Source organism: Lygodium microphyllum, chromosome 23 (genome assembly GCF_053477565.2).
Source record: "Lygodium microphyllum isolate KBCC chromosome 23, Lygodium_microphyllum_v1.1.10, whole genome shotgun sequence".
Taxonomy (NCBI): Eukaryota; Viridiplantae; Streptophyta; class Polypodiopsida; order Schizaeales; family Lygodiaceae; genus Lygodium; species Lygodium microphyllum.
Window position 1 is genome coordinate 128671561 of NC_141157.1, and position 144179 is coordinate 128815739.

Here is a 144179-nt window from a genome sequence, read left to right on the forward strand (position 1 = left end):
AGTAATAGTTCCTCAGCTTCTAAGGGAGGAGCACAATTAGGCAAAGGAACTACGATGCAAGCTAAAAAGCATAGATAAGATACAACATAAAAGAAAGTGGCCTACTACATCAAATAGCGCATAACTAACTATACTAGTCAACTAGTACTATAATAACTATGCTAGCTTTGATAGGTGTAATAAACAAAATACAATAAGTGACAAGTTGGATTATAATCCACTAACATGATTAGTGTAGATGTGTGGACCCATCTAATCATGTGATCCATCATCAATGTTCGCATGTCATTAGCTTGCTATCTCAACACTCCTCCTCAAGCTCAATTGCATCTCTGCAACTCCAAGTAAGCTTCAAAAACCTTAAAGCTTCTCTACACCTAATGTTGTTGTGAATATGTTAGCTACATGATCCTATGTACTAACATACACTAATTCAAACTCACTTGCAAGTACTTAACAAGGAGAACATTGATCCTAAAGCTTCCAATGGTAGGAGCAATACTAAGAAGAATAAGGAAAAACAAGGGGTTTATTTGACTCTCCCCCATCCATGTCCTAATGCTAATGACTTTCCTGAGTTCGACTATCATGGCCTTAATTGCTTCCAAGCCTTTGATCATGAGCTTGGTTTTTATTGCAAAGAGCCTAACTTTCTATTTGAGAGCACCCTCTTTTGCACTTGGAGATTGCGAGGCATTTGAAAAAAAAGATAAAATTAAACCCAAAATTAACAGTAAATGCAGCAGCAAATGAAATTACTCCATGCGATCTGGATGTGTGAGACAATGACACGCAGACGCCTATATTTAGAAAGATTGGTGGGCCACAAGAACACGATCCACTTGTTTTACTCTCAAGAGTCTTGTCCACCCTGGCACTCCCACGTAGTTCTCTCCCTCTCGCGCGCGCGCACAAACAAGAGGCAGATTAAGCAAAGAGGGTGATCAATCCGCATTGCCATGGAGAGCTTTTCTTGACACAACAGGCCCTTCGTCCTTGTTCGGCGCATCCTAAAACACAGAGCAATCAACGCACATCTCAGGTACATTATATTCCCTCTGGAACTTCTAATCCTGTTCCATTTGTTCTGTAGATCGACTTCCTGCCTTTGCTCTATCAAGTTCTTACCTGATGCGAAATAGCATTTCTTAATCCTGTTTTAATACATTGGAATAGCTAAACACACAACATAGCTTTCTTTTCTTCCCTTCTTGGCTCCGGTTGTTTTTGCAGCTGAATAAGCCTTTCTCAGGGCATATATGATGTTATTGGATTGGATTTGTATCCTACTCTAGCAATAACACTCAAGTTTGAATGATTACAGAAGCCGATCCGACCAAATAATATGCCTGAAGGCATTGACAAAGGACCGAATGACAAGTCATCAGAGCCTCTTGTCTATGAGTTGGCTATTGTGTACACCAGACCTGCAAAAGAGGAAAGAGAGGGCAACCCTTTGCCCGAAGAGCCAGAGGATGCAATTGAGTGCGTGGCAAACGGCTTGAGAAAGCAGGGTCTTGTACTGGAAGATGTCGAGGGGCTTGCGTCTGAGCACTTCTTGAAGGCAAGTACAACCTACACGATTAATCATGCATCTGATGGCCATGAACGTTGGTATCACGTCTCATGTTGCAGTTTATATGGCACGGTTAGTGTCATTGGGTTAACATGTAACTTGGAGAGAGCAGGCACACATGCGTAACAACAAAAGTTGAAGAAAGAAAGCATTCCATCTCATTTTTTTTTCTTTTATGTATAAAGCCCCCTAATCCCGGGGAGAAAGTTAGCCACTGGATGCTGTCACTATTAACAACAAAAGTTGAAGAAAGAAAGCATTCCTTCTTTTTTCTTCTTTTGTGTATAAAGCCCCCCAATCCTAGGGAGAAAGTTAGTTATAACCCACTTGCAAGGGTGGCACTTTACCAATTGAGCTATATCCCTTGTGCTTCGGCCAAAGAATGCAAAATCCTCCAATGGTTTTTTGTTTAAAAAGATAACCAAGGATTAGTGCTCACAATAAAGGGCACGTAGTATGTTTTTTTGATGGGTAGAAGTTTTTCTTTGATTAAGTTTTGCAAACATGTACACTACAAAGATGCTCATAGAAAAAATAGGCATGCTAAAGATGCAAGAAAGTAAGAATACGATTGTGCAGTAGAAGAGAAAATACAACCTAGAGCATGCCATGCAAGAATCCATAGATATGCAGATGGAAGGTATGGTAGGACAGTGGTTAAAATCATCTTTATTTGAATTGGAGGAAGGCTCCATGGTCGATTGGATTGGAGGATCTTTGGGAAAAGTGGAGTTAAATGTTTTTGGCTGCCCATTAGATGGAGATGGCAACTCAGAAAGAGAAGGGGGACTCATCAAGCCTATTCTCAAGGGAGACAAGGAGTACTTGAGTACCAAAGTCTAAAGTAGTAGTGTTGGTGGGGACCAATCAAGTAACCCCTTTGGTGTAATGGAGGTAGATGGTCCAATTGTCATGTAACCAATGGATCTACCCTGTTGGTGTAGAGGATGATCCCCTCTCAACTATGGAGGTGGGGTAAAAGTCCCCTCACTTGTGCTCATGTTCCTAGGTAGTCAAGAGAGTTGAGCCTTGGGCCGGGACTACTGTTGGCCTTTGAGTGAGACTCATCGTCAAAATGACCCAACGTTTTGAAAATGGTGATATGGGAGAGCGGCAAGCAGCTAGCCACCTCCTCAACACTCTAGTGACCACTCCACTGACTCTAAGCCTGGGAGATCTACATAGGCAGCATCCAATACTGTGGCAAGAGTTTAAGCAATGGGTTGAAGGGTCAATGGAGCAAGTTGCCGCTGACTTGCACGAGAATGACACATAAACGCAAATACCGAGTCTGACATTGCACTCGGTGTCAAATTCTTACACGTCAATGCTTTTTGGGAGGGTACTTAAATGCATGCTGTCTTGCCAGTCTTAGCTCTATAGGCGATACTACAAGGAAAGGAATTGTAGACATGAAAGCGGGAGTTAGTGTACTGAGCCATGCAATGTTGTAAACCCGGGATAACCCACTGGTTGAGACGGCTAGGTTTAATGTCACACTGGCGAATGGGATGAAAGTGAAGCCATTTGGCGTATTAAAGAGTTGGCGAGTAAAGATTGCAGGAGTCCGATTCTCGGTTGATTTTATAGTCTCGAAAGGAGTGGGCTACGATATCCTGCTAGGCTGACCCTGGATGCGCAATGCGAGAGTCATAGAAGATTGGGGCAACGGTCTAATCTTCTTAGGCAATCGGATGGAAGCCATAAGAGTAAAGATGGACACTTGGAGGACCACACCAGTCGACCTAGATGCCATCTCCACTATGCTGAAGGGTGACGGCTAGAATAGAAAATCTTACGGCGAAGATAGCCCTAACAACGAATATGTGGACTGTTGTTCCATTAGTGACGAGAGTGAAGGGGCAATTGACACGATAGAATACGACCCTGAGGGACGGGTGATGGAGCAAAAACGAGCAGACTCTAAACCACTCAAGGGAAATACCTTTAGAATCGAACGAGGAGTCGTGCGTATGAATTGCGATCGCACCTGGTTGGAGCATATAGGTGCAATAGACTTTGAGCAAGCAGGCCTAGCCCAACCAAGTGCCACGCCATTGCTTAGGAAGGATTCACCATCGGAGCTACGACCACCAGGAGAGACCCCCTCTTCTACTGAAGACGGGTAATTGGATTCCGAATCAGAAGTAAGCTCAAATAGTGATCCGAAATACCTCGAAATTCTAAGGCTAGATGCACCAAAGGGGACTTACCCGTTCACCTAAGGCGCCGAAGGTTAAAGGAGAAAAGAAGGAAATAGCCTAGGGACACGCATGTAGAGGAGCAAAGAAAACTGCAAGACCTACCAAAGAGATTCACTAAGTTTAAGAAAGGCGATAGGATAGTGATCTTGCTGGGAGCCGAACGCCAGGGCAAGCAAGCGAACCAATAGAAGGACCCGCTAAGGTCAAGGAGGTCAATTTAGCCAAGTAGAGGGAGACACCCCGATTTGTCCTTACAGCCGATGGCCTGACTAAGGAAGTGGAAGCAAGTCTCATTGCTCTCTTTCGAGAGTGTATATAGGTGTCTTTGCTTGGTCCTTGGAGTAACTCAAAGGGATAGATCGGAGTGTAGTGACTCACAATATACCCATGACACCCGACGCAATGCCGAGCAGCGACCATATCCCATGAATCCAAAGCATGCTCACGTTATGAAGGAAGAAATGGATAAGCTAATGAGAGCAGGATTCATCTACGAGATTGAGCATACGGACTGGGTCTCATCCATAGTGATCGTGCTGAAAAATAACGGAAAGATCAAAGTGTGCGTCAACTACAAGAAGGTAAATGCTGCTACGAAGAGAGAATTATCCATTGCTATAATAAGCTCCGAGCGGTCTTTGAACGATGTCGGTTATACCGTCTCTCGCTGAATCCCTTGAAGTGCCAGTTCTGGGTAAAGCATGGATGCATCCTAGGGCACGTGGTGTCGAAGAACAGCATTGCCTCAGACTTCTCGAAAGTCATGGTTATTGTCAATCTTCCATCCCCATCCAATTACAAGGGAGTTCAATGCTTTTTAGGCCACATGGGATACTATTGGTGCTTTGTATTGAACTATGTATTCATTGCTAGATCTCTATACAAATTGCTGATTATATTCGAGTGGACGGAGGAATGCCAACGCGCATATGAGAAATTGAAAAAGGCTTTAATCATTGCACCAATTCTACGAGCCCCAGATTGGACGATCACCTTCCATGTCCACATCGATGCTTCGAAATTCGCTATGGGAGCTATGTTGTGCCAGCTTGGCGAACACAATCTAGACTATCCTGTGAGCTTTGCTAGCAAACAACTCATAGATACGGAAATGAATTACTCGACAACGGAGAGAGAGAGTTTAGCCATGGTGTTTGCTGTGAAGAAGTTTCGGCATTATCTTTTGGCTACGCCCTTTACCTTCTTTGTTGACCATTAAGTCTTGCTTTACCTTGTTTGCTTTTAGAATTCGACTTCTCCCTGGTTGTACGTAAAGGAAAGCGGCATTATATGGCTGACCATATGTCTCACATCCCCACAAGAGAAGCCGCTGGACAAGGCATTGTAGACGAACTGCCTGATGCTCATCTATTCAGCCTATCCAGCGAAAGAGATTTGTTTAGAGCTGATTTGATGCCTTATTGGGCAGATGACATAGTCGAAGTACTTGAGCACGGACTCCCTGAAGACCAATAGAAAAAGCCCGCGACTTAGGCAACTCATTCTCAAGATCCAACCTTATTAGCTGATAGCATGCCAACTCTCATTGGCTAGGGCAAGTTGGATTGTTGCGCAGATGTGTATGCATGCATGAAATGCACGACGTACTTGCAAAAGCATATGGCGGAATAGCAGGAGGACATTTTAGCGGAGATACAATAGCCCACAACAGCTATGGTGGCCTACTCTTTTCCGAGATGCAGCATGATTAGTAAAGCACTTATGATGAGTGCCAAAGGACCAAGGTACCAGTTCGCAAGGACAAAATGAAGTTGAGTCCAATCATTGCAAGGCAACCATTCGAGAAATGGAAAATCGACTTCATTGGGCCAATCAGTCTTGCAGCATAATACTCACAAGCGAAATACATCATTGTCGCTATAGACTATCTCACGAAGTGGACGGAAGCACGAGCTACGAGAAAGAATGACACTAGGACCACTATCAAGTTCCTTTGGGAGTAGGTAATCTCACAATTTGGCTGCCCCATCGAACTGGTAAGTGACCAAGGCACACACTTCATTAATGAAGCGATCACTCACCTCCTGTCCACCTTTTTAATCATCCATCGGAAATCCTCACCGTACTATCCTCAGGCTCATGGCCAGGCCGAGTCTACGAATAAAATTCTAGTAAACGTCCTGACCAAGGCAGTCTTTGCTTCGCGCAGCTACTGGGATAACAAACTCATGGCAACCTTATGGGCCTACTGCACAGCTTATAAAATGGTTGTGGGATAGACCCCCTTCAGGTTAACCTACGAGACTAAAGCAATTCTACCTGTAGAGTTCTTTATTCCTAGTATGAGAATTGCTCATCAAAAGAGATAGGATGGAAAGGAGGCATGGACAAAGCGCCTAGGTAAGCTAAAATGCCTATCGGAAACTCAACTTCTAGCCATCCACATGCTAATATGCGAGAAGGCAAGACGCAAAAGCTGGTTTGACAAGCATGTCAAGCAACACAATTTCAAACAGGGAGACTTGGTATTGTTGTACTTAGTCAAGAGACATAAGTAGAAAATGGAGTTTAAAGGGCTAGGGCCTTTCAGAGTCGCACCATTAGTCGAACTGGCAATGTAGAACTTGAAACCCTCCCATGCATTCACTGCATGAGCCGCCAATGTTAGAATCCTTGTCAATGTGCGAGTGGCCACTATCACAGAGATTGACAATGAGGATGAGGAAGCAGTAGAACCAACCTACCTAAGCATAACAGTCACTGTCGAGCAAACACACATCTTCAATGTATTGAATGATGAGAGAGTTGACTTTAATGTCTTAACGCACGATCATTGGACTCACATTGGCAGATTGTAGTTGCAGTCCACCAACGCCAAACTCAGGCCATATGGGGGCCGATCATATGCACTCTTGGGAAAGTGCAAGGCTGCAGTCTCTATCAAGTCTAAAAGCATATCAATGATATTCTGTGTGTTGCCAAACACCAAAGATGTAGGTACAGAATCGCTGTTAGGATGCACATTTTAAAAACAAGCTCATTGCAATGTCGACTACGAGTCCTAGTGTATTCACCTCGCCATAGGCAACATACGTATAGTCACTGTTTTCAGCAAGGGATGCGCGACTTCTTCAAAGTATGCAAAGCCACTGGTAGAGAAACCCACCGTCAAGTCTAAGGAGAGGGGTCATGACTCGTCGCCACCCACCAAACCTAAAGACCTGCAAACCACTGAAGCCAAAACTAAGACCCTTGAACCAAGGCTTCAATGGTTACCTAAACATCAAGGCCAGCAACCTAGGAGCAGACATCCACGCCCCCGCAAGGCTAAGGACCCACCCTCAAAACCTAGGAGGCTAAGACGAAACTATAGATATCGACGTACGGTCAAGCTGCGATGGGTCCCCAAGATCTTATTGCAAGCGCAAGGCTACTATGAGAGTAAAACCTGGATCTGGGTACCTAAAAGCTAAAACGGCCAAAGGCTCTACTCAAACGCCGTCCTCAAGCTTGACCACACGAAACATCAAGACAAATTAAACACTCAGGCCACAAGAGACTCAGGTTGCTAAATCCATAGAACCTTCGAAGTCTAGACCCACAGAATCTAAAACAATCTATAGGCCAAAACTGCAGCCCGCTACTAACAAATTGTAATAACCTAGGCCTACTAGTGCCCCTTAGGCCTGAGAAGCACCATTAGCAACTGCAGCCCAACCTATTGAATAAGAGGCCAAGACACAATCCCAAAAGCAACTCAAGTTGCAACAATTATCTGTTTGCTGAACTCGCTAGTTCAGTCAAACCCCAACCACCTGTAGGCCTTAGACCCTCTTATGAGCGGAGATTAATTCTAACCTTGGCCGTGGACTTCGTCAAGAATACGGGGGATGACTTGGTTGCTTGCCTTAGATGCTTAGATGCTACCGTCATGTCGCTTGCTAAAAGCTATGACTGCTTGGACTTAGACCTTTTGGAAGAGCCTTTAGCAACGGAGGTGTGTATGTTACCTTGCTGAAGCAGTTGAGGAGTTAATCGCCACAAAGATTTTCGGCAAGCAAGCACAGCACAAAAACAACGCCTCATCACATTATATGACAAGCGCACTGCCTATGCCACCGACCAAGAAATCGAAGAGTTGAAGTAGCCTACTGACAACGACTCTTCTTTCTTGAGGACATGGTATGCAAGACTCCGACTTCAATGGGAATTTAAGAGCTGTCAAATCATGACTAATGCTGAACAGAGACGTGCTATCAAAACCTCAGAGTATGACTCTACTTATGTAGCTCCAACCTCCTATAGGGTTTTGACAACAATTCGTAACAGACCCCTAGAATAGCACCTCCTAACCCATCCGCATTTAGATCGTATTCTAATTGAAGAGGAGTTACACATTGCTAGCTGAATCAATTCCAGTGACTTCCTAATGAATGTCCTTACCTACATCACTCACGTAGGCATTCGACCTATCGACATGGACCACTATGCTAAAATAAAATACAATCCAAACTTCTATGCTTGGCTCATGCGAACGCGAAGCACCGCGCATAGGTGCCGAATGCCCTTAACCCTTTAACCTCTAATCCTAGGAAGGATCCTTCTCATTCTCAAGGGGGGAGGGGGTAAGGTGAAATGAAAAGGTAAAATCAAACAGGTAATGTGAATGAAACGTGCAATGAAAACTGACAGCAACCCTCCCACGGCAGAAAATGAACATAAAACCAAGGTAGAAGCGTGCAAAATCTATGCACATGGCTGAGCCATTAATCTCAAAACTGAAAAGAAACCATAAATCTTCCACTTAATAATGAACCAATTCGTTATCTTCATCCATAGTTTCAACCATTATACAAGAACAAAAGGGAAAAAGAAGAATTTCTGCACAAAAGACAGAGGAGAGAGGAGAGAGAACAACTTTTTGCACCACCAAAAAGGAGAATATGCAATTGGACAAGAGAGGGAAAGGAAAGAGGCACATAACCACTCGTGCACTCCACCCCACCTCTTCCCCAAAAAGCACACCCCTTCGTATTTTTATTATTTCTTTGAAACTTTGATACATTTGATATTATAAGGCCTTTGGCCTTTAATTTTGAGTATTCCTATCCTTCACAAATGTATGCACGTAACACTTTTGTGTATATCATTTATTTATTATGGATGTGGATGTGGATGTGAATGTGGCCCCTCATATAGGTGTGTATTTTAGTGATTTGTAACAATGTAGTATTATTCTCTTGTCAAAAAATAAAAATATGATGCATGCTTGGATTCTTTGGTGCCTTGTTTTTATGCTTCTTTGGGTGTCATCATATTCCTCCCACACTGAAATGTGAAGCGTCCTCGCGAACCTTGTCAAAGAAGAACCACTGTCTAACACACAACATTTCCAAAATTGTTAGTAAAACAACTTTGATCATAAGGCCTAGCCATGGTAGGGTATGGGACTCCAAACCACGACCACCAGAGTAAGGGAACTCCTGCCTCAAATACTCCCACACTGAAAAACTTGTATACTTGTTCAAGGATAGGGTTCAATCTTTCACATGGATCATGAGCACAACTCCATCCCAATAAAGGAAGAAATATGATTTTATCATATTCTCTTGAATTAAACTTTTGCCTCATCATTTGAAGGTAAAGACTATTGTTAAAGTGACTCGTTCCCTTTTCTCCTCCTTTGAGAGCATACTAATCTCAAATGGATGAGGGAATAATACCCTTTTTTCTTTCCATTGTCATGGGTAGGGGAAGATTATGCATATGTTGCAAGAACATTTTGAAGAGCTTACTATCTTTTCTCAAGAAAGGAATCTGATTAAGGGTATGAAAGGAAAGTGCATTGGCACCAAATATGGCTTGTCAAATGGGGAGGGAATAAGGAGAAGATGGACATATAATTAATGTTGATGGTATAGGGGAGATGAGATTGATTATGAGGGCATGTACAAGAAGGCATCACGAGTGCAATAACAAGATAGGAATACTACTATTACGGAATTGAAAGGGGCTAGAATGATGGAGGGAAAATGACATGCTCAAGGGCATTCACTAGAGGAATATGTGGAAAGGTTTAAACCAACCATAGAAATAGGTTGGTAAAAAATGCAATTTTAAATTTAATTTTTATATTACTATTTTCATTAAAAGATGAAATTAAGGTTTATGAGGATAATAAAATGAAGAGGAGCCAATTAAGATGCCAGATAGAGGGGAGACGGCACGGCCTACGAGATTCTTGTGTGTTTGAAAAGGTATAGGAGATGCAGAGGAAGCGGCACACAATGGGCTGATAGGCCGTAGTGGATTAGGTTTTCTCCTTGTCCATCACCTTCTTTTTCATTTCTTCTACTGCGTCTGAGATCCTGGCTATGGCCCCATGGGGGGGGCAAGACTTTGTGTGTTCACGAATCGCGATGTTTCTCTCTCTCATTCGTTCATTTGTCCAAAGCTTGGAATCAGCCTATTAATGGTAGAAGATGATCTTCGAGAGCTCATCAGGGTGCGGATACCGAGAGCCTCTCTCTCTCATTCGCGCTCTGTATGTGTTTCCATCTGAGCTGAGGCAGCGCACCACACAAGGCCCAGAAGTGCAAATAGGCTGGAACTTTTTGTAGCTCTCATGCCTTCATAGGAGGTAGACAGTTTTGCACGTTTTCTCTGTGAACTGGCTTCTGAAGCTTTTGTGGGCTTTGTACGTTTTGCAGGTCTGTGCTGTTTCTGTTCTTTCTGTGTACTCAAAACACGAGAAACTCATATTATCCTATCCCTCAGCCTCAAATTGTGTGTCGCTGCAAGTACCCGATTTGCACCATCCTTTGTCTTGAAAAGAACATATGCTATGCCTATACTGAGACTAGTCTGAGGGTCTATCACTACTCTTATTGCTTCTACACCCATCTCAAGAGGCTTTTTAGTATTGATGAATAGATGATATAGTTCTTCATCCTTGACATCAAATGGAACGTTGCCAACAAAAATTGATCTAGTATGATCATACGAAAGAAGGGACTGTTCCTTGGCTGCTCCACGAGGAGCATGTGCAATATCAACACGTAAATGGTTTCCATTGAACTCTTTCATAATATGAGAAAGTGCAGCATCTGCTGATGCTTTCTCCTTGAACACAAGATACGCATGCTGGCTGTCAACTGCTTCATTGATTTGGCCCTTGATTATAGCTTCTCTCTCAGCTTTACTCTTTAGGAGATTCAGTTTAGACTCATCCGCTGTGGTCGAAGAAGATGAACCTGCAAGTTTCTTTTCATACCTTTCTTCAATGCTATCGCATTTTTTCCTTTTTTTTTGTATGCAACTGCCCTGAATCCACATCTGAATGTTTTACACTTTTCGTCTCAGGAGCCACGGTTAGGGCACCCATAGTCGAGGTGATTGACAAGTTGCCTTCTCCTAAGCTGACCTTTTGACGTTTCTGCGGAGCATCTCTATCCAACACCTCATGAATCCTCTTCCCTTGTTTTTCTTTCTTGACTGTAATTGCTGCTCCTTCAGACAATGTTGTGGTTTTTTCTCTCTGCCCTAATTCTTCTTCTTGTTGTTGTTTTTACGGTTGCTTCTGGTTGTGCCCAGCATTGCTCCATTTTCAAGATACCAAGCTCTTCTTCTCCGATGATTGCACCTATGCCGATTGGGGCCCCCCTCGTCACCATCGCCCAAGGTCTCTAATTTGTTTGCTTCAAATTGCATGGAACTGGTCATCGATTCATATCTTGGATTGTGTTGACTTACTGTTCAACTTCTTCATCTGTTACACCATATATATTTGCAAATCATCTTTTCTTCTTCTACAATTTCACATGATGGAAAGGAGACTACATCTGCCATAAACAGTGTGCCTTTAAGAAATGTATCTTTGCTGATGATGGATGAAGGTATCAAAACAGGATTAAAGGCACTAATCTATTTCCCGATCTCTCTCGTGCTGCCTTCTCAGAAATTGAATTGGAACCACTACTAGCATTTATTGCCAAAACTTTACGAATCTCTTGCACCACCATTGTTCCACCATTACATGTCTTGAGATTAGCTTTTTCCCCGGCTGCGCACCAAAATGACAGCAACCCTCCCACGGCAGAAAATGAACATGAAACCAAGGTAGAAGCGTGCAAAATCTATGCACATGGCTGAGCCATTAATCTCAAAACTGAAAAGAAACCATAAATCTTCCACTAAATAATGAACCAATTTGTTATCTTCATCATCTTCATCCATAGCTTCAACCATTATACAAGAACAAAAGGGAAAAAGAAGAATTTCTGCACAAAAGACAGAGGAGAGAGGAGAGAGAACAACTTTTTGCACCACCAAAAAGGAGAATATGCAATTGGACAAGAGAGGGAAAGGAAAGAGGCACATAACCACTCGTGCACTCCACCCCACCTCTTCCCCAAAAAGCACACCCCTTCGTATTTTTATTATTTCTTTGAAACTTTGATACATTTGATATTATAAGGCCTTTGGCCTTTAATTTTGAGTATTCCTACCCTTTACAAATGCATGCACTTAACACTTTTGTGTATACCATTTATTTATTATGGATGTGGATGTGGATGTGGATGTGGCCCCTCATATAAGATGTGTATTTTAGTGATTTTGTAACAATGTAGTATTATTCTCTTGCCAAAAAATAAAAATACGATGCATGCTTGGATTCTTTTGTGCCTTGTTTTTATGCTTCTTTGGGTGTCATAAAAAACTAAAAAGCCTCAATCAATGTCTAAAATAGATGAAAAATTAAATTGTGAATTGAGGAAAAATGTCATAAAATTTTGGAATGAATGGATTGCTTGAAGGAAAAGTCTACTACTATGCTTAAGCATTTCAAATTAGCAAGCATGTAGTCGTTTCTTTTGCGAATAATTCTTTTGAAAAGCACTAATGGTGAATATGGCTTCATGATAGGCACCCATCATGGCAGGCCAAGAAAAGATTGGCAAGTTGCCTTTCTCAGAAGAAGAACAGGTGAAATACGGCCTCTCAGTGGAGACAGGGCCTTCAACCAGTCTAAATTTCGGCATGTCTTCAACCTAGAAGATGTAACCATTGAAGAAAGGGCCGTGAGGCAGATTGTTGAGTAGTGCAATTTGCAGAAATACATGGAAGCAGTGGGCCAAGGGGTAGATTACAACAATTGCGTGGAGTTATTACGAACTTTTAACAGGAACCGCCACACCGTGACCGAGCGGGAGGGAGAAACTCGTTAGGCGCAAATTGAATTGACCCCAAAGTTGGTAGAAAGAGCATTGGGTCTGGCAAACAAAGTGGAGAGAAAGCCAAAGAGAGATGTATAGGCCACGCTGGGGATGGACAAGGTGAAGGTCCACACCAATGATGGTATTAGCTTGGTTGATATTCCAAATCCCGAAATCCAACTCTAGGCCAAGATGGTGTATACATTGTTCTCTAGTTAGAGATATAACATAATCATGAGCCGTATTAATGTCCCCTTGCTAGAGAGCATTGTAGTACGACCACTGGATGAGATGAACCTCAATGGCTTCATGAGAAAGACCATCGAGACCTCGGCAAAGGCTCTGGCAATAGGAGGACAGGCTGCAAGAGAGTAGTCCCCTGCTACCAAGGCTAAAAGAAAAGCTTCATCTTCAAAGGCCTTAATCGTTGGATTCGGTGGGGTCCTTATCGCCATCATTAGAGAAGCCTTGGGGCAAGGGTAGGGAGAAGGAGGAGTTGATGAAACATTGAGCAGGTTGCCACCTCACCATGAACAAGAGGCACAATCCGGTGAAAGGACAATGAGTGAGGATGAAGAGGAAAGAGAATAGGAAGAGCAGTGTAGCCGTGGAGAGGCTAAGAAGACAAAGAAGAAAACTGCATAGGAAAAGCAAGAAGAGGAGAGAAGAAAAAAAGAAGCAGCAAACTTACAAAAGGCTCGCAAGGATTCTAAGAAGGCCGAGGAAGAAAAGAAGAGGAAGAAAGAGGAGGAATCAAAGAGAGTAGAGGAGGAATCCAGGAGAACAAAGGAGGAAAGAAAGAGAAAGATGGATGAAGAGGAGGAGGTGTTGGAAAGAAAGGAGGATGAAGATATAGCCCTTGTAACGCGCAGATCCATTGAGCAACAGTCTAGATGGGACAAGCTGGAACCCATGAGCTTGTCTAGATATGAAGGGTTGGGCTCGAGTGCCCATGTGTCGGAAATCATACCACGTGCAGTACAAGAAGGCAAGGGCAAGGTCCCAATCACCCCCATTCCTACTCTCTTGGTGCCCACCACTACCACCACCATATCCATACCTAGCTCTACGGCCTAGGTGGATGCCATCAACCTAATGGCCTGGGTACAATACTTTGTGAATAAGGAAATGAGCCAAGGAACAGGAGAAGGGACCCTTGTGGCAGGAACCAAAAGATCGGCAGCAGAGCAGATGCCAAGTCTGGACAAGACTCGAAGAAACAGAAGGTGGCAACCTCTACAACCTCTATCCCTGCAACATAGATGCCACTTGCCGAGTACGATGAATATATCAAGGAGCTTCTCTCAGAGAAAAAGATAGCAATGGGGCAGAGCTAGAAGCAGAAAAAGAGGCCATGGCTGCATTTCAGTTGGAAAAAACCCGCTGAATAGCCATAGCCCAAAGGGGGATCAGTGAGCTCAAAGAACAACTACAGGCTAAAGATGAAGCAGAAGCCGATTAACAGGCAAGATTGAATGAAGAGATTGAAGTCCTAGTGCGCGTGCGAAGCCACAATGATAAGATCATAGGGTTCTATGAAGACTTGCAAGCGGAGGTGAAGAAGATCAGTAAAGCCACAGAGGAACTAGAGGCGATGATGGAGGAAAGAGCACGTATGTACGAAGAAGAAGTGGAGAAATTGAAAAAAGAGGCAGCCTCAGAACAGGATGAGCAACAGAGACTGAAAAAAGAAATGGAAGATCAAGAATAGAGGCTAACGGTATTAGCTCAGAGGTAGGGGAAAGCCTCGAGGAGATGACGAAAAAGAGCAGACAATTGGGCAACTCGTAATGAAAGAAGAATCAAAACCTTAGCGCGTCGTCTGGCTTAGGTTGAAAAAGATAAAGTACTAGCTGAAAGCTGCGTAGAAGCTGCCTAAGTGGGCTTCGACACCCATCAATGTGCCTTCCTCAATACACTACTTGATGTCACTTAGGAAGGGGAGGCCGTTGAAACCATCAAGAAGAAGCTAGGGATTGCACGCAGGGCCTTGAGAGCAGGTCTCCAAATGCCACCACAACCCATGGGAGTCAGCTTAACCCTTGAAGAGCAACGAAGATATCTACTGTCAGCAAGTTTGACACCACAGGAAATAGATGCACTAGGGTTCGTGGAAGGGGTACAATAGAAAACCCATCAAGGAGATGAGGCTTGCACAAGCTTCGAGATGGGGCCTCATGAAGAAGAGCTAGCCCCACAGCCTCCTTCCCCACCATGGCCGGAAGACCGGCAACAAGCAAACGCATCCGAAGAAAGAAGGGCTGCACTTAAGGAAAAGAGAAAAAAAAATGGAGGAAGCAAGGAGAAGATTGAATGCTAGACTTGTACTAGTGCCATCCACACCTATTCCATCGAGCCAGGATGATTTCCCAACGAGTTTCCACACTAACCTAGTAATTTGGGAACAACAGGAAACTGCTAGAAACCCTTTGATCTTAACTTCCAATTCCTCACCAATTTGTGTAGGGTTCTGCCAATCAAGGTGGTGGAAGAAGTGCTTAACATTGGAAGCAAGCTCGGGGAGAAATGGCTAGTTGAGAGAGAGCAGAACCCCACTCTCTGGGGCATAGAGGATATGAAATTTTGGCAAAACAAGGTTTTGGAGGTCCCGAGATCAGTGTCGGGCTATAAGTGCTAGCCTACTATTGGGGGTTAAGGCGCCTTTGCCTAGCCGCCCGTGTATTTACTGTCACATTGCAGGTGGCGGGCGCCCGTCACAGTCACTTATTCTTTATTCTTTTAGTGACAGTTTGAATAAAGGAAGGCCCGGCCACACATTGTGGTTGTTGGAGTTCCCACTTTTGAGTCTCTCTCTCTTGGTCTTGCTCTCCATCTGCCATAGCTCTCACCGCCAAGCTTCTTCCTCCTGTGCTCTACTTCCCTTTCAACTAGTATCAGAGCAAAGGCATTGGAGCTTGCCCGGCATTCTCTTCAGCCTGGATTTGAAGAGCTTCAACTCGAGCTTCAATGGCAGCCATGGCACCTTCATTTGCAGGTATGTTTTGATCTCCCGCCTCCTCCCCGATCTTCTAGCCTTCATTCAGCACCTTGCAGGGCTGCATCGAAGCCCCCTAATCATTGCCAAGTGCTCAGTAGCACTGTTGAAGACCCCCCAGTCCCCACGAGTAGCCAACGCAAAATGCGACACATTTTAGGGGGACTGGGCTGATCCACTCCTGGCATTTCCAGCTCCTTCCCCGGCTTCCCGGCATTGTTGGCAACCTTTCCGATCATCTTCGGACTCCCCATCAAAGGATGATATACCAGCGAGATAGCAGGGTTGGCGGGGAGGAATACGGAGTGAACTCACCAAACATGGAGAAGAGAGAAGAAACTCTGATGAATGGAATGATGAAGATCTAAATCATGGAGTGAATGTGATACAAGGGAACAGGGGTGCCGTAGCACAAGGAAGATGATGAAGATAGCCACGAACCACGGACCACAATGTCCTCCTAAAGGGGTGTGAGGGTAGTGGAGAGGCTGGGGAGAAGAGGTGATGGACTGAATGAATCAATCGTGAGGAATGAATGAGAGAGTGGCCTATAAATAGGCATAGTTAGTCTAGGATAACGCCCCTTTTTGGGGCAGCAAACCCTAAACGCAAAACGCAGAAACGCAAAAATGCAAATTGCAGGTGAAGGGTTTCTCAACACCCCCTCTCAGGCCCAAAAAGGGGAATAAGAGAAGAGTGAGGTGGAGATGCAATGCTACATGCTGAAGAATGCTCATGCAGCAAGTGTCACTTGGACAGTGTCCCTCCTGGGAAAATTGTTTACTTGCCCAAGCGCCCTAGTACATAGATGATGAAATCATGCAATGCATAGGAGGAATGTTGGACTTTGTGTGGTGCCGAGAACCATAAGGATATGCCCGTACTTGATCTCGGAAGGTGGCTCCATGCTGACCAAGGGACGAAGGCAAGAAGAAGAGGAGGAAGAAGATGTAGAGGACAAGATCGAAGATTTCCACCGGAAAGGGAACCTGTAGTAAAGAACAATAGATAGAGTGAACTAGAGAACCCGAAACTCAACCTTGGGAGAGAAGCCACTAGCACTGTGCATCCATGCTGGAAGGAATACGAAGGCCTCCTCACCAAGTCGTGGCTAAACCTTCGTGGTCCCAATCTAGGTGGTACCTGAAGATCCTGGGTATCAGTAGAAGAGATGATTGGTCGAAGACAGCCATCCCAAGAAAGTAAAGGATGGGTGAAGAACTGCATGTGGAGTAGATTCCCCCTCTGAGGTGGGAGGTGGAGGGGCCCCTGCTAAAGTCGAAGAAGAAGTAGATGTCCCCTCTGAGGGCAAAGAAATAACATCCCCCTCTGAATCCCCCTGTGAAGTAGATAGGGAATCCAAAAAATCATGGATCACGGACTCCGAAATGTCGGATGACGAAGGAAGTGCCACCGATCGTGCCAAAGAAGGTATCTGGGGTGCTGAAGAGCTCCCAGAGGTAGCCTCTCGAACCTGAGTAGTCGAGGAGGGTAAGGAAGGGTAGGGCTTAGAATGAGCAAGAGGTGGGCAACAATCGCTCTCTCTCAGTGGAGCAGACTGGGTAGCCAAAGAAGAGGAAGAAGTCGAGCAACCACTGTCTCTCGAAGGAGTAGACTGACGAGGAGACGGTATCAAACAATCACTGTCTCTCGATGGAGTGGACTGTAGATCCGTAGGTCGTGGAAGCCACTGTACCTGAAAATAAGTGGGAGAAGACTGCCGCTGGCATTGCGACGATCTCTAGGAGGTTGTAGCGCTAATTGATCCTCCATGTGCTCGAAAGGACTTAGGGTGCGTTGGATGCGTCTTATTGCCTTGAGTATAGTACTTTGATAGCCGATGTAGAACGATCTCTGTGGCCCAGAAACGAGAGGTGGCACAAGGAGTGCCTGGTGGAAGACGCATATACTCCGAGGGAGTGGGGAGCAAAGGTCGAAGTCGGCAAGCATCGGTGGTGTGTTTGGTGATGCCACAGTAGGAGCACCCAGTAGTCTGGTCATCTGTTGGTAAAGAAGCCATGGATACCAGTGTGTCTTGCTGAAGAAGGAAGAGGTCAGCCACTATGAACCACGAACCGCAATGTCCGCCTTAAGGGGTGTGAAGGCAATGTGAAGCACGAACTGCAATGTCTGTCTCAAGGGGTGGAAGGGTTGGAAGTGAGATGCCAGTGGCAGGAGGATGCTACCAGCAGTAAGAGATTGCAACCAATAGAAAAACGCAGGTGAGGAGAGAGAAATACTAAAAACGCAAGCAACAGGAGAGAGAAAGACAAAAAACGCAGGCAAGACAGCCTGCAGGAGAGAGAAAGACTAAAAACGTAGGCAGCAGGTGAGAGAAAGACTAAAAATGCAGGTAGGACAGCCTGCAGGAGAGAGAAAGACTAAAAACGCAGGGAAAAAACAGCAGCAGCAGTTAATATGCTGAAATCAGCTTCGAACAGTGTGTGATAGGCTGGAAACAGGTGCCAAATTGTTGTAGACAGCAATGACCAGCTTGGACCGCGATGTCCTCCACATCCGAGGTTGTGGGCAGCAAGCTGAAATACCTGAAATCTGCATAAACGAGATTGTTTTCTGAATAGAGAGTGATCAGCAACAGTCCTGTTGTAAACAGCTGCAAACTGTGGGTGGAAGGCTGGAAACAGGCGCCAGGCTGTAGATGACAGCAAGGGACAACTGAGACTGCGATGCCCTCCGCGAAAGGGGTGTGGGCAGCAAGCTGAAAACACCTAAAACCTGCAAAAACAAGATTGTGATGCAGCGGAAGAAGAAGAGAAGTGGATGTCGAACCCGTCACCGGTCTTTGCCTTCACTGGAGTGGAGGATCTTCGCTGCTAGGTGAGCAGATCTAGCTCTGATACCATATCAAAAGATGATGTACCAGCGAGATAGTAGGGTTGGCGGGGAGGAATACGGAGTGAACTCGCCAAACATGGAGAAGAGAAGAGAAGAGAGAAGAAACTCTGATGAATGGAATGATGAAGATCTGAATCATGGAGTGAATGTGATACAAGGGAACAAGGGTGCCGTAGCACAAGGAAGATGATGAAGACAACCATGAACCACGAACCACATTGTGCTCCTGAAGGGGTGTGAGGGTAGTGGAGAGGCTGGGGAGAAGAGGTGATGGATTGAATGAATCAACCGTGAGGAATGAATGAGAGAGTGGCCTATAAATAGGCACAGTTAGTCTAGGATGGCGCTCCTTTTTGGGGCTGCAAACCCTAAATGCAAAACGCAGAAACGCAAAAACGCAAATTACAGGTGAAGGGTTTCTCAACATTCCCGGCATTGGTTCTTGGCTCCCGGCGATCGATACGAGTGCTTCCACCTTCAGCCATTGCTGTATACACAGTCCCAGGACTGTCAAAAACAAGGCAGCACTTGACATTTGATGTTTGATGCTTCTTGGCATTGTCCGTTTGATGCCTATTGATGCCGGGATGTTATGGGATGCTATGTCTATGCTTTGGAACTGATTTGGAGCAGATTCGGGCACCGATTAAGCTTCATTTGATAGTAAATATGCTGCTGTAATACAGTGGGCTGAAGATCATTTACTTGGTGTATGCATTGGTTCTTGGATACAGAGTGCTTACTGGAGATTTGAATGATCATACCGATGTATTTGGAGATTGTCAAATGCTTCTTTCTGGTTTCGGAATGCTTTTGAGCTTGGATTAGGCTCCGTCTTGGTCGTCATTCACTGGCATTGGGATTGAGTTGGCATGCTTTGGACCGATTTATGCCTATCGTCACTGCTTGACATTTAGGACTCTTGCATTTATGCTTTGGTTAGATATGTCTTGTCACTTTGTTTGCCCATACATGATAGCCACTTGGAGTTTCGCCTTTGGATGTATTTGAGCATTTTGGACCTACTGGGCATTACATTTGGTTGTCAGTTACATGCTATTTGTATGCTTTCAGGCTTATGCTTTACAGGTCTGAGATAGCTTGGGATTTATGCTCCAGATGTATCCTACTGGGATTTGGAATGTCTGATGCCATGCACTCGATGTATTTGAGTGTTGATTGCTCTATTTGCATCTGATTTTACTTCCAATGGGAGCCTCTTGGCATATTCGGATGTACACAGAGTTTTACTTATACTTGAGCTTGAGCTTGTGGGACAGTTACATGCATTTGCTCTCTTGAGAGCTTTATGTCTGCAGTTAGTCTGTAGTGGGCTGATTTGATATGCCTATTGGGGCAGGCACCTATCTCTGTCACAGGTTTGTCAGTTTTATATGCATCTTGGATGGTTATGCATTGAGCTTCTTGCTCTATCAGTTGTGCTTGTGCTTGGTCTCTTCTCTTACCCCGAGACCCATTACATGCATGACTTCTAGACCTATGAGATGTATCTTGCCTGACAGGTTATTGGTTTGACAATTCGTGGTACCTTCTTGCCTCTTGACACTCATTGTTGGATGTATCTCGCTACCTGGCAGTTGCAGTGATATATGTATTAGTGATTGTTTGACTTTGGGACAGTTTGACATACTGCTGTAATTTATTTCAGCAAGTTGAAATCTGCAGATTTTGAGCACTTGTATGAGGGTAATGCTTACTGTTTGATGTTCTCTTTGTCATATTTGGTGGACAGGTGGTTCTCTTGGTGATATCCACTCTTTCAGCCAGTTTTAGCAGTGGTTTTAGTGCATTTTCTGCTAATTACAGCAACCTGCAATTTTGCATTTTTGCTTTGATTTGGGGCAGTATGGCTGGTCATCTGAAAGACACAGCTCTCTTTAACATTGCCAAGTTGGATGGTACCAACTACGGGTATTGGAAGTCCTAGATATGACAGGTTTTGGTGTAGAAGTTACAGATTAAACCCTTGCGTTTCAAGGGTGTTAAACCCGAGGATATGGATGATGATGTTTGGATGGAAGTTGATGAGCTATGCAAGCCTACCATTATCTTGTCACTCTCAGAAGAGGTCCATCATAATGTTGTTGAAGATGAGAATCAGAGTGCATGGAACTTATGGGAGAAGATTCAGGAGCTTTATGCGCAATAGAGTCCTCCGTCACAGATGTATTGACTGAAGCAGTTAATGGACCTTCGCGTGAAGGAGGGGACATCCCTATCATCTCATTTCAGCCAGTTTCATGCTATCATGAATAATCTGTTGTCACAGGGTATTGAGTTCAAAGACAACTTGCACCTGTTGTTTCTACTTGGCACCTTGCCTAAATCATGGGATGTCTTCCGTACTGCCATATGCATGAACAAGCTTGATGGGCTGAAAATCAAAGATGTTGAGAGTGCTTTATTGACTGAGGAAATCAACAGGAGAAACAATGATGCTTTCCGCTCTTCACATGCATTGACTGTTAGAGGTGGCAGACATGGCAGGCATGATAATGATCATAAGAGCAAGGACTCTCAGAAGTCCAGGTCAAAGTCACGTGGCCGTAGTAAGTTCTGTGGACGGAAGTCTGATCTTACCTGTCATTATTGTGGGAAAACAGGACATATTAGGTCTCACTGCCATAAGATGCGTGATGATAAGCGCAAGGAAAAGGGAAAGAGGTGCAGGAAAAGTCTTCTGAGCGCAGTATTGTACTTGCAAAGTCCAGTGTGAAGATAGAAGAGGTTAATGTCATGCAGGCCACTAATTCAGATGAGGATTACATACTTGCAGCTTCTTCATGCGATGCCTTACAAGCTTCTGAGACACATTCTATGTATGCGCAGTGTTGGCTTTTGGATTCGGGTGCGTCATTTCATGTGACACCCTGTAGAGATTGGTTTTATACCTATCGTACCATCTCTGGTTCTGTGCATCTTGGTGATGACAGGTCTCTTGACATTATGGGCATTGGAGATGTTAGGCTGCAGTTTCCTTCTGGCAGTTATTTTGTTTTGCATGATGTATGCCATGTACCTGCGTTGACTCGCAGCCTTATGTTAGCTGGACAGCTTGATGATGCAGGATATTTTATCTTTTGGAGACTCTGCATGGAAGATTACTCGTGGCCGGCTTGTGCTTGCAAGAGGTGCTAAGTCTGGAAGCCGCTATCCCTTACTTGTATCTGGAGCTACCTTGAATCATGTTGTTTGTGGGTTTTATCCCCCATGTTTCCCTTTGGCAATGCTCGTTTGGAGCATATGTTCCTTGAAGAGATGAAAATACTCCGTGCTTTGCAGTATCTTCCGCCTTTTGACTCTTCGCATTTTGATTCTTGTGATCATTGTTTGTATGGCAGGTAGACTAGGAATACGCAAAAAAAGTTTGGTAAGAAACGCATGGGTGAGCCCTTGGCTCTTGTGCACTCAGATGTATGTGGGCCCATGCCCTTTCAATCACTAGGTGGGGCAAAGTATTTTGTTACTTTCATAGATGATTACTCACGTAAGGTTTGGGCTTATTCCATAAAGAGAGAATCCGATGTCTTAGATACATTTCAACGTTGGTTTGCATTAGCAGAGAACTAGTCTGGGAATAGGCTGAAATGTCTAAGGTTAGATAATGGGGGTGAGTATGTATCACATGCTTTTGAGCAGTTTTGTTATGAGTAGGGTATTAAGCGTCAGTTGACCGCCCCTTACACCCCTCCCCAGAATGGTATGGCTAAACGCATGAATAGGACCGTTCAGGAAAGGGTCCGTAGCATGCTTAGCCAAGCTGGCTTACCATAACATTTTTGGGCTGAGGCAGTTACTACTGTAGTGCATCTCATTAACAGGTCACCTAGCAGTGGCATTGACTTTCAGGTTGCAAAGGAGGTATGGGTAGGCAAGCCCCCCTCTTATGATCATTTGCGTGTCTTTGGATATGAGATATTCTGCCATGTGCCCAAGGACAAATACAATAAGCTAGATCCTAAAAGTGTCAAATGCATTTTCATTGGCTATGGAGATGCAGGAGAGATGGTTTACCGTCTATGGGATCCGCACGCGCGGAAATTGATCCGCAGCCATAATGTCATCTTTCATGAGGACAAAATGCATATGCAACCTGAGAAAGTGGTTGAGGTACGCAGAGTTATCTTTCAGAAGGAGCCACCTGCTCCCGTACAGGCCGCTCCACGGCTAGCTAGTAGCGTTGATTAATTAACTAATGCCTAGTCTCTAATGTCACCACTAACATTAGTGACCAATAAATTAGTCTAGGCCCAAATCTGATACCAGGCACCACCTAGTATCCATCAAGCATAACGTATGACGACTTTTGCCTTTGGTACCAACTGATATCTCGAGGTCTTGGGTCCCTCACTGAAATAATCAATTTGTACCTCATATGTGTAAGTAACAACGCGCCTTCGATCCTACCGGGGGGTGGTGAGCTTACCTTGATACCCAAATGAGTTGCCTCCTCCCTCGAGCACACCGGTAGCTCCACGATTCATGATGCAAGCTCAAGCATCCCCTCCAAGCTCCATCCTCCATAGCCACGCGCGAGACAAGAGAAGAGAATAAGAGAGGAGGTGATGGAGAGCTTCACCTCGAAGATCCCTCACCCTCACACACTCACTCCCTCACTTAATCACACTCCCTCCCTCGAGCACTCACAAGCAAGCAAAGACAAGAGAATGAGAGAAGAAGATGAGTCCAGTTTTGCCAAACACCAAAGAATGAGCTCTCATTCACTTTTTGGAGTTTATATACATGCCCTAAAATCCCTTGGGCACCCATCCCTTTTTTGCATGACTGGCCATTGTGGCAAGGTCCTTTTTCCCATTTCCATTCTACTTGCCCTATTCTTTAGCCTATGCCCGTCTACCTTTTACATTTTGCACAGGAGGGAGCCTAGCGCTCTTTTACAACAGTTTTTAGGGCGCCTTGCATTTAAAAATACACTTTTTGCCTTTGACTTGATTTTTGAGGCCGCCCTTGCGCCTTGCTTGTTCTTTGTCCTGCTTCTTCCATTGCATCCGCATTTTACTTCTTTTTCTTCCGTCTCGAGATGGGGTTAACGAGTGTTCTTCTTTTATTTGCAGTCTCTCTTTTCTCTTTTCTCTTGTTGCACAGCAGTTTCCTATGCTTCCATTGCTACATCCACTTTTGACAAAAGTACGCCTCAGAAAATGGGACAAGAGCAAGTTGATTGGGGCAGCCTAACCACGTTTCCATGTGGCAGTATGGCCTGCCCTGGTCAGACCTGTGCTTGCCTGCGATCTGCTGCCTTGCTGCCTTGCTACCCATGCCTTGCTGCCTGGTGCCTGACCTGTGCGGCTGCTCACGCTGGTGTCTGCCCTGCTCAGGCTGTCTGTCTAGCCTGCATGCTCATCTAGGAGTTGCATAGTCTAACACCTGCTCTCAGATCCTGCACGCAATTTGGTATCTCAACAAAGGTATCCATAGTTGCAAGGTGAGCATGTCTAGAAGCTAGGTGGTCAAGATATCTGAGAGAGGGATAGCCCGGAAGAAGAGGGGGGCAAGAAGAGCCACCAAGGAAAGGGGGGAGACCGAGGGAGTGTGGGATTGATTGGCTGGGATAGGGGGAAGGGTTTGGCTAGAGGGCCTCATGTATGCTTGATTACTTTACTATATGATTATTGTTGAGTTTGCAGTCATAGCTTTGTAAGAAAGTCCAATCTTTTTCTTGTGACTTGCAGATTGCAGCTCCAACTGAAACATTGGGACATGTAGCAGAGAAAATTCAACTACGGAAACCAACCCTTATTGGTAAATGCATATGCAATTTTCTATATTATTGGTCTATATTTGTAAGAAAAAAGATAGTACTAGTAACTGATGCATAGTGTAGATATTGTTAAAATAGTGGGCTATGAACTATTTTGTTTAATCATAGTAATGGTTCTCAGTTTCTTGCCGTTTAGGCCTTGATGTGCCATTTGATTGGGAGAAGAAAGATGCTTTTGTATGGCAATCCGAAGGTAATTCCTTGTTCAGCTGGACAGAAAGATACAAATGCTTGCACCATTTACTATATGGAGTGGTAGGCTTCCTTTTACCTTTGTTTACTATAGATTTGGTTTGTGCACACTATTACATGTGCATGTTGCCTGCTCTTGATGATGTTGTTCATTCCTCAGGTTAATTCCAGCGATGAAGAGGTGGCTTTGAGATTTCCAGGTGAAACTAGACGACTGACATGGAAACCCAAAGAGAGCCTCTTATCAAAGCTGTTGTCAGAGAAAATTGTAAAAGACATTCTTGTTCTTCATGGTAATTCTCCCTCTTTTGAGTGTTTGCAAAAGTCCTACTATTATTATTATTATTCTTCTTCTTTTGGAGCAGTTAGTTTAAAGGAAAACATTATGTTCATTTGCAAGAACGTTGAGGGGACATTGAGTTCTGGCATGAATGATATTTTAATGCAGAAGAGAGCACTCGAAAAATGCTTCTGGAGAAATGGGCATTGAAGTGGACAGACTTCACGTATCAACCTATTGATTCCATATATGCATACTTTGGACCCAAGGTGAGCTTGAACATTCTGTGATCCAGCAAATGAAGTCAATCTAAAAGAGTGAAGTGAAATCAATCAGCAAACTTAAAGTATACACAGGGGTCAAACCCAGAACTGAACTTGTTGCTGTAAGTCATGAGCAAAATGCAGATTCTAGTTGGGCATATCAGGTATCCAAAATCTTGTTTAGGTTCTGTATTCAGTAAGAATACCTTGTGACATTCTTAGACTGAGGACATACATTGAAAGAGAAGAGCAGGTGCTATTCACCAGTACAAATGGATGCTTCGATTTGCAAGAGATGGGAACAGGTACTGAACTGCCATATGAGATGATAAATTTGGGCTGTAGCAAGCCATTGATGTTTGGGCACCTCTGGACATGGGAAATCAGCTGATTGGATTGGTTCTTCGAAAAGCAGCTGGATTTGCATCTATGCATCTTGGTCGTCTTGTCTCTTTACAGGCACAAATCGTTTAGGGTGTTTATGTGAAACTGGTGGAACTTATCATAAAGAAGTCAATACAGCTATATATCTTCACAATATCTGATTAATAATGTGGTATGTCTTATATGAATGCTGTTGTGCTTTTCTTTGTTCCATCTTTAGGGATAAGTTATGTGATTTTCATTGTTGGAGGGTGTGGGCATGACATTTTACATAATTGTGACAGCTTAACCTTTCAGTCAGAGAATCTTGTTTGCTTTTTCTTGCTATTACATATTATATCCCTGCATTTCCTTGCTGCATGTAAACTATAGCTAGAACATGCTTTCGTAGGCATATAACATTTGTTACTTTTAAGCTGATGCTACCAATTTTCTGAAGGTTGCTCAATCAACTTGGTGTTGGCTATCACATTCTGCCGTTTGTACAACAGCCTCTGCTTTGCTTGCTTCCTATTCAAAGAACTTTGAATACTTAAAACAATCATGGAGAGAGCTTGTCATGCTGTTGGGCAGTTTAATACTTGATTGCAATTGATACTATTCAACATTGGATTTTGATGGACCATGGACCCTGCGTGAACAGCATTCTCATACTTTTTGTGCCTGTCTACCAATTCATATAGGACCATCTGATATTAAGTTTCGACCAGTTTGTATCAATGGGCAGCTAACTTTTTCTGAGTTTAACAGAATAACTAAAGTAGTCCATACAATAAATGGATTCATTTTAGTTCATCCCATCTGGAAAATGCTAAATTCTCTGGTTCACCAGTAGAAATATTGTACATTTCGAACCTGATAAACATATTTAAACTGAGTTTCAATATGTGCGTTGCTGTAAATTTTTCTTGCAGAATTTTGCATTGCAATGCTACTTTACCAAGGACATGCATATAGTCATGTTGAATCATTATCAATTTTTGGCTTCTGTTTCAGGTGGCAATTTATTTTGCGTTCTTGGGAATGTATACAAAATGGCTTGCTTTGCCTGCAATACTTGGTGCTATTTTTTACCTCAAGAATTTTGGGTAAATTTTGTTTCTTTATGTATCTTGTATGCTTTCTTTATTTGTTGTTATTCTAAGAAACTTAAAGATGTCAAGACCTCTCACTATGAGGTCTATTAAATGCATTTTTTGAAATTTGTAGATTATGGGAATCACTGGTACCTCCTTTCTTTTCCATGCTTGCTGTTTCTTGGGCAGTCCTTTTCCTCCAGTTTTGGAAGAGAAAGAATGCTGCACTTTTGGCAAGGTAATGCAAATGAACAGCAGAGAGGTAGGGGCCTCTCTCTTTCTTTAGATAGAAATCAAAATAATGAGTCGTGAGTTTCACTTCAGCAATCTAGAAGAATTTGTGCAAAGTTTTAAGAAAAAAATCAACAATGGGTATGATTTTCAAATTTCCAGTTATTCTTGTCCATAACGAGCTTCCAAGTAATTAACTATAAGTTGTAGAGTGTGTGAAATTACATAGAAGTAGCTTTCTATAACGTTGCTGCCAACTCTTGCTGCTGGCTCCCAGACCCTCCCCTAGTCTGCATACTGTGTGCCAGAACAACAGGATTGAGCAGCTCTCTCCCTCTTCATCTCCTTCCCTTCCATTCCCTTCCTTCCTTGTGTCATGTCCAACCCCTTTTGTTGTACACGTTGCTCAAAGCTTGTTATAGAATTAGCCTTTTTAACAATGCATGGCATGGGCCTTTCTAACTTTTATCTCCTAGGAGTGGAGCTCATAAAGTAGAAATGTAATGACAAAGGACATGTTTACTGCAAAGCAATAGGATAAGAATCTGGCTTGAAGAGATCCTGCTCCCATCTTCATTGCCTCTTGCTTTCCCTTCCTTCTTAGTGTCATGTCCAGCCCCCTTCCTTGTGTACCCCTGCTCAAGGCTTCATGGATGGGCCACACTCTCAAATAAAGGACTTGGCTATCCTAGGGGAGATTCTCTATGCAGGTTGCTGCCTTGGTAGGAGATTGGTTTGCACCCTAGGAGCTACTGCAGGAGATTCAGAGGTAAAGGCTATAGGGTCTCAGGGAGAGCTAGGGCTATGACAGAGGGAGTATCTTTCGAGTCACGGACAGATGCAAACAATTTTGAGACCTAGGTTGGTCTCTTCCATAGTTGCCAAGAAACCCATTTGATAAGCCTAGGAAACTTGTTTCATACCGTTTATGAATTACCTATTTTAAACTTTCACAAATGCCATACCCTAAAATTTTGGGAACTTTTCTAATCATCATTTATCGTGGATTTACTTAACACGTTGACATGGATATTGGAATTGATTGCCAGAGTTTTGTTTTGAGTTGTTATCCGTGATGATTGCATATATTGATGGCTCCTTCTACAGCTTAAGTTGATGTTGGGCATGGATAGTGGACCATGATGCATACAAATATTGATGCTATGTTGAATGTTCCTTTGCATTGTATAGAATAATGAATAATGTTAATTTGTGTTTTCTATGTCACATGAGTCAATACACTATATGTATATAAAACTTTCATACTTTTTTATCTCTCGAATGAAGCCCGTTCTAACATTTTACGAAACTCATATGAAACCTATGCAACCCATTTTATACCTTGTGTTTCAAAAACCCTCCGTAACTAGGGTCTCTTCTCCAGAGGGGATATCCTTCTAGTAGTCATTGTGACTAGCACAGACAGGACATTCACCTTGTTGGTTGAGGAGGATAGACACCCAAAGGCAAGAGAACTTGGACCACACAGAGCTCACAAGATGCTTTAGACAAAGGATTAGACTACTGGCGCACAATGAGATGAAGTGATACATTGACCTAGACCTAGCCACATGTCTTGTAGATGGATGGAGATATTGGACTTATTATAGGAAGGCCTCAATAGAGATTAGAGTGGGATCTAGGAGAGTGCTTATGGAGGGATCCATTTCTTGATAGGCCATTCAATGTGGCCTTCTCCGACTCATTACTAGGCTAGGGGGGAGACAGGGCATAATCAATAGCCCTGTCCCATTGGCACAAATAGGGTATAATGGAGAGGCTAGATGAGAGCTTTAGGCCTCAGAATCTCTCTCTCTTCCTATGGCTATTAGCCTATAGGATCTTAGTTGTCGTCCGTTCTTGGCTAGGATAAGATAGGGATCCAATGGCATGTTTGAGATGTGGTGAGCTAGAGGAGAAGTAGAGATATTACCTATGGGATTATCCTAGATCTCACGAAGTTGAAAGAGAGCCCTCAGGATGATGTTCCATGGCAGAGAAGAGACCATAGTCACTGATTGCTAGTATTACAACTTAGTGTATTTGGATTGTGAGGTGTAGTCACACTATTGACCTTTAGAATGTATCCGCAACAGAGACTCTTTTGAAGATTTGGATAAAGATCATTCACACAAGATGGAAGAGGATGTATTGCAGCTCTGAGAGGATGAGGAGGAGGAGAGAGGCCTTTAGGCAGATTTGGGGCTTGAGCACTTTTTTCCATATGGCCCTCAGATGGTCTAGCACTATAGCCCACCAAATTGGTTGCTCACACAACCATTTTATCTATCTAGAGTTTCTTATGCCTTTTATTTTTAACTCAAGGGGATTTCTTAGAGGTGTTATTAATAGAATTTTCTTTTTTTGGGAAAAGGAAAAAGCTTCATGGTATGGCATTGGCCTTTTTAACAAGGTATGACATGGGCATGTCTAATTCTCTCTTTTGGAGGTGGTGTTAGCTTGCATTATTGTTGGGTTTCCACTCATGCCTATGCTCACAGAGGAGTGTCGATGATCAGTAGGACATTGCGGCACTTGTTACTCTTCCCCTAGACTTATTGTCTTATTTCGTATGTGTACTTGTCTCACACTTACTGTCACCAGGTCGTGATACTTTTTACAGTTGCTTTTCTTATTTACTTATATAAATATTTTATTTTTCTTTTCTTTTGTTGCTATTGCTTTTTATCCCTAGAGTTCTCTTGGAATAAGCCGAGATCTTTGCATGGCCAAAAGAGGCAGCCATTGGGACAAATTGGACTAATGGTTTGTCTGAGCCTTAGGACCGGTTCCATATTGAATGGGCACTGAAGAAAAGAATGCCAGTGGTTTGGGATTGTGTGCTTAGCCACTGGAGATGGTGCAGGACAATGAGTTTGGCCAAGACAGGAGATGCACATGTAAGAATGCTCACGGAATAAAAGTCACTGTAACTGAGCCATATTACACTTTTTGATGTGGTTACAATGAAAAAAGTTGCTCAGAACAACTTGAGGAATGTAGGGGTCACCATCCCTAAAATTTAGGGAGTTACTATTTTTGGACCCTAAGAATCTGTTCATGTCATTATCTTCGTTTTTGCACGAGGATAAATTCTCTGGTCTGTGCCAAGGCCAAATTTTGCACCGATCACGGAGAATTTTAGACCAAAAGGTTTAAACGGGAAAATTGTTACATGTATGCCATGTGGCACAAATTCCCAAAAGAGAGAGAGAGCATTAAGAAAAAAACGTAATAGGAATAAGGGGCAGATCTGAGAATGAAGTTTTAAGGAGCTCAGGGCAAATTGCTGCAAGTTCATAAGCTATGGAGAGTACTTCTTCATCTCTAACTCATGTACAGAGGTAGAGCTTGCTTCCTCTGGTCAACTCTCTCTCTATTCTCAGAGGAAATGCTTTGCATGATGGGCTGATTTCATCGAAGGTACAGTTCTGTGTTTTCTTTGCACTTCTGCTGAGGCAAAAGCCTCATTGTCCAGGTTCAGGAGTAGCTGTTGGCTTCTCCAATGCAGGAACTAAAGGAAGTAATGACCATGCCACACAGGAATAGGGTTTCCCAGCTCTGATTTAGTGCTATTCTGGATATGCCAGACAGTAAGAACAATGAATTCAGATATCTGCAGACTGGAATTTGGCACATGAGAACCAATCTGGCTATAAAATAAAGACTCTCTGTTTGGACCCAAGGGGGGAATATATGTCCTCTATGCTGAATTCTTTTTTGAAGCAGAAGGGCATTGTCCATCAGTTCACTATTGCTTATACTCCATAGCAGAATGGGGTTGCAGAGAGGAAGAATCGGTCACTCATGGAGATGGCCAGATGTATGCTGAAAGCAAAGAGCTTGCCACACAGTTTTTGGATGGAAGCCGCTATGTGTGCTTGCCATGTTTTTAACAGATGCCCCACCAAAGCATTAAAGAAAATTATACATTTTGAGGCTTGGAACAGCCGGAAACCTTTTGTTGGACACTTTCGTACCTTTGGGTGTCTTGCATATGCACACATTCCCAAGGTACTCAGGAAAAAGTTGGATAACAAGGTTGTCAAATGCATTTTTGTGGGATATAGTAGTGAGAGCAAAGGCTACAGACCCTATGATCCTGTCTCTAAAAAGGTGTTTGTCAGTAGGGATGTACTCTTTGATGAAAAATTAGAATTATCCCTTCCTAGTTTAGACACATACCAGGCTGCCCGTGATGTATTTGAAGGGCTTATGCCCATTACATTTGGTGATTCAGTTGGAGTTTCAGCAAGTGAACTTAATGTTTAGCCAGCTGGTCCATTGGAAAATGCAGAAAATCAGCCATTGGCTGATCTGAATATTCAGCAAAGTGCTGAAACTGAAATTCAGCAAGAGCTTATGCACAGTCAAGAGGCAAGACAATTGCCTAGATGTTATTTACAGACTATGAAAGATAGTCATCTGGATGCACCCATGGCTGGTGGTACTAAAAGGCAAGCTCGTATGCATGATACTGCACATACCATGGAGTTTGTTATGGTAGCAAGCACAGTTGATGATGAGGAGCTTGAATGTTTTAAGGATGCACAACAAAGTGTGCATTGGATGGCAACAATGTAAGCTGAATTGGATTCTATCACTAAGGATTGAACATGGGATTTAGTGTCTTTGCCCTTTGGGAAGAAAGCCATTGGAACAAAATGGGTCTACAAGCTGAAATGGAATGCAGATGGATCCATTGACAAATATAAGGCAAGGCTTGTAGCTAAAGGCTATGTACAGAAAAAAGGCATTGACTATGAGGAGACATTTGCTCCTACCTCTCGAATGACGACCATCAGGTCTATGGTTGCTTTGGCTGCCCATTATGGATGGACTGTGCATCGTTTGGATATTAAAACTGCATTTTTACATGGGGAACTTCATGAGGAAGTATATGTACAGCAACCCATTGGTTTTGCAGAGTTGAGGGATCTGAACACTTGGTTTGGAAGCTGAAAAAGGCTTTATATGGTTTGAAACAAGCTCCTAGAGCTTGGTATGCAAAGATTGATGCTTTTTTGCTCAGCCAAAACATAAACAACTCATTTGAGTCTACCCTTAACGTATGTAAAGAGGGGGGATCCATGTTGATCATTTGTCTATATGTTGATGATCTCTTGCTTATAGGGACACATGCTGATTAGATTTCAGCATTCAAACAAAATTTGCAGCAAACCTTTGAAATGTTAGACTTGGGGTCTTTGCATTATTACTTGGGCATTCAGTTCATACATGATGCTAGAGGTATTGGTTTATCATAGTCAAGATACATTGGTAAACTTCTTGAGAAGTTTGGCTTACAGGGTTGCAAGCCAGTCTGTACACCAATGGAACCTGGACTAAAGCTGTCATTACATGATGATAGCGATTTGTTTGATATATACACATATGCTCCAGTAGTTGGATGTCTTATTTATCTATGCAACACTAGGCCAGACATACAGTTTGCTGTTTTAGCCCTGAGCAGATATATGCATCAATCACGCATGTCACATTGGCAAGTTGTTAAGTGTGTCTTTTGTTACTTGCAAGGTACTAGATCCTTTGCATTGCTTTATGCCAAGGGGGTACCATTGCAGTTACATGCTTACAGTGATTCTAATTGGGCTAGTGATTATGATTCACGTCACTCCACTAGTGGCAATTGTTTATTTCTTGGCTCATCTTGTATATCTTGGTTTAGCAAGAAACAATCCATTATTGCCGCATCGTCATGTGAAGCTGAATACAAGGCAACTTTCACTACCACAATTCAATTCGTATGGATTAGACGCTTGCTTGCTGATCTGGATGTATCTGTTATGGAGCCTACTCCTTTGTTCATTGACAGTCAAGAGTGCCATTGCAGTGGCACGGAACCTAGTGTTTCATGCATGCATGAAACACATTGAGATACATTATCACTTTGTCAGAGAGAGGCTATATGTAGGTGATATCAGCCTTGTCTATTGTCCTACCACCAGTAATGCGGCAGACATCTTCACCAAAGCTCTTCCTTATGATAAATTTGAAGCATTTCGCAATGCTTTAAATTTGATCTCCTTTGGTGGCGGATGATCCTTGTACTTTTGATTACTCTTCACTCCAGGGGGGTTTGTTGGGTTTCCACTCATGCCTATGCTCAGAGAGGAGTGTCGGTGATTAGTAGGACACTAGGGCACTTTTTACTCTAGGTATGAGAGGGTTTTTTCCCCCAAAATTATTATCTTATTTCGTATGTGCTTATCTCACACTTGTGGGCACTCATTGTGTTCGGGTGTGAATACCCCCTACAAACCTAAGGTTTAAGGGTTGTACCTTGTACTTTCAGATTACACTCTTTCAGTCTATTGCATTGGATGTCGTGCTTCACTCTCACACTGTCTACTGTACTCTGAGCTGAGCTTTGATCCTCTCTCCATCTCACAATTATTTTGTTTTGTGTTTTCTTCTTAGTTTTGTGTGTTCGTCAGCTTCTCCTGTCTTGCCAGATGATATTCAGCCCTAGACTGGCCTGAACTTCCTGCAATTGCCACATCAGCATTTGGAGCTGCATTAAATGCAGTCGGCCAGTTTTTTGAGTTTTCTGCTATATATTGCAGACAGGCTGGCTGGGCAGATCACTTCCTTCCATCTCTTGCATGTGCTTCATCCCTTGGCTTCAGTCTTCTCCATCTCTATAAGATTGCCTATAATCCATCAACGATACCATACAGTGACCACGCTCATAGCACGAGAGATGTCGTTCATTTCACCACCCAACCTCGCCTAGATGAGTGCTGGCTCCTCTCTCCCGTTTTGTCTACCAGCCGTCCGCTTCAGGTGAGTCCTACTATTCTTAGACTCACTTACTCTCTAGGCTCCCCTTGACCTTGTTTGGGTGCCCAATTCCCCTGGACGGTCATCCCTCGTGCCTATCTCCCATAAGTTACATTTATTAATGTAACATTTCCTTCCCCTTAAGAATCGGTTTCATCCTCGAAAACGATACTTGGAAGGTCCAATTGTAAATTGGGAAACCTTTTTCTTAAGGTACTTATTCGCTCCCATGTTGAGCTTTCTTCTGAACAATCTTTCCATTTGACCAAATATTCTTGATAAATAGTATTCCTTGTTCATCTGTTACGAACATTTAATATTATTTCTGGTTCATGTGGATTAGATTGGTCATCTAACAGCTCCTCAATGTTATCATTTAAGATTAGATTGTCCAAATCACCGAGCTTCTTTCTTAGCTTACTTACATGAAAAACTGGATGTGTTTTACTACTAGCGGGTAGTTGGAGCTTGTAAGCCTGTTCTCCCACGCTTTTAAGTATTGTGAAAGGACCACAATACCTAGGTGAAAACTTTGGACATCGTTCCGGTTTTATGGTTTTGGTTTGTTCAGGCACCTTAAGATAGACCAATTCTCCTTCTTCAAAGGAGATGTCTCTTCAGTGAGGATCTGCATAAGCTCTAGCTCGATTTTGAGCTTTCTTAATATTTTCTTGAGCAAATTTTAACATACTATTCATATCCTCCAAAAAGTCCTTGGCTGCCCGAACCTTTTCCTTATGCAGTCCTACTGCATGAGGAGCTCTGGGCTGAAACCCATACATTAGCATAAATGGACTATATCCAGTGGAAGAGTGCTTGACACTGTTATATGCAAACTTTGCTATCGGTAGATACTCTTCCCAATTAGTTTGCCTTTTACTTACATATGCCCTGAGCATATCTTCAAGGATTTGGTTAACCCTTTCAGTTTGCCCATCAGTTTGCGGGTGGCCCGCCGTACTCATGCTAAGTTTAGTATCAAACTTCTTAAATACAGCACGTCAAAATTGACTATCAAATTTTCTATCTCGATCAGAAACTATATTTGCCGGAAGGCCATATAATCGGTATATGTTCTCTATGAACAATCTAGCCAATTCTGGTGTTTTAATATCAGTTGAAGTTGGAATAAACCTAGCCATTTTGGTTAACCTATCCACAATCACCCACACAGAGTCGTGCCCCCTCTGTGCTTTAGGTAACACAACAATAAAGTCCATGGAGATACTCTCCTATTTTCCCAAAGGAATCTCTAATGGGTGGAGAAGTCCTTCCATTTTCAATCTTTCAGCTTTATCAACCTGGCATTTATTACATTTGACCACATAGTCAAGGACGTCCTTATTCATTCCAGGCCAATAGAACTGCCTTTTAATAAGACTATAAGTTTTATTAACTCGTGGATGTCCCGCACTAGGGGTATCGTGACACTCAAAGAGTATCTGGCGCCTTATTTCTTCATCTTTTGGGACACACACCCTACCCTTGTAGAGTAAATAACCATTATCAATGGTAAAATTCTTCCACTTGAATCTCATTTGAGCAACCCCTGATGCTCCATTTCCTTGATGAACATCCTCAAATATTCCTTCCTGTGTGGAGGCTCTTCCATTTGGATTCCCATTATTTATTGCTTCCCATATGTTGGAATATGCCGGATCAACCTGGCATTTCCCTTTCAAAGATTCAAGTAAATCGGAAGTGAACTGAGTGAAACTCAATTCATTTATGATGGGCATTCTGTTGAGTGCATCAGCCACTATATTGTACTTCCCCTTTCTATATCTTATTTTATAGTTGAACTCTTGAAGGAGTTCGGTCCATCTGGCTTTACGCCCTTGTAGATCCGGTTGGTCATTAAGCCACTTAATGCTTTCATGATCCGACAAGATCAAAAGTTTGGCACCGTACAGATAGTGCCTTCATTTCTTCATTGCATGTACTATTGCATACAACTCCCTCTCATAAACAGAATAATTCCATTTTGCACGGTCTAATTTCTTGCTTTCAAAAGCAAGTGGTCGACCTTCTTGTAATAAGACTGCGCCTATCGCTTTATCACTGGCATCAGCTTCAACCACAATTAATAGTACTGGAGTTGTAGCAATAGCTACCTTAAGTTTTTGAAAACTTTCATTTTGGTTTGTTCCCCAATTAAAGCTCTTCCCTTTCCCTTTAAGTTGGTTTGTCATTGGAACAACTATTTTGGCATAATCTTGAATGAATCTACGATAAAATCCATATAAACCTAGGAAGATCTACATCTCTTCTAGCTTCCTTGGAGATGGCCATTCAATAATTGCCCTTACTTTTTCTGGATCCATCTTGATTTTCTCTTTCGAGATAATATGACCCAAATATTTGACCTCTTGTGCGAAGAATTCACATTTAGTTTTCTTCGCATAAAGGGAATGTGTTCTTAACAATTGGAATACTAATCGTAAGTGTTTCAAATGTTCTTCTCTTGATTTACTAAAGATCAAGATATCATCCAAGAAGACTACTACAAAGTGTCCTAGATAGGGTCGTAACACACTATTCATTAGCTTCATAAAAGTAGCTGGTGCATTAGTGAGGCCAAAAGGCATCACCAAAAAATCATAATGCCCATATCTCGTACGAAATGCTGTCTTAGGAACATCCTGTGCCTTAATTCTTACTTGGTGATAGCCTGATCTTAAGTCTATCTTTGTGAAGAATTTTTCTCCTTGTAATTGATCAAAAAGATCTTCCATTCTGGGCATAGGAAATTTATTCTTCACCGTTATCTTATTAAGTGCTCTATAATCAACACAAAGTCGCATAGAACCATCTTTTTTCTTTACCAATAAAATTGACGAAGCCCAAGGTGAATGGCTAGGTTGTATAAACCCTTTATCAAGGTAATCCTTAATTTGTCTTTCAACTTCTTGGTGCTGTGTTTCACTTAACTTATAAGGTGGTTTAAAAATAGGGTGTATATTCCTATCTATGTCAATTGGGTGATTTACATCACCCCTATCTGGTGGAAGGCCACTTGGTAAATCAGAAGGAAACACATCTTTAAATTCATCTAACAAACCACTTAATTCATTACTTACATTCAACTCACAAACATAAGAAAATTGTTGCTTTATATTACAGAAAGTAAAAGTGTTTTGTACAAGAAGAGAACATAACATATATACCTCACAAGCTTCCTTCTTTATCAGCTTCTGAACTTCAGTGGAACACAACAAAGGGTTATCAGATACTTTCATGTTCACCTTGAATCACAAAAGTCTTACCATCCCTTTCAAATTCCAATGTATTATGATGATAACTACGTTTTAAGGATGGTTCCAATCCCCATAGCTACTCCCTCCCTAAAGCAATATCGGCTCTTTCCATATTCATAATTTGGAAATCAAGTTTATCTTTATATCCTTGGATCTCAATTTCCAAATTGGATACCATTGTATCCCATATTTTATTATTCTGACCTTGCATCATACGAATAACATATTGATGCCCACTCTTTTGTTGGGGAAGTTTCAATTTTTTGACAAGCTTCAACCTTTTATTCTTCTTTTGCATGTACTACTGATGAAGACTCGAAGGATTTTCCTCACTTTCTTCAAGTTGTAGCATAATTTATGAAATTGTGGGTGGTAGAGTCATCAATCATGACTCTAATCCTCTTTCCAGCTATCAATCCATGTACTCTAACTAAATCATGTGGCCCAAAAGTGGCTTGCCACATAGAAGTTGACATACAACACCTGTGTTGTACATCCTTGTGCAAGACCTCTAAAGATTTATACTTTCCATGCCCCTTTAATTCTAGGATCTGCACTACATGGATTTGTTTTTCTTTTCCCTTGCCCTTGTCCTTATCCTTTCCTTTATCTTCCCCCTTTTTCCTTTGAGGGCAATTCCAGGAAGCATGGTTAGGGGATAGACAATTGAAACACAGCCTTTCTCTTTTGGCCTTATCAAAGTCATCTTGACTTAACTTTGGCCTTACATATTGTTTCTTTTCAAGGGGTTGTTTTTTGCCCTTAAGAAATGGCATTTCCTTTTAAATTTGCCTACAAATTTTGAGGTTTCAAATTCCTTAGTCTTGGGCTCCGTATCAGTGAGACTAGTGAGTGTACCTGGACACGTATTATCTTCATTGATTAATGCATCTTGTCTTTTGAAATTCATCTATTCCTTCCAATTTGAGGATTATCTCACGATACTCCTCCAGATATGTTAGTAGGGGTCTTCCCTTTTGTCTGACATAATCCCAATATTCCCAATTTCTTTCCATTTCATTTTCAGGAAGGAATTTATATGCCTTTGGCTCCAAAGTTAAACTGGCCTCCAGCGCTTGGAGATGTGATGGAGTATTTTTACGTTTGTGCAAATCCTCCCATTTTTGGAGAAAATTAACTATAGTGTCTTTATTTCTGTCTTTTTCCTCCTCGAGAAACTGAGGGGGTTTCATATCTTTTAACACTCGGTTATCTCTTAACTTTTGGTGGGGTTCTCTAGGATCTCGCATAGTCACATCTAAATCTTTCGATGAAGATGGAATATCCGAGGTTTCTTCCTTATTTTTATCCCTTTCTAATAACAAGGCTAATTGAGATTTTATTTCTGTGAGTGTTTGAGTTAGAAACTCCATTTGAACCCCCTGTGCTTGCACACGAGCAGCTAAATCATCAAATTGTTCTCGTGTAGCAAAAAATTCTTCCCATTGTTCTTCTTGAATTTTTGTTACATGGGGATCCGCCATAGGATGGTCCCTAGAACTAGAATCTTCCGTCACCCCCTTTTTCTCTTTATCTTCCATTAATACACTGGAATTAGAAAGCAAATATAAGAAGTTTGCGTACAAAATGAAGTACTTCCCTGATTATAGTGATAAGGCAGCTGTTGATGGCTTTAACAGTTTAGTGATAACCAAGAGAGTTGAGGCGTCGGCTGGTCAGTAGTGACGTAATCCGTCAAGTATTCGAGCTTAGATTCCGTCCATGTGGGCGCCGTCTACTCGAGCTTGGATTCGCGTCTGTGTGGGCGCCGTCGTCAAAGTTCGAATTGATAATTAGTAGGGTGTGAGACCAGCATGCCAACATGAAAGCATTCGCCTCGATTAAAACGGAACCCGATGGCTCTGATACCAGTATAAGATTGCCTGTAATCCATCAATGATACCATACAGTGACCATGCTCATAGCACGAGAGATGTCATTCGTTTCACCACCCAACCTTGCCTAGATGAGTGTTGGCTCCTCTCTCCCGTTTCGTCTGCCAGCCGTCCGCTTCAGGTGAGTCCTACTATTCTTAGACTCACTTACTCTCTAGACTCCCCTTGACCCCGTTCGGGTGCCCAAGGCCCCCGGACGGTCATCCCTCGCGCCTGTCTCCCATAAGTTACATTTATTAATGTAACAATCTCTCTCGTGGACTGCAGGCTGCACACTCTCCATCTCTGTCACCATCACTGTCTCTATTACCATCAGAGGAGTTGTCATCATTTTTCAGCTTGTTCCAGTGCCCTCACTGATGCCTTGGGCTGCGTGCAAGGACTGATTAGTCCTCATTGTATTCAGCTTTCCTTTGTTGTTCAGTGCAGGTCATTCTTCTCTTCCTGCTCTTTGTGTTCATGGTTCTCTTCTGTTGCAGGATCTCGCAAGTGGAGCCGAGAAGATAGGGATGTAGTGATCAATGTACGTCTCCACCAAGTCAATAGCATAAGGTGAGATGGCTTGAAGAGAAAGTTGCAAATGTCATAAGGATAATCGGGTGATTAAAGTCAAAATGTCTTGCACATCAAGGATACCTTGTTTTTGGGGTTAAATGTGTAAGATAGTGTTGTCAGAAGTGGTGAGACTATAAAGAAAGAGAATGCTGCAAACTTTGTAGCCACAAAGATTTGGAAACGATAAGATAGGAAATGAGTTTCAAACAATTTTGTGATGGTATTAATTTCTAGGGAACATAAAAAAACGTTTCTCACTCGCACACACACACACACACACACACACACACACACACACACACACATTTATATATGGTTGATAGAGCTTGTATACATGAGATATTCAAAGAAATAGACCTATCTATTCACTATATACATGATCAATCATCAAATTCTACAATATAGACCTCCAAACAAATGCCAACTCTTCAAGCATATGGGTGTTACTTGTCATTTCTCAACCACTTCATTTTTTATAATGTGGTTAAAAGGAAAGTAACTACATTATTTACAGTGATCAAGAATTTTTTTAAACCAATCATCAAGTTAAAGCAAAGACATGTCACATTTGCATAAATGAAAAGTCACTCTTCAATCCTAGACCTAGTTCTCCTATATCTACTTATGAAGATACTATCCACTTTTGTGTGGGTGCCTAGAACATTTGGATCTGCTTAGCTTAATGGCTTGATCAATCAATACTTCTTGTTTGTGTGTGAACTGTGGTGGTGAGAGAGTCTCCTGTGTGAATTGGGATTGTGACTATATTGAGATTTCTTGAGTCTCTTTCGCAAAGAAGTTTGTGAGCTGCCTTTGAAAAGGGCCTTGGCGTCTTGGAGCATTTGTACTCATAATTTGTGACTCTGGATAGTGGTCCAAATTTGTTTCTAAATTGACAGTGGAAACGGCTATGGGCCTCATAAAAAACTAGATAACGGTAGATATAATAATCCTTTGTCTTTGGCTCTAATTAACATATTTGGCATATATGCTCTATTGGTGGGATGGATTTGGTTTCAGTCTCAATCTCCAGTTGATGTGAGGAGGTGCGCAGCTGGTCAATAGTACATCTGATCCCATGTGAGAGATGGGTGTCCATGTATCTCGGGTGAACAATAAATTGGTCATCTATAGTCTGCAGAAAATGCTCATGGTAGAAAGCCATCTTTGTCCCCAACTCGTGCACTGGCATCAACCATGTCCACTTGATATCCAACTGGGTAAGATCTATTCTTATGATCTTGTGGATCTTTGATCTGCTCAAGTCAAGAGATGGTACATCGAGGGAGTATTAGAAGGGGGATAACCAGTCCATGCTAAAGACATGTAGCTCAAACCAAGCTGACATTTGTGTATACCAACACGAAGTATCACCCTCTTTGGCAGGTTGCTTGGAGGACTCAAGAGCCAAATGTGCATATTTGTGTCTGGATAAGTCCCACAGGCTATGTATGTATGTTACCGATTGGGTGATACCACAATCGGTGTAGTAGCTAGCTCAACTCTGATAATCTCATGTGGAATTGAGGCCTTACATCTAATCTTCCTAGATATATCATGAATACCAAGGGTGTCTCCATCGACCTCCATCCATCATAGGTGCACCTTGATCTGTTGTAGTGGTCAAGACTTAACCCCCATTTATAATACTCCATAGAGTAGTGTGGATGTGACGAGTGTATCCAAGAGCCAAAACTTCATACACAGTTCTTGGAACTTTACCAGTGAGCACATCCTCTCCAAACCACCTAGTGCTGTGTATTTGTGAGTCAATCTAGTATCTACTGCTTCTCGCATAGAAAAGGTGGGCCATGTGAATAAGACTCCCAAGTATGTATAAGAATCCACATACTCCAACTCCTCATATCCATATGTGAGTTTAGGTACTGATCTCCTACCCCACTGTGGTGTAGTATTAAATACCATCACCTTGGTTTTACTGAGGTTCACGGAAAACCCACTGTCCAATACATAGGAGTGTAATGCATCCAAGTGTCTTTGTAGCCCCTTTGGAGAGCTAGCTATCAGTAAAATATCATACAGAAGGTGAGGTATCCAAGTGTCAGCTAGTGGAGATCCTCTCTCTCCTCCTTGTGAGATATAATTAGCAATCCCATCAATGTACAGGTCAAATAATGTTGGAGAGAGGGGGTGTCCCGATTGCATCCCAATGTGAGGTGAATAGGTACTTAAAGGCCTTTGGGCATCCTCACTCTACCCACAACCTTCTCATACAATGCCAAAATACCGTAACTGAGCTCTTTTGGTACTTCCATGGCATGCAATCTGTGTATCACCCTATCTTGGAACACTGTGTCGAAGGCTGTTAAAGGCTTTGTAGAGGCTCACGAAGTAGCAGTAAGTCTATCGGCCATGGGCCCTTCCCTCCTCAATGATCACTTTGAGTATGAGGATGTGATCCAATGTGGAGAAGCCTCTTGTAAAGGCAACATGTCCCTGTGCTCTAAGATTCCACATCTTTGCCCACCTACGAAACTCATGCTCAAGGATGGAAGCATTTACCTTGGCCAATCCAACCATGATAGTCCGATGGTTATTGGGTAAAGTAGGTCCCTCTAACTTGAGGATAGGCACAATGGTGTTCATGCTCTAGCTCTTTGAGAGGCCTTCGCACGTGGCTTTGTTAAACATGTAAGCTAGGAATCATGCCACTAAATCTTTAGCATGAACTAGATGCTCGGCTATTAATCCATCATGATCACATGCCTTTCCTTTGTTGAGTGTGTCAATGGCGTCTCAGACCCTACTTCGGTAAAAAAGTGGTGGTCTTTGAACAAGGCTCTAGTGGATCAAGAAGAGGGGCCGACTCTCTACATTATAAAGACTAGCTGCATACTCCTCGCATGTAGTGTTAGATGTAATAGGTGTGGTAGGGTACTGCTCTTTGAAAAGATTCCAAGTCTCTCTAGATTCCGGGCTCAAGAACAGTTGATATAGGTCTCTCTCTAGTTGAGCCAAGAATATACTCTTCCTTTGCTTGGGAGGCGTCTAAAGAGTATTCATGCCTATGTGTGGATGGTGGACCCTAGATTGCTGCTTTGGTTTTGCAGCACTTGTCATCATACTAATAGTTTTGAGGTGTTACCTTTGTGTCACGGGGACGTGAAATTTTGAGATGCTCTAATCTTGATGATAACATTTGATTAAGGTATTAATCAAACATGCATGGTTGTTTAGCACATGTGATGCACATGGCGGTTATTTTGTGGTAAAAGGCCAAGGACCTCGAGGATGCAGTGGGTGTCAAAGGCAAAAGTTATAAGAAATTATACCTAATAGGTACTACTACCTGGTGTTAGATCTGGGTCTAAACCAATTTATTGGCCACTAATGTTGGTGGTGATACTAGAGACTAGGCATTAGTTAATTAATTAATTAATTAATTCTAGTCTAAGGGACAATAACTGCTCAAGGATACTTGGAAGACAAATTGGCCTAGACAATTTAATTAATGGTTGGTGGGATTAATTTTTTGAGTACTAGAATAATTATTAAATTAAATTTTAGAATTAATATTTTGAAAATTAATTTAATAAGCTAGATAATGGTGGAAAATGGGATTAGAAGGTTGCTACTTGGCAAAACTTGTCCATGCAAGTGGGAAAAACGTTTTTAGGGGAAGTCTATTCCAACCATTGTGAGAGAGGAGCATGTTGTTAGAGAGAGCAAGGAGAGGCTACTAATGTGATTTGCAACTACTAGGGATAAGTCCTACAGTATGTGACAGACGTTTGGAGCCCTCCAAGAGTAGGTGACAGCAACCAAAGGTCCTTTTGGTGCAGGTGCTAGTATATAAAATGGGACAACAGTCTTTCTGGTGGTCCTAAGCTGTAGATGATAGCTTCCATGGCTGTTTGAGTAGGGCAGTAGTAGTGTTTTACTGTTTCTCGTGATGAAACTCTGAAATTTCTCTCTCTATAGCATTCTCTCTCATCCCTTGGCCATCGCTCAAGTTATCTCAGCATTTTTCAGTAGTTTGAGCCATCAGAGGAATATATTTCAGTCAATCTCTCCTATAGGTGACAGCTTTCATGGTTGTTTGAGTAGGGCAATAGTAGCGTTTTATTGTTTCTCGCGATGAAACTCTGAAATTTCTCTCTCTATAGCATTCTCTCTCATCCCCTAGCCATCTCTCAAGTTATCTTAGCATTTTTCAGCAGCTTGAGCCATTAGAGGAATATATTTCAGTCAATCTCTCCTATAAATCCTAATTTACAGCAGAAATTAGGGTTTTGACATCCGCCTCGGGATACATGATCAGAAATGAGAGCCTAGGACTTGAACTCCAGCAGCTGAAATTGAGGAATTTCAAGGAGATTCAAGGGGCTGGCTAGCCAATATCAGATTTGGAGTTGAATTTGTCTTTCAAGGAGCAGAGTGAAGGCCAATCCCCAAGCAAACTAAGGGGCAAATTGGTATGGAGGCTTGCTGGTTAGTCTTGACAGCAAGAGGCACTTGGATTAGCCAAGGAGATCAGAGGATCTTAGTTGTGCTCCTTTTATTTGCAATATAGATAAAGAAACCGCAAGGCCACCGGTTTTCGAACCAATAAGGTGTCCAATGTCCAAGATTGTTAAGGTAATGTGTGCATTTTAGTTTATGCTTGGTTTTTATTTTCTGTAATTAAATGCTTGATCAAGTTTTACTACCCTATCCGAGAAGGAAGACTGGTTTCACTCTGCCTCATAGATATCTTCTCTCTCTCTCTCTCTCTCTCTCTCTCTCTAAGGTATCTCGGCTGTTAGTGAGTTGCATGATGGGTCTGCATATCAGTGAATTAGAGGTCAATCGTGAATGATAAGTAGGCATGGTCCACTGCAACTCTGAGGAGGCTTGGTGATAGTGAGAGGTCTTGGATGTGAGATATCAGCATCGATGAAGTAAGTACATAGTCTATTGTGCTTGCACCATGTTGATGAGGATAACATGCGAAGGTGCTAGATAGAGGGTATCTAATCAACCCATTAAGGATGGCCAATCCATGTGTTGTGTCCATCTCCACAATGTATCTTCTATATTTGGTGACTTCCCCTATATCTTGAGATGCCCTCTCTAGCTGTAGTTCTAAGACATCCTACTTTTGTAGCATCTCCTCCTTCGAGAACTCCAAAATATCCTCATTGGCGTATATTGGGATATCATAGGGGAAAAATAGCATATGGTGACATACAAAGTGCGCTCCTCAATACACGCTCTCTTTTGAGTCTCAATCTAAAATTCAAGGTGTGAATTGCAGCTATCTTGAAGCCGTATCCTCCTATATATGAGGTGCAGACTAAAGTTTGAGCTTCGAATGCAATTTTTTGCCACCAACAATTTGTTGAGACATCAAGCTCTACATGAACTAGTATCCACTACGTATCTTGGTTGAAAATAGACAAGAGGGGAGAGAGGTAAAGAACCCAAGAGTATACACACACAAGCATGGAGACTTGAGAATACAGAGAGATAGGGTAGAAATTTTATCCTTCTTTCTTCTTCTTCCACACAAAAGATCTAAGTCTATAGCGTGATAAAAGACTAATATGAAATTACTGCATGTATGTACACGTGGTTACTAAGTGTGAACCTACTAAGGAAAGAAGAGGTGGCACAACAAATGTGCCATAACCAAGGGTGGATTACATGGATATAGATAAGCTATAGAATCACTGGCATATCCTCATGTTGGTTACCTTGCATACCGGTGAGTAGTATCTTGCCACATCACCAAGGTGTGTAGTGGATGCTAATTCATGTAGAGCTAGACATCTCAACACTCTCCCTCAAGCTCAGTGTGAACTCCAAGCATAGTCTTGAAGAGTTGAAGTTTCTTATCTCTTAAGGTCTTGGTGAAAATATCAATAGCTTAATCTTGTGTATTGACATAAACAAAGTCAATATCGCCTGCTAGAACTCACTCCCAAATGAAATGGTAACAGACCTCTATGTGTTTGGTCCGTGCATGATACACTAGGTCCCTGGCCAACTGAATGCTACTAAGGTTATCACAGTAAATGATAACCTTCTTATCCATCTACATCTCCAAATCACCGAGTAGCTTGTGTATCAAGCTACCTCATACATTGTAATTATAGCACCTTTGTACTCTCACCTTTGTACTAGAGAAGGCGACTCTCGGCTATTTCTTGCTGCTCCAAGTAATAACAATACTACCAAAGAAAAATATAAAACCATTGTAGACCTCCTGTTTGAAATACTACCAGCCCAATCTGCATCTATGTAAACATGTAAGTCTAATGGTATTCTTGCACCATAGAATAAGGCATAGTCCAATGTGGACTTGACATAGCGCAATGTGCATTGCATTGCATCCAAATGTGGTTTTTGTGGAAGCTGCATAAATTGACTCTCTAAACCAATTGTGCAATTTAGGTCTAGCCTAATGATCGTCAAATAGATAAAGCTGCCCACAATCTTTTGATACATAGTAACGTCCTCAATCGAGTCACCCTCATGTGCACTAAGTGTAGTGTTAATATCCAAAGATATAAAAATAGGCTTGCAATCAGTCATATCATACTTCTTTAACATATCCAATGCATATTGTCTTTGTGACATCTATATACCCTTTGGAGTCCCGACTATCTCTATGCTTAGAAAATAGTGCAGCTCTCCTAAATTCTTTATCTCAAATTTAGTCTTGAGGAGACCCTTCACATGCTCAATCTCTATCTCACTATCACCCACAATGATCAAATCATCCAATTTGTGCTTTGCAAAATCTAGTGCTGACAAGGTATTCTACAATCCTGTCGTGCCATGCCCTGGATCCCACATGTATTTGGCTTGGTCATATTTGTAGACTACTTGAAATGTTTGTTGTAGCTCCTCCTTGAGTAGCATTGCTACTCCTCTTGACCCCTCGTTATTGTGGTTTTTGTGTGTCTTCTTCTTGTAAGTTGACTCCCATCTATAGCTTGTCACTCGTGGGAGCATAGTATGTGGTCCCTAGTGTGTCACCATGTGCGCGTGCGCGCGCGCGCGCGCGCACACACACACACACACACACACAAAGTATATTAACGTCTCTAAAGGCCAATGTGTCCTATAAGACCAAAGCAATACATACAATGATAGTGTGTTTCTCATTTAGAACGAGAAAATATGAAAAACATGCCTACAAGACTGAAAAATGAAATAGTGTCCTATAAACGAAAACATGTTGATGATCTAAAAATAAAAGTAGAAAAAGGAAACTCTCCATCAATGAGATGTTTGTTCTCTAAGGAGATGTATGTCTACATGGCTGAAGTCTTCGTATATGTCTCCTTTGGCATGTGTCTCTTGTGGTACTCAATGATGGCTCTAATTTGTTTGTGGTGTGGATGTCTAGGCCTTTGTCTGAGTGGATGTGGGCACATGGACTGCCTGAGTGCCACTGCTCTATCCAAAGGGATGTCTACAAAAGATGAGGTCCAATGATGTACTCCTATAGACTATGCGGTAGTAGTAGTGGTATGTGCTATACTTGGTCGTGTAACAAAGAAAAAGTCAGTGACCGCTCTCTATCTATGTGAGCCGAGTTGTGGGGGCCTTCTACTCCATAGAATAGCTACTCTATGCCTTTGGAGCTCTAAGAGGAAGAAACCCAAGCATCTCTGATTCTTAAACTGCATAATTCGTCTCAAGGGTTCAAAACCCTCTTGAAACAGATAGTGATATCTGCCTCATATATCATAATATATTGTGCATTGGAAGATATAGTGTTCCTCTTATATCTGGCTCTCTCTCACATAGCGGACATGTGTGTTCCTGTTAACTGAGAGTGCGCAAGGATCAAGATACGCGAGGTTGAGATATGCACAGTGAGAGAGGGAGTGAAATGCAGAGTAGAGAGTGAGGAAGAGAGAGCACAAGACTTGATGTGGGTACAATCACTAAGAGTACTGCTTTAGGCTTTTGATTGTGTGTGTGTGTAAAGTACATGTGTAAGGGTGCGTGCACACCTGAACACCATAAAAGGCACGATGACCCTTTATTCCCAACAACCTTCCACCTAAAGGCAACATGCTTGAAGGTAGAGGAAAGAATCAACTAGCTGAATCTATGTATGTACAAAGCTGAAATATACATATACTATCCAACCCCCATCATCTGGTGGCAATGAGCAAACTGCTCTGTTGGAATCCCTTCATGAGAAGGTTTGCAGGGTTATCATCTGTATGTACCTTGACAAGCTTGATGCTCTTGCTATCAAGTACATCCCTAATAAAATGATACTTCACCTATATGTGCTTTGTCTTTGGATGAAAGACAAGATTCCGTGCTAGCATGATAGCACTTTGACCATTAGAGTGGAGGATAGGAACCTTTGTGATGCCAAGCTCTCTCACTAGACGTGAAAGCCATAAAGCCTCCTTGCATGTCTCAGTGGTAGCCACATACTTTGCCTTTGTAGTAGACAATGCAACACACTTTTGCAACCTAAATATCCAAGAGATTGCTCCCCCTGTGAATGTGGACACATATCCTAAAGTAGACTTCCTACAGTCATAGGATGACCAACATAGTCTACATCCATGAAACCAACAACAAATGACTTTTGCTTCCCAAAGCACATACAAGTTCTTTGTGCCCTCAAGGTATCTCGTGATATCCTTTACTGCTTCTTAATGCTTTTTGCTAGGATATGCCATGTACATGCTAACCACTCCCATCGCAAATGCAATGTGAGGACGTGTAGCTACCATAGCATACATCAAGCTACCAATAGTTGAAGCATAAGGAATCTTGGCCATCTCAATCTTTCCATCATTAGATGTACAGTTGTCATCTGCACTAAATTTCACATATAGAGGTAACGGTACACCAATGGCTTCCCCCCCTCCATATTGAAATGCTACAAAACCTTAGTAACATACTCCTGCTATGACAAATAGAGAAGACCCTGCGATCTGTCCCTAAGTATATGCATGCCAAGAATATGATTGGCCTCATTAAGATCGTTCATATCAAAGCTACTGTGTAGGCTTTGTTTCAAGGAGTTTAGAGTATGCATGTCATCCACATACAAAACCGAGAGAATAAGGCTGCCATTTGTTGCCTTCTTGGTGTATAAGTACTGATCAACTTGAGACCTATGGAATCCCTAAGATTGCATAAATGTATTAAATTTATGATACCATTCTTGTGGTACCTGTTTCAGCCCATACAAACTCTTGTTGAGTTTACATACCTTTTGCTCTTTTCCCTTTGCAACAAAACCCTCAGACTCTTGCATATAGATCTCCTCATGTAGGTCACCATGTAAGAAAGCCGTTTTTACATCCATTTGTATGAGTTCCATATCTTCAGATGCAACCAAGCTCAAAATGGTCTACAAAGTAGTCATTTTGACTACAGGAGAAAAAATTTCATCAAAATCAATTCCATGTTCTTAGTTGTATCCTTTAACAAATCGTGCCTTGTACCTTGGCAAAGAACCTGAAGTGACTTTCATTTTGTAAACCCATTTGCATGGTAGTACTTTCTGCCTTTTCGGAAAATGCACCAAATTTCAAGTGCCTATTTTCATGAGAGATTCCATCTTTGACAACATAGCCTTATGCCATTTCTTGCTATATTTTCTGTCCATTGCTTCCTTGAAGCATGACGGCTCACCACAATTTGTCAATATGACATAATTGGTCACATAATTGACACCAAGAATAAACCTATCTGGTTGTCTTTGCATTCTAGTCAACCTACAGACCATTTTTGTGATTGTTTATAGGAATCAACATTCATTATGCAAATATTGTAGTTGTGATTGCTTTTACGATGAAGAACTAGGTTGCAAAAAGGTCTTCCCCAAACTCAAGCAAGGGTATGCCTCAAAAGGAAAAGAACATTGCATCACCAAGCAAGATAGGTTTATGGCATGCATGCAAAATTATGTGATTAGTATCCTTGCCCTGCAAAAGAGGTATGCATGTTCAATTAGTTTGTTTAAATTTGGCAAAAGAGTCATGCATGGAAACATGCTAGAATTAGTATGTGTTTACATTTGGCATACAACCCAAATCATGATTTGCTGGCTGTTTAGTCTATAAATTTGCATTAACAGCTTGCTATTCTATAGGTTCAGCATGCTGCATAGGTGGTTTTGGTTGTTCCAAAGGCATCCGTTCTTGCTGGAATTGTGGTACATCATGGACAATATCTTGCTGATCATTTTCAGCATTATTCCTTGCATTTTTAGAGCCATTTACAATAGGTATTTGCTACTGCCTAGTAGGCATTCTTTGCTCTCCTATCGGTACATCTTCTTGGAATACAACCCTTCTGATTTCCTCAATCTTTTCAGGTTGTTTGTGCATGCGATCTTCCCAGAAGATAACATCATTGCTGCGTATAAATTTCCTTTTTTCAGGTTTCCATAACCTATACTATATTTCACCCTCATCACCACATCCTAGGAAAATACATTTACAGGACTTTGGCTCAAGTTTGCTGTGTTCTTTCTTGCGAATGTGCATAAATGCTTGTAGCCAAACACTTTCAAGTGAGCATATGAAGGTGGCTTGCCCGACCACGCTTCTTGAGGGAAAACCCCCCGTTCCCCCTCCCCCCCCCCCCCCCCCCCCCCCCCCTTCTCCTAAACAAAAAAAAACCTTGTTCGGTGACCGACTAATTAAGTGTATATCTATCATAACAGTCTCTGCCCAAAATCCATGAGGTAAAGCAACATGTGATAGCATTGTACGGACTTTGTCTTGAATGCTTTGCAATACCATTTTGGGGTGGACTGTGAGGAGTAGTGAGCTCCCCTTTAATTCCTTTGCTGTCACAAAAGTTCTGAAAAGCTTTGGATACATATTCACCTCCATTGTCAGAGCAAAGACACTTTAATGTCTTGTTGGTTTGATTTTTCGCAAGTGTCTGAAATTTTTTAAATTTTTCCAAGGCCTCATCTTTACGACGGATTGGATAAATCCATACTTTGCATGTGGCATTATCAACAAAAGTAATGAAATACTTCTCTCTCTCCTAGAGATAAACCTGGCATTTGACATACATCTGAATGTACCAACTCTAAGGGTGAAGACTTTTTAGAGAGATTTTTTATGTGACATTTGAGTATGCTTACCATAAATACAATGATCACATTGTTCAAAATTAGCATACCTTAAAGACGGCAAATAACCCAAATGAGAAAGCACTTTCATTCTAGTTTGACTCATGTATCCCAACCGGCTATGCCACAAAGAAACACTTGGCTGCTTGGTTATGGTGGCTACATGGTCACGCACGCTAGATACATACAAAGGATACAAAGTATCACTTTTGGAGCCCTTGGCAACGATGTGGGAACCCTTAACAAATTTTCCATTTGCTATCCCTGAAGGTGGTGTGATAGCCTTCGTCATCTAGCTGCCTGGTGCTTATCAAGCTCTTCTTGAGCTGAGGTACATGCCTCACATTATGCAAAACAAATACAGAGCCATGCTGAGATTTCGATTTCACATTGCCAATACTTGCAATTTTACATGTCTAGTTATCCCCTAAGTGGACAACACCACATGCACCACCACTGTAGTAAAAAAACCACTCATGATATGGTGTAACATGAAAAAACACACATGAATCAAGTATCCAAGTGTGCATGTCATTATCAGAATCTACAATCAATGCATGTGTACTCGAAAAAGAAGCAAGGAGTATATCACTGTCATTGTCATTCTCATGAGTGACTACATTTACCTCCTCTATCTTCACACTGCTTTTCTTTGTAAGTTGGCTGTCCTTTTTCTCAGCCTTGTTGTCTTTAGTGTTTTTGCTATTGCCTTTCTCTTTGTTCAGTTGAAAACAGTCCCTTTGTAGTGTCCTTTCTTGCCACAATGATGGCACTCCACATTTTTGCCACGAGACTTGCTGCATGCTCTATTTTTAGCATTGGCCTTTTGCTGAAATCTACCCCTAGTATGCAATGTATTAGAAGACTTATTTGCTATATTATTTTGTCTATTGAGTTTTTCCATCAACAAAGAACTCTCCGCATCAGAATATAATAGCTGAGCATTTGAGTTACTCAAAGCTGTCTTGAAAGTACCCCAACTTTTAGGCAAAGTGCATAGCAAGAAAGTAGCCTTGAACTCATGATCAATGTGGAAATCCAAAGCAATCAGTTGACTGAAAATTGAGTTGGACTCATTCAAATGTACACACATGGCTCTAACTTCCTTCATACGAAGGTCCATCAGCTTTTTCAACCAATAAATCTTATTGGCTGCACTTTTCTAAGCATATAGTTCCTCAAGTCTTTGCCACATTTCATATGCAGAATTCAACTTCTCAATGTTAAAGTGCAAGTTGTCTAACACTGAGAGCTCTATGGTAGAGCGTGCAAGCTCATCAAAATCATCCCACTCTTCTTATTCCATACCTGCTGGTTTTATTCCCTTTGTTTTGATGGGCTTCACTTGTTTCTTTTGCAACAAGACAATGTAGCACAGTTTTCGTCATATTGCGAAATTGTGTGCACCCTCAAGCTTGATGTGCAAAAGGTTGCTACTATCACTGTTTCCAGCCATGATTTGCAGCACTAAATTGACTCAAATATCAGCAAATACAAGCCCAAATGTCACACAAATGACTAGGGTACGTGCAAGTACCAACCAAGAGTGAAAATCGGGAAATTGCAGAAATTTCAGATCCACAAATTGATTTCCAGAATTAGAGAATGTTTGCGGATTGTCCTTCCTTGGAGGAGGATTCGTGTGGTTGGTCTTCAGGGGAAGACCTAACGTCTGGACCCTTACGTGTTCTGGGAGGAGTTCCGGGAGTGGCGCCTATGGATATGGGAGAGCAAGCCACTTGATGAGCTGGAGTGGGACCCTGGAGAGTGGCTATGACCGGCCACTGCGGTTGCCAAGAAGCAATCGAGGCTCTTGGAATATATAGCCAGGATTGGCAAACATGTATTGATGCAGGAGGACATGGACTAGGCGCCTTCGCATAGCAGATACTGAGCGGAGCAGAACATCATGGATGCCTTCCGTTGGACTTTCTGGCTCCGCCTATGGGACTGTTGGAGGCCGAAGAGGGTATCATATTTCCTATGGATTTTGGCACATGGAGGACTGGCAGTGGGAAGTTGGCTAGCCCAGATGCAGAAGGATGGAGGGTGTAAACACTACCCATAGCAACTTTTAGAAACTCCAAAGCACTGCCTTTGGTCGTGCGAGGTGGCACAGCTTCTGTGGAGAGCAGCATGCCACATTTTCCATTGTTTGGCACCCAGCCTTGGATGTATCTCGTGGGGAGCTTTCTACTGGCAGGCACTCAGCCAGGGCCATCACCTTTTGTATGAGGCTAGTATGCAAGACACGATCTTCATCATTGAGGCTGGATCTTGCGCAGTGGTCAGCTTGGAAGCTTTACCCAGCCGCCAGGTACTGGAGCCCACAGCAGATTTCTTTGAGGTATGGGAGATCCTAGGGAGTCTTATTGGATGGCACATGTGGAAGGCACGCTATCAGGAGGTTTTTGGTAGGGAGAGCCTTTCAGTAGAGGTGACTTTGGTTGAGCTTTGGACTTCCATCATCCACTCCCTCCGCAGGCGGTGGGACCAAGTGCAGGGCGAGTCTCTCTGTTTTCACTTCTTGCGCACTTGGGGCGGCCAGGACCTGTTCTTCATGATGCACGTAGGTAGCCTCAGATGTCGATACACCCCCCCTCCATGGCTTCTTGCCCCCATCCCCCCCAGACCGCCTTGAGAGGCTTGTATACTTGATATATTTGTGACTCTGCATCAGCTCCAACTAGTCTGTCGAGCAGGAGCACTTCGTTGTATTCAGTTTTTTCTGAAGTAATACAATTAGCCACACTTTATTTGCCACCAAAAAAAGAAGCTCAAACGATTGAAGTGCATGAAGAATTGTGGATCAGAGTTCCATGATTTGGGGTATGAATATGTAAGATGGTGAGCAAGTGAGGTGAGAGAAAAAACTCGTTGTGACTGCAACAATTTTTGGGCTACATAAATTGTGATGATATCCAACACCACCCAATGCTTATGGGTTTCACCAACTTTCCCATCTATAAATCTCATTGATCTAGTGCATGTGTGGTCTCGGTGCTTGCCCTCACTATAATTTTTTGACTCTGTAACTGGTTTATGATATACAAGTCATATGATGCGAGTTATTTAGAGATTGTTGAAGCAATGATCTACAATGTGTTGGATAAAATATCAATCTGTTTTTAATGTCGTCCAGAAGAGAGCCCTAAAAGCATCCAATTATGAAAGAAAGATGTGATAATTATATCAAAACTTCACACATTGGGCAGTTCAGGCCTCCCTGTGGGCGATTTCTTCTGTAAACTGCTGGGTATCTTTGCCTAGTAGGAGAATGAGGATCCTTTTCATGGGAGGAGTAGAAAATAAATCTCTAAAACTGATTTGATTTTGTGACAACAAAATTATAAGCATGTCCAATAAACCATGAAGGGTAATTATAGTCAAAATGTATTGGGAAATTACCTTTATGTTACAAACCTTCAAACACACATGGGAGAGGTTACAGGGTGACTTACGGGATATGAGGAAGAGGTGAGAGGCCTTTCTCACCGAGTCTTTGTTCTGTATTTTACTTAACGATGTGTGCTGCTGAGATGTTTCCAATACCTTTTTAAATTGGAATGAAAAAGCCTGCTAGCTGTCCACTAATCTAGAGGGAGGCTGTCTCCAATTTTCATGGCTGATGGTCCTGAGTTTAAAGTAGTATGCATTTTTGTGAGCTAAGAGTTTTTTTTAATGCCTTAGTAGTTTATGATGACATTAGTTGTAGTTTAGGATACCATTAGATGTGTCTTGTAGATGGCATACTATTGTGTATTTGGCAACACTTGTATTTACTTGATGTGTAGTTGATGATGTTACGTGTGTGCTTATCATGTAGGTGGAATCAAAGCTCTAGCTTTAAACATGAAGCTGGCACTGATCTATCGGCATCCTCAAATGACGCTCTTGCACAGAAGATCCAGGGACTGAATGTATCTAAAGTTCAAAAGGAAATCTATCAAAAGGAGGAATGGATTGAACATTTTAGGTCTTTCAGAAATAATGCAGTTGTGATTGCAGGAATTCTTTGTTTACAACTTCCATTTGAAATCGCATATGCTCATCTGAGCTACATAATTAAATCCAGTCTACTCAAGTAGGTGTTCTACAAATACCAAGCATGGTGGATTGTTTATAATATTGTAGCAGCTGTAAGACACATTGAGGCATAAGTTTTGATTTCTCCTGTATTTCTTGTTCCAAATAGCTTCTTAGTCACAGGATTATATCTGTTATTAATCCAATATTTCACAAAACTTGGAGGGAGATTGGCTGTAAGGCTGGCCAAATCTGAGCATTACTCCAGCAGAGAGGCTGAGGCTGATAGTCTTATTTACAAGGTATTCCGTTCTATGGTAGTCTGGTATGACTCGTGGTTAAGGAGTTCCGATTAATGGAATATGCACTCTTGTGAATCTTTTTGGAAGGCAATTTAGCATTCATTTGAAGCTGGTGTTTGCAGGTGTTTGGTGTATATTTTATGCAGTCATACATTGGGCTCTTTTATCATGCACTGTTCCAGCGGGACTTCTCTATGCTGCGTCAGTTTCTTATTCAGCGTCTAGTAATTTCCCAAGTAATGTTTTGGTACCAAGTTTGGTTACTCCTTTTTGTTGTGTTTTGTGAATATGGATTCACAAAACTCATGGATACTACAAATGATTTGAGATGGGTCAGATGCTTAGATTCTTTCAAGCATTTATTACTATGTGCAAGTGAATGTATCTTGTGTTATAATGTGGAATGAGAATGGAAGATAGTTAATGGCACTCAAAACCATCTATAACTATTCTTACAACATATCCAATTCCTGACCAAGATGGGTGCGATGCCTCCCACTGTAACACCACTCAGACCCAAGGCGTCTACCTCGTGCATTATGATTTCATTAAGGTCTACCAACTGCACCAACCTCCTCCAGTACATACCAGATCCCCCTATGTCCATTCTGCAAAGAAATGCTCTACCACACAAAACACAAAAAAACAATTGTATTACAAACACACAAACTGATAAAGTACATAGTTAGGGTTAGGGTAACTAAGAGACAATAAACATAGTGAATAATAATGAATGAATACTGAATAGAACACAATGCTCAATGCAGCAAACGCACTTTGTAGTGAATAATACTGACCCTTGAGCTCGTGTCTCAAGGACTATGGCACAAAGTACGAGGTGGAGAGAGTGTCGTACTCTGACAGATCATGAAATCCAGCAAGGGAGCCTCCAAATGTGTCTGGCAGTAGTAAATGCAGCAGGAGGACGCTAGACCAATGAAAGATGAGCAGAGGACGGACAAGAAACTGTAAACATAGCACAAAATGATGATGTGGCAGGTGGTTGAAGACTCTGATCAAGAAGATGTAGCACTAGGGAGCTCCAAACAGTCTGGGCGGCAGCAGAATAGGCAAAACACAGCAGCAATGATGACATTTGAGGCTGGAATGCAGCAGATAAATGCAAAATCAAGCAAATTGGAGGTTGCCAGCTGTAGACGACAATAATTCTAGACCAAACGCAGTGTTTCTGGCAGCTTGCAGCCATAAATGCAAGCTCCAAGGTTTAGACACAGGAGCTGCCTTGATGACCAATAGGATGGAGATGGCTGGAAACAGTCCGAATCTGTGAGGAATGTCTGTGAAGCAGGCGCTTGATGGTACAATACAATGGTTGACAGCTTTGGTTGATATATCCTCCACATACGGGTTGTGTACAGCTAAGTTATGGCACCTACAAGTTGCAAAAACAAGATTGTGTCTAAGTGGAGGGAAGCATGGCTATTTTTAGAAAGTTTGGGTCCTTCCAATTAGGGTTTGTGCTTATGGGATACAAATATTCTCTAGAAACGCATTTCTTTTTAATAAAAACGTTAATTGATTAATTAACTAAGTTTTGGAGCTGTTTTAATAAAATAATGTATTTGTAGCTCAACAGCCCCTCCCAGGCTTAAATTTGGAACCGAAAAGGGATTGTAGTAGCCCAAGACTGAATTTCCTTTTCTTTTCCTCAAGGTGTCCTACGCCAAAGCAACAAAGAGTGCATGTCAGCTGCCCTGTGACCTATCAAGACCATAGAGGCGATGGTTATCTTATCAAAGAAACACCCCAGAGAGGCCAAGGCATCGGAAAAAGAGCCCAATGGCCTACCATGACTTGCAAAGGCGATGGAACCATAATGAACTTTGTTTTTTTTTTTTTGGGTGTTAATTCATCCTATTGAGTAATTTGTACCCATGGGGGAGATTAAAGGGATGGTAAGACCTAAGACCTTCACAAAACAAACAAGCTATCCCAACTACCACCAGGTGTTAGTGACGAAGAAATCTATGGAGGATATACAGGGGAGTAAAAAAGATAGGTAGAAACAAGCTAAGTAAGTTGAGCAAGCAAAGCAAGCAAGGGAGATTGCCCTTGGAGATTTCCATGAATATCTTGGATCTAGAGTTAACTACTCAAAATACTGAAAAGGGATCAATGCTCACATATGTATGTTTACAAGAACAGAATGCCGATGCATTGGAATTATGCAAGAGGAAATGTAGGTAAATATACTTATGCAAAGTGCTATGCAATGGTGCCACTTGGACACAACGGAATTATTCACTTGTGCAAGAGTTCTTTTACAATCATGGTCATCTAAAGGATGCGGACAATGATATAATGTACAAAATAATAAATGTCTTTGAAACCCCCATGGTGCGCCCGAGGGCTATCATGGGGGAATGAAGCTCACCGTCCAGGTCGGCAGCGAAGCGTATTCGCATGCTTCATAGCTCCTCTTCCTCATCAACAGCTTCCACATTGAACAAATGTCTGTTCGGTCAATCAGAGGTATCCCCATGAGTGTACATCTTGCATCTTGGAATGTGAACAGCCTCCGCTATAGTGGAGCACGTGGTTTCAGGAAGTTGATTGTTTGGTAAGAGCTGCAGCCTGCCCTTGCCGGACGGATCGACATCTTGTTTATACAAGAGCACAAGCTCACTTCCGCCTAGGCCCAGTGGGTAGGGAAGGTACTTTCGGGCGGTTCACACGCTTACTGGGAGTACGCCATTGGTGCCCACGGCAGGAGTGGATGCGTATGCACCTCTATTGGCCCGAGCCTCACCGCCTGTGTACGAGACTACCGGACGATCCTAGCAGGGAGGGTTCTATGGATTAGATTGGATATTGGGGACTCCTGCCTTGGAGTCCTCAATGTCTATGCCCCTATTGAGGTTAGGGCACGCAACAGGTCCTGGGTGGAGATCGCAGCAGGACTCCCAGAGGTGGACTCCTGGATCGCTGGAGGAGACTTCAACAATGTGGAGGCCTTAGAGGACCAGTAGGGTAGAGCCAGAAACTACCAAGGCATGGTTGGGGAGGAGCAGGAGGCATGGGAGGTCTTCCTAGTGGAAGTAGGAGCACGCGATGCTTGGAGAGACACAGCTTTCCATAGGAGGGAGAGAGCATTGGATTTCCCTTGGGGATACAGGCGCCTAGGTGGAGTCTTGCTGGAGCAGCTGGACAGGTTCTGTGTGGGGGAGTGGGGATGCTCTCGCAGAGGCGAAGTAGGGCAGTTGGCGGGCACCACTTTGTCCGATCACTGTCTGGTTCTCCTGACACTTGACCCCACACCATCTGCCCTAGACACACAATTGTGTTGGATCCCTGACTCGATCTATAGGAGGGAGGAGGTGACGAGACAGATAGAGCAGGTTTGGACCAAGGAGTGGGGCAGGAGGGACCCTGTAACCAGCCTGTTCACTGGAAAGGGCGGTAGTGTACAACCAAAATACAGAAATGCTTTCACCCAATTTATAGTCGTCCACTTTACCTGAACTTAAAGACACAGAAGCAAGAAGAAATACAGGAAGCTAGAATGCTCCTGTTGCATCATAGACACCCTGTTGGCCCCTAAGTCAGGCGCCCCTTGCGGTATTTCTTTATTCATTAACAAAGGGATAATCCCACAATAACCTACCTACAAGCTGTCCCTGTACAAAGTGGAGAAGGAAACACAGTTCCAACCCGATTTCGGCACCATAACGGCAGTACAACTTGACCTGGTCATTATACCTACTCAATTGGTGCCTCCATACACCTAAACACACTCAATGAAGTGCCTGGTAAGAAATTCAGCACGCTGCATTTTCTGGTTTTTGTCTTTAAACTGCTCCAAAATACATGTATAGTGTCCCTAGAGCTTCCTTGAAGCTTCTGGAGCAAATAGACACCAAAAATGTCCAAAAACCCAAACCTGCAAAAATATACAGCAGGCTGTAATTTCCTGTTTTGGGCCCTGTTTTACCTGCCAATTACTTGTGTGCATAGCCAGCGGGCTCCCACACCTTATGGGCCACTTGCCCTTTGAATCCTGCGAGATTTCATGCGAGAAATCTCAGGAAAACAGCGTTTTCCACACAAGTATCTGCTTGGGAATGCAGTTAGCAAACCCTGTACCTATTCAAGAGGCTCTTGCCTCGGCAATTATGCATAACAGTACAATTATTGACCCAAAACAAGTTGACCAAGAGGGGAAACTCTGCCCAAGTCTGAAACTTCTGATTGGAGTGCAGAATTGACCATTTCAGCCTGCTGAAATTACTGGTTCAGACCTGCAACTCTGCTGTAATCACTGGTTCTGACCTGCAATTTTGCTGTAATTACTGGTTCAGACCTGCAATTCTGCTGTAATTACTGGTTCAGACCTGTTTTGAAACCTGATTACAACTCTTACTGTTCCCTGTACTATTCAGCCCTCTGTAATTACTGGTTCAGACCTGTTCTGAAACCTGTTTTCAGTTCACACTGCTCCCTGCACTGTCCTGCATCATTTGGGCCAAATGCCCCTTGATTCTGGCATCAATTGGGCTCTGAAATAACCTCTGAACAGTCCAAAAACAGTACTGATTTAGTGTTGTTCCAGACACCTGCTTGGTGAGGTTAACACCCTCACCTGTCCCTGCTGGGAACTGCAAACAACTGCTCCTGTTCTTGGACAAAGGAGGCTCTTGCCTCATGCAAAAACAGCATATTCCACACAGCTGTACCTGAATCAGAAGAAAGGCCCTTGATTCTGCAGCATAACCATACTGTCAGGGGGGGAGAGAGAGAGTAGAGAGTAGGCTCAAGCCTTTGTGCATCATTGACAAGGAAGACCAGCTCTCAAGAGCTCTCCATCTGTAGCAATCCATCTCCCTTTCACAAAAATGAGTCCCCCCATGCATTGAAACTCGTTTTTGTGCTGCCCTCTCTCTCTCTTCTGGGAATTTATGCCCAAATTGTGACACATGGCATACATGTAACAATTTTCCTGTTTAAACCTTTCGGTCTAAAATTCTCCATCCTCGGTTCAAAATTTGACCTCGGCACAGACCAGAGGATTAATCCGCGTACAAAAACGAAGATAATGACGCGAACACATTCTGGGGTCCAAAAATAGTAACTCCCTAAATTTTAGGAGTTGCTTCCATTGCATCCCACTAGTCTTCTGACCATCTTTGCAGACTATAGCTACATCCAAATTTGTAATGCAGCTCAACTGAAAGTGAATTTCCACTGATGACCCCACATAGATTAATCTCTTGAAGATTTGTCCATCTTCACTTTGAACTAGTCTCTTCCAGGCTAGTTCTTCAACACACTTGTCCATATACACTTTCACAAGTCTCTTCCAAACTTGTCAATCTACAGTGCCATCAGTCTCTTCCAGATTTATACTGGACCTTAACTGTCCAGTCTTGACTCACTGAACATTCCTGTCCATTTCACATACTGGCCATGCAACTCAGGCGTTTAGATTTCAAGAGGGATCCTTCCAAAAAGAAAAACCAAATAAGATATGTAATAAAGAAATCAACAAAAAGGTAATAGTTGTCACAGTCTTGTGACAGACCCGATCACAGAGGAGGTTGTAGAGGCCCTAGCCGAGTCGAGCAGAATCTGCCAAGAGGTAGCTATATAGGCTAGATAGCAGAGCTGGGAGGAGGAGAGAGCACTCTGGCGGGACCTTTGAGCCACGCAGAAATTATTACAAGAGGCACTAGGGGATCCCACCCTCCACGCACAGAAGGTGCGCGCACGAGCAGCCATTGCTAGGCTAGACAAGCGCTCGGAGTTCTCTTTCCGCACCTTAGTAGCTTTTTGGGCGCAGAAGGGAGATACGATGTGCAAGGAGTTTTTCCAAGTGCACCAGCCTCGCTCCTCATGAGAGTAGATACGTAGCCTTCAAGATCAGTATGGTAGGACTCGTTCTAGCCTAGATGAGGTGATGGAGATCGCCACCAACTAATACATTCGCCTGTTCTAGCAAGAGAGAGCCTCAGCTAGAGGGCATCGATGTAGACAGCAGGTTTCGGATCACATCTCGTCCCCCATCTCGAAGGAGATGGGACGCTCCCTTCTAGCCCCCTTCACGGAGAAGGAACTAGAGGAGGCTTTCATACACAGGACAGGCAGAAATGCTTGGGAGAGGATGGCCTATCTAAGGCCTTATTTACTACATATTGGGAAGTAGTGAAGGACCCGCTGCTGATGGCCTTTCAGGAGATCTTCACTTCAGGACAGATGCCAGGGAGTCTTTCGGTAGGCCTTATCAGTCTTCTCCCCAAAGGGGGGGACCGATTGGAGCTTTCCCAGTGGAGACCGATCACCTTATTGTCAGTGGCCTATAAGGCACTGGCAAAGATGATTGGTAGGTGACTACGTCCCATGCTTCCAGACATCATCCATCACACACAAACAGGCTTTGTTTAGGACAAGAGCATCCTGGACAATGTATTCACCTTCTTTGAGGCGATAGAGTGGGCTTAGCACAGTGGGCAGAGACTGGCTGTACTACTCTTGGATTTTGAGAACGCTTATGACATGGTGGACTGGGACGTCCTAGAGGGCATCATGGTGAGGCTGGGTTTTCTCCAGGCTTGGATTCGCGGGGTCTCCACACTTTACAGATCAGCCACCAACAGGGTTCTCATAGGTGGTAGGCATGGGGAGGAGTTTCGGCTGGAGAGATTGGTACGACAGTGTTGCCCCTGGCCCCATACCTGTTCCTACTCTTTGCAGAGGCGATGTCGCATTTCTTCAGGTCATGTGTGAGCAGATTACGCGGCCTTCGACTTCCAGTGAAAGAGGAGACTGAGTTGTTAGACTCAGAGTATGCAGATGACACAACACTCTACATAGAGGACGATGAGCTGATGCTGGAGAGAGTGAGGCTGGCTCTTGAGGTGTTCTGTCTTGCAGCGGGAGCGAAAATCAACTGGCGAAAGTCGGTTGGTTTCCTCACAGATCTGGACTTTAGTATGGAATGGGCCGTCCACCTGGGATTTAGATGGGTGTGCAGAGGGCAGACCGTCCGGTACCTAGGGTTCTAGGTGGGACTTGACATCACCCCCGCTCAGCAGTTTCTTCCTGTTCTTGATTCTATTTGGAGGAAGCTGACCTACTGGAGCATGGCTCGCCTCTCACTAGCCAGCTGAGCGCCGGTGGTTAACCAAGTTCTTCTAGCAACGGCCTGGTATAACACCTTGTGTTGGTGCTGCTCCTCATCTTGCGTAGTGCAGCTTGGCCACCTAGTGCGGAACTTCCTTTGGTCAGGGTCAGATGGCTCTAGGGATTCCAAGGCCAAGGTGGCGTGGGCGACCATCATATGCCATCGGTCAGAGGGAGGGCTCGGGATCATAGACCTAGGGTATTAGAGTATGGCTCTCTTGGGCAAGCTAGTTGTTTGTGGCCTCATACCAAGCGGGCAGACCTGAAAGGTTTTATTGCAGGAGGGTCTTCAGGATTGTAGACCGAGGCTTAGCGGTGACTAGAGGCCGTCCCTGAGATGGATCTTCATGTCCGCCCCCATATCACTTCCACCCAGATCACCTTTCCTACGCAGCTTACTCCGTGTGTGGCAAGGCCTCCGTAAGGCCCTAATCCAGAGCCCCCCATGCTGCCAGGAGGAGATAGACCGTCAGCCGGTGATCTGGAACCCCCAGGTCAAAGATCGGAAAGGGGCATAGATTGGCGAGCGCCCCCACATCGAGTGGGCTAGTTGGGAGATCGTCCCGGCTCATACCATCAGGACATGGCAGGAGGTGTACAGGATGGTGGACGAGGAGGTGCTGCAGCGAGTATTAGGCTGCCAGAGAGGAGTGGAGTTGAGGAGAAGGGAGATAGACCTAGCAATACCTCTGGAGTGGCTTGCTCCCCCGATATGAGTGCCGATGGCTAGGTTTTCATCAGCAGGCATCCCTCTACAGGCGGCAGGTAGAGTGGGCGGCATCCTGCAAGGGACTTTTTTCACCGTTCAGGAGGGGGGGCGTCTGGCCCTTGACAGAGGGCAGTAGGATGAGGGGATAGTTGCCCTTTTGTGGAGGAGGATTCGGGTAGTAGGCCTTTAGGGGAAGATATGGCTACTGAATCCCTATGTTTTTTGGAAGGATCTCAAGGAGTGGTGCCTTTGGATCTTGGAGGGCAGACCACTTGATGAGCCGGAGTGGGATCCGGGAGAGTGGCTATGGCCAGCCAGTGCAGTGGCCAAGAAGCCATTGAGGTTTCTAGAGTACACTGCCAGGATTGGCAGACACGTATTGATGCAGGAGGATATGGATTGGGCGTCGTCACGTAGCAGGCACTAGGCGGAGCAAAGCATCACAAAGCCGTTCCGACGACGGACCTTCTGGCGCCGCCTATGGGATAGCTGGAGACCGAGGAGGGTATCATATTTCTTATGGATGGTGGCACATGGAGGCTTGGCGGTGGGAAGTTGGCTTGCCCAGATGTAGAAGGAGGGAGGTTGTAAGCGTTGCACACAGCAGCCTTTGGAAAACCCAAAGCACTGCCTTTGGTCATGTGAGGAGGCGCAACTCGTGTGGAGAGGAGTATGCCGCATCCTTCGCCGTATAGCACCCAGCCTTGGATGTATCTCATGGAGAGCTTTCTGCTGGTAGGCAGTCAGCCAGGGCCGTCACCTTTTGTATGAGGCCAAGTGCAGGATGAGACGATATTCATCATCGAGGTAGGGTCATGTGCAATGGTCGGTTTGGAGACTGTACCCATCCGCCAGGTATTGGAGCCCACAGCAGACTGCTCTGAGGTATGGGAGATCATAGGGAGTCTTATTGGATGGCATATCTGGAAGGCGTGGTGTTAGGAGGCTTTCGGCGAAGAGAGACTTTCAGTACAGGTGACCTTAGCAGAGCTTTGGACCTCCATCATCCACTCCCTCCGCAGCCGTTGGGATTAGGTGCAGGGCGAGTCCAGGGCGAGTTAGAAGTTCCGTTGTCATTTCATGCGTACTTGGGGCGGCAAGGACTTGTTTTTCGTGATGTATGCAGGCAGCCCCAGATGGCGATACAGCCCCTCTCCATGGCTTCTTGCCCCCATCCCCCCCAGACTTCCTTGAAAGGCTTGTATACATGATGTATTTGTGACTTTGCATTAGCTCTAGCTAGTCTGTTGAGCATGAGCACTCCGTTGTAATCAGTTTTTTTTAGTAATATAATCAGCCACATTTTATTTGCAAAGTAAATGTCTTTGAAGCAATAACTTGAATCAAAATCCAATCACTCTCAAGTGGAGGAAGCCAGCTCCTCTTAATGTGGAAGAAAAAACCAAGAGGAAATCACCCTCGTTGTTAGTCCAAAGCAGTAGAAGAGAGTGTACCCATGCCAATCTTGGGTAGCAATTACTGCAAAACCGTTCACTACCTTGATCAATATGTCTACAAAATTGGTTGATGAAGACACGAATTCTAGACTGATGGTGCCTAGCTCAACCTTGTGGTAGCTGATGTGCAATAAAGGTTCGATGTTCAGCAATGGCAATGGCGAAGAGAGAGAGAGAGCAAATGCTAAGGGTGTGTTCACAACCAAGCACGTATAAAAGGCATTATTCCCAACAATCTCTCATCTAAAGGCAGCGTGGCTTAAGGTTGAGAATAGAATTTGCTAAGTCTAAGTATGTACAAAGCTGAAATACATATACTATCCAACTCCCATGATTTGTTAGCAATGATTAAATTGCTTTGCTAGAAGTCCCTTTGTGAGAAGATCTGCAGGATTATCATCAATATGTACCTTGACAACCTCAATGCTTTTGCTGTCAAGTACATCCCTGATAAAGTAATACTTCACCTATATATGCGTCGTGTTTGCATGAAAGATGGGATTCTGTGCTAGCATGATAGCACTCTTGACTATCATAGTGGAGGACAGGAGTCTCAGTAATGCCAACCTCTCCCACCAGATGCGAAAGCCATAAAGCCTTCCTATATGCCTCAATGGTTGGCAGCCACATACTTTGCCTTTGTAGTAGACAATGCAATACACTTCTATAGCTTGGAGATCCAAGAAAATTTTCCCCATGTGAAGGTGAATTCATATCCTGAAGTAGACTTCCTATCATTAACATGCATATCCATAAAGCCAATGACAGATGCTTTTTGCTTCTCAAAGCAGATGCACAAATCCTTTGTGTCCTTAAGATATCTCAGGATACCTTTCACTACTTCCCAATGCTTTCTACCAGGATGTGCCATGCTCTTGCTAACCACTCCTGCTGCAAATGCTATGTAAGGATGTGCAACAACCATAGCATACATCAAGCTACCCACAGCTGAAGCATATGGGATCTTGGCCATTTTAGCCTTTTTATCATTTGATCTAGGACTGTCATCTGCACTGAGTTTCACATATGGAGGCAATGGTACACTAATTGCTTTTCCCCCCTCCATATTGAAACATTGCAAAATTTTGGATACGTTCTCTTGTTGTGACAGATAAAGAAGACCTTTCGATCTGTCCCTGAGTATACGCATACCAAGAATATGATTGGATTCACTAAGATCCTTCATATCAAAGCTGCTATATGTAGGTTTTGTTTCAAGGTGTTGAATGCATGAACATCCGTACTACCAATCAGCATGTTATCCACATACAAAATTGATATAATAAAGCTGCTATCTACTGCCTTCTTGGTATACAAGTAGTGATCTATTTGACTTCTTTTAAATCCTTGAGATTGCATGAATGTATCTAACTTATGATACCATTCACACGGTGGCTGTTTCATCCCATGCAAGCTTTTGTTAAGTTCATATACAATCTTTTCTTCCCCCTCAATCACAAAACCTTCTAGTTGTTGCATATATATGTCCTCATGCAAATCACCATGTAAGAAAGTAGTCTTTACATCCATCTATATGAGTTCCATATCCTCACATGCAACCAAACCCAATATGGTTTGTAAAGTAGTCATTTTGACTACAAGAGCAAAGATCTCATCAAAGTCAATCCCATGTTCTTGCTTGTATCCTTTCGCAACCAGCCGTGCTTTGTGAGGTGACCTTCATTTTGTAAACCTATTTGCATGGTAGGATTTTCTGCCCCTTCCCAAGTACCATTTTTCTTGAGAGATTTTCTCTATGACAACATAGCTTTATGTCATTTCTTGTTGTCCTGTCTGTCCATTGCTTCTTTGAAGCATGACGGTTCACCACAATCTGTCAACATGACAACCAACAACATAATTTGTACTAGCAACAAACCTATCTAGTTATTTGATATTTGAGGTGGATCTATGGATCCAATGATCAGTATTTGCTGGTTGTGTAGCTTGTAAATATGCATTAAAAGCTTTTTGTTTCAAACATTCAACATGTTGTATTGCCTATTCCGGTTGTTCTAATGGTACATTTTCTTGTTGAAACTCTGGTAGATCATAGGTAGCTTCTTGTTGATCAATTTCAATATCATTTGCCGCATTTATAGGGCCATTTACAGCAGGTATTTGTTTGTCCCATAGGTATTTCTTCTCGGAATATAACCCTTTTCACTTCTTGTCTTTTTGGAGTGTTTATGCATGCGATCTTCTCGGAAGATTACATCATTGCAACGTACAATTTTTCTTTTTTGGAATTCCATAACTTATACCCCATTTCTCCCTCGTCACATATCTTAGGAAAATGAATTTATAGGACTTTGGCTCCAATTTGCTACGTTGTTCTTTGGGTATATGTACAAATGCCTCACACCCAAACACTCTCAAGTGTGTATACAAAGGTGGCTGGCTTGTTGACCACAATTTTTGAGGAACTCTCCCTTCCCAAAGACCTATTTCTCTGCCCAAAATCCACGAGGTAATGTAGCACGAGACAGCATGGTACAGACCTTCTCCTTAATAGCTCTATCCATACGCTCAACGACACCATTTTTGGGTAGATTATAAGGGGCAGTGAGCTCCCTTTTTATCCCTTGCTATCACAAAAGGCTTGAAAGGCTTTGGACACATATTCACCACCATTGTTGGAGGGAAGACACTTTAATGTATTTTTGGTTATATTTTCAATAAGTGCCAAGAATTTTTTAAACTTATCCAAAGCCTCATCTTTAAAACGGATCAGATAAACTTGTACTTTGTGTGTGGCATCATAAACAAAAGTGATAAAATATTTATTTCCTCCTAGAGACAACCCTGGCATCTCACATACATTTGAGTGAACCAACTCTTAAAAGTAAAGATTTTGGTGAAAGAGACATTTTATGTGATATTTGAGCATTCCTACCATAAATACAATGATCACAATGGTCAAAATCAGCATATCTCAAACACGGCAAATAACCCAAACGAGAATGCGCTTTCATTCCGATTTTATTCATGTCCCCCAACCGGCTATGCCACACACTTGGGTACTTGGTTATGGCGACACATGATCACGCACACTAGATACATGTGATGGATATAGAGCATCACTTTTAGAGTATTTAGCAACAATTCTAGAGCCCTTACATATCTTCCATTTTCTATCTCCAAAAGTGGTATGATAGTCCTCATCATCTAGTTGCCTTGTGCTTATCAAGCTCTTCTTGAGTTGGGGTAGATGCCTCACATTATGCAAAGTGAATACTGAACCATGTTGAAATGCCAATTGCACATTGCCAATCCGTGCAATGTCACATGCATAATTGTCCCCCAAGTGGACAACACCATGTCTACCATTGCTGCTTGCAGTCAGAGAGCCACTCATGGTGTGGTGTTACAGGAACAAGGCACTTGAGTCAAAAATCCAAGTGTGCATATCATCATCAGAATCTGCAATCAATGACCGTGCACTAAAAGAAGAAGCAAAGAGTACATCACTGCCACTGTCACTCTCATGACTGACTACATTGACTTCCTATATCTTAACACAGCTCTGCTTTGCATGTTGGTTACCCTTTTTATCATCTTTGTTGTCATTAGTGTTTTTGCCTTTGCCCTTTTCTTTCTTCCACTTAAAGCAATCCTGGTTGAAGTGCCCTTTCTTGCCACAATGATAGCACTCCACATTTTTTGTATGAGACTTGTTATATGCTTTGTTGTAAGAGTTGCTCTTCTACTGGGATCTACCTTTGGTATGCAATGCATTGGAAGACTTTGTTGGGTATTTGACTCACTTGCGCCTCACTTGCGCCTATGCTCATATGGGAATGTCGGTGATCAGTAGGACATTGGGGCACTTTTTACTCTCGGTAGGAGAGGTTTTTTCCCCCAGACTTATGGTCTTATTGTCGTATGTACTTATGTGCTGATGTTACACACATTTGGGCACTTAGTGTGTGTCGGGTGTGAACACCCCCTACAACCCTAAGGTTTAAGGGTTGTACTTTGTACTTTCTGGTTACACTCATTTAGTCTATTCTCTTGGGTGTCGTGCTTCAACTCTGTGTCTCACTCTCACACTGTCTACTGAATCTTAGCTGCACCTCGATCCTTCCATCTCACATTTGGTATCAGAGCACAGCTCTGAGCTCACCACCTGTCTGCAGTTTACAGTCCCCAGCACCGCCTGTGGTATCCAAGCACAGCTTGTCTGTGGCCGCCTGCCTGTGGCACGCAACCTGTCCCTGCGCCTGTCAGTGAGCCAACGCAGCTCCACCCGCCAGGTCAGCGCCACCTGCCAGCGCAGCTCCACCTGCCAGGCGTCACGTCAGTTTTGCAGGCGCAGACGTCTGCCAGCGCGCTGTTCGTCAGCGCAGTCCACGTCAGCCAAGCGCCGTTCATTCGTCAGCAGACGCCAGCGTCGTCAGCAGTCAAGCGCCACGTCGTCGTTAGATTCCGCCAGTTGCAGATGCCACGAAACACGTCCTGTCCGCCCGCTGCAGTCCACGTTAGCACTGACGTTTGTCTGTTCGTCCGCTCCATACAGCCCACCTGACTGCCCCGTCTGACCAGCGACCTGCCACACTGCTCCGTTCGCCTGCAATCCACATCAAGTAATTTAGAAAATAAAAAAAAATATTTTTTATTTTAGTCCAGAATCAATTTCTGGCAGAGGAGGTTCATACGCAGTAGGGACCGCATACACAGCACAGGTGTGGGATAAATTTGATGCAAATTTCTGGACTGGATCATCAGAAATTTTGGGGCTTTTGTGTATTTTGAGGACAGTTGCATATGAACTGTTGGTACAGTCACAAAAAGACTGTTTTGACAGAAATTTTGGCAAAAATTTTGGGGATTTTGATATAACAATGTTGCAGTGCACTGTTTGCACCTTGGGAAGCGTCATTAAAAGGCAGTTTTTTGACAGAGTACGCCCTTGCACATTAATTGCAGAAGCGTGTTTGCTGCAATTTCTGGAAATTTGCAGATTTCCAGTCCATACTGCTTTGACATTGCTCATTTTGTCTTTGGAAATTTGTCATCATGGCAAATCAGGGAGGTGATGTCTTTACGTATGTATCCAAGGAAGACAGATTGGACGGAAACAACTATTCGCTTTGGTCATTCATGATGAAGAATGTATTAGTGGCCAAGAATTTATGGGATTATGTCAGTGGAGAGGAAACTCGATCGGGAGTTGTAGCTCCCGTTACTCCTCCTCCCCATGGCGCACGTGGACAATGGGGACCTCAGCCCGCTCCACCTCAGCCACTTCCTCCAAGAACTGCAGCTCAAAAAGCTTGGGATACACGTGATGCACAGGCCTTGTCGTTGATTGCTCTGGCAGTTCAACGGTCCATCATCCCTCACATTCGTTCGGCATCTTCTTCACGAGATGCATGGTTGACTTTGGAGCATATGTTTGCAGGAAAGAATGAGACTCGGATCTCTTTCTTGAAGAAAGAGTTGGAAACTCTGAAGATGCATGAGGGTGATTCTATGCAGGATCACTTAAATAAGATTCAGGACTTGAGGGAGCAGCTCATGAATGTAGATGAGTATTTTTCGGATGCACAGTTGATATCCACCACCTTGAATTCCTTACCTCCTTCGTACTTGTCTTTTCATACTGCATTGAACCTCACCATGAGGATTGCTGAGCACCCACTCACTTTTATTCAGCTGGTTAGTTTGCTTCTAGAGGGGGAGCAAACACGGAAAAATAGTGGAGTGGATGCTATAGTCTTTGAGCAGGCTTTTGTGGCAAGACAAAAAGGCAAAAATAGCAAGGTGAAAAATGCTCCACAGAGCTCTGGCACTTCGGGCACATCGCAGAATCAGACACAAGGGGGGACGCAAGCTAAAAAAGGAAAATGTCATTATTGTAAGAAGCCCGGCCACTATATCACTGAGTGCAGGAAGCGCATTGCCAAAGAGAAGAAGAAGGAGTCACGAATGTCTGTTTCTACTACTCCTTCCACTGCTAGTGAGTCCGCGTCCTTTGTTGTGGATAGGGACTATTGTTTTTACACTTGCAGTTATGACATCTCTTGGGCCGATAGAGCACTTAGCTCTACAGAGGATGCTGACACTTGGTTCTTTGACAGTGGTGCTTCTAGACATATTATATCTCGCAGAGATTTGTTTGCTTCAGTTAGTGCACCTCCCGTTGGGAAATCAGTACAGTGTGCCAATAATGCATCATACCCTGTTCGTGGTATTGGGGAGATTCAGCTCACAGCCATTGATGGCTCTATTCTCCGCCTGTAGGATGCTTTGTTTGTGCCTGGAATCAAGAAGAATTTGCTTTCTATTTCTTCTTTGGCACGTTGTGGTTTGCAGGTCACATTTGATGATGACCGTTGCATGGTGAGAGATAAAGAACGCATGACTTTGGTCTTGACAGGATCTTTGTGTCATGGTTTATATGAGTTGGATGCTCTTTCAGTAGATCAATTGGCATGCTTGACATCCACTCTTACTCCTGCTATGATACAGGCGGAGTTATGGCATGCTCGTTTGGGGCATGTAAACTTTGGCAGCTTGATGCTTTTGTAGCGTACTCAGATGCTGGATGGCTTACCTCTCTTGGAGAGACCTCCTGAGCACTTATGCGAGGGATGCATTTTGGGGAAAATGCATCGGTTCTCATTTCCTCGTGATGTTGCTTTCAGAGCAACAACTAGATTGCGGTTGGTGCATTCAGATGTTTGTGGGCCTATGCAGACCATGTCATTAGGCGGTTGTTATTATTTTGTGACATTCATTGATGACTTTACACGTTTTTGCTGGGTCTACTGTTTGAAAAAGAAGTAAGAAGTGTATGATGCATTTTTGGCTTTCAGTGCACTTGTTGAAAATCAATCTGGATGCAAGATTAAGACTCTCCGTTCGGACCGAGGGGGGGAATACATATCCTCTATGCTGAATTCCTTTTTGCAGCAGAAGGGCATAGTCCATCAGTATACTACAGCCTATAGTCCACAGCAGAATGGGGTAGCAGAGAGGAAGAATCGGTCACTCATGGAGATGGCCAGATGTATGCTGAAGGCAAAGAGCTTGCCTCATAGTTTTTGGATGGAAGCAGTCATGTGTGCTTGTCATATTTTGAACAGATGCCCTACCAAAGCCTTGAAGACCATCACACCTTTTGAGGCTTGGAACAGCCGTAAACCTTGTGTTGGTCACTTTCGTACCTTTGGGTGTCTTGCCTATTCCCATATTCCACAGGTACTTAGAGAAAAGTTGGACAACAAGGCTATTAAGTGCATTTTTATGGGATATAGCAATGAGAGCAAAGGCTACAGACTCTATGATCCCGTTACAAAGAAGGTTTTTGTCAGTAGGGATGTTTTTTTTAATGAAAAATCAGAATTATCCTTGGCTGGTTTGGACACATATCAGGCTGCCCGTGATGTTTTTGAAGGGCTGCTGCCCATTACTTTTGGTGATTCAGCTGGAGCTTCAGAAAATGAACCTAATGTTCAGCCAGCTGCTCCTATGGAAAGTGCAGAAATTCAGCCATTGGCTGATCGGAATATTCAGCATCATGCTGAAATTGAAATTCAGCAAGAGCTTGCACATAGTCAGGATGCTAGACAGCTACCTAGATGGTATTTGCAGACTATGCAAGATAGTCCTTTGGATGCACCCATGGCTGGTTGTACTAGAAGGCAAACTCGTTTGCATGATTCAGCACATACCATGGAGTTTATTATGGCAGCAAGTACTTTTGATAATGAAGAGCCTGAATGTTATGAGGATTTCAGTTTCTTTTGAACATTGAGAAAAGACTTTTGAACATTGAGAAACTGAAATCTGCCTATGATATGTGGCAGCAAGTACTTTTGATAATGAAGAGCCTGAATGTCCTAAAACTGAAATCTGCCTATGATATGTACTTGCTCAGCATTGAACCTCCATGAGTAAAGAGCTCTCTACATTTGAATATAACAGCATAGCATTAGAATTACCCATTGCTGTCCTAAAAGTGTCCCAACTTTCAAGCAAAGTGTATAGCAAAAATGTTGCCTTTAACTCCTCATTAGTGTGAAATCCCAAAGCAATCAGCTAGCTGAAAATAGAGTTAAGCTCATTTAAATGTATAGACATGGCTGTACCTTCCTTCATACGAAAGTCCAAACTTTTCAACCAATAAACCTTGGTGGCTGTACTTTTCTAAGCATATAACTCAAGTCTTTGCCACATATCATAGGCAGATTTCAGTTTCTCAATGTTCAAAAGTGAAGTGTTTGACACAGAAAGCTCTATGGCAGAGCCAGGGTTGTCTCCGTACGTAGTACAGACTATTCCATACTGTACATATCCGTACGATTGAGTATGAAAAAATGGGCATTTTTTGGCCACTCTACTTTAAGTCTACAAATTTTTTTTATTTTCTTCTTCCTTCTTTTTTTTTTCTTCTTTCTCTCCCAAGCCTCTCTCTCTCTCTCTCTCTCTCTCTCTCAGTTTGGAGACTTGGAAAAGAAGAAAGCCTTTCTCTCCAAGAGGATCGCTCTCAAAGGAGAAAAGATCTACCTAGATGAAGACCTCACCCCAGCCCAGTTAGCCCACAAGAGGGAAAATATGCCACGTGTTCTAGAGGCACGGAAAGAAGGTAAATGGGATGTATATAGAGATGGAAGAGTCATCATCACAGAGAAAAGGACGGCATGACGGTGCGCGGCCTATGAGACCCTGAAGTTCACACTGTGGAATTGCAATGGCTCCCTTAAGACAGATGCAGGTTATTTTGAGGATACTTTCAAAGGGATAGACATTGCTATGTATACTGAGACACATCAATGTAAAGACAGCCGTCTACCTGACGTATATGGATATAGATGGGAAAGTGTATATCGCCCTCAGCCTAGGCGGCCTGGAGGGACGAGGGGATCAGGAGATGTGGCAGTTCTATTTAGAGAAGAGCTCCGAGATACAATCCAAGTGGTACATAGAGATGTAGAGGCAAGATACATGTGGATCCGGTTACGTACAAGCAGAACTCGAGACATGTATATTGGCATATGCTATTTTCCCCCTGCATACTCTAAGTTTGCCCCTAAAGAGGCATTCCCGTATACACCACTATATGAGGACATAATGAGATACATGAGAATTGGGGATGTTCTACTAGCAGGAGACTTTAACGCACGCACAGGAAACAACCAATCTGCTTTCTTTGACACTAGTGATGAGATGTTCAAAGATATTGCATTAGATGAAGTGGGATTAGTTAGATCAACTCAAGATAGAGAGATAACAGAATATGGAACACACTTACTGGCATTGGGAAGTGCACATGGTTTGGCCTCCTTAACGGGCTGCCACACTGGCCAAGATCTAATGGTTTCACATGTTGGAATAACAAGAAAGGGTCAAGCACAGTGGACTATTTGATTGGATCACACAACTTGCTACCTGACATAAAAAGCTTTGAAATCTCAGATGGACCAATTGGATTAGCAGCAGACCATGCTATTCTAGCTTTCACAATGCAATATGGGCATATACACGAAGCACAGCCACACATACCAAAATTAGCACGCTATGATTTTGTGGAAGCGACCTCACACATATACAGCACTACTGTGCGAGATGCATTGAGGGAGCTAGACACACAGGCCTCTCTGGATGAGTTTACAGGACAACTGGCCGAGATAATACACACTTCAGCAGCATACGCTTTCCCACACACTACACCGTCAAATAAACCTCCATGAGGTAACACCCCACAGAATGGCTGGTATGATGATGAGTGCAGAGAGACACGAGCACGTTTTCAGTGAGAGATGGCACTTGGCATATGTACACATAAGCATGCTCGAACACTCTTTAGACGGTTGGTACGCAAAAAGAAGCGGGAATACCTGAGCAGACCGGAACCAGAAATGTATTCCATGTTCTTGGGACAGGACAACAAGAGAGCATGGAAAAAGAAGCATGAGAACCAGCCACCCCTACAAATTACTAGACGGGATGATTGGCATGGATATGCTTGCACACACTATGATATTCCTGGCCAAGAGCCTATGCCACTCCCCTCAACCTCAAGACCAGCAAATTGCAGATTTTTCACAGAAAAAAAAGTGAGGAATGCCATATGGAAACTGAAAATTGGAAGAGCCCAAGATCATGAGGGTTTAGTGGCTGAACACCTCACGCATGCCTGTGATATTCTGGCACCAACGCTGGCTCACATCTTTAATAGGGCAGTTTGTGAGGAATTTCCAACCTATTGGTCAGACCATATTATTGTGCCGCTCTTTAAGAGTGGAGACCCCGCGCTACCTAGTAACTACCAAACTATCATGATTGGACACATGCTGGCCAAGATATATGGCTCTATCGTGGAACAAGCATTGAGTGAATGGGCCGAGATGCATGGCCTGAGATCAAAAGGCCAGGCTGGCTTTAGGAGAGGATATACAAACTCTAGACCATATCTTTACATTGAGGGCAATCATCGAAGAAGGCAAGGCATTCAAGAAAAAGATCTACTGCTGTTTTGTGGACTTTCGCAAGGCCTTTGACACAGTGCCACGTGCTTGACTCATGAGAAGAAGGCAAAACATTGATGTGCCTGTAGAGATATAGTGGAGTATCTATGCCTTCTATGAGACAGTGACGGGCAGAGTACGAACACCTGAGGGCATCTCAGATACAGTCAATAGCACCATTGGGGTAAAACAAGGCTGTCCACTTTCACCGACACTATTTGGGCTGTTTATAGATGAAATTTCAGAATATGTGGATAGGACTGGTGGGGCCGGAGCCAGCCTAGCTGGAGTGCTGATACCATTACTGCTTTATGCAGATGATATTGTACTTATATCTGACTCAACTGAGGGACTAAATAGACACTTGGAAGCATTATCAGCTTTTTGCAGAGATAGAGATCTTAAGGTGAACCTTGGGAAAACTAAAGTTATGGTATTTAACACTTCATCTGCTTGGGTGACAAGAGCTAAACACCAGTTTACTTTTGATGGAGAGCCAGTGGAGATGGTTAGGCAATATGTCTATTTGGGGGCCACATTGAAGGGACCACAGTTCTCTTGGGGAGAGACATCAGAGGCTCGTTTGGCAAAAACATATGCAGCCTTAGGTGCATTGGAGAGGCAATGTGCTCACATACAATTTCATGATCCGTGCACCAAACTGTGGCTTTTTGACACCCTGGTTACACCCACACTCCTATATGGGACAGCTATTTGGGGTCCGAGTCTCTTTCACACGAGGAGACAACCTTTGGGAGACCAGGATGGACCAGAGAAGGAACACTATGACGGGTGGGAGCATATGGAAAGACCACTGGTCATGATGATCTCACGTATGATACGAGCGAAGAGCTCAACTCCACATGAGATTATCAGAGCTGAGTTGGGAGCATCACCCATGGTGGCTTAGGCCTTGGTCCAGGCAGTGACTTTCATAGATAGACTATGGGAGCTCCCCCAAGATAGATACCCACGGCTAGCCCTGGCCTCTTCTAGACAACTAGCAGCAGATGGTGACAGACATTGTTGGTATGCTCAGATGAGTATATGGGTGAGTCTACATGGGCTGCAGATTTGAGAGACTACCCCCCTTTGACTATAGCCTGGATTGCCCTACACTTGACCTAAGCCAATCAGAGCTAAACCATGTGATCAAAGCAGACATACTAAAGTTAGATACGGAGAAGACCTGGATCCGACCCCCCCCCCAATGGCATGAGGATGGCACACTACCAGATCCACTTCCTTCACGTTTGTGAGGATGGTTTCATCACCCGACCCAATTACATGGACACAGAGCAGCCTCATGGACTACGCACAGTTATTGGTCAGATCCGCACCTCATCCCACCACCTCAGGATTGAGACAGGTAGATGGGAGGGTATACAGACAGAAGAACGCATATGCCCACTATGCGACAGAGAGCCAGAGACAGAGGAACACTACATGTGCTGATGCACTGTATATTATGACATACGAGGTAGATACCACTGTCTGTTTCGAGAAGGTTTTGGACCCCTGAGACGGCTCATGCAATTTGAGGATCAGAGATGCTTGGGATTCTTCCTCTTGGAGCTCCAGAGGCATAGAGCAACAATTCTACGAAGTAGGAGGCCCCTACAGCTTGGCTCACATAGATAGAGAGCAATCACTGACTTTTTCACTGATACACGACAGAGTATGGCAGATACCACTACTGCTGCCACACAGCCTACAGGAGTACATCATCATTGGACCTCATCTTCTGTAGGTGTCCCTTTGGATAGAGCAGTGGCACTTAGCCGGTCTAGGTGCCCACGTCCACCCGGACGAAGGCCTAGACATCCACACCACAGACAAATTAAAGCCATCATTGAGCGCCACAGGTGACAGGAGACAGATGCCGAGATGCCTCAGCCATGCAGAGATACACCTCCTTAGAGAAGAAACATATCATTGATAGAGAGTTTTCCTTTCTCTACTCTCACTTTTAGATCACTGACTTTTTTCCCTTTTATAGGACACTATTTCATTTTTTTTCAGTCTTATAGGCATGTTTTTCATCTTTTTCTCGTTCCAGATGAGAAACACACAATCATTGTATGTATTGCTTTGGTCTCATAGGCCACATTGGCCTTTTAGAGACGTTAATATACTCTCTCTCTCTCTCAAGCTTCTCACACCCTTTTTTTCTCTCAAGCCTCTCTCTTTTTCTCTAAACCCTAAACTCTAAACCCTAAACCGGATCTCTCTCAAAGGAGAAAAGATCTACCTAGATGAAGACCTCACCCCAGCCCAGTTAGCCCACAAGAGGGAAAATATGCCACGTGTTCTAGAGGCACGGAAAGAAGGTAAATGGGATGTATATAGAGATGGAAGAGTCATCATCACAGAGAAAAGGACGGCATGACGGTGTGCGGCCTATGAGACCCTGAAGTTCACACTGTGGAATTGCAATGGCTCCCTTAAGACAGATGCAGGTTATTTTGAGGATACTTTCAAAGGGATAGACATTGCTATGTATACTGAGACACATCAATGTAAAGACAGCCGTCTACCTGACGTATATGGATATAGATGGGAAAGTGTATATCGCCCTCAGCCTAGGCGGCCTGGAGGGACGAGGGGATCAGGAGATGTGGCAGTTCTATTTAGAGAAGAGCTCCGAGATACAATCCAAGTGGTACATAGAGATGTAGAGGCAAGATACATGTGGATCCGGTTACGTACAAGCAGAACTCGAGGCATGTATATTGCCATATGCTATTTTCCCCCTGCATACTCTAAGTTTGCCCCTAAAGAGGCATCCTCGTATACACCACTATATGAGGACATAATGGGATACATGAGAATTGGGGATTTTCTACTAGCAAGAGACTTTAATGCACGCACAGGAAACAACCAATCTGCTTTCCTTGACACTAGTGATGAGATGTTCAGAGATATTGCATTAGATGAAGTGGGATTAGTTAGATCAGCCCAAGATAGAGAGATAACAGAATATGGAACACACCTACTGGCATTGGGAAGTGCACATAGTTTGGCCATCCTTAACGGGCTACCACAGTGGCCAATATCTAATGGCTTCACATGTTGGAATAACAAGAAAGGGTCAAGCATAGTGGACTATTTGATTGGATCACCCAACTTGCTAACTAACATAAAAAGCTTTGAAATCTTAGACAGACCAATTGGATTAGTAGCAGACCATGCCATTCTAGCTTTCACAATGCAATATGGGCATATACACGAAGCACAGTCACACATACCAAAATTACCACGCTATGATTTTGTGGAAGCGACCTCACACATATACAACACTACTGTGCGAGATGCATTGAGGGAGCTAGACACACAGGCCTCTCTAGATGAGTTTACAGGACAGTTGGCCGAGATAATACACACTTCAGCAGCATACACTTTCCCACACACTACACCGTCAGATAAACCTCCACGAGGTAATGCCCCACAGAATAGCTGGTATGATGATGAGTGCAGAGAGACACGAGCACGTTTTCAGCGAGAGATGGCACTTGGCATATGTACACATAAGCATGCTCGAACACTCTTCAGACGGTTGGTACGCAAAAAGAAGCGGGAATACCTGAGCAGACCGGAAACAGAAATATATTCGGTGTTCTTGGGGCAAGACAGCAAGAGAGCATGGAAAAAGATACACGAGAACCAGCCACCCCTACAAATTACTAGACGGGATGATTGGCATGGATATGCTTGCACACACTATGATATTCCTGGCCAAGAGCCTATGCCACTCCCCTCAACCTCAAGACCAGCAAATTGCAGATTTTTCACAGAAAAAAAAGTGAGGAATGCCATATGGAAACTGAAAATTGGAAGAGCCCAAGATCATGAGGGTTTAGTGGCTGAACACCTCACGCATGCCTGTGATATTCTGGCACCAACGCTAGCTCACATCTTTAATAGGGCAGTTTGTGAGGAATTTCCAACCTATTGGTCAGACCATATTATTGTGCCGCTCTTTAAGAGTGGAGACCCCGCGCTACCTAGTAACTACCAAACTATCATGATTGGACACATGCTGGCCAAGATATATGGCTCTATCGTGGAACAAGCATTGAGTGAATGGGCCGATATGCATGGCCTGAGATCAAAAGGCCAGGCTGGCTTCAGGAGGGGGTATACAACTCTAGACCATATCTTTGCATTGAGGGCAATCATCGAAGAAGGCAAGGCATTCAAGAATAAGATCTATTGCTGTTTTGTGGACTTTCGCAAGGCCTTTGACACAGTGCCACGTGCTAGACTCATGAAAAGAATGCAAAACATTGATGTGCTCGTAGAGATACAGTTGAGTATCTATGCCTTGTATGAGACAGTGACAGGCAGAGTACGAACACCTGAGGGCATCTCAGATACAGTCAATAGCACCATTGGGGTGAAACAAGGCTGTCCACCTTCACCGACACTATTTGGGCTGTATATAGATGAAATTTCAGAATATGTGGATAGGACTGGTGGGGCTGGAGCCAGCCTAGCTGGAGTGCTGATACCATTACTACTTTATGCCGATGATATTGTACTTATATCTGACTCACCTGAGGGACTAAATAGACACTTGGAAGCATTATCAGCTTTTTGCAGAGATAGAGATCTTAAGGTGAACCGTGGGAAAACTAAAGTTATGGTATCTAACACTTTAGTTGCTTGGGTGACAAGAGCTGAGCACCAGTTTACTTTTAATGGAGAGCCAGTGGAGATGGTTAGGCAGTATGTCTATTTAGGGGTCACATTGAAGGGACCATAGTTCTCTTGGAGAGAGACATCAGAGGCTTGTTTGGCAAAAGCATATGCAGCCTTAGGTGCATTGGAGAGGCAATGTGCTCACATACAATTTCATGAGCCGCACACCAAACTGTGGCTTTTTGACACCCTGGTTACACCCACACTCCTATATGGGACAGCTATTTGGGGTCCGAGTCTCTTTCACACGAGGAGACAACCTTTGGGAGACCAGGATGGACCAGAGAAGGAACACTATGACGGGTGGGAGCATATGGAAAGACCACTGGTCATGATGATCTCACGTATGATACGAGCGAAGAGCTCGACCCCACATGAGATTATCAGAGCTGAGTTGGGAGCATAACCCATGGTGGCTGAGGCCTCGGTCCAAGCAGTGACTTTCATACATAGACTATGGGAGCTCCCCCAAGATAGATACCCACGGCTAGCCCTGGCCTCTTCTAGACAACTAGCAGTAGACGGTGACAGACATTGTTGGTATGCTCAGATGAGTACATGGATGAGTCTACATGGGCTGCAGATTGAGAGACTACCCCCCTTTGACTATAGCCTGGATTGCCCTACACTTGACCTAAGCCGATCAGAGCTAAACCATGTGATCAGAGTAGACATACTGAAGTTAGATACTGAGAAGACCTGGATCTGATTCTCCTCCCCCCATTGCACGAGAATGGCACACTACCAGACCCACTCCCTTCAGGTATCTGAGGATGGTTTCATCACCTGACCCAATTACATGGACACAGCTGGCTCATGGACTACGCATAGTTATTAGTCAGATCCGCACCTCATCCCACCACTTGAGGATTGAGACAGGCAGATGGGAGGGTATACAGACAGAAGAACGCATATGCCCACTATGCGACAGAGAGCTAGAGACAGAGGAACACTACATCTGCCGATACACTGTATATTATGACATACGAGGTAGATACCACTGATTGTTTCAAGAGGGTTTTGAACCCGTGAGACGGATCATGCAGTTTGAGGATCAGAGATGCTTGGGATTTTTCCTCTTGGAGCTCCAGAGGCGCAAAGCAACAATTCTATGGAGTAGGAGGCCCCCACAGCTCGGCTCACATAGATAGAGAGCAGTCACTGACTTTTTCACTGATACACGACAGAGTATGGCAGATACCACTACTACTGCCACACAGCCTACAGGAGTACATCATCATTGGACCTCATCTTCTGTAGATGTCCCTTTGGATAGAGCAGTGGCACTTAGCCGGTCTAGGCGCCCACGTCCACCCGGACGAAGGCCTAGACATCCACACCACAGACAAATTAAAGCCATCATGGAGTGCCACAGGAGACAGATGTCGAGACGCCTCAGCCATGCAGAGATACACCTCCCTAGAGAACAGACATATCATTGATGGAGAGTTCTCCTTTCTCTACTCTCACTTTCAGATCACTGACATGTTTCCCTTTTATAGGACACTATTTCATTCTCTTTCAGTCTTATAGGCATGTTTTTCATTTTTTTCTTGTTCCAGATGAGAAACACACCATCATTGTATGTACTGCTTTGGTCTCATAGGCCACATTGGCCTTTTAGAGACGTTAATATACTCTCTCTCTCTCTCTCTCTTTTTTTTCCGTAAAACTCTCTCTCTCTCTCTCTCTCTCTTGACCTAAGCCGATCAGAGCTAAACCATGTGATCAGAGCAGACATACTGAAGTTAGATACGGAGAAGACCTGGATCCGACCCCCCTCGCCCCATGGCACGAGGATGGCACACTACCAGACCCACTTCCTCCAGGTATCTGAGGATGGTTTCATCACCCGACCCAATTACATGGACACACAGCTACCTCATGGGCTACGCACAGCTATTGGTCAGATCCGCACCTCATCCCACCACCTGAGGATTGAGACAGGCAGATGGGAGGGTATACAGACAGAAGAACGCATATGCCCACTATGCGACAGAGAGCCAGAGACAGAGGAACACTACATCTGCCGATGCACTGTATATTACGACATACGAGGTAGATACCACTGTCTGTTTCGAGAGGGTTTTGGACCCCTGAGACGGATCATGCAGTATGAGGATCAGAGATGCTTGGGATTTTTCCTCTTGGAGCTCCAGAGGCGCAGAGCAACAATTCTACGGAGTAGGAGGCCCCCACAGCTCGGCTCACATAGACAGAGAGCAGTCATTGACTTTTTCATGGATACACGACAGAGTATGGCAGATACCACTACTACTGCCACACAGCCTACAGGAGTACATCATCATTGGACCTCATCTTCTGTAGGTGTCCCTTTGGATAGAGCAGTGTCACTTAGCCGGTCTAGGCGCCCACGTCCACCCGGACGAAGGCCTAGACATCCACACCATAGACAAATTAAAGCCATCATTGAGCGCCACAGGAGACAGATGCCAAGACGCCTTAGCTATGCAGAGATACACTTCCCTAGAGAACAGACATATCATTGATGGAGAGTTTTCCTTTCTCTACTCTCACTTTCAGATCACTGACATGTTTCCCTTTTATGGGACACTATTTCATTTCATTTCCTTTTCAGTCTTATAGGCATATTTTTCATCTTTTTTCTCGTTCTAGATGAGAAACACACCATCATTGTATGTACTGCTTTGGTCTCATAGGCCACATTGGCCTTTTAGAGACGTTAATATACTCTCTCTCTCTCTCTCTCTCTCTCTCTCTCTCTCTCTAGCCTCTTCCTCTCTCTAGTTGCACTAGTACCACGTACGAAAGGTTTGATACTATACCATACTTTAGATACGGTACCTTACGTATTAGTACCATAAGGTACCAACTTAATGGATGTATCTTTCCCATTCGAACTGCACTTTGGGACAAGCTAAATGCTCCTTATATTAATATGATTCTCCCATGAGATTAGGTTATTTGAGATTCAAAGAATTTCTCTCAATCTTCTCTCTCTCAAGCCCACACTTCTCTTATTTGTATGATCATGCATGTATGATGTATCCACTCAGATTCAAGGCAAAACCGCGACTTCTACCATTGTGTTGCTGCTCCATCTCCCCCGAGATCCCCAGTGCGCCCCCCCGCTGACCCGTGGCGTGCGCCGCCTACTTCCTGCCATCCCCTCCCTCCCCCTTGCCTTCTGTGCCGCCTGCCCCTGTCTCCCCCCAACGCGACCCCTCGTCTTCCCCCCGAGCGAGCAGTGCAACCCTCCCCCCGTCCTTCTCTCAGCACCCCCCCCCCCCCCCCGGTCAGTCCTTGCCCGACACCAAGCCGTCTACCCCTCCCTCCCCCCCCTACATCCCTCGCCTCCCCTAGTGTAGCCACGATTTTGCCACCCCATCTGAAAACGTGCCCCACCCATCCACTTGAACCCGCAATGTGCCCTCCCGCTTGAGGATATATTTCACCGCCCCTCCGCACTCCCTCCCCCCTCCCCCCCCCCCCGGGCCTCGATACGAGCTGGATTACAGCAGGGTTCAACACTTCCCCCACCGTGTTAACAAGCTTCTTCAAAAAAAAAACCCCCCCCCCCACCCCCCCCCCCCCGCCATCATGTCTCCTCCCCTCCAGTTGCTCCCTTTCTCTGCAGCAACATACCCCCCCCTCCTCCGACAGCGCATCAACGTAAGTGGTGGGTCCTCAATTGGGACGTGCAATGGAAACCTTTGGTCAGACGCCGGCGCATTCTACGAGTGCCCCCAGTCAAACACTTTGCGCATCATCCTCTCTGAGGAACAGCTCTTGGCCGTTCGGGCCACAGAGTTGGAGCTGAAAGAGAGAACGATCTTTGGTCAGGTCATTGGACACTCCCCATCGAGAGCCCAGCTGCGGGACTAGCTCCAGTTCACACTGCGCATTGGCACAGCGTAGATCTTGGAGGCAGTGCTAATGGGCCGAGGGATCTTCATGGTTCAACTCACCTCTGCGGATGCAGCCCGTGAGTTGGTGGATAGCTCGCCCTATGCCTCCACGAAGGGGGTCATCTACATGGTTCCTTGGTATAGCGGCTTCACAGTGGAGTCATGTGTGCTCCACAACAATTTTCTTAGACATCTAGTCACCCTACTTTTTCTTGGACTGGCGGTAGAATACCGCCAGTTAGTGGAGGACTTTGGACGGATTTTTGGCACAGTTCTCCTTGCTTCCTTCGCGGATGCAGTGACAGCTACAGGAGTCCCAAAGGTACGAGTGGCCATGAAAGATACAAAAAGTATACCAAGTTCCTAGAGATTGAGGCTGGAGGTCACTCCTTTAGGCAGCAGGTCATTGTGACTAGGCAACCAGGGCAGTGCCTATGTTGCCATGACTTTGGATATCACGCAGCAGACTGTACGTGTTTTGGGGCCAAGGCGGCTCCGGCGACGGGCCCACAGTGGACGCCGACGGCTTTACACGGGTCCAGAGACGACAGAGAGGAAGACGGCAGGGGGGGGCGCAGCCAACGCCTCAGTCGCAGCCTCGACAACAGGGCACAGGAGGGCGAGGGACGCCCCCTCGGCAGAGCACTCCGCAGCGCCCCCTGCCCGTCCCACCTGGCAGGATCGCAGTCTCCCACAGCCACTACTCGCGCCACAGACTACCCCACCTGAGATCCCATAGCCCCCACACCCACCCTCCACCACCTCCCAAGCTCCCCCACTGACCCTGGCCCACAGCCCCCCCTTCCAGGGCCAACAGCCCCCCCCTCCCCCCCCCCCAACACCCGCCACATACTTCCGACCATCCCACCATCCCTCGACCCTCTTCCCTATCGAGCCCCCCCTTGATCCGCACTTGTTGCAAGTGATCCCCCCCAGAGCCACTCCCGCTCATCCCACGGGAGGAGATGAGCCACACATGCCTACATCCTCCTTGCACGAGCAGTCTTCCCCCTCCCACACAGCCACTAGCTCATCTGCCCTTGTTGCCCGTCACACCTTTCCAAGACAGGCACAGCTGTTGCCACAGGAGTTTTTCTGCAGTGGCTCGTGGTCCTACTTGAGAGTTGCGGAGCGCGGAGTGTTCCCACTACCTCTAGAGATGGGGATCTTCGTGGTTCGCAAGTCAAGGAGGGGCAAGCTCCATCTACTAGCACCACCGGATGGACCAAACTACTCTTTCTTCTTTCAGTCCTCTCACTTAGGGGATTGGACGACGACATAGATAGAGGAGGAGTTGAAGAATCGGGTGGCGGACCACATCTCCTAGTGGATGGGGGAAGGACAAGCACTGTTTGCACAGCAATGGCCTGGTAGTGGTCATTAACTGGTGGGCTGGTGCCGAGGTCCCACACTTGAGCATTATCTTTCGAGCCCCTCCACAGTGGAGGGCTCCGAGGGATGTGATGGAGTGGCTCCTGGCACAGGCGGCCCGTTTCTACCAGTGTACGGAGTCACGACTCTCAGCGTGGTTGATAGATGCATTGATTGTACCACCTGGAGCATCTATCACCCCTATGGTTCAGTCAAGGGCCACCATAGGGGACTAGAGTTCGTCGTCCATACCTGTGGCAAAGCGTACCTACATGCCCCATAGTTTCTCATCCTCATCAGCAGTGTAGGTGTAAGGCTAGGTACGGAGATCAAGGCAGACAGACCTTACGCGCAGTGAGAGAGACAAAGAGAGTACGATGAGTAGAGTAGAGAGTGAACACGTTTTTTTTTCGATACAATGACAAGTGTACCACTTTAGGTTTTTAGATAGATATATGTATGAAAGTGCAATATGCTAAGGGTGTGTTCACACCGGTGCACATATAAAAGGCACGATGGCCCTTTATTCCCAATAACCTCCCACCTAAAGGCAACCTAAAGGCAATGTGCCTTAAGAGGAGAAAAGAATCAGCTAAGTCTAAGTATGTACAAAACTGAAATAAATATATCTATCCAACTCCCATCATCTGTCGGCAATGAGCAAACCGCTTTGCTGGAAGACCCTTCGTGAGGAGGTCTGCAAGGTTATCATCTGTATGCACTTTGACAAGCTCAATGCTCTTGCTGTCAAGTACATCTCTAATTAAGTGGTACTTCACCTGTATGTGCTTTGTCTTCGCATGAAAGACAGGATTCCGTGCTAGCATGATAGCACTCTGACTATCACAATGGAGAATAGGTAACTGTGTGATGCCAAGCTCTCCCACCAGACGTGAAAGCCATAAAGCCTCCTTGCATGCCTCAGTGGCAGCTACATACTCTGCCTCTGTAGTAGACAATGCAACACACTTTTGTAGCCTGGAGATCCAAGAGATTGCTCCTCTTGTGAAAGTAAACACATACCCAGAAGTGGACTTCCTACAGTCTGCATGATCAGCATAGTCTGCATCCGTAAAGCCAACAACAGATGCCTTCTGCTTTCCAAAGCAGATGCACAACTCCTTTGTGCCTTTGAGGTATCTCATAATACCTTTCACTGCATCCCAATGCTTCTTGCCAGGGATTGCCATGTATCTGCTAACCACTCCCACTACAAACGCAATGTCAGGACATGTAGCAACCATAGCATACATCAAACTGCCAACAACTGAAGCATATGGTATCTTGGCCATTTCAGCCTTCTCATCATTAGATATAGGGCTCTCCTTTGCATTGAGTTTCACATATGGCGGCAATGGAACCCCAATTGTTTTCCCCCCTTTATATTGAAACGCTGCAAAACTTTGAAGATATACTCCTGCTGAGAGAGATATACTCTTGTTGACTTCTATGAAAGCCTTGGGATTGCATGAATGTATCAAACTTATGATACCATTCTCTTGGTGCTTGTTTCAGCCCATACAAACTCCTTTTGAGTTTACATATCATTTTTTCTTTCCCTTGTTCAACGAACCCTTCAGGCTCCTACATATATATGTCCTCATGCAGATCACCATGTAAAAACGCAGTCTTTACATCCATCTCTATGATCTTCATATCCTCAATTGCAACCAAACCCAAAATAGTTCTCAATGTAGTTATCTTGACTACAGGAGAGAAAATCTCATCAAAGTCAATTCCATGCTCGTGCTTGTATCCCTTTGCAACCAATCTTACTTTGTACTTTGGTGAGGAACCAGAAGTGACCTTCATTTTGTAAACCCATTTGCATGGAAGGGTTTTCCGCCCTTTAGGAAACTGCACCAAGTCCCAAGTGCCATTTTTTCAAGAGATTCCATCTCTGACAGCATGGCTTTATACCATTTCTTGCTATCCTGTCTGTCCATTGCTTCCTTGAAGCAAAATGGTTCACCACAGTCAGTTAGCATGACATAATCAGCCACATTAATTGCACCAGGAACAAGCCTGCCAGGTTGTCTAGTAGCCCTAGATGATCTCCTAACCCAATGGTCATTGTTTGCTGGTTGTTCTTGTAAATTTCCATTTTTAGCATGCTGTCGTGGCATTTCAGCCTGCAAATCAGCATTAACAGCTTGCTGTCCTGGTTGTTCCTGCACATGTAATGGCTCATTTTCATGGGGAATAGCTGGCTGATCATTTCCAGCATCATTTCTTGCATTTACAGGTTCATTTACAGCAGGTATTTGCTGTTGTACAACGGGCACCTTTTGCTATCCAAAACGTATTTCTTCCGGGAATACAACCCTATGGACCTCCTCAGTTTTTTCGGGCTATTTGTGCATGCGATCTTCCCGGAAGATAACGTCATTGTTGCGTACTATTTTCCTTTTCTCAGGATCCCATAATTTATACACTATTTCACCCTCGTCACCATATTCTCGGAAAATGCATTTACACGACTTTGGCTCAAGTTTGCTGCGTTTTTCTTTACGAATGTGCACAAAAGCCTCACAGCCAAACACTTTCAGATGAGCATATGAAGGTGGCTTGCCCAACCACGCTTCTTGGGGAACTCCCCCCACCCAAAGACCTGTTTGGTGACCGATTAATCAAGTGAACGGCTGTCATAACAGCCTCTGCCCAAAACCCATGGGGTAATGCAGCGTGAGAGAGCATCGTACGGACCTTATCCTGTATGGTCCAATTCATACGCTCTGCAACTCCATTTTGGGGTGGATTATGAGGGGCAGTGAGCTCCCTCTTTATCCCTTTCCTGTCACAAAATGCTTGAAAGGCTTTGGACACATATTCCCCACCATTGTCAGAGCGAAGACACTTAAGTGTCTTATCTGTCTGATTTTCAGTCAATGCCAAGAATTTTTTAAACTTGTCAAGCACTTCATCCTTGCTACGAATAGGGTAAACCCATACTTTCCGTGCAGCATCATCGACAAAGGTGACAAAATATTTCTTTCCCCCTAAAGATAATCCTGGCATTTGACATACATCCGAATGTACTAACTCTAGAGCAGAAGATTTCAAAGAAAGAGACTTTTTGTGAGAAGTCTGTGCATGTTTGCCATAAATACAATGATCACAGTGCTCAAAATCAGCATAACGAAGACAAGGCAAGTAACCCAAACGAGAAAGCACTTTCATTCCTGCTTGACTCATGTGTCCCAACTGGCCATGCCACAAAGAAACACTTGGCTGCTCGGTCATGGCAACAACATGGTCACGCACACTAGATACATGAAGTGGATACAATGTATCACTCTTGCAACCTCTAGCAATAACCCTAGATCCCTTACAGATCTTCCCTTTTCCATCATCAAAGGTGGTATGAAAACCATCATCATCTAGCTGCCCTGTGCTAATCAAGCTCTTCTTGAGCTAAGGTACATGCCGAACATGCTGAAGTGTAAAGACAAAGCCATGCTGAAACTGTAACTGCACACTGCCAATACTTGCAGTCTCACATGCATAGTTGTCCCCAAGATGGACAACACCATGTCCACCCCTTGCATATGCGGAAAACCATTCACGATGAGGGGTGACATGAAAGGAAGCACCTGAATCAAGAATCCAGGTATGCATGTCATCATCTGTATTTGCAAGTAGAGCATGTGCACTAAAATGTGAAGAGACAAAGAGTACATCACTCCCACTATCACTATCATGAGTGATTACATTCACCTTGTCAATTTTTGCACTGCTCTTCTTAGGCTGACTATCCTTTTTCTCTTCCTTGCAATCATCTATCTTCTTGCCTTTTCCTTTCTCTTTCTTCCATTTGTAGCAGTCACGTTTAAAGTGACCCTTCTTGCCACAATGATGGCATTCAACATCTTTGCCATGTGATTTATTGCGTCCCTTGCCATCATATTTGCCCTTTTGCTGTGATCTGCCCCTAGTATGCAAAGCACTGGAAGACTTACTGAATGCATTGTTCTGTCTTCCATAAGTAGAGCACTCTCTACATCAGCATACAAAAGGATCACATTAGAATTGCTCATAGCAGTCCTAAATGTATCCCAACTCTTTGGTAGAGTGCAAAGTAAGAAAGTAGCCTTAAATTCCTCATCAATCATGAACTTCAAGGCAACTAGCTGGCTGAAAATGGAGTTAAAATCGCTCAAGTGAGTAGACATTGCTGTACCTTCTTTCATACGCAAATCCATGAGCTTTTTCAGCCAATACACTTTACTTGCAGCGCTCTTCTGTGCATAGAGTTCTTCCAGTCTAGTCCATATAGCATATGCAGAATCCAAACCTTCAATGTTGAAGAGCAAGGCATCAGAAATCGATAGCTCTCTGTTTGAGCGTGCAAGCTCATTCAACTCATCCCAATCACCCTGATCCATGTCCACAGGCTTTGTCCCTTTAATTTTGATCGGGTTTGCCTGCTTCTTTTGTAACAGGATATGGTAGCACTGTTTTTGCCACACTGCAAAATTATGTGCACCTTCAAGCTTCTTTATATGCATCAAATTACTACTGTCATTGCTGCCAGCCATGGTTTTCAGCTCGAAAGTGACCAAAAAACCAGTAAATGCAGGCCCAAATTGTCACCCAAGTGACCAAGGTACAAACAAGTACCAATCAGCAATAAATGACCATGCAGAAGTACAGATTTCAGATCTGTAATTCAGTTTTCAGAAGCACCAAACCAAGTGCTACATCATTATCCAACTGATTACAGCTGTTCCAAAGGGCATATGCATCATATTATATGAGAAAGCCCAAAATTTCAGCTGCAATTTCTGTTGTATGTGTACCCACATGCATAAATTTTGACACAAACGGTCAAAAGCCCCAAAATTTTGTGCTCAAAAGCATCAAACACACATCTGCATTTCCTCTATCATGCATAGGACTGTCCAATTTTGCCAAAATAAAGTAATTTCAGCAAAACCCCCAAATTACACCAAGTGTTGATGTCCAAATTTTGTGGAATTCAACCTGCATGTACATAAAATGACCAAATGCTGCACTAATTTTGCCCAAATCGCAAAAGCCCCAAATTGCACGGGGTCCAATGTGCCTCAATGTCAAGAAATTGAGTTAATTTCAGCCCAAATTGCACATGTACATTAAAAGCCCCAAATGTCGGGGACAAAATGTCACAAATTCCTGCAATTTCTAAGACAAATTTGCTTGTCTTGCATCGAATTTCCCAAATCTCGGAAAAGCCCCAAATCTCTGGCTCAATTTTACACAAATCTGCACATTTGCTTGCACACGTGAATGCCCAGAGGAGAGGAGTTTTTTTTTTTGTTTTTAAAGATTTTATAAAAAAAATTTGAATGACGGATCCGTTGACCCGTCAGGCTTGTCCTTGCCTGTCCCGCTGGTCCCGTCACGCGTCGCGTGCCCCATCAGGCCTGTCCTGCTGGTCCCGTCACGCTTGCCCGATGACGAGTGGCCTCATTGCCACCTCAAGGCAGCGCGTCTACCATTCCGCCACATTCGGCTGATGACGAGTGGCCTCACTGCCACCTCAAGGCAGCGCGTCTACCGTTCCACCACATTCGCCTGAGCCTTGGCGCACAGCTGGAGCCTGGCCCTTGCACACTCTCCATAGCCTATCCGCTTTCTGTAGCTCACGACTGCCTCAACCTGACTGACGATCGTCTGCAGCACCTTCAGCACCTTACGCTCTGATACCAGTTTGAAGGAATTGATTAGGCACCGAGATAGAGGTAGACAAACCTTACGCCCAGTGAGGGAGACAGAGAGAGTGCGAGTGAGCAGAGTAGAGAGTGAACACGTTTTTTCGGTACAATGACAAGAGAGTACCACTTTAGGTTTTAGATAGATATATGTATGAAAGTACAATGTGCTAAGGGTGTGTTCACACCCGTGCACATATGAAAGGCACGATGGCCCTTTTTTCCCAACAAGTATAGGAGGACTCGTTCAAGCCCAGACGAGGTGATGGAGATTGCCACTGATTACTACAGGCGCATTTTCCAGCACGAGACAGCCTCAACTAGGGGACAGCGATGTAGGCAGCAGGTCTGGATTACATCCCGTCCCTTGTCACAGAGGAGATGGGACGCCCCCTTCACAGAGAAGGAACTAGAGGAGGGTTTCCATACACAAGACGGGCAGAAATGCCCGGGAAAGGATGGCCTCTCTAAGGCCTTCTTTACTACCCACTGGGAAGTGGTGAAGGACCCCCTACTGATGGCCTTCCAAGAGATCTTCACTTCAGGACAGATGCCAGGGAGCCTTTCGGCAGGCCTTATCAGTCTTCTCCCCAAAGGGGGAGACCGATTGGAGCTTTCCCAGTGGAGACCGATCTATTGTCAGTGGCCTATAAGGCACTGGCAAAGATGATTGGTAGGCGACTATGCCCCGTGCTGCCAGATATCATCCATGATACACATACAGGTTATCTCCAAGATAGGAGTATCCTAGACAATGTATTCACCTTTTTTGAGGCAACAGAGTGGACTCAGCATAATGGGCAGAGACTGGCCATACTACTCTTGGATTTCGAGAAAACTTATGATAAGGTGGACTGGGATTTCCTAGAGGGCACCATGGTAAGGTTGGGTTTCCCCCAGGCTTGGATTCGCGGGGTCGCTGCACTTTACAGATCGGCCACCAGCAAGGTTCTCATAGGTGGTAGGCGAGGGGAGGAGTTTCGGCTGGAGAGATTGGTCCCACAGGGCTGCCCCCTGGCCCCGTTCCTATTATTACTCTTTGCAGCAATAGTACATGTAATGTGCAACCTGTTTGCAAATAAAACTTGTGTTTTTTTTTCCAGGAAAACACCTCAAGACTTAACAGGTCTGCTATTCATACAGTCAAACTAGAGCTGAATATCAGTACCACAAAGCCTCTACAAGGCTCAAAGCATGCCAAGGATCAATCCAAGTAGTGCCACAATGCCCAAGAGCCCAAGCATGATCATCAGCAAGGGGAGGATGAGTTGTCCAGGGGCCTGCTAAGATCTAGCACAAATCACATTGAGTTGCTGGTGGCTTCTGCTACTTCTATTGAGGCTATCCAAGGTGAAAGGGGGACTCAATTCCGTGTGAGCGGATTACACGGCTTCCGACATCCCGTAAGAGAGGAGACTGAGTTGCTAGACTCAGAGTATGTAGATGATACAACACTTTATATAGAGGACGATGAGTTGATGTTGGAGAGAGTGAGGCTGGCTCTGAGGTGTTCTGTTCCGTAGTGGGAGCGAAAATCAACTGGCGAAAGTTGGTTGGTTTCCTCACAGACCTTGACTCTAGCACGGAGTGGGGCGTCCACCTAGGATTTAGATGGATGGGGCAGACCGTCCAATACCTAGGGTTCCAGGAGGGACTCGACATCACTCCCGCCCAACAGTTTCTTCCAGTCCTCGATTATATTCGGAGGAAGCTGACTTACTGGAGCATCGCTCGCCTCTCACTAGCCGGCCGAGACCTGGTGGTTAACCAGGTCCTCCTAGCGACGGCCTGCCACATCGCCTCGTGTTGGTGCTTTTCCTCATCCTACGTAGTGCAGCTTCGCCGCCTAGTGCGGAACTTCCTTTGGTCCGGTTCAGACGGATCCAGGGACTCCCGGGCCAAGGTGATGTGGGCGACCATCATACGGCATCGGTCAGAGGGAGGGCTTGGGATCATAGACCCAGAGTTTCAGAGTAAGGCCCTCTTAGGCAAGCTAGTTGTCCGCGGCCTCACACCGGGAGGGCAAACGTGGAAGGTCCTATTGCAGGAGGGTCTTCCAGATTGTAGACCAAGGCTTGGCAGTGAGTGGAGGCCGTCCCTAAGATGGATCTTCACTTCAGCCCAAATCACCCCCCCCAGATCACCTTTCCTAGGCAGCTTACTCCGTGTGTGGCGGGGCCTCCGCAAGGCCCTAATCCAGAGCCCCCCAGGCTGCCAGCAGGAGATAGATCGTCAGCTGATGATCTGGAAACGCCCAGGTCAAAGATCTAGAAGGGGCACAGATTGGCAAGCGCCCCCACATCCAGTGGGCTGGTTGGGAGGCCAGCCCGGCTCGTACCATCAGGACATGGCGAGAGGTGTACAAGATGGCGGACGAGGAGGTGCTGCAGCGAGTTTCAGGCTACCAGAGAGAAGTGGAGTTGAGGCGAAGGGAGATATACACAGCAATACCTCTAGAGTGGTTTGCTCCCCCGATACGAGTGTCAATAGAGCCTAGGGAGGTATGGGCCGCCAGGTTTTCACCAGCAAGCATCCTCCTACAGGTAGCAGGTAGAGTGGGTGGCGCCCCGCAAGGGACTTTCTTCACCGTTCAGGAGGGGGGGCATCTGGCCCTTGACAGAGGACAGCAGGATGAGGGGATAGCCGCCCTTTCATGGAGGAGGATTCGGGTGGTGGGCCTTCAGGAAAAGACATGGCGATTGGACCCCTATGTTTTCTGGAAGGAGCTCAGGGAGTGGCGCCTTTGGATCTGGGAGGGCAGACCACTTCATGAGCTGGAGTGGGATCCAGGAGAGTGGCTATGGCCAACCACTAAAAGCCGGCCTGTTCACTAGGAAGGGCGGTAGTGTACAACCAAAGTAAATAAATGCTTTCACCCAATTCAACAGTCGCCCACTTTACCTGAACTTAAAGACACAGAATCAAGAAGACATACAGGAAGGAAGCTAGAATGCTCCTGCTGCAACACATACACCCTGTTGGCCCCTAAGTTAGGCGCCCCTTGCGGTATTTCTTTATTTTTAAAAAGAGAAAGTACAATGGGCTGTCTTTCACCTATTCTGGGTGAAATTTGACAGCATAACAGTACCATTACTGACCCAAATCAAGTTGACCAGGAGGGGAAACTCTGCCCAAGTCTGAATCTTCTGGTTGGAGTGCAGAATTGACCATTTCAACCTGCTGTATTTACTAGTTTAGGCCTGTTCTGAAACCTGTTTACAACTCATACTGTTCCCTGTACTGTTCAGCCCACTGTAATTACTGGTTCAGACCTGTTCTGACACCTGTTCTCAGCTCATATTATTCCCTGCACTGTCCTGCATCATCTGGGCCAAGCGCCCCTTGATTTTGACATCAATTGGGCTCTGAAATAACCTCTGAACAGTCCAGGATCAGAACTGATTTAATGCTGTTTCAGACACTTGCTTGGTGCGGTTACCACCCTCACCTGTTCCTGCTTGTGGGCAGCAAACAACTGCTCCTATTCTTGGAGAAAAGAGGCTCTTGCCTCATGCAAAAACAGCATATTCCACACAACTGTACCTGAACCAGAAGAAAAGCCCTTGATTCTGCAGCATAACCATACTGTCAGGGAGAGAATCTCTGAGAGTAGGAAGCAAGCTCAAGCCTCTGTGCATCATAGACAAGGTAGACCAGCTCTCAAGAGCTCTCCATCTGCAGCAATCCATCTCCCTTTCACAAAAAATGAGCCCCCCATGCATTGAAACTCGTTTTTGTGCTGCCCTCTCTCTCTGTTTTGGGAATTTATGCCCAAATTGTGACACATGGCATACATGTAACAATTTTCTTGTTTAAACCTTTCGGTCTAAAATTCTCCATCCTCAACTCAAAATTTGACCTCGGCACAAACCAGAGGATTAATCCTCGTACAAAAATGAAGATAATGACGCGAACACATTCTGGGGTCCAAAAATAGTAACTCCCTAAATTTTAGGAGTTGCTTCCATTGCATCCCCACTAGTCTTCTGACCATCTTTGCAGACTATGGCTACATCCACATCTGTAATGTAGCTCAACTGAAAGTGAATTTCCACTGATGACTCCACATGGACTAATCTCTTGAAGATTTGTCCATCTGCACTTTGAACTAGTCTCTTCCAGGCTAGTTCTTCAACACACTTGTCCATATACACTTTCACAAGTCTCTTCCAGGCTTGTCAATCTACAGTGCCATCAGTCTCTTCCAGACTTATACTGGACCTTAACTATCCAGTCTTGACTCACTAGACATTCCTGTCCGTTTCACAAATTGGCCATGCAACTCAGGCGTTTAGATTTCAAGAGGGATCCTTCCAAAAAGAAAAACCAAATAAAATATGTAATAAAGAAATCAACAAAAAGGTAATAGTTGTCACAGTCTTGTGACATACCTCCCTCTCGAAATCGCAAACGTCCTCGTTTGCATGAATATCATACATGCTTCCAGCTAACCCAGTGAACTTACACTTGGCAGCACATGTACAACACATACATGCTATTGGTCAACATTGTGAACTGAACACACTATTAACACATGTATGTACTAACTGTGAAACATGGCAGACTATCATCGTGTGACTCCACATCACTGTTTCCAGATATAGTGGCCGGTACACCACAATGATATCCCCATAGTGGCAGATTCTCATTTGATGACTCCACATCACCCTGACTAGAGATCTAGTGGCCGGTACATCAAAATGATATCCCCACTGAGTCAATTCACAAAATGATATCCCCACTGAGTCAATTCACAAAATACATGCCCGATCGAGTAACCATTGTTACAACATGTATTCAATTCAATAGAAGTAAAAACTGTATTCTTGCAAGCAATACTTACTTCTTTAGCACTGAGAAAACCATATGGACATGGTTTATCTGGAATAGGCAATGGTTGTAAAAGCCCTGGTGCTTTTTGCCTGGAATAGGCAATGGTTGTAAAAGCCCTGGTGCTTTTTGCCTGTCAAACTTGGCCTTCTACTTTACCAAAAGGCTTCTTTGCTGAAAATTTTTCAGATTCGTCCTGTTTAATGCTGCCCCCAAAACCACTTGATTGTCCCAGTAGTGGCATTCTCAATTAACTATTTGTCTTTGTACAATAATTCTGGAGTTCCTTGGGCAGCCCACAGCAATATTTCTCTATCTGCTCGGTCAATGGCACAACCCTGTAAGAAGTGACTGGAAGCAAAGCCTCCCAAAACTTCTTGTTATAGTCTTCCAGATCCTTGCATTTAGATGCATCCAAATTGTGCCAAGTTGACATAACATCGATCTCAAATTCATTGGTCAACCAAGCAGAAGCAAATACTTGCTTGAAGTAAGTCCAAGTAGCAGGAGCCTGTCCTTGCATCAACAGTGTACTCCACCACTGACTAGCATTGTCCTTAAGAAAAGTGGCAGCTTTCCGGACCTTAGAAGGCTCTGTAAAGTTCCCTCCTGCAAATGCGGCATCAAACTACTGTAAGAAAGAGAGAGCCTTAGTCCTATCTTCAAATCCTCGAAAGATGTCAAACTGCACGGCTGCACCACCTTCCTTGTATGGCTTTGGCTTCTCATGAGCCATCAAAGGGTCCATAGGATATACCTGCAACATAGGAACACTAACAGGTGGCATAGGAGTTGCCGGACCACTGACTACAGGGCTTGTAGACACAATACTTGCTTGCTGGTTTTGATAACCAGCCATACCAAAAGTGCCCTGTGGCATGCCAAAACTGCCCTGAACTCCCTGAAATCCAAGCTGCATGCCTATATTGCCATACATGGGGTTTGGCATAAAACCCTGTGTACCCCCAAACACTGTTCCTAGTACATAAATCTGGTTTCCAGGTGCATAACCAGCCATACTCTGAAATACAGATCCACCTCCAAAGTACCCAGGATGTACAGAGGTCGGTGGGAAAACCTGTGGTAAAGCCTGAAAACTGTTTCCCTGTCCATTTAAACCAACATTTGGCTGCTGTGAAGTGGCAAGCTGAACTGGCAATGCCTGTGTAACTAGTGTTTTTGCCACCTGTTCCTGGACAGTCGGAACCAATCTTGGAGTCTCCATTGACTCTGCAAGCTGCCTTGGTGTTTCCACTAAATCTGCAGCATGCTTACCCTTATCCTGGACCTCTACTGGATCCGAAATCTTTGCAGATTGCCCAACTTGCTGTAAAGGAAGGAAGGGAGGGCTGCAAAAATGCCAAAAACCTTGGATTCTGCATCACTTGAGTAAACATACTCACAGCAGCAACTAACTGAGTCTTGAAAATGTCTTCATCCTTAGAAGAAGCCATAAGAACTTGTGGCTCAACCATAACAAGAGGAGTAACAAACTGTGGAGGCCTAGAAGACTCTCCCACCTCATGAACAACAGGGATCTCCTATGATGAAGATGCTTCCTCTCTAGTGTCTTCCTTTCTATCAGCCATGATGCACAATTCTGTGTCTACACCCAAACATACCCTGGCTCACTCTTTAGGGAAAAAGTGATTCGGTCCCTACAATGGAACCATGAAAACCGGCCTGTTCACTAGGAAGGGCGGTAGTGTACAACCAAAATAAATAAATGCTTTCACCCAATTTAACAGTCGCCCACTTTACCTGAACTTAAAGACACAGAATCAAGAAGACATATAGGAAGCTAGAATGCTACTGTTGCAACACATACACCCTATTGGCCCCTAAGTTAGGCGCCCCTTGCGGTATTTCTTCATTTTTAAAAAGAGAAAGTACAATGGGCTGTCTTTCACCTATTCTGGGTGAAATTTGACAGCATAACAGTACAATTACTGACCCAAATCAAGTTGACCAGGAGGAGAAACTTTGCCCAAGTCTGAATCTTCTGGTTGGAGTGCAGAATTGACCATTTCAACCTGCTGTATTTACTGGTTCAGACCTGTTCTGAAACCTGTTTACAACTCATACTGTTGCCTGTACTGTTCAGCCCACTGTAATTACTGGTTCAAACCTGTTCTGACACCTGTTCTCAGAATACCATCTAGGTAACTGTCTAGCTTCCTGACTGTGTACAAGCTCTTGCTGAATTTCAGTTTCAGCATTATGCTGAATATTCCGATCAGCCAATGGCTGAATTTCTGCACTTTCCATAGGAGCAGCTGGCTGAACATTAGGTTCATTTTCTGAAGCTCCAACTAAATCACCAAAAGTAATGGGCAGCAGCCCTTCAAAAACATCGCGGGCAGCCTGATATGTGTCCAAACCAGCCAAGGATAATTCTGATTTTTCATCAAAAACAACATCCCTGCTGACAAAAACCTTCTTTGTAACGGGATCATAGAGTCTGTAGCCTTTGCTTTCATTGCTATATCCCAATAAAAATGCACTTAACATCCTTGTTGTCCAACTTTTTTCTAAGTACCCGTGGAATATGGGCATAGGCAAGACACCCAAAGGTACGAAAGTGACCAACAGAAGGTTTACGGCTGTTCCAAGCCTCAAAAGGTGTGATGGTCTTCAAGGCTTTGGTAGGGCATCTGTTCAAAATATGGCAAGCACACATGACTGCTTCCATCCAAAAACTGAGGCAAGCTCTTTGCCTTCAGCATACACCTGGCCATCTCCATGAGTGACCGATTCTTCCTCTCTGCTACCCCATTCTGCTATGGAGTATAGGCAGTAGTGTACTGATGGACTATGCCTTTCTGCTTCAAAAAGGAATTCAGCATAGAGAACATGTATTTCCCCCCTCGGTCTGAACGGAGAGTCTTAATTTTGCATCCAGATTGATTTTCAACAAGTGCATTGAAAGCCAAAAATGCATCATACACTTCTGACTTCCTTTTCAAACAGTAGACCCAGCAAAAACGTGTAAAGTCATCAATGAATGTCACAAAATAATAAGAACCGCCCAATGACATTGTTTGCATAGGCCCACAAACATCGGAATGCACCAACTGCAATCTGGTTGTTGCTCTAAAAGCAACATCACGGGGAAATGAGAAACGATGCATTTTCCCCAAAATGCATCCCTCGCATAAGTGCTCAGGAGGTCTCTCCAAGAGAGGTAAGCCATCCAGCATCTAAGTACGCTGCAAAAGCATCAAGATGCCAAAGTTTACATGCCCCAAACGAGCATGCCATAACTCCGCTTGTATCATAGCAGGAGTAAGAGTGGATGTCAAGTATGCCAACTGATCTACTGAAAGAGCATCCAACTCATATAAACCATGACACAAAGATCCTGTCAAGACCAAAGTCATGCGTTCTTTATCTCTCACCATGCAACGGTCATCATCAAATGTGACCTGCAAACCACAACGTGCCAAAGAAGAAATAGAAAGCAAATTCTTCTTGATTCCAGGCACAAACAAAGCATCCTATAGGCAGAGAATAGAGCCATCAATGGCTGTGAGCTGAATCTCCCCAATACCACGAACAGGGTATGATGCATTATTGGCACACTGTACAGATTTCCCAACGGGAGGTGCACTAACTAAAGCAAGCAGATCTCTGCGAGATGTAATATGTCTAGAAGCACCACTGTCAAAGAACCAAGTGTCAGCATCCTTTGTAGAGCTAAGTGCTCTATCGGCCCAAGAGATGTCATAACTGCAAGTGTAAAAACAATAGTCCCTGTCCATAACAAAGGACGCGGACTCAGTAGCAGTGGAAGGAGTAGTAGAAATAGACATTCGTGACTCCTTCTTCTTCTCTTTGGCAATGCGCTTCCTGCACTCAGTGATATAGTGGCCTGGCTTCTTACAATAATGACATTTCCCTTTTTAGCTTGCGTCCCTCCTTGTGTCTGATTCTGCGATATGCCCGAAGTGCCAGAACTCTGTGGAGCATTTTTCATCTTTCTGTTTTTGCCTGTCTGTCTTGCCACAAAATCCTGCTCAGAGACTATAGCATCCACACCACTATTTTTCCTTGTTTGCTCCTCCTCTAGAAGCAAACTAACCAGCTGAATAAAAGTGAGTGGGTGCTCAGCAATCCTCATGGTGAGGTTCAATACAGTATGAAAAGACAAGTACGAAGGAGGTAAGGAATTCAAGGTGGTGGATATCAACTGTGCATCCAAAAAGTACTCATCTACATTCATGAGCTACTCCCTCAAGTCCTGAATCTTATTCAGGTGATCCTGCATAGAATCACCCTCATTCATCTTCAAAGTCTCTAACTCTTTTTTCAAGAAAGAGATCCGAGTCTCATTTTTTCCTGCAAATATATGCTCCAAAGTTAACCATGCATCTCGTGAAGAAGATGCTGAACGAATGTGAGGGATGATGGACCGCTGAACTGCCAGAGCAATCAGCGACAAGGCCTGTGCATCACGTGTATCCCAAGCTTTTTGAGCTGCAGTTCTTGGAGGAAGTGGCTGAGGTGGAGCGGGCTGAGGTCCCCGTTGTCCACGTGCTCCTTGAGGAGGAGGAGTAATGGGAGCTACAACTCCCGGTCGAGTTTCCTCTCAACTGACATAATCCCATAAATTCTTGGCCACTAATACATTCTTCATCATTCATGACCATAGCGAGTAATTGTTTCCGTCCAATCTGTCTTCCTTGGATACATACGTAAATACATCACCTCCCTAATTTTCCATGATGACAAATTGACAAATTTCCAAAGACAAATGAGCAATGTCAAAGCAGTAAGGACTGGAAATCTGCAAATTTCCAGAAACTGCAGCAAGCACACTTCTGCAATTAATGTGCAAGGGCGTGCTCTGTCAAAAACTGTCTTTTAATGCACGCTTCCCAAGGTGCAAACAGTGCTCAACAACACTGTAATATCAAAATCTCCAAAATTTTTGCCAAAAATTTGTTCAAAATAGTCTTTCTGTGACTGTAACTGCAGTTCGTATGCAACTGTCCTCAAAATACATAAAAGCCCCAAAATTTCTGGTGAATGTGCCCAGAAATTTGCAACGAATTTGTCCCACACTTGTATCCTGTTTGTTGTGCCTGCTGCGTATGAACCTCCTCTGCCAGAAATTTATTCTAGAATAAAGGGATATTTTTTTTTGTTTAAAAAAATACCTGACGTGGTCAGGGCGGACGATAGTCTAGTCGCTGGCAGACGCAGTCGGGCGGGTAGCGTAGTTGACGTGGACTGGGCAGACGGTCAAATGTCAGGTCGCAATCTGACGGGGCAGTCGGGCGGGCGTTTTACATGGACAAGGCGGACAGTCAACTCGCACGCAGATGACGTGGCGTTGCAACGTCGACGATGCGCCCAGGCGTGAGGGACCAGACCACCAGGGACTTGTCGCGGGAGGCGGACACAATTATGTCAGAGCCGATGATAGGGCAAGCGATGGAGGTGACCCAGTCGCTGTGGCGAGCTGACGAATAGGCCGGTGGAGCTGACGAGTAGGACGGGTGGACCTGACGAACAGGAGCTGTCGAGCAGGACGGGTGGACCTGATTAACAGGAGTAGGCAGATGAGCTGCGCGTTGGGCTGAACTATCGGCTGGGGCAGAATTGGCGTGGGCTACAGACTGCAGGCAGGTGGTGAGCTCAGAGCTAAGCTCTGATACCAAATGTAAAGATGGTGATAGGATCGAAATGCATCTCAGAGTACAGTAGACAGTGTGAGAGTGAGAGACACAAAGTGAAGCACGACACCCAATCCAATAGACTGAAAAGAGTGTCAGAAGAAAGTACAAAGTACAACCCTTAAACCTTAGGGTTGTAGGGGGTGCTCACACCCGACACACGCTAAGTGCCCATAAGTGTAACACATAAGCACATACGACAATAAGACTATAAGTCTGAGGGAAAAAACCTCTCCTACCGAGAGTAAAAAGTGCCCCAGTGTCCTACTGATCACCGACACTCCCATATGAGCGTAGGCGTAAGTGAGGCGTGAGTCAAATACCCAACAGAAATAGCATTGGTACTATATTAATGCAGAATGGCCGAGTTGTGGCATACGAGAGTAGAGTACTCTCTATCGTTGAAAGGACTTACCAAATTTGTGAGAAAGAGTTATTGGCTGTGATCCATGCACTTTCTAGTTAGAGTTATGACCTCAAACTCAGGTAGCTTTAAAATGGGGGGTGTTATCAATTTTTTTTTTTAGTTTCTCAAAATTGGCTTGCTCAATGGGCGTCCAGACAATAGCAGTTTACTTTTTCAGCAATCAATGAGAGGTATAGCTATTAGGGTGCAATTTTTTATGAAAATTATATACCATCCAATCAACCCTAAAAAACTTCTCACTTCCTTAACTATTGTTGGTGGTTGCCACTCTTGAACATCTCTAACTTTGGCTAGATCTACAAAGATTCCTTTAGCAGATACTAGGAATCCGAGATATTGCATATGTCTTTTGAAAAAGACACACTACTTTTTCTTCGCATAGAGCTTGTGCATCCTCATTGTGTCCAACACAATGCACAATTGTAGCTCATGGTCTTCGTCACTCTTGGAGTATTTTAGGTTGTCATCAAAGAAGACTAGGACAAACTCATCAAGATAAGGTCAAAAATTGTCGTGCATTAATATGTTAAATGTGGGGCTATTTACTTGGTGCTGATTTTGTAGTACAAACGGATCATCAAACACTTAGATACTTTCTCACACATGCTAAATTGTCAAAGGAACACATGCATTGGAAAAATTTCCTATCTATGTTTTATTTTCAGATAGTGCATGTGGAAGGCAAGAAGAATGTAGTTGCAGTTGCTTTATCTCCCAAACCACAAGTGTCAACTATTTCAATTTCTTATCACCATGAATTGGATGATATGAAAGAGCAATATGCTAATGACGAAGATTTCTCTAAAATCTATGAACAGTTGATCAATGGCCAACAACATGATCATTATGTGTTTAAACAAGGCTTTATCATGATGCATGGAAGACTGCGTTACCAAACAACTAAGGCCAAAATTTTTATTAGAAAGTCATGCTCCACCGGATGTAGGACATCGTGGTTTTGATGCTACAGTCAAAGCGGTAGAGACTTTCTTCTATTGGCCAACCTTGAGATCTAATGTTGATACATATGTCAGATCTTGCCTTGTATACCAAAATGTCAAATTTGATAGAGAGAAGGCACCAGGGTTATTGCAACCACTGCCTATTCCAGAAAGGCCATGGGAAAGTATTGCCATGGATTTCATTTTTTATCTTCCAAGAACTTTTTCAGGGAATGATGGAATTTGGACTATCATTTGCAGATTCAGCAAATAGGCACATATCTTGAAGTACCATGGAATGCCACGGTCAATTGTCAGTGATAGAGACCCAAGAATGACTAGCTTGTTTTGGAAAGCATTGTTTGAAAATATGGACATTGCGCTGAAATTTTCTTCTTCTTTCCATCCACAAACTGATGGATAGTCTGAAGAAGTAAATTCGACTGTTTTAGATCTACTGAAGTGCTATGTTTCAGATCATAAGAATTCTTGGGCAATGGGAACACTACTTGTCATTGGTTGAGTATGCATACAATAATACAGTGCACTCATCTACTGGCAAAGCACCTTTTGAGATTGTGGAAGGTGGAAAGAAATTGCCTCTCATTTTGCAGACAAAAGATAACATTTTTGAAACAGATTGTTATGTAAAAGATTGGGAAGAAGCATATAAAAAGGTTAAGTATGCCTTAAAAAAGTCACAAGCTAAACAAAAAAGAGCTGCTGATAGTCATCGTCTGGAACTCTTGTTCAAAAAGAATGATTAGGTCTTATTGCATTTTGAAAAGGCACGTTTGACAAATTAGAAGGGCAAGGAACGTTTGTTTCCAAAGCTATGTATACGTTACTATGGCCCTTTTCAGGTCTCAAAGAAGATCAATGATGTGGCATATAGGCTGAAATTGCCAGAGAATTGGAAAATTCATAATGCATTCCATGTGGGCCTATTGAGGCCTTTTATTGGTGAAGTGCCAGAAGATATGGTTCAAGAGGAACAGCCTGAAGTAGAGGAATTAGATGAGATTCTAGTTCCTAAGCAGATCTTGGCACATAAGGATAGGAAGGTAGAGTTATAAGAAGATTTTTGGTGAAGTTCAAGAACTATTCAGCAATGGATGCCAAATGGATGGAAGAGGCTGAATTGGCAGATTCGCCTCAGTTATTGCAACTTTACCGAGAAGCTTTCTTGCTGGAACCTACAATAACTTAGAATGCTTTTTGAAGCAATGTACCTTCTCTATTGTACTGTTGAATACTGCATCTCATTGAATAATGCACAATGTATGGTTTACACTTAGCATTAACATGTGTATCATTGAATGAAATCTCAATGCTTTGAAGTTGTATTTGTTACACTTCACTTGAATGATTATGCATGTTGTGACAGTAATAGTTCGAAGATACGTGGTATAACCCTATGTTGCATCCGGAAACATATATGTTAGAAAGGGTTCTAGTAATCATCGTTGAATATAGGATGTGATCCTCCATCTATGTGAGATTTGAACTTGCCATGACACAAATGGTAGTGGGGAAACTCCTACCATCACCCCGTGTCATTTGTTAGCAAGTGATACATGTGATGGCACTAATAATATGGAGTATCTTGTTATCGTTCTGTGTCATCTGTTGGCATGTGTGGCATGCAATCGAGGTCGCTTGCTTCTTTCAAGAGGGGGTTATGTCACTAGGTGGTAATAGTTTTAGCAATTGCTTTCCTTATTTACTTATATAATATTTTATTTTTCTTTTCTTTAGTTGCTGCTGCTTTTTACCCCCAGAGTTCTCTTGGAATAAGCCGGGATCTTTGCATGGCCAGAAGAGGCAGCCATTGGGACAAATTGGACTAATGGTTTGTTTGAGCCTTAGAACCGGTTCCATATTGAATGGGCACTAAAGAATAGAATGCCAGTGGTTTGGGACTGTGTGCTTAGCCACTAGAGATGGTGCACGACAATGAGCCTGGTCAAGACAGAAGATGCACATGTAAGAATGCTCACGGAATAAAAGTCACTATAACTGAGCCACATTACACTTTTTCATGTGGTTGCAATTATAAAAGTTGCTCAGAACAACTTGAGGAATGCAGGGGTCACCATCCTTAAAATTTAGGGAGTTACTATTTTTGGACCCCAAAATCTGTTCGCGTCATTATCTTCGTTTTTGCGTGAGGATTGATTCTCTGGTCTGTGCCAAGGTCAAATTTTGCACCGATTAGGGAGAATTTTAGACCATAATGTTTAAACGGGAAAATTGTTACATGTATGCCAGGTGGAACAAATTCCCAAAAGAGAGAAAGAAAGAAAAGAAAGAAAGATATATTAACATCTACATAAGGCCAATGTGGCCTATGAGACAAAATCCAAAGTACATCTATGTCTAATGTCATCTCATCAGTAAGATAAAGATAACATTACAAATAAGTAGGTGGCCTATGAAACAATACTGAAAATAACTATATGGTGGGACTATACTAGGGTTGAACCATGTGTAGTGTTGTTCCATCGATAGAAAAGGAAAGGAAAGGAAAGGAGAACCGGATCTAATAGAGCCATGTACAAAAAGTGTGGTGGAGACTATGGGCTGTAGTTAATCTCAAGATCTGCACATGATCTTAGCTATGATGCGGTCCCTAGTTGCTTCACTGATATGCCTGGTGGTGAGTCTTCAATGTCTCGTGATAATGGCTCTGATCCAACTGTGGTGTGGCCTTCTTAGACGTGGTCCTGGTAGACGGAGTCGTCGTGCTCGAAGAAGGGAAATGGCTCTATCCAATGTGACTCCACGGCGTGGCGTGTAAGGTGTCTGGCGAGGTGGCTCTGTCTCTGCTAGGCTAGTAGTGTCAGTAGGGTCGGCTCTGTAGAAGAAGTCTGTCACTACTCTCTGTGTGTGTCCTTCTAGATGAGCTGGCCTCCTGTCTTGTAGTAGTGCAGTTCGGCACCTCTCGAGCTCCAGGAGGAAAAGACCTAGGCATCTTTGGTCCTCGTACTCCATGACGCGACGAAGAGGTCCAAATACATTACGGAAGAGGCAATGGTACCGTCCTCGTATGCCATAGTATACTGTGCATCTACATATGTAGTGCTCCTCCGTTTTAGGCTCTCGACCACAAAGCTGGCAAGTCCTATCCTTTGCTAGGGTATTTGTCCATCTGCCTGTCTCCATCTGAAGCCTATGTGAGGAGGTGTGAATCTGTCCGATAGCAACCCGTACGCTATGGGAGAGATGGGTGTCCATATATGCTGGCCGAATAGTGAAGCCATCATCAAAGAGACACAATAAATGACTCCTGTAGAACTCCATCCTCAATCCTAGAGGGGATGGTGGATGGATCCATGTCCTTGCTATCTCAATCCTCAAGATATCATCTCTGATCACCTAGTTCAGCTCTGATCGGTTGAGAGAGAGTGTAGGGCAGTCAAGGCTATAATCCAAAGGTGGAAGACGGACAATATCCAAACCATGTAGGCTCATCCAAATAGCCATCTGTGAAAACCAACAGTTCTTCTTGCCTCGTACTGCTAGTTGTCTAGATGAGGTTAGTACCAATCTAGAGTATCTATGGCGTGGAAGTTTCCATAGTCTGTGCCAAAAGGTCACTGCCCTGAAGAGTACCTCCGTAACTATAGGTGTTGCGCCTAGCTCTACTCTGACAATGGATGTGGGGTGGAGGGCTTACTCCTAATCATGCGTGCTATCATAATGATCAATGGCCTTTCCATGCTATCCCAACCATCATAATAATCCCTTTCTACTCCAATCTGATCAGTGAGTAGGCTAAGATACCTGTGATACAAGGTGCAACCCCGTATCTCTGCTCCATATAGTAATGTAGGTGTGACTAGGGTGTCAAACAATCAGAGTTTGGTGCGGGGCTCCTGGAACTGTATGTGAGCACATTGACTCTCGAGTGCTCCTAGTGCTACGTATCCACGTGCCAGACGTGCCTTTGATGCTCCCCTCAACGAAAAACGTGGGCTAGAGAAGGTGACTCCCAAATAGACATATTCCCTCATGCTCCAATATGTCTCCCCCAAATGTGAACTGGTAATAGATCTAGTCACCCATACTGGTGAAGTATTGAAAACCATGGTTTTGGTCTTCCGAAGGTTCACTGTGAGGTCTTTGTCTCTACAGAAGATGTGCAAAGCATCTAGATGGCACCACAATCCCTCCGGTGAGTCTGAAATGAGAATAATATCATCTGCATACAGTAATATCAGTATCAGCACCCTTGCCAGGCTGGCTCCAGCTCCTCCTCGGCCTATGTAATCGGACACTTCATCTATGTATAGACCAAATAATGTGGGTAAAAGTAGGCATCCTTGTTTCACTCCTATGGTACTGTCAATCCTCTCTGATAGCCCCCTAGGTGCTCGTACATGACCTGTCCCTACCTCATATAATGCATAGACACCCCATCGTATACCCTCTAGTGCTCCAATGTCCTGTAATCTCTGCATGATGCGTGTACGAGGCACTGTATCAAAAGCTTTGCGAAAGTCTACAAAGCAACAATAGATCCTCTTGTCTCGGGCTCGACCCTCCTCAATAATGGCTCTAAGTGTGAGAATGTGGTCCAGCGTGGTATATCCTCGTTTGAAACCTGCCTGTCCTTGTGCTCTCTTGCCTTGCATTTCAGCCCATTCACTGAGTTCATGCTCCAATATAGATCCGTATATCTTGGCCAAAGCATGACTAATCATGATAGTCTTGTAGTTGCTAGGAATTAGGGGATCACCACTTTTAAATAGCGGGATTGTAGTATTGTTTGACCAACTCATAGGAAAACCTTCACATACTGCTCTATTGAACATATGCGCTAATATGGGTGCTAATATGTCACAAGCATGTGAGAAATGTTCTGCTACTAGTCCATCCTCATCCTGTGCCCTCCCATTTTGTAATCTATAAATTGCATCTCTAACCATCTTCGATGTGAAGAAAGACCATTGTGTTGGCCTACAAGCTTGTGGGGGCTGCATAGGTGGCTGTCCTAGCAGGTCATACAGTTGTCTCCCATAGTCAAGCCAAGCATCTGGTGATGTAATCTGTATGGGGGGCTATCTTTCATGAAACATCTTCCATGCGCTCTTGCTGAGAGAGAGAGAGCATTAAAAAAAACGTAATAGGCATAAGGGTTAGATCTGAGAATAAAGTTTTGAGGAGCTGAGGGCAAATTGCGGTAGTTTCATCAGCCATGGAGAGTCCTTCTTCTCTGACTCATGTACGAAGGTAGAGCTTGCTCCCTCTGGGCAACTCTCTCTCTATTCTCTCTGCATGATGGGCTGATTCCATCGAAGGTATAGTTCTGTGTTTTCTTTGCACTTCTGCTGAGGCAAGAGCTTCACTGTCCAGGTTTAGGAGCAGCTGTTGGCTTCTCCAATGTAGGAACTAAAGGAAGTAATGACCATGCCTCATAGGAATAGGGTTTTTCAGTTCTGATTTAGTGTTGTTCTGGACATGCTAGACAATAAGAACAGTGAATTCAGAGATCTGCAAAGTGCAGTTCTGCACATGAATCATTGAGTTTTGGTTACAGAAAATGCTTTCCTAAAAGGGATGTTGTTCTGGACATGCTGGACAGTAAGAACAATGAATTCAGAGATATGCAGAGTGCAATTCTGCACATGAATCATTGAGTTTTGGCTACAGAAAATGCTTTCCTAAAAGGGATGTTGATCTAGTTATGCAGCTGGGATTTACTCAAAAAAGATGAAAACCAACTGTTCACAGGTTATGTATTTTGAAACATTTCATTTTTGTAAATTTATATCTTTTAATTGATAAAGAAATACTGAGAGGGGCGCTGGTCTTTGGGGCCAATCTAATGTTGAGCGAGGGAGTGAGGTCTCTATTTGTGTGTGTGTGAAAAGACCAGGTGTTAATTGAAGGAACTACCGCTTTATGTGAGTCATAGACCGGTTTCAGAATGGGCCCAAAGTTCGAATGTGTCAAGGATGTACTCCACTTTCCAAGACCAAAGGGAGCAATTAAATTCATCCAACCAAGCTTCTTTTATTAGGGAAGGGAGAATGGGTACCTGAACAAAAGGTGCCATCAGCATTTAGGGGCCAAAAGGACAAGCCCTATAGGAGACATGGAGAGAGGGGGGAGATGAAGGCTACTCTAATTTTTGAGACCTGTCAGAAGACAGTGCACATTCAAAATGAGGCCCTGACCTCCAATATTCCCAGTGATCATGACGTTGATCTGGAGTATGAATAGACTCCTCATAGAGTCATCAAACACATTGAACCAGTGGTACTCCATCTCTGTAGAACCTTCAAACACACTAAATCTGCTGTGTTTTTCTGTAGAAGAGTCCAAACAAAGAGTACAATCAGCTATACTTGCAAAAGGACCTGAGCAATGCAGAATAATCTGCATTTTAGTAGGCTGAAAATCTGTGTTTTCAGCAGTAGTGTGGTCTCCTCTGGTTTGAGCCTCCGTGTTCTCACTTAGGCAATGATACCATGTGAGTGCACAACGGAAGAGAAGCACAAACAAGGGGAGGAAAGAGAAGAGAGCACTGAATCTGAATGAATGTTGAATACAATGCTAGACTGGTCAGTCCTTGTACGCAGCCCAAAGCATCAGTGAGGGCACCGCATCAGGATGATGATGATGGCAGCACTGGAGACGGAAAAGATAGGCTTGGAGTCAGAGTGTGCAACCTGCAAGGCAGAAGAATGATGTGCCCCAGCTGTGTGGCTGGCTGTAAATAGCCATAAATGACCAAAACAGGCTGACCAACAAACAGGGGCATAAAATAATGCAGTCAGCCAGTCATAAACTGGACAACCAGCCTGCCTGGAGCAAAAAATGCTGATGCAGCCATCTAAGCAAGCCGACCTGAACAAAGTTGTCAGTATGCAGCTGCCCTGACCACTGCCAAGGCTGGATGAATGGCTGCATACAGTGTGAACATACCTGACACTCATGGAGAAAAAGTTGCACACAAACTGAATGATAGGGAACAGTCAGAGCTCCAATGTCTCTGTCAGACTCTGACGGAGCTCGCAACTAGGAGATGAGTGAGACGAAATGGCAGGCCAACAGGATTGCCATATAATGGAGCTGATTGCTAATACTATTGGTTGGTTGGTTCGGATTCGCTCTCACCATTGGAGATGGGAGAGACTGCAGGGTGACTCTTGAGTGTACAATGAAGAGAAGATATGCTTTTATTCGCACATGGGGCTTTGGCACCATCCTTGCTCTTTTGAGTCACATATGGTCTGGCATTACAGCCATCAGATTGGTAGTTCTTCATAGGGCTTATTACAAATTTGTGTTTTGCCGGTTTTCCCTAGTCCTTTAAACAGTAGTTCTGTTTTTTGAAAAGGGAACAAAAGAGACGTGTAGGTACTCCTCTCCGTATTACAGTTTTACCTTTTTATTGCAATGATATCTTATAGGATTGTGTTTACTGCTTGTAACAAGCATCACTTGTGCCTCATGACATTTTTCCTTTACAGTTATACTTCTGACATCCAATTCTTTTCAGGTCATCAACAACATTGTAGAAAGTCTGTTGCCCTACATTGTGTATCGCTATGCCAAGTATAAAGCTATGCGGTAAGTATATGACCATTCATTAATAGAGATCACTATGCTATTGATGATAGCGAATTGCAGTAATCTTTTCTTGCAATATGTTTTCTCTATAGTGGTTCAAAATAGTTGTTCCATTGTTATGTTTCCATAATATGAACGTCATGAAATATTTCACTTTCATGAATATTCTCTTTGTATAACCATTGTGGTGCTCTAATGTTCAAAGACGAGAAAATGATGAGAAGCATGAAACACAAGAAAAGCCAAGACAGCATATGATACGAATTGAAAAGGAATATTTGAAGCCTTCTTATACTGCAAGCATCCAAAATGATTTAGAGGATGGACTCTTTGATGGTAAGTTGATTTCTCGAGTAATGCAATTGTTTTGGATGGTGACGCATTGAGCAGCCCAGGTGCTAAAGTTAACATGTTTGTTTTTCTTCAGCATAAAGTAATGTTTAATATACCAAGTGGCTTGAAAACCTGCCACCACCTTGAAAAGTTTATTTCAGACTGTTAATGTTCTTGACCTCTTTTTCCAGTTGTATTCTCAATGCTAAATCTGTGTTGATACTGTTGCATTTGTTCTTTTTTTGTTCTCCATGCTAAATCTATTTTGGTACTGCGTGATACAGACTTCTTGGAGTTGGCTTTGCAGTTTGGCATGGTGACAATGTTCGCAAGTGCATTCCCTTTGGTTTTCGCATTCGCACTGATAGTAAGAACTGAACTAGTGTTTGCACTGATAGTAGGAACTGAAATAATACTTCTAAACTAAATATTTTGCTTGCAATGGGTCAATCTGTTTCTGTTAAAGGTCTCTGATAGATGTCTTTTTTCATCATTATTCAGAAGGAAGCTCTTTCAAATATGTTGGTTGAGTCCTAGCATTTTTATAAAACTATCTGATTTAGAGAACTTTTATCTTTTTAAATAGCTATAACGTTGATAGGAATTCAGCCATGTATTTAGAATTATGATCGAACTGAGAACAGAGGACTTATTAAGTAATTTGGTGACACATAAATCAGATTGTGACTACAATCAGAATTTGCAGATGTGATTTGGTGATCGTTTTACCAACAAAACCTTTTTCATTTTTTGATCATCATGTAGTTTGTACTTCTTTCCACTAAAGAGTATGCAGAAACATCAATTCTTCACACTGCAGACCTAGTCCTCTTGTATATTGTATCCTTTTGACTTGATGTGTATCTGGAAAATACACAAACTCAAGTATTAATAATAACTGGAATTTGTATAATTGCAAACAGAACAACTTGATTGAGATGCGGTCAGATGCTATGAAGCTGCTTGTGATGCTAAGACGGCCTGTACCACGTGCTGCCTCCTCTATTGGAGCATGGCTTAACATCTTTCAGGTTGCCAAAATTATCGACTTAAAGTACTACACTTTTTGGTCCAATAGATGTACAAATCTCTGTGCTGTGTGTTTTTTCCAAACATGTCTTGAGATATTTTCTGTGACCTACCTAGTAGCATCAGTCCCCCTTTGTAAATTAACATCATCAGAACATTGGCTTCACAACATGCACATCTGTAGCAATTCTTATATGATAGCTGCTATGTGCGTAATCAAGATGCTGCTTAGAGGGACGTATTTTACCACTCTTTCTAATGTCCTTGAATATACATTGTCCTGCAAGTCTATTTCCCTTGTATATTGAGCAAATGAACAGTGGTTTCACCCCAAAAAAAAACGTAAGTGTTCATAGGGTGCATATGCATGCTTATCTAGTCTCTCTTGTAATGGCAAGGTATTGCCAGTTGCGTGGATGCATGTGTCGGAATCTTGAGGCTCATGTCATACTGGGGCATCCCTCTGTCTGTTGCAACTGCTTTTACAGTTTTGCTATTATCACCTTCATCACCCTGTTTTCAGCCCTGTACCACTCTGTTGTCCCCTATTTGTTTTCCACTTTGAAGTGCTGCCCTTTGAGCTTTTAGAGATGTTTACAGCAATCTCTCTATTATGATAATTGGCTTAAGGTAGACATTTTAAGTCGATAACCATAGTTTAGTCATCAGTTATGTGGGTTAAAGGCAATGCCATCATATTGTGCATATGCATGCTTATCTAGTCTCTCTTGTAATGGCAAGGTGTTTCCAGTTGTGTAGATGCATGTGTCGGACTCTTGAGGCTCATGTCATACTGGGGCATCCCTCTGTCTGTTGCAACTCCTTTTACAGTTTCGCTATTATCACCTTCATCATCCTGTTTTCAGCCCTTTACCACTCTGTTGTCCCCTATTCGTTTGCCACTTTGAGTGCTGTTCTTTGAGCTTTTAGAGGTTTTATTTACAGCAATTTCTTTATTATGATAACTGGCATAAGGTAGACATTTTAAGTTGATGACTGTAGTTTAGTCATCTGTTGTGTGAGTTACAGGCAATGTCTTTGCCAGTTATTTAGAACTAATAGATGTGTATGTGAATTTGTAGTACTTGGGGGTCATAGCCATCTGTACAAATTGTGCCCTTTTAGTATGCTTGTACGATCAGCAAGGAAAGTGGACAATACAACCTGGACTTGCAGCCATTCTTCTAATGGAGCATGTGTTGCTGTTAGTGAAATTCGGGTTTTCTTGCTTCGTCCCTGAGGTTGGTTGTCTTTTAAGTTTGGAGATATTGTGCAGAAAGAAAGTTATAATCATATGGCAAAGAGTGCTAAACCTTTTGAAATGTTTCAGGAGCCTGCCTGGGTAAGGGCCAAGAAAATAAGGAGCAAGGTTATGCGGGACAAGTATTCACGCAGATTCTTGCACAATCTTGATGTAAATGCGGTGCTATCAAACTAATGTTAATCTTACTGGTAGTATTTGCAGGTTTAGTCTTAAAACCTGATCAGTGTCCATAATTAGGGACCTTTGTGTAAAAAGATGCAGTCTGAAGCATGGTAGAGATGTAGATGACTTCTATGGCCAAATACTTGCAAGATTCATCATGTTCGAATGCTTTTTCAAATCTATGTATAATTGTTTGTCTGTATGTGTCCCTTGCACCACCTTGGAAATGTTGGGAAACAAAACTTTATTCAAATGGTTTTTCATTCAACTGCTACTTATGGCAATGCCAAGGTATGTGATTGTGGCTTTAAATGGGATTTGATAATGATAATGGCAAGTACAAGCATGTTTTGGATATATAGAACAATGTGAGAGCAAAATGTCATGTTCCTCTTGACCTGGCGTTTGCTGAAGTCCATTCTGTGTGTCCTCTAGAGGCATATCATGGGGTCCACGTCTGTCATAAACTTGGATAGAGTGCAAATCTCTTTTTTTAAACAAAATAATATGACTCAGACACAGATTATTGATGAAAGATTTTCCGTAGGTGAACATCCCTGGGCCAAAATCCCTTCTAAGACTTCGACAAAGTTTGAAGGCCACCTTCAAAACATCATCTTTATTCCTAAGTGACCCAAATACAGCTAGTTTTTCAGGCTTGCAGCTTTGGAACAAAATATTCAGAGAAGTCTTTCCCTTCTTCCTAATCAGAAGCTCATTCCCGTTTGACCATACGAGTTTAATTGCCACTGCTTGGGAACATCCCACAGCCTTTCCTTATCCAGTGCATCTCCATCACAAAAAACAGCTGTTAACTGAGGAGTTAAGTGCTCTCTGTTGAAACCACTGTTTTAGCTCGCTCCGTAAGCCTCTCACGTCTCTCTAACTCCAAATTGGGTACTCTCCTTTGACACACACTTAAGGGACATCCTGCATTAATTTTCTTGAATTTTCTGATTCTATCTTTTGGTGGGGAAGTTCTTAGTCACTACCTTCCATATACCGACTTGGATTTAGCTGCACATACTTTGGTTTGCTCTTTGAAAGTCCTCCCTCTTCCTCATTTTAGTGGCTGGAATTCCTTTTCTCTTGACAAGATACACACCAAAACTCCATGGGACTGATTTGAGTAGGGGGAGGCCAGGTTTCCTCCTTTCATGTAGTATCCTATCCAGGTGGCCTTTTTCTACCTGTTGCAGGGCATGCTGGCTGCTATCTCATTTACTGACATCACTTCCTTGTCATGGGGGTTTCAGATATCTACCCATCTAACCACTCCCTTCCTTGCCATGTCATAAGACAGCTTGGGTTCTAGTAGGATTGGAGTGAATGTTTCATTATAGCCTCTTGTGAATGTCCATACAAATTGCAGGGATGCCATATCTCCCCTTCTGCCCTCCTTACCCCCCAATGGAGGTGTTTTAAGACCTTTACCTTATCTACCATATTCTTGACTCTGGGAGAATCTGTTAACTTGAGCTTGCAACCTGTTGCCACCAATTTGTCTTCACAAGAAAGGATCATCCACTGCCCTCTTGGAAATGTGACCAACATTGCATGTGTTTGACTATTATTTCCTGAGGTTCTCCTCCCATCTGCGTAAGGGTTGTGAAGAGTAATCTGCAGGCCTCGTCAGTTCCTCCTTTCCTTGCAGTAACGATTACCTCCCAGTGAGATGGTCTGCCTGTTCACATTTAATCTATAGCTCCATAGAAAATCTTGGCACATCATCTCCCCTTTGCCCCATTGATTTTTGGAAAGCAGAGTAACAGCAGCTATAAACATCATGGCAAGGGTAATATTCTATCAATGGCAACCACTTTGCCACCAAAACCAAGTGGCAGTGTTCTTATCTTGGAAATTTTTAGCTCCATTTTAGTTGAAATCCATTGCATCTTCTGAGCAGTTGAGATTCCTAGTCCCACTCGCCAGCCAAGGTAGCCCCCCTACTTGGATGATTTTGAATCCTTGTTTTCAATCCATTGAGGCACTCCGTCCAAACTGAGGTTAAGAACCTTATCAGTTTTGGTTTTGCTAATGACTGCCCTAGAAATGCATGCATTGCTATTATATATGCTCCCATAGTCACTCATCATCCTCATCTGCCTGGAGTAGATTCCAATTGTCCAATTGTCTTCTGCAAGAATTGAGTGCAGAATTAGGCTCCATCAGGTAGAGGTAGGCCTTGGGCGATGCCAGCCTAGAGGACGATGAGAGGGCATCCCTGTAGAGTTGGAGCAAAAATGGGTTGAACAAGTAACAATTAATGCAGATCTTGTCTGTAGCATTAGAAAAGAGATTATCAATTACAGCACAATTGCTCACCAAATCCCAGTGTGCAGATAATGGCAGTCATAAGCCATCTCACCATAGAAACCAACGGCCGTTTTGGTGTGTAGGAACGGCCTAATGCATTCCAAACCCTCCAAGGAGATGAAATGGCCAGGGAACGTTCTCTTCCATTCCTTGGCCCATTCCCTTCTGTTCCCTATTTGGACCAGACAGTCGTTCCAGGCCTGCTGACAAAAAATTGTTGTTTTTCCTATTCTTTCTTCTTGCTTGTCACACTCTTGCCTCCTGTTCATCCATCTCCATTGCCTAAGTGGATCCGGATACACACAGATCGCCCCCAAGACATATACATGGCGGTGTGCTATTTCCCACCAGCACACGCCCCATACGCACCACAGAAGGGCGAGTCACCATACCTACCACTGTACGAAGATATCATGCACTACTCCAGCCTGAGGGATGTGTTGTTGGCTGGAGACTTCAACGCACGCACAGCACAAAGGCAGACCCCCTTCTTCGAGAGCGAAGAAGACATGTACAAAGAGATTGCACTGGAGGAGATAGGACTCAACTTGGCATCACAGGACACAGCTGAGTGCACCGAATATGGCGAACACCTACTGGCGTTGGGGGGGCACACGGACTGGCCATCCTCAACGGCCTCGACAGATGGCCCGGGTCGGATGCCCTCACATGCTTCCCACACAGGCATGCGGCCAATTGCAGCGGACGGGGGGCACATGGAGCACCCACACAGAAATTGGAAGCAAGCACAGTGGACTATATCCTCGGCCCTCTATCACTTATCCCCGATGTCCAGTCCCTTAAAATATCACCTCGCCCACTCGCAGTGGCTGCCGACCATGCATACCTACAATTTGATATAACCTACAGGTATGACCTAACCCCCCCAGCAAGCAACCCCCCAAGATTCCCCAGGTACCACTTTACCAGGCTAACTGCGAGCGCATACTCCGACCATCTCTATTGGAGCCTGCAAGAAATGAACCCCCACGCACCCCTGGAGGAGGTCACAGCACAGTTGGCGGGCACACTACACACCTCAGCTACCGAATACTTCCCCCACACATCCCCCTCCCCCCACCCCACCCCTCCAAACAAGAATGTCCCACAAAATAGCTGGTACGACGCAAAGTGCAGGGAAACCCGGCTCCGTCTTCAACAGGACGAAGAATGGGGAGTACACACGCATAAACAGGCACGCTTGATCTTCCGTCGCCTAGTGCGACGGAAGAAATGAGCCTACCTCTCCAAAGTGGAACACGAATTCTACCAGCTATTCTTAGGACAAGACAGCAAAGAGGCATGGAAGGCGTTTTAGGAACCCTGAGCCCAGATGCCCATCACCTCCCCGGACACTTGGCACGCATATGCAACCTCACTATACCAAGTATCCAAGCAGCCCCAGCTACTCCGGTCCCCAGGGAGCAGACCCGGATCATCCACATTCTTCAGCACGGGGCGGGTTCGGGACGCCATTGACAGACTCCAAAATGGCCGTGCCCAAGACCACGAAGGCTTGGTAGCAGAGCATTTGACCCATGCTAGAGACATACTGGCACCTCTCCTAGCACACATGTTCAACAGAGCCCTATGCGAAGGCTTCCTAGCCAGTTGGTCAGCCAACACCATAATACCTATCTTGAAGGCCGGAGACCCCATGGTTCCCACGAACTACCGAACAGTCATGGTTGACCATGTACTAGCCAAGCTCTATGGATCCATACTGGAACACGAGCTGAGCAAGTGGGCAGAGCAACACCAACACCGAGCAGCAGGACAAGCAGGGTTTAGGAGGGGGTTCTGCACCCTTGACCATATCCTCACACTGAGAGCCATCATAGAGGAGGACAGAGCGTATGGAAGACGGGTGTACTGCTGCTTCGTGGACTTCCGCAAGGCCTTTGACACAGTCCCACGAGCGAGGCTCACGCAGAGACTACAGGAACTGGAGGTACCAACCGAAATACGATGGGGGATACTGGCACTATATGAATCGGTAACGGGCCGAGTTCGGGCACCGGGAGGGCTGTCAAAGGAGATCACCAGCACCATCGGAGTCGAGCAGGGATGCCCACTCTCGCCCACCCTATTTGGCCTCTACATTGATGAGATCTCAGAGTACATAGATAAATTGGGCGAGGGGGATTGAGCCCGGAGGGACACTGATACCTATCTTACTATATGCGGACGACATAGTCCTCATCGCCAGCCCACCCGAAGGGCTGCAGCGCCAACTGGACGCACTACAGGCCTTCTGCCAAGACAGAGACCTAACTGTGAACCTGGGGAAAACCAAGGTCATGGTGTTCAACACGTCAACCCAATGGCTCCGTCGGTCGGTACCCCCCTTCACATACGGTGGAGAAACCGTGGACGTGGTCCAAAGATGCATCTATCTGGGGATTACATTCTCTAGACCGAGATTTACCCTGAGAAAAGCCGCGGAAGATAGACTAACCCGAGGCTATGCAGCCCTCGGGTCAATGGAGAACCAATGTGCCCGCATACAGTTCCAGGAACCCCGGACAAAAACTCTAGCTTTTTGACACGTTGGTCACACCAACCCTCCTGTACGGGGCTCCCATATGGGGTTCCAATCTCTACCACATGCGGAGGGCCCCACAGGATCAGCCACTGCCTAAGGAGGAGGCCACCTATGAGGGATGGGACTAGATGGAGAGACCCCTAGTACTTATGATCTCACGGATGATCCGAAGCAAGCCCTCCGTACCACACAAGATCATCCGCGCAGAGCTGGGAGCACCGCCCCTCGTGGCTGAGGCCCTCTTCCAGACCGTGACCACCTTGCGCCGAATATGGGACCTGCCCTAGCACCGGTATCCCAGACTCGCCTTGAAGTCATCCAAACAGCTAGCAACACAAGGGGACACTGAGTGCTGGTACGCCCGAACAGAGACCTCGCTACGGCTTCATGGCCTGCACATGGACCACCTCCCCCCACTACAGTACAGCCTAGACTGCCCACACCTGGAGCTCAGCCGAGAGGAGGTAAATCGCATCACCAGAATGGATATCATCCAGACAGGCACCGCCAAGACATTGGTGACCCCCACATCGGAACTAGGAACCAAGAAGGCTTTCTACCGAGAACACTTCCTGCATATCTCCTCGGACGGCTTCATCACCCGCCCAAGCTACATGGACACACACTTGTCTCACGGGGTCAGAAGTGCCATCGGACAGATCCGCACGTCCTCACACCAACTACGGGTCGAAACGGGCAGATACGGGGCCAACCCCCTCCCCCCAGAAGACCGAATCTGTCAGCTCTGCCATCTCGAGCCAGAAACAGAGGAACACTATATCTGTAGATACCCAGTGTACTACGAAATCCGGGGACACTTCCATTGCCTATTCAGCGAAGGATTCGGACCACTCTCCAAGGTGATGGAATTCAAAGACCAGAGATACCTGGGGCTCTTTCTACTGGAAATACGACGCCACAGAGACCACCTCCTACGAACCACGGAGCAAAGACAAGGAGCCACCAACCAACGCACACTTAACGACTTCTACCAAATACCAGCTACCCTCCCCACCACCGAGGCCCCACCAGCCCAACCGGCCTCCCAGCCCCCGGGGACCACCTTAGAAATAGCCAGACGAGAGGTAAAGCCCAGCGACCACACCCCGCCGGCCCCCGTCCCCGCAGAAGACACTGGTCGAAGATAACAAGGGATACTACGCCGCCATCGGAGGGCCCTGCCCGCCGCTTTAGCCTCTCCATGCTAGACCGACCCATGCGGGACATCTTAGGATGAACACCCCAGGAGCAGTTCCACACCGCACTGGGAGTACCTCTAGATTGTATCTAGTCCAGATATCATTTTGTACCTACTCAATTTAGTTCAACATAGCATAAATGTTAGCTTCATTGGGACTTTTGAAATCTCCCAGACATTTGTATGCAACATTTTGGTCTCATAGGCCAACTTGGCCTGTTGTAGACGTTAATATAACTTTCTTTCTTTCTTTCTTTCTCTCTCTCTCTCTCTGAGGCTGAAGATTCAAAGTGTCAAGACAACCCATAAGCCAAAATCATGAGTCCATGTGGAGTTCACATTTGATACATTATCAACTCTTGCAAATCGCAATCAAATTTCAGCCCTATTCTCAATTCCAAGGTAATCACCCATTTATATCATCTTGTTTCAAAGGGAAATTGGGATAATTGGGCCAATTTAGGGCAATTTGAAGTTATGGTGGTAATCAAGTCAATTTAGGGACATTTGGGAATTTGGGGCATTGAGAGCAATTTGGGGCAATTGTGGGACATGTAAGGCAATTTGGGCAATTTGTAGCATTGGGGTGCTATTGGGGCAATTTGTGGCACTTTGGAGCAATTTGGAGCAATTTGGGTCATGTAGGGCATATTTAGGGCACTTAAGACATGTGTCATTCCCCTTGTTCCCATTCTCTGACCTTGGGCGTTCCCCTTGTTCCAGGGGGTCTTGTTCCCATTACAAGTAACTATGCATCTCACCCCATCATAAGCTTTATCTAAATCCATATTATGAAGAGAGTGAAACCTCTCCTCTCAAGAAAATACTCTAGAACCATTTCTCTTCTTTTCTTACGATTTCTTCTCAAGGCAAACAAGAAGGTTTAAGTTGAGTCATGTTGTCCATGTACAAATTTTTACTGAGTATTTTGGGCAGAAAAAAGTTAATTCTCACCAAAATTTTAATTCTCAAGGTTAAAGCTTTAGCTATATTTTTATATTAGACATTCAACATAAGGGTTTCCACTGACCATAGTTGCTTTTGTATGTTGTACGGATTGTACCATATGATGTGTACTATATGATATGGCACACATCCGTACAGATTCATACATTAAAACTAGCATGTTTCTACCTCCGTATCTGTCCAATGGCCATCGAATGTGCATTTTTGCTTGTTTTAGCTTGCACAGCACTTTGGGGTGCGCTTATGGCTTGGATGCCACAGTCCTACCGCAGCCCCGTTAGATTCCAAGCTTCAACCAGTCCACTTTTGAATGTTTGACTTGGGCCTAGGATTCCAAATGTGCTATTGGGCCTCTCTTCTTCCACCTTGGATCCCTCTCTTCGTCCACACTTTTCTCTAGCCTATAAAAGGTGGTGCTCCTCTCCATCCTTCCACACCAAATCAACAAGCATTCTCAAGTCCCTCTCTCTTCAAGCAAGCTTTTTATCTATGAAGCCTATCCCACCCCCTACAAGACATGCTTGCTTGAGCAAACATTGAAAGTTTGCTATTAGATGCCACAACAATGCGCACTAGCTATTTCTCAAAGAAAGGAAGCTACTGGGTGAGAAGAAAATCTCATACAGAAGGAGAATGGAGCACCACCTCATAGAAACCATGCGGACGAGCAAAAATCTCCTCCACATAGTCTGCTTGAAGAAGAGAAGTCAGCCACTCACGGATCCGAGTGAGAACAAGTATCAGCCTGGTGAAGAAAAGAATGGCACTGCACTCATGAAAAGTAGAAAAGAACGAAGAATCTCTCGAGTATTAACTTGAGTATCCAAAATCTCCTCGTCATATATAGGGATACCTCTATGATTGTGCTCAACTTACTCCTCCAAAAGGGAATTTGCAAACTCAAGCAGTTGTTTCCAATTTGATTCGTGTGAATCTTGCAATGGTGAAGTGTTAACCTCAGCACAAGAAGAAAGCGGGAAAAAGTGGAAAAAGTGCAAGTTGGGACCTAGAAGAGGTGGCCCAGGAGGAAATCAGACACAACGAAAGAGGCAAGAAGGAGAACGACTAAAAGCGCAAGGGTGGCCGCAAAAATCAAGTTAAAGGCAAAATCACATTTTAAGTACAAGACGCCCCTAAAACTTTTATAAAAGAGCACCAGACTCCCTCCTGTGTAAATTGTAAAAGGGTAGACGGGCATAAACTAAAGAAATAAACCAAGTAGAAGGGAATGGGAAAAAGGACCTTGCCACAATGGCTGGTCATGCAAAAAAGGGGATGGGTGCCCATGGGATTTTAGGGCATATATATAAAGCTCAAAAAGTGAATGAGAGCTCATTCTTTGGTGTGTGGCAAAGTGGACTCTTCTTCTTCTCTCCTCCGCTTCTCTTGCTTGCTTGTGAGAGTTTGAGGGAGAGTGTGTGAGGGTGAGGGATCTTGGAGGTGGAGCCCTCCACCATCTCCTCTCTTCTTCTTCTTCTTCTTCTTCTTCTTCTCGTGCATGGCTATGGAGGATGGAGCTTGGAGGAAGAGGCTTGAGGATGCTTAAGCTTGCATCACGAATCGTGGAGCTATCAGAGTGCTTGAGAGAGGAAGCAACTCAATTGGGCATCAAGGTAAGCTCACTACACTTGTAGAGAGCGATAGCGCGTTAGCTATGTGAGAGGTGGTCATTAGTGCTCTCTTGAAACACTTGAAAGAATAAGCAATGGCCATTAGTGCTCATAGAGAGGGATAGCGTGTCGACTATGTGAGAGGTGGTCATTAGTACCCACTTGAAACGCTTGAAGGAATAAGCGGTCCGTGGGTCTTGGTGGTTGAGCGAGAGAAACCTCAACATTTTGATTCCGTTGCCGGGACCAATGGATTTAAGCTTGAGCGCTTGCGTGCTTCAAATTGAGCATCGAAGTAAGGGTTTTTTCCCCCGAACCGAAGCTTGAGATAGAAAGTTTTGGATTTATTTATTTTTTTCCCAAGAATAGAGAATTCTATTAATAACACCTCGGAGAAAGTCCCCCTAAGGTAAATACAAAGTGCAAGAAACTCTGTGAAGGGTAACTAAATACATCATAGATACAATGGTTGTGTAAACAACCAATCTGGTGGGCTAAAGTGTCAGACCATCTGAGGGGTAGTGTGAAAGAAGGTGTCTGAATCCCAAATCCTCAGGAAAGCCTCTCTTTTCTTCCTCATCCTCTCAGAGCTACCTTGCAACCTCTCCCATCTCCCATGGAGAGTATAGACCATCTCTGTCCAAATCCTTGATAAAGACTCCCCAGTGGGTATATCCTGAAGATCAATGACCTGGCTACATCTCGCAATCCATATATACCAAGCTATGATGCTGGAAATCAGCTCCTATCTCTGTGACTATGTCCCTGAGTCCACTGTGTCTGTGAGTAGTCTGGGGTAGGGATTCTACTTAGATGCTACTCCCCTGAGTATCCTTGTAGCCGCATGCTGGACCTCTGTCTGTGACCCAAGCTACAGCCCCCCATGTCGCCACTATGGACTCTGTTGTACCATGGAATACTATCCTAAGGGCTCTCCTCCAAATCTCTTGGGCTCTAGGACAGTCCCATAGGCAATGTCTCCGAGTCTCCTCTGGCTCACCACATCGTGCGCAAGCCACTGGGTCCCTACCATATCCAAGCCAAGTGCCAACTACTAAACTCCTATGGGCTAGAAGCCATAGAAAGAGAGATCTTCCTGGGCCTAAAGTTGTCATGTAGCCGCCTCCAAAAGTCGTATAGGAACTCATCTGAGACCCCCTCTCTATGCCAATGAGGGATGGCTGTAGGCTATGCTCTAATCTTACTCATCTGTATCCTCCGTCCCAATCTACTAGTGTAGCCAAAGAAGGGGATGTCGGATGGCCTATCAAGGAAGGGATCCCTCCACACCCACTCTCCTGGATCCCACTAAAGTCTCTGTAGAGGCCTGCTCTGGTATGCCCAATATCTCCATCCATCTATAAGACAAGTGGTTGGGTCTGGGTCTATATGCCATTTTCTTTGAGAGTGTGCCACTACTCTGATTCTCTGCTTGGAGCAGCCACCGAGTGCTGTAAGGTCAAGGTCCTCTCGCTGGAGGCAGCCATCCTCCTCAACTGTGAAAGTGAATGTCCTGTCTCTGCTAGATGCAATGATTGCTAGAAGGATATCCCCTCTAGAGAAAATACCAATCCAAGTCTGAGAGGAAGCTGTTTCAGTTTGCCAATCTGGTGGAACCCCTTCCATCACAACCTCAATCATAGCCCTAGCTCCCCTAAGACCATGTAATCTCTGCCTTTGGGTCTCGTGTGGTAACTCCTGAAATGCAAACCACTCCCCTACTGATGTAGCGACCTGTAAAGAGAATCTCCCCCATGATAAGTGTGTCCATTGCCCAATGGTGTGGCTTGACTCTGATCTCAAGTAATGATTAAAGAGAAGAGGCTGTCTCCTTTTCTTTTCAATAGTAGTCGGGGGGAGCTGGTGGAGCCTTGGAGATACAGATCTCCAAGCTCTAATAGTGGCAGTTGCAAATCTGACCTCGAAGCTCCTCCCTAAATCTCTAGTTCTAATATCTTGAAATATCCAATGAATGCTGGGCTGCCATGGTCCTCCATGTATAGGTGACAAGTCCTCTAGCCTCCCCATCAGAAGTTTCTTCCAGGGCTCCTCACGTGGAAGCAGACCCCTAACAATGAGCTTGACCAATAAGGCTTTGCTCTAACTATCTGGGTCTATGATCCCCAATTCTTCTCTGGATCTAGATTGTATGATGACATCCCAAGCCACCTTTGCTTTGGCTGGACTCCCATCTCCTCCTGACCAAATGAAGGTCCTGATGATGGTTGGACTCCCATCAGGAACTTTATGTAAACTTTGCTCTAGCTGACTCCCATCTCCTCCTGACCAAATGAAGTTCCTGATGAAGTACTCACAACAAGTATTTAGGTTATTTTGACGGTTGGATGATTAGGAGAGTAGGAGAAATCAATTCAGTACTTTGCTTTCGATTCTTGTTGCATTTAGAGTAGGTGGAGGTTAAGAGATCGGTTGGAAAAGCGTAGGGTTTGCTACTGTAAAGCAGATCAAACAGGGTACAAATCAAGGAAAAACGGGAAGGAATGCTTAAGGGGGTTGAGGCCGACGAGTGAGGGGGTAGGAGTAGCAAGAACCTTGTGGACAAGGGGTTTAATAGCGAAAGAGACCAAGGGAGAGCTTATTTGAAACCTTGGTTGAGAGAGAGAGAGAGAGCTCCATTGCATGGATCTACTTCAATCGTGCCGTTGAAAAGTTTGTTGCCTACTACAAGTATACCCACACTTTCTCCTTCATGCATAGGTAGGACCTGGAAGTGCTTAGTAAGTGTGAAGCTCACAATCACTCGGCCTGACAAATTTTTCGTCATTTCGAAAAAAACGCCCCACATTCAGTCCATCGGAGTGACGGAAATTCTGGGCCGCGTCCCAGAATCGACCCTCGGCCCTCATGTTCGGTCACTCGGTCCATCTTACTCGAATACGTGAAAATTCGGCCCTCAGCCTGACTTGGTCCAATCCCACTCAGGCAAGCTGACCCGGGTAAATTCACCATTCGAACCAACTTTCATTTAGCGAGGCCCAGCCCAGGCACATACGGATACTTAGCACTCGGTCCACCCAGACTCAGCCCCCGTCGGAGTCATCCACTCGCCCAGATTAGATACTCGGTCTTCGGTTGCTCGGCCCGTATGAATTTCATGCTCGTCCTCGGCCCACTCGAGCCTCGTGCTATTTTCCCTGCCCCAGTTTCACTCGGTCACTCGGCCCGTCTGAGTCAATCACTCGGCCCCTATAATTTGGACCAGACCCACCTAGACACCGGTTGTACGAACACCCGAAGACCATACAAACACTTGGGACGCCTTTTTGGCACAAGGAACAAAGGAATCATCAAGACACAAACATAGAGGCGACACTAATCAACCATCTAGTGACCCGGTTCGTTAGTGACATCAAGCGGAGTCGTTGAACCCAAATGAATCTTGACTGAGCAGAGGGCATAGCGGAGAACCCTATGAACCAGCGAGGACGGCCAGAAACCGAGCATACAAGCCTATCAGGCTAAACCCATGACGAGAGTGCTAGAGTTGCTTAGACACTTTGTTTTCTCACTTACTTTAATTTCCAGCCCTCGAAACACACTTGAGAAGAGCTAAAAGCCTGATTTCGCACAGTGCACAGAAAAGAACACACATGCACATACACGCATAGAGTGAGGGTAAGTTGAGGACTGATTGTAATTAATAAGGAACTCACCCAGACATAAGAACTTGAAGAAACCCACCAGTAAGAGAAGATCCTAAGACAGACGGGTAATCGAATCCCCAAAAGTAGGACTAGGCGAAGAACGCGACCAAAGAGCCGGACATGGCAAGGACCGACACTATCAAGGAAGTGGATCTACACGACCTTATCAGCCTGATCGACAATTTGGTATAACATGAAGTCTTAGACATGAAAGAGGGCAGCTCAGGCCATAGAAGTAATGAGGAACTTGACCTAGGAGACTTTCATGAGGCGATCCAATAACTTGTGAGCGAATATGATGCCCAAACTCGACTAGAACACTGCGGTAGATCTACAGAGGACATCATAGCAGTTTGAGAAGGAGAGGAAGCTAGCACACAAGGCCCTGCAAGGCCTAGCTATATACGACCAGGACCAACAAACTAGGAGTTTATGCCAAAGCTTGGAAATGGGAGAGATCCAAAGAGTGCTAGCCCTAGCAGGCAAAAATCAAACAGATGGCGAGAGTGCTAGAAGGAGGCCTCACGCTGAGTGAGCTTCTGAGGAAGCGGCTACTAGATAACACCGCAGCAGAACAGAGCGCTATAACCTTGGCAACATTGCTACTGGTAGGGTTGGGAGTCAACCAAGGCTCTAAGAGCCAATCAAAAATCCCCGTGGTAGCAAAGCAACTAGATAAATACCAAGCAGCCACCAACGATCCATACAGCTTTGTGGAGTTTTTTGAGAAGGTCTGTAAGGCCAACGGCTTCACTGATCTGACTCAACGCTCCCAAGCTTTCAGAATGTGCTTAGGCGACAAGGGCCGGACCTGGTACACAAGTCTAGATGCTGCGGAGTGACGATAGGTTTGGCTATGTTGCCATGCATTGTCGACTACCTTGGAGACTCCCATACCCGTAGCCCTATGGTCAACTCTACCTTGCGAATAGACCACCAAACTTCTTGGGAAGGGGAGCCCCATTGGCCCTCCCAGGACCTAATGGCGCTAAGCCGACCATCCCTAAGATGGAGATAAACCCTACCGGCATCCCTAGACCATCGAAACCCTACATAACCCATCCACCGAGCGATACTCTAATCCACTACGTGGAGGAGCCGAACGGCGATGAGCCTTATGTAAACCCTTATGTATCGTATGATGAAAGAGGCAATGCAGTCCTTATGGACTACCGACTAGTATCGGTGATGGCGTTAGGTGGAGGGAGAGGTAGAGGCCTAGGAGAGAAAACCCTAGAGCCAATCGTGTGTTGGACTTGCGGTTACCTAGGGCACGTTTCTTCGTGTTGCCCTGAGAGGGAGCAAGCAAATAGAGATAAGGCTGACCTAAGATACGTTGAGTGTGGGATCACTCATCTCTTTGTCGATTGCCCTAGACGGAAGCCATCCTCTAGTTCTCGGCAAATAAACCATTGGTTCCATTGGAATTTTTCAGTGTCGAGACACTGGATAGGGGGGCCACGCCTATCCCATTGCACGTCATGACCCATGCACAAACAAAGCAGGCCGGCATATCATTGCCAGAGCCTAGTAACCTTGACGCAACCTCAATTGGAAAGAAGAGTCGGAGATGGAGGAGAAAAAGGCCAGATACTAAGGTCACTCTTAAAACCGGAAGTGCCATAACACTGCGTGCTGGAAAGAAGGTTATTGATGCAGAGGCAGAGACGACGGCTCCACGAACGGCTGAGAAGGGAAGTGCTAAGGTTGGCGAGAAGTACTCCAACCGGAAGCGCCAACTCGAAGCCATTGAGAAAGTGAAGGAATGGGTGAAGGAGGTCCAAGAGCACCTAAAAGACGCTGAGCCCATACTAGAAGACGGGATCAATGATCTCTTAAGCATAAGTATGCTAGTCTCTCTCCCATGACCAAGATCAAGGGACGCGCTGGCACCACAAGTAGTGCCACCTAGACAAAGTCTTTAAGTGCTACGGACTAGCAAATAGTTAGGGCCATTGGCCAAGAACCGCAGAGTTAGGAGAGAGACAGACCGCTAGCAACCTTCTTAATACATTAGTGACCACCCTTGTGACTCTAAGCTTAGACGACGTGCTTAGGCAGCATCCAACGCTATGGTAAGAGCTGAAACAGTGGGTCGAAGAATCAAATGAGCCAATTGCCACAAACTTGCCTGAGCACGATGCAGAAACGCAAATACCGAGTCTGACACTGCCCTCCATGCCTAAATCCTTGCATGTCAATGCCTTTTAGGAAGGTACAGAAATGCATGCAGTCCTACCAGTCTTTAGCTCTAGGGAATGTCACAAGAAGGGGTATCGTAGACACAAGGGTAGGAGTGAGTGTGCTAAGCCATGCGGTACTCCAAACTTGAGGTAACCCATTTGTTGAGACTGTTATGTTCAACGTCACACTCGCTAACGAAATGAAGGTGAAACCATTCGGAGTGTTGAAAAATTGGCCAGTGAAGATCACAAGAATCCAATTCTCAGTTGACTTTATAGTCATGAAGGGAGTGGACTACGACATCCTGCTAGACCGACCCTGGATGTGCAATGCTAGAGTCGTAGAAGACTGGGGCAACGGTCTTATCTTCTTAAGCAATCGAACGGAGATTGTAAGAGTAGAGATGGATACTTGGACGACTACGCCAGTTGACCTAAATGCCATCTTCACTATATGCTGAAGGGTGATGGACAGATTAGGAGATCCTATGGGGCCTTAACCAAGTATATCCCGTGCCCTGAGGACAAGCGAGACTGGATGCATGTACCCGCTACCATCGACTACTATTCTCGGACACACTGAGGAGTATGAACAAGCCATCGAGACAATTGGCAAGCCCAAGGACACACCCTCCGCACAAGTCTGCATAATAGTTGGAAGCTTATGCGGAAAGCCCAACCCTGTCACATTCCAAGTCCCAAACAATAAACGAGAGCTCTTGGAGATCTTAGGATATCTGATTGACAAGTTGACTGGCAATCCAACAACGAATTTCAAACCACTCCAAGATCTTTTGGACAAGCCTGAATGGCGATGGTCCAAGGTACACGAGTTAAACTTGAGGTACAATTGGGCTTTAGTCCCCAACCAACCAAAAGAGACGTATCAAGACTTGGAAAATGGGGAGCAGTCGGACAAAGACAGCTTTGACAACGAATATGAAGACTGCTACTCCTTTAGTGATGAGAGCAAAAGGGAAATAGATACTATAGAATACGACACTGGGGACAAGTAATCGAACAAATACGAGTTAGACTCTAGACCATGCAAGCAGAACGTCTTTATGGAAGGGAGAAGAGTCATGTGCATGGACTGTGACCGAACTTGGTTGGAGCACATAGGCACAATTGACTATGAGCAGGCAAGCCTAACCTAATCAAGTGACACGCCATTGCTAAGAACGGATTTACCTTTCGAGCTACAACCACCAAGAGAGACTCCCTCTTCTAGCAAACACGGGGAGTTCGATTCTGAGTTGGAAGTCAGTTCAAAGAGTGATCCTGAGATACCTTGACCTCCCAAGACTAGACGCACCAAGGGGGACCTACCCGTCTGACTTTACCTTCCAATTCCCCACCACCCTACGTAGCATTTTGCCCATCAAGGTGGTGGAGGTGATTAATATCGGAATCCAACTCGGGTGCAGAACCCCACATTATGGGCCACTGAAGATGCCAAATTTTGGCAGACTAAAGTTTTTGAAGTGCCAAGGTCTGTGTCTAGCTACGAATGCCAACCTACATGGAGAATAAGGGTTTGCGACACCAACATGGACACTTGGATGGCCTTTTGCAACACTCAACCCTTCGAGCCGAATGACCCAATCTTTATGTTCTACCCTCGAAGGGTGGGAGTGGATTTTGATTCCAATGTTCACAGCCGCTATGATTTCCCAATAATTTATAATCCACATTGTACTACATATGAAGATGTCCTCATCTTCACATCAAAAAATTTGTATGATAACCTAATCCACTTCACCAACGAATTCTCTTCATGCCCTAACCCCGCCTTTATTACTACTTGTAATTACCTTAGATTGCTTAGGATACTCCTTAGGCAAGACCCCACTCTGCAGGAGCACGGCTCCCAATCCTCCATTTTGATCCTAACGTTATAGATAGTTGCACGATGGCTCAACTAATGATGCAAGCTACTCTACTACCTTCATTATTTGCCTAGCTCTTCTAGAGGATATGAATGATAGCCGCTTTACCCGTCGCAATCATCCATTCCTCTCCACCACCACCCTTCAAGTCCACCTAAACCTTAAGGGATATCTGATAGAGATGCTTGTTGCATGGAGATTGGTCATGAGATGCTTGTTGCATCTGATAGAAGGCTGATCCTTAGGAGAGATCAAAGCCATCTGTTGGGTTTAGGGCGCCATCTCTTCTTTCACTTCAGCTTCTTGCATGTCCATGTTCGGACCCAAAATATTAGGAGGTTGATCTAAAGCCATCTTTGAATCTTCCATCTAGATGGAGGTGTTGTCAACAACTCATGGGATGTCTATGCTCGGTTGATGTAGGCTGGCCTTGCATAGATGAGCAATAGTACAGTGGACGTCAGGCCATATAGCACTGTGTGGATGTAGGTAGACGTAGTCTCGCCGGTGGTACTAGATGAGGCTTGTGCAAGTGCATTGTTGGTTGGCTTTGCTGATGATGTTGATAGGCATTGCAAACCTTGTTGGATGGAGCATTGGCAGAACATGCATAGAGCCCCAAGCAGCTACATGAGTGCTACCCCTCTCTCTCTCTCTCGCATACCTCTCTCTCACGTGCCCCCCCACCCAGGTCCCAAACTTCGATTTTCAAACTTTCAAGCTTGAAGCCTTGGCCCTCCATCGACATCATGACTCGTGAGCATGGGTCCTTCAATTTGTATGCCATCCATATGGAGACACATGCCAACTCCCACCATTGGACATGCAAGTATTGTAGGAAGCATAAGCGGTACGACTTGACTTCTCCTCTGTCTTTCAAAAGGGGGGGGGGGGGGGGGGGGGGGATTGCTCCATGTAAGGAAATCCCTCAAAGGATCGCAGATGAGATTCTTGCTAAGATGAGAGGGGGGTTCTCTGGAGGAGGAGAAACTGCCACATTGGCACCAATACCTATGGCTACTCATGAGGAAACCTCGAATGTGGGCTCGATGCCTCCATCATGGGTTGTGGAGTCCAGATTCATGTCCACTTGGCACCTATTTTTTGCAGATCATAGGCATTGGTAAGAGGGGGAGGAAAACGACGGGTGCATTTATCTACTACAACATTCGGCAAGCTATCATTAAGGTATACATTTATCAGCCTTTTTAAATTTGCTTCTTTTATAAATTTGAGTTTTGTATTATAATTTAATGATCATGATTCATGAAGCCTCTCTCTCTCTCTCTCTCTCTCTCTCTCTCTCTCTCTCTCTCTCAGCCTTTCATTCTCTTGAAAGTTGATTCTTAAATCTTTGGACTATGGAGGCTCAAGAGTCAACTCTCTCTTTCTCTAAGCTTTGTAATTTATGATTGTAGGTAGGCCCCTCAAATATGGTGCAAGTTGTTATAGACTGCATCCAATTGTTTGTGCATGGGCCATTTGCTTAAGGTTGGATTGGCTCATGGAGGACAACAAGAAGCTCAAGTGGGTAAAGAAGTTGATCACAAAAGCTATATATATTGTCACCTTCTTCAGGGTAAAGATAAAGGTGCTTGTGATGTATTGCAAGCATAACACACTTAGTTGAAGAAGCCTTCTTCAACTCTATTTGCTTACATGTGGCTATTGCTAGAGCGCATTTATGAGGTCCAATCTGCCCTATGCTAGACAATGACATCCACTCTATGGGATGAGTGGGATGAGCATCAAATAGAGGAGGCCAAAGCTATGGAGCATCTGTGTCTCAATGAGTAGTTTTGGTAGAAAGTCCATTCCATTTTTATTATTGTGACACCCTTTTATAGGGTGTTGCCTATAAGTGATTACGAGGGGTCCACTATGGGCCTTCTCGTTCACTTCTTTAGAGCAGCATTGGTGGAGGCATGGATTCGCATGGTGATTACGGAGACACATTGTGTACATCTTACTTTTTGCAACATTGGTACATCCGGCCTACAAGTCATTGGGTGTTATGGATGATAGAGAGCTCCATTTGGACGAGCTTGTATACTTGACTGCAGTCCTCATGGATAACCACAATGCAGTGTTGGACGAGCTTGAATGCTATGCAGATCAAAGAGGATATGTGGCATTTGCTTCTCCCGCTTGTTGGAGGGAGAGACACTCGTGAAGCCTCTCTTTTGGTGGCAAAATTTTGGATACATACTAGAGACTCTTCAATACTTTGCCATGAGAGTCCTTGCTCAGGATTTCTCTTTCGATGTATGTGAGAGAAACTAGTATGCCTATTATCTCATTCACACAAAGATTTGCAATTGGTTTAGTACATGATAGTTGGAGCGGCCATTGCCTAGGGAGCCATTATTTGATGATGATGATGATAATAACCTCATCAGTGAGGATGAGCAGCAGAGTCTCACCATTCGATGTTGAGGAGTCATCTTCAAATAGTGATGCCCCACCATAGGCCTCTTTCTTTTTTATATCATTATATCCACTATCTTTCATGCATGTTCTAGTTGTATCACATGTTGCACATATGATCACAAAGGCCTAGCATATGCAAATTTTGACTTTTAATCTCATGTATTCATATTATTTTGTAGTGGCATTGTTATCTTCACCTTAAACATGTGTTCTATCATTTATAGGTTTTAAAATATCATTTTTTTTCGTAGTAATATCGTACCATACTTATAAAATCTCAAGGCACCATATAGTGCTATATTTTATCATATCATATCGTATCGTACATTTTGTATGTGACAACTATACCACTCACTTGGCCTATTTGGGTAGCTATTCTCTTTTGACATAGACATTAGCATACTTGCAAATGTCATTACCACAAACCTTCCATAACGGCTCAATCTTCAATTGAGATTCCATCAAGTCTTGGAAACTAACATTGGGAAGTAGTGAAAAGTATCTTGAGGTACTTGAGTGGTACAAGGGCTATGTACATATGCTTTGGAAGGAGAAGTTGTGGTATGCTTGGGTACGTAGATGCTCATTATGTAGGGAATGTTGATACCATAAAGTCAATCATATGATATTCTTTACCTTGTACGATAGTGCAATCTCATGAATGTCTTGTTTGTGGAAATGTGTGGCATTATCTAGAATTGAGGCAAAGTATGTAGCAGCCACATATGCATGCAAAGAAGCTATATGGCTTACTCATCTAGTGGGAGATTTGAGCCTTGGAGAAGACATGTCATTGTTGCATAGCAGTAACTAGAGTGCCATTATGCTGGCAAAGAATCCATGGTCATTTTCAATCCTCATATGTCTAGGAGACAAAGAGCAAGGCATCTTTGATACATGTAATTGATGACTCTTTGATGTGTGTGTGTGTGTGTGTGAAAATGACATACATAAAGATTTTAGTTACATTCCACTTCACGGTACCATTACAATCCAAATGTTAAAGCTAAAGGGTTAATAAACATAGTATGAACCTAAAGCAACTTAGAGTTAGGATTTTGAAGGTTTTTTATGTTGGGTTTGTTACTTCAATCATCTACCCATTTGGGTTTGCTACCTCAATCATCTACCCATTTGGATACTTTTCTAGCCACCTTCTCCTAGGCTATTTCACTTGGTTGTGCTTTGAGTTGTGCTATTGTAGGTTCATCTATGATGAAGATTTTGGATCCCTTAAAATGTTTTGATTGCCTTAATGCTTTAACATCACCTTGTTTTTCTCTAAGCTCTAACTCTTTGATCATTCACTTGCTTAGTTTCGCCATGGTTCCACCCAATCGAACCTTTTTTATTTTGGTCTCCACCCCATATAATCTTGAATATGCTTGGCAATCTTCATTATCTAGTTTCTAAAACACTTTAGCACTAAAAAAAGGAATGTGCATGTACTTGCTACAGGATATCTCAATAGCATTAGACACTCTTCATGCCACTCATTAGGGAGGCCTCCTAATAGTGCGTTGGATGCAATATTCATCCATAATGCAACTTAATTTACTACTAGCAAGATAGCCTTTGGCATGCCTTGTTAATCTATCTTTTTCCTTGCTTTATTTTCCTCATATAGCTATTTGCTATAGCAAATTTTTTCTCTATGTTTCCTCTAACTTGACCGAGAATGTGTGCACTTGGGCTATTGAATCTTTCAAGACCATATCCTCTATGTCTAAATTGCAAATGTGATGGCATAAGTGTGTCTACATACATACATACATACATATGCTTTATATATATAATAGAGAGAGAGAGAGAGAGAGAGCTCTTCACCAATCATGCACGAGGAATTGGGTAAAAAGTAAGATATGCTTTTATCTTTAGTTTTTGAATCAAACTTTTTATTTAATTAACTTGTTAGTGAGTTAATTCAAATAGTTAACATACATGTAGGCTATGTGTGACCTTTAGGTGTTAGGTTTAGGTAGATCCCTAGCACTTGTATCCTCCACATGCACATGTGCTAAGTATGTGGTCCTACTACTCACATTCTAGCCATACATGTGGCCTAGGTGTGTGGCCTCTCACTATTAATGGCACTTGCATACTTGCCACATGTCACCTAGGTGTGTGATCTCCAAGTGTTATGTAGTCAAAAGATGCTTGGAGCTTACACCTAGCCACATGTATGGTCCAGGTGTTAGATGGCCAATAGATTGTTAACACATACTTAGCTAAAGTATTTGGAAAGTAGAAACCACACTACTTGTGGCTAGGTGACATGTATGGTCCAAGTGTTAGATGGCCAATAGTTGTAGGAAAGTAGTGTGGCCAATAGATTATTGGGCTTTGGAAAGTAGAAACCACAATACTATGACCTTAAGGACACTTACAAAATAGAGCCAAAGATCTATGGCACAAAACAAGTGGTGATGATAAACTTATAGAAACTTATCCAACTTGGATCTCAACTCATCTGGCACATGTACATAGGCAATGCAACCAAAAATTTTCAAATGAGAAATATCTGGTTTCCTACCAGTATACCTCTCCTCTGGAGTCATTCCATGTATTGCTGCAGTGGGAGTCCTGTTCATTATGTAGACTGCTGTAGCAACTGCTTCAGCCCAATAAAAATTTGGCAGGTCTTTTTCATTAAGCATGGCACGAGATACCTCTCCAATATGCCTGTTTTTCCTTTCTGCAATTCCATTTTGTTGTGGGGTATAACTGCATGAATATTGCTGCTTTATGCCATACTCCTGCAAGAACTTTGCAAACTCATTTGAGAGGTACTCTCCCCCTCCATCTGACCTCAGGCATTTTATTTGCAGACCTGTTTCTTTTTCAGCCATAGCTTTAAGGGTTTTGAAATGCCCAAAAACTTTACTTTTCTTTTTCATAAAATACACCCAAACTTTTCTGCTATAGTCATCAATAAAAGTGACAAAATAATGACAGCCTCCAAGAGATGCAGCTTTAGTAGTCCACACATCAGAGTGGATTAATTCCAATGGCTTCTTACTCTCTTGAACATGTCTAGGAAATGGTTTCCTTGCCTGTTTTCCAAACTGACAGGCTTCACATATCTTATGCATTTCTGCAACCTTGAATTTAGGCAATCCTGCAACAATTAACATTGGTAACATTACCCCTGGTGACTTTAACAAAATGCTGATCCATTTTAGTGAGGAGGTAAGTGCTCCAATCAATAGCAACTTCTTTCAACACCATCCTGGAAGCTGTGAAAAGCTCTTTGGACAAATAGTGGGATGGCGTTTTGGCAGGCATAAACCTGTCCTGAAGGAACTGACAGATCGTCTTCCATACGGGATCAGTGATCATAGAAAAGGAAACTCCTGAAGAGTTTATCACCTTCTTAACATCGAGGATTTCCCTTGTCTGCTTTTGCAACAGCTTTAGACAACATTACAACCCTGTGAATTCACTTTATTAGGTATTGCCTCTTTGTATAATGAAAACACTACCATGGGACCAAAGCAACAACACAAAGAACATGTAAAGCATGGTGCATGTGAGATGCGCACTTACAAAGTTATGTGAGCATGAAACTTGCTTTGGATACACATTTATAATAGGGTTTAGATGACATCATTGTTGAGAATAACAAATGATGCTTAATATGTATGCCCAAAAGAGGCTTGCCCATAAGTGGCTTTGTATGGAAGATAGACATATGATGTATGCTCTAAGAAGAGGTGACAGAATCCCATAAGCATAGTGAGGTAGAGTGGCACTATCCAAAAGCTATAAAGGCATGTACTTGACACTCATTTCAAAGTAATGGAACTATCAATTTGAGTCATTGTCATTGTCCAACTTACACATTCTATGTATGCTCTAGGAAGAGACGACAGAATCCCATAAGCACAATGAGGTAGAGTGGTACTATCCAGAAGCTATAAATTCATGTACTTGACACTCATTTCAAAGCAATGGAACTATCAATTTGAGTCATTGTCAGTGTCATTGTCCATCTTACACAAGAATGTGTTTATGAGTCCAAGCTTCCATCTTGGAACCTAATTCACTTATGTAATAGTTAGTCTATCTAAGTCTATGCCATCATGAGTTGTGTATTCATCTTCCATCCTCCATAGCTTCTGCCATGCTCTAGATCCATGCTTTTCACATAGTATCAGAGCTCACCTGAGCATGGCATAGCTCCATACACTGCTTCTCTAGTCTCTCTTCACCTCTGGTAATCTCTATCCAACTCACATCCAGCTCATGATTCCATTTTCAACTTCACCTTCATCTTTGACCTTATGTCTACCATAGCTAGCCTGCACCCACCTCGGTTAGAGCATATCTCTTCAAGATCTCTCCTTTGACTCCCTGGGTAACTTCTTGTCACATCAAATCTTGACATTGGCATCTCTCATCCCTGGCATTATGAAAATTGTCGCTCGCTATCCTAATTGCACCTGCAAACTGTCATACCTACTAACATTGGAGAAGGTAGTGTGAGCAAACTAAGGCCTCTTAGCTCTTGCTCTTTCCAAGAGAGTTGTTTCCCAACTTGAGGCGCTCCTTGTTACATCATATGTTAACATTGTGCCCTTCAAGACCCGACATTGCAGAAATACATGAATGTGGCACAGATTTTGCAGGCACGGATTCGACTTGATCTAGCATCTAGCACAATGCGTGATTCTCTAGATCTTTGTGGGGCATTTGAAGACCCCCAAGTGGGCAATCTCAGGCTAAAAGGGCTTCCCAAATTTCTCTATATGTCACAATCTGTGAAACCCTAATTGTCATCTCTGTGGGCAGCTATAGCCAAAGCTTCAAAGCTTGACATTTTCACTGTTTCTTCTCACTGAAGCTATCAATAGTGATTTTAATCACTGAGCTACACTCTCTGAAGTTCAGTGCAAATTTGAAAGTGCTCGAGGAAGCTCAGAACTCATCCACAAAGTTCATGAGAAATTGAGAGACAAAAGGCATAAGCAATAAAACTAGTGCTTATAAGCACTAAGCATAAACTTTTAGTCATTTGTCTACTGACCTAGATCAGATCTGAAATTAAAATCCATGTATCAAAAGCCTCATTATTTGTAAATGGATTACACACTACCATTAAGTGTGAATGTCAATTGGTAAGACCTTCCCGTCTTTTTGAAGAGGATATGTTTTATACACAAGTGCCCAACCTAGATAGAAAATCCAATGCTAATGTGATACCAAGCCATGTATTCCAACAAGTCCCAAAGATATCCAAAAAGAAATGTATCTGTCTTGCAAAGCCACATGGATCCCAATATCTATGTATCCCAAGATTTATGTAATGGTTCAACAAGTCATGTCAAGTCATAGCATTGTACCTATTTCTATCCATCTCAAACTCACTGAGAAAAAGAACTTTACAAAGCAGACTAGAGCACAAGATAATGAAGAACAAGTCAAAGATGAAGAGCATGAAGGAAAGACCAAGAAGACCAAAGACAATAATATGAAGACCAAGAAGATCGAGGACATCACCAAAGGTTGCCAAAGAAGCAAAAGAAAAATGAAGAAGATATTTTCCACTGATACTGACAACAAAATATGTGGATCATGTTTTTCCATAGTGGATCTTTCTTCCTCGCAGTGGATCTTGTCTCCCATTTTGGATGTAAACCCTTACCAAAATGTAAAGTTTCAAGCCTTAACTTGACTAGGTTGCCAAAGAGCTAGTCTCTTGGCCATGTCATCATGTAGAGGGGGCAAAAGCTAGCAAGGGTAGGAACTCATCATTTGAGGGGGGGTGTTGAGAATAGGAAATGATGCTTGATATGTGTTCCCAAAAGAGGCTTGCCCATAAGTGGCTTTGTATAGAAGATACACATATGATGTATGCTCTAGGAAGAGACAACAGAATTGGATCAGCACAGTGAGGTAGAGTGGTACTATCCAAAAGCTATTAAGGCATGTACTTGACACTCATTTCAAAGTAATGGAACTATTAGTTTGAGTCATTGTCAATGTCATTGCCCATCTTACACAAGAATGTGTTTATGAGTCCAAGCTTCCATCTTGAAACCCAATTTACTTATGTAACTGTTAGTCTATCTAAGTCTATGTTATCATGTGTTGTGTATTCATCTTCCATCCTCCATAGCTCCTACTATGCTCTAGATCCATGCTTTTCACAATCACAGCTTTAGGGACTATAAAAGGGAAATAAACAATGCCAAATACATCTACTTTTGCAACAAACTCAATTCATCCATTAGCTCACCATGTATAAAAGCCACATGCCCTACTTATAAGATTGAAATAAGCATCATTGGCATCATCAATCAACAATGATCTCTCTCTCTCTCTCTCTCTCTCTCTCTCTCTCTCTCTCTCTCTCTCTCTCTCTCTCTCTCAAGTCATCATCAATACTAGACTACTATACTATCTTGGTGAAATCTGTGAAGGTAGCCATTGTGTCAATTTACCACAAGAAATGTTAGAAAATTTTCCACTATAACCCCCACATTGTGAATTATAGCACCTTGGGGGTTGGGAGCTCCTAGCCTAGTGGCACCTAGTTGTGTATGTATTAACTCCCAAGTAGAAGCTCATAAAGTAGAACACTATGAGGGAAAACAAGGGAAAAGAGTCCATTTTCTTATATGGAAAATAACAACTCTTCATGCACATGTCTATGATCTTGATCCATCTTTGATGTCATGTTGATCACTGGAATATCCATGAAGCATGTAGCTCATGACATTATAGGTCGATACATCTTAAAACAAGCTAATCCAAAGAGATTGAATAGACTTGATCCTTAAGCCTTAATGCAATGGAATCCAAGCTAATGATGACATATATGTTCCCATGATGAAGATATCATGCCTCGAATCCCACAAATCCAAGTAAATTGTACACTTGTTCCACCCTTTGGTGCAACAACAACAATAACAACCACCACTAGCACCATCACTATCAACACCACCTCCATCACAAACTCACACACACACACACACACTCTCTCTCTCTCTCTCTCTCTCTCTCTCTCTCTCTCTCTCTCTCTCTCTCTCTCTCTCTCTCTCTCTCTCTCTCTCTCTCTCTCTCTCTCTCTCTCTCTCTGTGCATATTCATCTTCTATAAATTGATTTGCCTACTTTCAAAATGATTGTGATTCCGCGATGACAAATTTGAAGAGATGGACTTTTAATTATTGGTTGGCTAGTTGTAATATTTACATGTATCTAAATTAACTCTGTGTGTGTGTGTGTGTGTGTGTGTGTGTGTGTGTGTGTGTGTGATTTTTTTAAATTATTTGTTATGAAGGGATGTCAATTGGTTAAAAAAAGATTGAATTCTACTTGCCTTCATAAACATAAAAATCTCTTCATTTTGAATTTTATTTTTCAGTCTTCTAACTAAAACCCAATCATTTGTTAGGGGTTCTAAAATTCATTTGATTTTTTGCAATCATTCTTCCACTTTTAATTCTTATCCATTTTCTCATTAAGGATATTAGAACCTTCATTTAGAAGGAGAATCGTAATCTCCATGAGTGGATTTTTTTTTTCATAGTTATCCTTTCCTTTGTGTGCTTTCATTATTTACCACGAAATCAACTACATCCACAAAACTATTTAGCTAGCATATAGGTTTGTTGGCATTTTGTGAAAATGAGGAGCATACAAGATCATCCATTAGTAACTTAGAATTCCTATTTGTACATGGCTCTAGCAACCTCACTAAATATTAGTTCAAAGACAAAAACTTGTTATTAAATCTTGCATAATTGTTGATTACTTATTATGTTGGCCAGAAGGGATGTTGATTAGTGAAAACAAGTATGAATTCTATGCTCAATGAATTAATGAATGAGAGAGAGAGAGAGAGAGAGAGAGAGAGAGAGAGAGAGAGAGAGAGAGAGAGAGAGAGAGAGAGAGAGAGAGAGAGAGAGAGAGAGAGAGAGAGGGAGGGAGAGAGCATCATCTTGATCTCTCATTGTGCATGCCTTTGCTAACTTGACATAATGTTGTTGCAATATTAAAACTCGTAGACTAAAAAATATAATTACACTTCTTTTAACTAAGCATATGTGTGTGTTAGAACGTCCAATATAGACACATAGATATATACACATGTACGTACACAAACACACAAATTGTGTGTGTGTGTGTGTGTGTGTGTGTGTGTGTGTGAAACAAGTTCTTAATGAGACACACATGCATGCACGCACATGCACATGTGCACACACAAACACGCGTGCACACACACACACACACACAGGTTTCTTTAGTGTTATATCAAAGGACTAAAGATGTAGCTTTAAAGATTATTGCTCATAAAAACTCTAATCCAACTTTGGTAAGTAATTTATCAATGGGTTGCCTACTATTTAAAATATAAAACAAATTCTCAAATACTTTCAATTTGAGGAATTTCAATTGGAAGTATATTAGGACTTAATGGAGTAGAGAGAAAGGAGAGAGTGAAAGAGAGAAAAATAATATTTGAATGAGAGAGAATTATCTATGAGAGTCAAGAGAGAGGTGTCTTTTTTAAACATGATTGGTAAGAGAGAGGAGAGAAAAATGAAAAGTATTTTGGATACAGATGTAAGAGAGAATTGCTAGAAAAAAATTTAGCTAAAATTCTTTTAAGCGATTCTCGTATAATACTACCTTGGACACTCTTCTACATTGATAGCTTTATACCTTTATCAAAACACACACACACATTCTCTCTCTCTCTCTCTCTCTCTCTCTCTCTCTCTCTCTCTCTCTCTCTCTCCTTGTTTACAAGTTTTCCTATTTAAAATTTTTTGACCTAAATACAAAGACGAAAGTTACATTTTGATTATTATTTCAATAGTAGACATTTTTAAAGATTTTTGAAGGTCTTCATTTTCTCAAACACATAATGCCAAGATAATAGCCATTACATGACACGTCAATTATTAGTTTTTCATGTTACAACAAAAAAAATTTACCAAAAGAGAGAACTTTTTTTTGTTCACAAGAGCCAAACACTGTTATATAAGGTTTTCTCTTCCTACCTCTATATTTAAGACCATTGGTAACCTAGCACCAATTTAGAGATTTCAATATAGTTCATTCACAAAGTCTCAATCTACTATGTCTCACATTAAAAGACATTGAACATACACATATAATCTGATACTCTTAGTAATTGTATTTTATCTCTTATCTCTCATCAAACATTTTTTTTAACTCTCTCATCAAATATATATAGACTCTATTATGTCTTAATGCTTTTCAAATACAAATTATATTAAAATATATTCTGACACTTAAGATTAGGTTTTTTTAAATACTTAAGCCTAGATATCCCATTGTAAATTAATTACTAAAGGTGGATTAAAGTTTTGTTTGAGCAATAATATTAAACTCTCATTCTCTCTCTCTCTCTCTCTCTCTCTCTCTCTCTCTCTCTCTCTCTCTCTCTCTCTCTCTCTCTCTCTCTCTCATACAGAGAGGCATGACAGTGAACCTTGGTAAAACCAAGGTTCTTATATTCCATACATCAGCTCAGATACGCAGACAGAGTATTTTCATGGCAGCAGGAGGGAGTATTGAGGTCACTGGATCATATGTATATTTGGGAGTCACCTTTACAGCAGCTTCAGGGACTTTCTCGATGACACAGGCAGCTCGTGACCGCCTTACTAGAGGATACTCAGCATTGGCTCTTATGGAGCGACAGTGTCATCAGGCACATTTCCAGGAGCCCCACACCAAGGGGTGGCTCTTTGATACTCTAGTCACTCCAGCACTGATGTATGGAGCAGCTATATGGGGGCCAGGCCTTGCCGATTATGTATGGACATTGATGGAGAGACCTCAGGTGATCATGATATCTAGATTGATTCGCAGCAAGGCCTCAATCCCACATGACATTGTGCGAGCAGAGCTTGCCACACCGCCCATGCTAGTCGAGGCATTATTTCAGACAGTCTGCTTCCTACACAGATTTCAGGATATGGACAGAGATCGCATTGCATATAGAGCATATATGGCATCTCAGGAGATGGCTCGCGCGGGGGATACCACATCATGGTATGCACAGACTAGAGCTTGGCTTGACAGACATGGGCTGGACATTGATAGACTCCCACCTCTTCTATATGATACTCAGGCTCCCACTTACACCCTCTCTCTCTCTGAGAGGAACAGAGTCATCAGACAGGAGATATGGCATATTTATATACAGAGGACATGGGTCAGCCCTGTACAGCCACTGCCATCGAAGATGGCACATTATTATACACAGTTCTTGAGGATATTAGAGCAGGGATTCATAGAGATTCTGAGATATATGCAGATCTATATGCCACATCGATTGAGAGTTCTTATTGGACAGCTCAGGGTATCATCACATCAGCTTATGATTGAGAGTGGCAGAGCCAGTGGCATCCCGCGGGAGGAGAGGATATGCCCCCTTTGCAGATCAGAGGTGGAGAGTGAGGAGCATTTTGTTCTTAGATGCTCGGCATACTCAGAGTTGAGATCTAGATACACATTGAGCAGCTCACTTCAGGGATGTATGACTGATATGGATCAGAGATCATTTGGCCGTTTTCTGGGAGAGGCATGGCACATCAGAGAGCACAGCACACAGCGGGTCCCAGTCAGAGAGGGGCCCACCCAGACGACTACTACACAGTTCTTTCAGACAGATAGAGTGAGAGCTACTGTACCAGACTCCAGCCAGACCTTCGGGCTCACACTACAGCAGGCTGAGGACCAGCGTACCCGACGCCGCACGAGGATCCGTGGGTTTCGGACCCCACAGCCACACCGACAGGAGATCCGGAGGATTCTTGATCTACATCGACAGCAGACTGAGATCCGACGACACTCGATACATTGGATCTCAGATCTCCAGTTTGCTCTTTCTCCACCACCGATGTACCACATCCTGCATCCAGGAGGGATCACCTGCTATTAGCGACTTCGACGACTGCTACTACATCCCAGGATAGTATATCTCCCTGCATCTGTTACATATACACATCGCACCACTTTATCACAGCCGACAGTTGTTCCCCTATCACAGCCGACATTTGTTCCCCTTTTGTAGCCATTATCTGGAGTATCAGAGCTACATACGCACATACACATACACGACACTTATCACACTCATAGCACCGTATTTTCAGTTTCCAGTTTTTAGCTTTTCATTCAGCACTTTTATTTTGGATAGCTGGACCTCATCAGTTGTATCACAGTTTGTCTCATAGGCCAGTTTTGGTCTTTAGAAGATGTTAATGTAACTTTCTTTCTTTCTTTCTTTCTCTCTCTCTCTCATACACACATTTATCCTCCCATAGAGAGACAATCCTATATAAGAGACATGTACATTGAGAAAGATATGCATTTAGGTGAGAAACCAACAAAGAGGGTGGGGGAGAGGAATGTATACACCAAAATATTAAGATAAGATTCATTAGCATAGAGAGAGAGAGAGAGATACTAGTGACACATAGTGAGGATTCCTAATAAGGGTTGTGCATGAACATACACACACACACACAAACATGTGTGTGTGTGTGTGTGTGTGTGTGGGCGCGCGCGCGTGTGTGTGTGTTGACAATAAGGTGGTGGAGGTAGAGGTGGAGGTGGTGATGACAATTCTGGTAGTGGTGAATGTGGTGCTAGTGGTGGTGGTCAAAGAGTGGAACAAGTGGAATATGTTGAATAAACTATGGGGGTTTCCTAAAAAAACTTTTTTATTGCCATGCAAAATTCATTCACAATTATACTTTTGCTTGTAGTACATGTACACATGTCATCAATTACCTCCAAACTAGCACATATTACTAGTCTATGTAGTGCAATGCATAGATATTTCTCTATTGGTATCAATGATAAAAAAGGTGTGCTTTTGTGAGTCATTACTATGGCCACTTTCTTGCATATAAATTGAAATGTCTTTTTGCTAAATCACATGTAATGCTTGAATAAATTGTTTGATTAAGAGTGAAAAAGACATCTCTCCATGAAGTTTTGAGGCTAGGATCATGAGCCCAACAAGCATGCAACTCATGCGATTAACTAAAATGTATATAGTATCATATAATTGTACAACTATTTGTGATTGAAGTTAATGCAAGATGTGTGATGACTACATGTCATTTCCCTTAGTATCTTTGTCCATAGGCTCTAAGGATGACTCCCCCGATGATCCAATCAATAGTATATAAATGGATGTACAAACCAAGGCCGCATCTCCACTTAGAGTCATTGTGGTTGGTGAACATCCTGAACAAGAGCTATATATTGTTCAAGATATAAGATGAATTCATTATTTGAGCCATAGGCACATTATATAAATTGAAGCACACAACCTTGAGTGGATATATTGTTTACAAAAACCTGCACTACAATGGATGAAGATTTCAACCTTAAAATATATGCATTCAAGTAGACCCATATTAGATGAGCTCAATAATACAGTTTTTCATGACAATGTTGCATAAGAAATAGATGTGATGAATTAAATTTCTAAGAGTATTAGACATAATCTTGTAAATGTGAATATGGACCAACTACTGTAAATGAGAAATGAGTAAAACATTTATATACTAAGATATTCATCATTCTTTACTTCATCCTAGAAGTGGACCAATGCAAAGCCTAAAGTCCAAAATTATCAAGTCCTTTTCCTCATTTGACTCCCTTTGTGCATTAGAGGAGCATCTCTTCAAGCATCCATAGTCTCTCTCCTTTCAACAAGATGTGAAGGTGGGTCAAGTCTCCATGTCTTACA

General features: G+C 43.8%; 1 protein-coding gene across 2 annotated transcripts; it reads left to right on the top strand.

Moving 5' to 3' along the window:
• The first annotated feature begins 833 nt into the window (after positions 1-833).
• Positions 834-112936, top strand: LOC148016737 (anoctamin-like protein). Of its 2 annotated transcripts, XM_087663823.1 has the most exons (17): positions 835-1042; positions 1325-1564; positions 24522-24591; positions 24747-24865; positions 24963-25095; positions 25251-25351; positions 26726-26817; positions 26939-27043; positions 54454-54711; positions 54823-54955; positions 55078-55191; positions 109775-109845; positions 110051-110181; positions 110463-110545; positions 111102-111209; positions 112290-112448; positions 112538-112933. In XM_087663823.1, the coding sequence occupies exons 2-17, from the start codon at positions 1346-1348 to the stop codon at positions 112643-112645; spliced, it is 2004 nt and encodes a 667-aa protein (XP_087519949.1). In that variant the 5' UTR covers positions 835-1042; positions 1325-1345; the 3' UTR covers positions 112646-112933. The 2 variants fall into 2 exon arrangements, with proteins under 2 accessions (XP_087519950.1, XP_087519949.1); XM_087663824.1 differs by lacking the exon at positions 111102-111209 and having other exon boundaries at positions 834-1042; positions 112538-112936.
• Positions 112937-144179: the final 31243 nt, after the last annotated feature.

Excerpts from the sequence above, each read along its gene's own strand:
- LOC148016737 (XM_087663823.1), top strand. The coding sequence starts at position 1,346 with ATGCCTGAAGGCATTGACAAAGGACCGAATGACAAGTCATCAGAGCCT. Across the intron at positions 110,182-110,462 it reads AGAGGATGGACTCTTTGATG|ACTTCTTGGAGTTGGCTTTG; the intron begins GTAAGTTGATTT and ends TGCGTGATACAG. Across the intron at positions 110,546-111,101 it reads TTTTCGCATTCGCACTGATA|AACAACTTGATTGAGATGCG; the intron begins GTAAGAACTGAA and ends AATTGCAAACAG.